The sequence below is a fragment of the Acanthochromis polyacanthus genome, chromosome 2 (genome assembly GCF_021347895.1).
Source record: "Acanthochromis polyacanthus isolate Apoly-LR-REF ecotype Palm Island chromosome 2, KAUST_Apoly_ChrSc, whole genome shotgun sequence".
NCBI classification, from domain to species: Eukaryota; Metazoa; Chordata; class Actinopteri; family Pomacentridae; genus Acanthochromis; species Acanthochromis polyacanthus.
This window is the reverse complement of record NC_067114.1, coordinates 19,422,888-19,567,066: the sequence shown is the minus strand read 5'-3', so window position 1 is coordinate 19,567,066 and position 144,179 is coordinate 19,422,888. Positions and strand designations below refer to the sequence as shown.

The 144,179-nt window shown below is 42.1% G+C and overlaps 3 protein-coding genes and 1 long non-coding RNA gene across 5 annotated transcripts in view; all 4 read left to right on the top strand.

Annotated features, from left to right (window-relative positions):
* The first annotated feature begins 79,792 nt into the window (after positions 1-79,792).
* LOC127531583 (uncharacterized) lies at positions 79,793-90,651 on the top strand. The gene is made up of 2 exons (XR_007938709.1): positions 79,793-80,155; positions 86,231-90,651. It is a non-coding gene; the product is annotated as an uncharacterized LOC127531583 (long non-coding RNA).
* A 712-nt stretch (positions 90,652-91,363) lies between these two features.
* Positions 91,364-103,098, top strand: onecut1 (one cut homeobox 1). Of its 2 annotated transcripts, none has more exons than XM_022199537.2 (2): positions 91,364-92,985; positions 97,381-103,098. In XM_022199537.2, the coding sequence occupies exons 1-2, from the start codon at positions 91,908-91,910 to the stop codon at positions 97,668-97,670; spliced, it is 1,368 nt and encodes a 455-aa protein (XP_022055229.2). In that variant the 5' UTR covers positions 91,364-91,907; the 3' UTR covers positions 97,671-103,098. The 2 variants fall into 2 exon arrangements, with proteins under 2 accessions (XP_022055229.2, XP_022055230.2); XM_022199538.2 differs by having other exon boundaries at positions 91,374-92,970.
* Positions 103,099-107,258: 4,160 nt separating this feature from the next.
* Positions 107,259-138,512, top strand: atosa (atos homolog A). Its single transcript, XM_022199539.2, has 12 exons — positions 107,259-108,397; positions 128,292-128,476; positions 129,074-129,270; positions 131,067-131,192; positions 131,363-133,241; positions 133,646-133,771; positions 134,684-134,772; positions 135,840-135,936; positions 136,243-136,401; positions 136,534-136,602; positions 136,916-137,115; positions 137,236-138,512. The coding sequence occupies exons 1-12, from the start codon at positions 108,367-108,369 to the stop codon at positions 137,387-137,389; spliced, it is 3,312 nt and encodes a 1,103-aa protein (XP_022055231.2). The 5' UTR covers positions 107,259-108,366; the 3' UTR covers positions 137,390-138,512.
* Positions 138,513-140,116: 1,604 nt separating this feature from the next.
* Positions 140,117-144,179, top strand: part of arpp19a (cAMP-regulated phosphoprotein 19a) — a 4,196-nt gene continuing 133 nt past the window's right edge. Inside the window, exons 1-3 of the mRNA XM_022199540.2 lie at positions 140,117-140,322; positions 141,264-141,386; positions 142,636-144,179. The exon at positions 142,636-144,179 is cut by the window's right edge and continues 133 nt beyond it. Of these exons, the coding sequence (XP_022055232.1) occupies positions 140,266-140,322; positions 141,264-141,386; positions 142,636-142,806 (351 nt within the window). The 5' untranslated portion in view covers positions 140,117-140,265 and the 3' untranslated portion in view covers positions 142,807-144,179. The remainder of the gene's footprint in view (positions 140,323-141,263; positions 141,387-142,635) is intronic.

The following is a 144,179-nucleotide window of genomic DNA, read 5'->3' as shown; positions in this document are numbered from 1 at the left end:
TAAGGTAGTCTGTGGGATACATTCAGTCTTCAGAAAGTTGTGGTTTGGTCAAAGGAGACAAAAAGTTGAGTGCTGTCACAAGACATGTTGTAAAAGCGTTACTGTAAGCAATGGCTGCATTGAGATAAAGCTCCATATGCTTGTGTAGGCAAGAAGAAGAAGAACTGGCATTGCTATCGATCACTGGAACTCCTTGTAAATGATCTTATTGAACTAAAACATTAGTTGTAGGAATCAGTTTGGTGGTGAGAGACACAATTCAGATTTGATGATATTTGTTCCATCAGTTTATCACCTCCGATTGTCACGCAGTCTCAAAAAGTCTCAAGAGGAGCAGCTGTTCTATGAGGTGCATTTGTTTACAATGGGCTTTGCAATATATACATTTTGCCGAAAAAATAGAAAAAAAAGGTGTGAAGAAAAAAGAAATGAGGACTGAATGGGAGGTCATCTCCAGCAGCACTCTGCAGCTGAAACCAGCATTTAATTAAAGAAGAAAACATTTTGTTCTTTCAGCTTGAAGGTGAGTCACTGTTTACCTGTACTTTTGTGCTATTTTAGGAGCTTCTCACTCTTGTAATTGGGGCACCAGGCAGAGTAAGGCATTGTTTTTTTTTTCATTATGCAGTGTATAGAGAATGGATGGATGGATGGATATATATACTTTCTTCACAGACTGTTTTCATGAAGGAGTTGATCACTTTCTCCACATCCACATGTTTAACGTAGCAGTATCGAAGATGCATAACCTAAATATCAGAGCTACTTGTAACAAATATAATGTGTGAACAGCTGATCACAACAGTGTAACATTGATAAATTGTGGGAATTTGTTTTATGTGTTTTGTTTACAAGTCAAGTTATGTTGGGTTCAGCTGCAGGCGAAGTTTCTCCTCGGGGACAATAAAGAAAAAAATAGATCTTAAAGTAATTGGGAGGCTTTAACGACATATTTTTCTGTATTTTACATGATTAATAATGTTCTAGCATCAGTGTGATCAGAACAAAGCAGAATATACAGCATGTTTCCTCAGCATACAGAGATGGCTCGCATTGCTTTTTCTGTTTCCGTTTTTGTTGCAGTTGTGCTGTTCAGCCACTAAGTGTAGCTGTAAGTCCACAGTTGAGTCAAGACACCAGCAGGCTGGCCACCACTATGCTAAACACTGAGCCACAGTTGTCATCAGTGACTGTGACAGAAAGAACGCATCACTCTGTGTAATAATGAGCTGTTACCAAATGCTTCAGTGAGTTATCAGTGCAGCATTTACATTATGTCCACATTTAATGCACATTTACACATATATGAGTCCAAATTGGTGAGTCTCACATGCACTGGGTTAAAATTACCCTCTGAGATGTAGTGCACCAGACATTTGTGAGGGGGCACAGTTTCATTCAAATATGTCCATAAGGAGCATAATTGCACAACATACAGAAAATGCAGAAAGTCAAAAAAATGTGGGTTTTGTCAGATTTCTAAAAGCAAGTCCTTGCGAAGACTAAGAAATAGAATCATCACACAGTAAATTGATATGCTGTTTCAATATTTTTATTTAACAAAGCATACATAGAGCAAGACAGATTTATATTTTATAGATTTTTATTGTGAAATATTAGACTTTCAATGATATCTACCTTGCAAAAGTCCACCATGATGGTAGAACATACTGTATCTCAGTCCCAGCACCCTTAGTGAGTAAGATGAGTCCCACAAGCTCTAGGAAAACGTCACCAGCATAGTGTAAAGGTCTTCTGTATAACAAATGTGTCTTTAGCAAGCAGCAAAATCACCGTTTGGTCTTGTGTATGTAAATATAATCATTAAACAAGCACTCACTAGGAAGGGTCATATTTTCAATATAAAGGTGTTTACATGCAAGACATGAAAAAGAATGATTGCAATGAAGACTGAATGGACACAGCTTCTCTTGTAAAAGTTAAGAATTAAAAACATACATGGTTACATAATTAAGAACAAAGCCATTGTATACAAACTGTGATGAGCAATTGCCAAAATAAAAGTCCTTCCTAAAGTGTGAGCAGGACTGTAACATTGTCTCCTATTAAACTGTGGCAAAGACACATCATGGCTTCTGGATATCTGAAATCTGAACTGCACAATTCAGTTATATAATAGTGTGACAAGCACACACACACACACACACACACACACATCCATACATATGCATGCACTTGGCTATACTTGAGGTCACTTAGAAATACTTTTCTAGAATTTTTGAAAGAAACGCAGTTGTTTTTCAACAAAGATAACGTTAAATAATTCAGAAATACAATCTAGACATTGTTAAATGACTATTCTAGCTGGAAACGGCTGATTTGTAGTGGAATATCTACATAGGGGTACAGAGGAACATTTCCAGCAACCATCACTCCTGTGTTCTAATGCTACACTGTGTTTGCTAATCGTGTTGAAAGGATAATTGATGATTAGAAAACCCCTGTGCAGTTATGTTAGCCCATGAATAAAAGTGTGATTTTTCAGGGAAAACACGAAATTTTCTGGGTGACACCAAACTTTTGAACGTGTGTGTATATATGTATGCATGCTGTGGTCTATTAAGATATTACCTCTCTGTTATTTTTGTTTCTTTTTTATTACAGTCGAAAAGTTCTCGACTGTGCTGCTAATTTACATTTTTCCTGCTGGGATCAATAGCACGTGATCACATTTTTTGTCAACCTTAAATGCTGTGACTTTAAATTTAATCTATAATAACTTTAATCCATAATATTACCTATTTTATGGGCTGGTTATGTTTTGTAGGTGAAATTTATACCTATAGATCACGGTACCTGTCACAAAAATGTAATGAACAATTTGTACAATATTTTCTTATCAGGAATATAGTGAAGGGGAGCTATGAGGGAAAACTACCAAGTAATGACATGTTTTAATACTGTGTCGTTCCTTCCACCAGTGTCAATCATCATCTCAATCAAGAAATTGTCAGACCCAATGAACCCTTCTTCCTTTGTGCTTTACATTTGTGTTTGTGTTTTGGATAATACTGTTTTAAACGTGCAAAAAGGACAACTAATATCCAGAATAAAGACACCTATATAGGTTTGAGATGGCAGCCTTTTAAAGAGCAGTGAATTACTAAAGCACACAGAAAAAGGCTGAGAGCGAGGGTGATGGGGAGGGAGGATGGAAAGGCTTTGTTTACTTTGCTCGATCACACAGCAATATAGTCATTTAGTTGGTTCCTAATTGCTGAGTAATCGTCTGATTGTAACCATTTGCTGCTTCCAATCTGTGTTAGCAAGCAAATACTTTAATCAGGTTTATATCAAACAGTAGCCTGTAAAAACATGACATTTACAACGCAGCGCTATAAAGCTGTGTAAGCCAATCAATACGCACACACACGTATAGACACACACGCACGCAAGCAAGCGCAATGCATGATTTAATGTCAGCTTCTCTGCATGGAGCCGAGCCAACCACCAACACAACACACCTGCAAACTCCTCTCTCTCCATCTCTTCTCTCTCCGTCCGCGAGTCTCTTTGTTTTTAATTTCACTCAGTGTGAGAAATATGTAGATTTAAATGAGGCACAAATGCCAGATTTATTTACGGCAACAGCTTATCAAATCGATTGGGCCACAAGCTGTTGGTTGTGGCTAACAGAGCCAAAAGTTTAATTCATTTTACTTGATGCTTTTTTATATATATATATTACTTTACTGCCTTGTAAATCAAGGGAAGCATGTAGAAGTTGGAAGCTGCCTGGTTTTTATGTTGGCCAAGGAGCACATTTGTTTCAAGCTGAAGCACTTGCTCAACTGAATGTTCGAGATCCTTGTGTCTAGATGTTTTTCACTCAGCTTTGCGTTCGTGAGATTTCAACCACTGGTTTCTACTTCCCCACCAGCACCCCTCTGCAGCCCCCCAACACTCCTCTCACCTTCAATTAGTGTTAAATAGCCCATTGTTAAGAATTTCTGTGGCTGCATTCATGCGCCACTTTAGTGTACTCCACATATATGCTATTATATTATTGACTGACATGGCATTAAGGCTCCCTGGATTATCAATCAATCATGTGTCTCAGTCTGTTTGCCAAACAGCAGCTCCTTTCATGTCATTAACTTTCTCTGCTGGTTATTGGATCAGCAAACACACTGTAGTGTGCATATTCGGCTCGAGAACCGCCATAAAATCGTATGCTCAGCCCTCTGCACCAATGACTCAACCTATCAGGTATAACAAGGCACTGTAAAGTTCTGTGCTCCTAAATCAGTGTTTTATGGTGGTAAAACATTGGGCGTATTGCTTTTCTGTCTGGTTTTCTGCATCTTTATCTTTTTTACCCTGCCAGCAGGATCCTATAGCTGCATAATGGAGTAACTGCACTTGTCTGTGGTGAAAGCATACGTCTGTTTTCTCTCTGTTTCTTTCTTTCCCTTTGAGTTATCGTGTGCTTGCTTGTTCTTTCAAAAGCCGACGCACCATGAGCAAAAATCATGAAACGAAAAGTTAAGCTGTATCTCTGAGGTTCAAACTTTGAATCATTAGCCATCTGTCTTGACTGTATCTTCACTCACTGAATCCTGTTATGGCCTCGTTTCAGGTCTGTCTGGTTGTGCTTTGAAAATGTGAAAAGGATTGTACATAAACTTGCAGCAGCTCGACGATGCTACCTGTATATCCGAGCATCAACAGTATGGTGGTGATTACACAGTGAGAATCCTGTTAGAGATGCAGCTTCTTATTGACCCTGATATCTGATAATCAATAATAAGTCCTCTTATTGGATAATCCAGGCAGCTCTTATGTATGTATATGTTTAAATGGAGGTAATGTTGCCCATATACTTGAGGAAGGTTGTACGAAACACTGTAATCAAATAAATATTTCAGCACTTAACGAGGCATTGAGCAGTTATGGCAGCTTGTCCCCTAAATGTTTGTTCAATATTTCAAGCAACATTGACTGAAGCTTTACTTTATTGAGATAGGAGACCTTTGCATCATAGTGTTAGATTTTTTTATTTGCCATTAAAGTTGTCAGTTATTTTTAATTTTGTGACATTTCACAATTCCATGTAATGGAAGCGATTGAAGGTTGCATTTTTATTTTTATTTTTTTGCATGATTTGGTGATGATTCAGAAAGTAGGAATTAGTTCTTCATTTCTTTTTCTTTTCGGCAAGAACAACTGTAGTCATTCTTAGGCGACTAATACAATCTAATCTGAAGAAAGCAACCGAATTTTAACCCAGAATGGAAGCCCCTAACCTATCCTTCCACTAAAGTGAGCCAAAACCTTTCTGAGGCATGCATAACTCTGAGCAGGTTGTACCACATAAAGTATGCGTTTATTTGACTTTGTTTGTGAGAATCTAGTGCCTCAATCTGCTGTGTGCCACTCTAATAAAACGTTTATGCTCTTACACGTTCTTACATCAAGTAAATTCCTTAGCCATTATCTATAAATAAGAGTTTTTTTATTTAGATATCAAAAAGAGACCATCTATTTTCTTTCAACGTTTTGAGAAATGTAAACAATGTCGCACTTAAATATAAATGGACTAAAGTAATGCACATATAAGCACTTGAGTGTTGATCAACTTATCAAATCAGTCCTAGAAGCTACGATACAAGCACGAATGTCTATTACGTGATAATACTGATTCATAGGAGGAAACCAAACAAAACTCTATTTATTTTCAAATAAACGATGAACTTCTTTATTTTGAACGTCACCTTTATGAATCCTCTATCCGTTTGCTCAAAGGACTCGATCATTCTGCCCAAGAAAAGAAGACTTTTGCCCAAGTATGAGTTTCTCTTTCGAGCCGCCCCTTTTTTAATTTTGGCAGTTTGGCTGAGACTACAGAAAACGCTCTGACATGGTAGATTGCAGATGCATCTCCCATTGTAAAAATAAATAAATAAATAGATTTTTTTTTTTTAAAAAAGAAAGAAAGAAGGAAAGAAAGAAAACGCCTCCCGGTGTAAATGCTGCAATTTGCCTCTCAGCTGGTAGAGGCAGCTTTGACAACGGCTAAACAGCTCTGAGGCACAAAAACAATCAATACAGATTCTCTGCTCCATCCCGAGCCCACCTGCTCTCTGCTCCGAGTCCCACACAGGGAGGCAACCCCCACCTCCACCATCACAATCACTGTACATGAGCACACACAAAGACGCACGCACACATATGCAAACACACACAGCCCTCCCTGTGTCACATACCAGAATTTTTTAACCCTTGTACAGATGAAACACCTCCCTAATTGAAAACTGTCACCGTGTTTCACCTCGCCAACTGTGCGTTAACATTCTGATTTTTCCACTTCCAGCTGCACAAGGCTGCCGTTTGAGTCTGTCAGTAGCACGAGATCCCTCCGTTCCCAGCCTCGCTTTTCTCACACAGCTCCCGACGCCCACTTCCAGGATTACCGCGCAGCCTATCAAGCAGACGCCAGACACGCAGAGTCCTCCCTCACACTTAGGCTATACACTTTGACTCCTCTTTTTCATATTGCTATGTTGTTGATGCACCCATGTTCATACTCAAGGTCCATTTGATGCATGTGTCAGGCGTGAGGTGGAGGTTTAACTGATTACATCAAACTCCAGTGTGGTAAAAGAGCACAAAGGTGTCAATCTGGGCCCTGTGATGGGAGATCAGTGGAACAGTAATGCAATGGTAGTGAGTTATTAAATGAATAAAGAGGCAGAGCTGCCGAAGAGTATTGATTTTTCACAGCTCCCTGAGGCTCCGAGGGCTTTCAAAGCAGGGGAAGGACACACACACACACACACACACGCACACACATAGGCATGGACACACATGTATGCACACATATATACAGACACATATACAGACAGAGAAAGGTTTAAGAGTGAAAGGATAATGGCCCCAGCAGTTGCAGTCTCACTTAAAACACAGTTTGGGCTCTCAAGGTTTCCCACTGGACACCGATTGCCTGATGAAAGGACTCATTCGGAACCAGTCAGGTTTTGTTCTCTTTTGCTCGCCCCAGCTGTAATGCACTCAACACTTTGCACAATACTAACCACGCTCACACACACGTGCTTCAGTACATGCAGTTTGCAGCAGCTTCACTCGCCACCTGGGGCTCAGGAGAGAGGGAAAAAAATCAGTTAAAAACCTCTTAATCATAAAAAGATGAAGCGTAATAGGTTTAACAAAAGCTCCGGTGTGATGAATGGCTTTATCTGATTAAGCTGAGTGTTTTACCCTGAAGGTGAATGAATACCAGGAGAACCTTTCTTCAGTCAGAGTATCGAAATACTGTTTTGCTTTGCTAATTCTCCAAATACGCATTATCTGCATATTATCATGACTGAAGCACAAATCAATGGTCTACCTAATCCCGCTCATAATAAGGTGTGAGTACGCCTGGATGAGTCTGAACTGCCTCTGAAGTTATAGCAAACCCTCTGCGGTCATTTTGTTCGACCACACTGGAAATACACAAACCATGGCTTCTTTGTGTGTCATTTTGATGAATGCCTGGGGCATTTTCACAGAGTGCAAATGTGAAGATGCCGAGATCCATCTTGATTTCAGGAGTCCATCGGAGTCCATAAGGGGAGGGTCAATGTCCATCTGTTAGCTTGACGTGACACTGAGCCTCAACAAAAGGAAAGACAGACCACTGACCTCATACGCCTGATGCTGTGTGTGTGTGATTTTTTTTTTTTAATTTCGACAGAAATCCGACAGTCGAGTGACTTGCATAGCTGTCTCCCCTCCCCTCCGCTTTCTTTCCATACAGTGTATACACTCACGTATTCTTGTTAAGGCGTAACAATCCCTCCCTTAGCATCCACAGACATTCAAAGTGATTCAGCCTTTGTAATGAGTCCTAAAGGGCCTCTTGAGTGCTGGAGCATGAAAAAGATGATGCCTATTGCTGGCGTCTGGTCTCTATTAGATGCTGGAGCTCAGTCTTATTGATAAAAACCTTTTCTCAATAATGGCCCTCATGTATTTTCTTTCTCCTCTGCCAATCATGGCAGATGTACACGGGTCGCTCAACAACTCCTGCACATTTGTACTTTGTTGAACCAGACAAAAAAGTGCATTCGCTGACTGACATAATGACAGTGTGAGGATACAACCCCACTGAAACACTGTCAAAGGAGGATTCTTGCGTATCTGTCCTTTATGAAGCAATTAACACTTCAGGATGAAGGTGACAGGCTAAATAATTACATTTTCCATGGCTTTTGTTGGATGTATATTGTGTCCATTTAGTACTAAAAGGCCGTTTGACTCTGACTCCGAAGCAGTAATGGAGTGTCATTATGGGGGGAACAGAGCAGACACGTTTCTGATATGATGAGTCTAATAAAGCTGAATCAGTGATGGTTTACTCTAAATTTGAACCTTAAAGATTAAGCCAGGTTCAAGAGCAGCACCGTTTCTAGTACTGTATTGTAGGTGCAGGTTGTGAATAGGTGTTTGACGACAGTTTTACGTTTCAGCAGTGCAGTGGTTCAACATTGAAATTCACGCTTCGCAGCTGACAAACAAAAAAATAGTGTGTGTAAAGTAATATAGGATCTATAGCAGCGGGGTTTATCTTTATTTATGTGCGTTTCTGATGCACTTCGCTATACAGAAACGGAAAGCATCGAGCCAGATAGATGCAAATCAGGACAGAGAGGATGCAGCCTGAACAAACAAAAGACAAATAGGCAGCCGACAGGACAGACAAAAATCCCACTCAGCTTCGCTGGCTGAGCACATTCCCACCATTCAGACTGCAGGGAAATCAATAGTTTGCTTCACCACATACAGATGATTTTTTTTTTTCCAAGGTATTGCTGAAAGATTCACCATGTTTACATTTGGAAGAAGAATAGCCTGTTAAACGCAGTATCAAGAACGATGAACAACAGCAGCCTATTTGTTTCGACCCTGAGCACAAACGCAGCGTCCCTACACTTTTATCTGTGAAAAAATGCTTTTCAGTTTCTAGAGTCAGATTGTAAAACTCAGACAAACCTTGAAAATTGTCAAGCAGGATTTCCAGACAAATCAAAACTTAACTATACTACAACTGGTGCTGTTACTTTGTCATTAATTCACTTACATTTATTTAATGCTGCAGCAACTATTGAAGTAATTGGCTGTTTTTCTTTTAATTCTCAGTTCATCATTTCAGTATTTTTCAAGAAAAAAAACATTCCAGACACTCTCAGGTTTTGGCCTCTTGTCAGATTGTCAGATGAGATGCTTCAGTTTTGACCGGGCCTTCAGCCGCTTCCAGCGTGTATTGCTTTGTTGTTCAGACAGTAATTACAGACAACGGAGCAAGTTGTATCCACAGGTGCTGTATATCTAACAACACAGTGGAATTAATGCAGTTAGCGTGGGCCGCTGTAGCACTGTCTCCTGCTGAGAGTGTAACCCAACAGGCCTTTAATGCAGAGTGGAGCAGTGAGGAGTGCCAGCCCACGGTGAGCTGATTCAATCCTCCCCTCCTGCCTGTTTTAACACAGGATCCTTTAATGCAGCCCTAACAACATTTGGGGAGTATTTTTAAACAAAATGAAATTGCAGAGGCGCCACCTCCGTCTGCCCTGGTGTGGCATGGGATACAGTTCCCCCAGTCGAGCGCGCTCAGAGAGGCTGCAGGAATTTAAACTCCTGCTAATGAAGATGGGGGGCGAGTGCTGTTTCTCCACTATAGGATTACATTGTCATACAGCACTAAAATGCAACAGAGCCCTATATGACGGGGAGGTTTCATGCAGTGTGGCACTAAAGGCACAAGCGTGGGCATGTCTGAAGAATTTGCTCAAATATTAATCAATGTCAAACAGAGGGCCAGCGTTACAATCTGATTAATTAGATCGAGATCAGTGTTGCCACTCAGTCAGTGCCATTTGCCAAGCTGAACAGATTGGTGGAAGTGGCATTTTGGACGAGAAATAATTAGTTTTCTTGATGGTTTTTCTGCTTGCTGATATTGAATACAGAGTTTACACAATTGCTGGGAAATAGCTGTGCACCGACAATTAAGCATTCCAAGTTATCAGGCAACCTTGGGACCCATCTGTAGTCTCTCTCCAATTCCAAGTCCTTGTGCACTTGAATTCGTGTACATGTATGTCCTTTACGTTTGTGTGTGTGTGTGTGTGTGGGTGTGCATGTGTCTAGATGCGTGTCATTTCATGTTGTGGCAGCTGTAGCCTCTGAATGTTTGATGTGACCACTGGCGTGAGGAGAGGATCTGGAGTCCCGAGGTCAAGAGGGTGTGCTTTGACATACTGAGGAGAGAGAGGCACAGACGAGGGAGACTCCTTGATGTTTGTCCTGTCGATAGCTTTGCTCGGGGGAATATTCTGTCTGACGGTGTGAGGGCCTTCCATGTTGCTGGGCTCCAGTTTGTCTGTGAATCCTGCCGATATATACAGTAGCTTAGCCCCTAAACTGCTTCTGTTTGCTGCCTTGAATAGTTTAGTAGCCGAGTGAAGCGGTGCAGTTAGAAGGTCATTTCTCAGGGCCGCTCATGTCAGAATCCTGGGACTCAGATGAAAGTTGCATATCCTGGTGTAATACAGGAATGGTTATCATGTGTTACAGTGTGTTGACAGAAAACCATAACCTTCTAAGCTTCTGGGCAAATAGCCCAGTGAAGGCTGCATGCGCCAAGTTTATTTACTTTCTTACAGCATTGTGTTAATACACAAGGGAAGGTATGGCTCTGTAGGTTCCCCAGGGAGACCCAGTTGTCACCGAGTTTCACAAAAACTGTATCACCTTGCTGTGTTATGACCCACACGTACGGATGAACTTGAGCACATACACTATCTCTTCTGCTGAGAGGCATATAGGAAACATATTTTTGCACAAATTGTGTATTTTTTTTTCCTGTAGTTTTGTTTTTGAATGTATTTTAAAGAGAAAAAGCAATTTAGCTTTGTACAGCTGAGACGGAGCAAGAGAACATGTGATATAAATGCTTCACTTGAGATTGCTTAACTTTAGAGGTTCTATGTTGATTTTACTAAAGTTGTGCTCATATTGACTCCAGGAAAGCAGGAGGAGGATTCACCTCTATTTGAAGTCATTTACAATTGAATTCTCCTTGGTCAGGTAGTTTTCATCTTTGAGGTGTGTTCGGGCTCATTATCCTGCTACAGTATGAATCTTGTGCTGCAAAGATGGAAACCAGAGGATCCACCATGTCTCTGAAGAATGGAGAGTTACTTCTTCTTGGTCAAGCTGAAGTCGATTTGCTGCATTAGTCAAACTCCAGAGCTGGCAGAGAAACCCTCCGGACTCCACCATGTTTCACTGTAGGTTTGATACACTGCGGTATCATTCTCTCTGCCTTTCATCTTCTTACTTACACCCATCTGTGGCTCCCATGAATCTAAAACTTGGATTATCAGTAAATAGGGCGTTTCTTCAGTCATCCACTGTGAGATGCTGTTATATTTCTGATTTTCCTTGTTTTCCCTCTTTACAAGTGGTTTAGAGGGGCTAGTCACTTTAGAGACACTACTAGACGGCCCTCCTTCACCAGGACTATTGGTGATTGGAGTCCTGCATTCTTAATTTAGCAAATTCTGCATCTGTGTTGAAGCAGTTTTTCTGTCTCTCTGTGATGTATTGCTCTTTTGATGGTGTTTTTCCACAAAATGTTTTAGAGTGCAACTGCCTTCTTAGAAACCTTCAGTCTTGTCAAGATTTGAAGCTGAGAAAGCCCCTCTTTGCTCAGAATAATAACAAGACTTGTATCACTTTCACTTAGTTCTCATGTCATATTTTCCCAGTATCACAGTGCTACTCAGTTCTGCTGAAAACGTGAACCACAACAATGGCTACAGGCTGGTTTACTTGACCAAGCCTCTAATGAGTAGATCAAAATTACCTGAGCAGAATCTGTTCACTGCTTCAGTGGACCTTCGTGACAGCAGAAGTTTGCCTTCTAAGAAAAGAGAAAGCAGGTGTGTAATAATGATGGCTGCTTTCCAGGTCCGTGTTTTGTGCCTGCTGGTTCACTATGGTGTCATACTGGGACATTTAATGGGATTGAACCATCGTTAACTCCACCTTTACTTTCCCTACTGTGACCAGTCAGAATGCCTGATGTAAAAATGCCAGTAGAAGGATACAACTCAACCACATCTGACCTTTCATACAAAGGAGCTAACATGCTAAGTTAACAAATTTGATTACTGAGCACAGAAATAGTGCAGAATCTTTAATGTTTCTTCACCACTTTACAGTTGACACATTGTGACTTTTGGGCCCTACCCTACAGGTATATACAGTACATAAATAAATACAATTATTAATTTGAAGTGGTCAGCAGTTGTTGATTCCAACTGGGATGAACATTGTAATTTAGTGATTTTTAAAAAAACAAAAAACAAAAAGGTTTCTTTTAACATCCTAATATCCATCTTTTTGCTAAAACCAATTTCTCTCAACACACACTAAAGTATCATTCAGTATTAAGAACACACCCACCGCTTATCAACCGCTCCGCTGTAACTGATAATTGTTCTCTTTCTAAGGTGTTGTGTGAGCATGTGTGGGTTTCTGTGTGCGTGAGTCTTTGTGTAGAGACAGCAAGAGAGAGAGGGGAAGAGGTGTAGTAATCCATTAAACAGTCCCTCCATCTAAGGATTAGGTTAGGCCATCAGGAGATGGCTCCTTCACTCTCAGAGAGGGCCGAGATGCAGGTCAAGCATTCAGTAATAAGCTCAACTGTCCTATAGTGACATGTTACCAAGGTTACCAGACCGACCCTGTCCTAACAACACCAGGTTTCTGCAACACACGGCAGATCCCGTGATAAAGTGCACACAGCTGACACCTGTGCATGTCCACACACACTCACACATGGAGCCCATGCACATTTTCCAACCACTGTCTATTCCGTCTTTCTGCATTTCCTGAATTCTCCAGCATGTCGAAATAAGACCCCATCTTTTCATCTCCCCGCATGAGGCCTTTTTGATACTCTGCAAAATAAAAGCCTTCAACTTGAGAGCGCTGCCAAAGGTCAGCTGAGGTGTCTGATATCAGCCGTGCTGTAACTGCAGGGTCATCTCTCCTCTGGATGGTCAGAGCTACTACAGCCTCGACCACTAGCCTCGTTGACCAGGGGCAGCAGCGCTGAGGCCCCACAGAATGCTGATGCACCATTTGTCTGGGGCATGTTCTGGTCTACATGATGGATGACATGCGCTGATGCACAGGCTCTAAGTGATTGGGGAAGATTGAAGACACCCAATTCACTTACAGTAGCTTTGCTATCCATTCCATAACCAGGCAATCAGAGCAATGGGCACGTGTAAAATGTACAAGTATATGCCGGATGTATCAGACCTGCTGAGCTGTTACGCTGCATAACCTGGAGTATTGTTGCTGCACTTATTGTTCAGCTTCACTCTGCACCTCTGCACTATCAGAGTCTTGTGTGCTGATTTTAAGAGCAAATAGTCCTATTGTTGGGAAGGAATGTTCTCCTGGCAGTGCAAGAATGTAATAATTCGTGGGCAACATTCATTTTTGTTGTATGTCTTTTTAAAATCTTGTCTGTAGACGTCACTTGGTAATATAACCACTGCGAACTATCTCAGTGTGTTTGACGGTGAACAGCAGAACTTAAAGCTTCATTAACACAGCTAGTACTAAATTCTAAGTTTAAAAAAAATGGATACACACACACACACACACACACACACACACACACACGCACACACACACACACACACACACACACACATTTCGTATATATAGCAAGATGGTGCCAACTGAATTGCAGCCAGTTACAGCAGCTCTGACCCCTCTGTTTATAGTGCTTATACTGCCCTTATACCCCTGTATTTTGAGGTGCTCTAACAGTGAACATTCCCCACTATGCGATCAATAAAATTTATCTTATTTCATATGTATATATATATATATATATATATATATATATATATATATGTATGTATGTATCTGTATAAAATAGCAAAAACAAGAAAACAGCTCTTATATTTGAAATATCATCATTCCAGACACAGTAACAACCTAAACACTGCATTTTACTTTCAAACAGATGTGTCACATTTGTTGTGATCTGTGTCACTGCTACATGAAATTGCATTTTTGGGTAAAGCACATCTAAGGCTGTGGAATAGATTACAGCACAGGGTACACAACTGCACCATAGATTGTTGCATTGTTTCAACTAAGAAGGATAAATCAAGCTTTTTAAATGTATAAGATATACACATGAATTGGAATGATCAATTTTTTAGGCTCTATGACACCTATTCATAACTGAAAATGATCTATTTTTCAGGCTCTATGACAACTATTCATAACTGAAGTAGCCATATACACAAGACACTAGATATGGGAAATCACCTATGTATTATTCAATTCATTTAAAACAGGCTTACATGAGTGAAACCTCTCAACTGGCACAGATGAAGTGTCAATGCAGTCTTAGAAATGGCAAGCAAACAAGACAAACTACAGTTAGAGGATCTCTCAGCATCGTTTCAGCCTGCTGTGTGGGCGTGTTACAGTGTTACCCATGACAATGATAGGGATAAAGTTGTGCATAAACAACTGTGTACAGGCACCAGGCAACACGTGTGGCTTATGTTAGCGGCAGTACCTCCAGTATGATGAACTGTTGAAGAGGACATCACCCCTGGCAGCACAAAGAGGAGAGAGCCAGGCAGGAAAGAACTTCATCTCCCTGCAGCATTTGAACAGCCTGTCCTTGCAGATTCACACACAGTAAAATCCAGAACCAAACAACTGGAGGTGTTTATAGAAGAAGATATGCAGTCCTGTGCAGGGTTTCAGCACAGGTTGAAGTAATTGTAGGAACAAGCATCAGTAGGAATATTTGAAGAATTGACTGGGCTTTATGTTTATAGCCACAGTCATTAATTTGGCTCTTTTTAGATTATTTCTTTTAATTAAGATTTGACAATTTAAGTCTTTGTTTCATATGTTGTTATCCAAACTTTTGTGGAGGCAAACAATGGTTCATGTTGTTTTTGTTTTTTTTGTCACATAAATGATGTTCAAACTGGAAATGCCCTCATTCTCCTGCTTTGCCAAAGACTTACTGATACCAAAACTGTAATCTGAACCAAATTATTATTTTGTGAGCAATTCCACACTTTGACTGGACTATTATGGATATGTAATAATTCCTTAGAACCATTTAGAAGACAGCAATACAATAACTGTGTCCCTCACAATGAATCCCCAGTTTGCAGTTTAATATGACCATGTACGTGGCTCAGAAAGTAAAAATAACAGCTTTCATGGAAAAGAACATGAAGGACATACATGTAGAGAAAATGGAAAAGAAGGCGGATCATACCACTGGAATCTAGTACTCTGTATATAATAATCAATAGCTCAGCTACAGAGTGTTTACACTGTGGGTGATGTTTTTCAAATGCTGTAAGCCTTTTGATAAAAACTAAGAATTAGAAGCTCTACCGTGAATATTACATCTCACTGCTGGTTGCAGAAACCACCAGATGGAGATCTGTGTTTTCAGTTATGATGGTGAAGCTGATGTATAATTTGAATCTGCACAAGTCGTGTGTGTTTTTGTTTTTCTTTATATTAAGCTCCACTCCTATCTCCATCACTATATTTCCTGTCTCAGGCTCTTTAACAATGAATCATATGCTGAGATGGGCACTTCCTGAATCAAGTACTACAAGATGTTATGCATCCGGCATTACAGCAACACCAAGATGAGAAAGTATTGATCATTATGTAGCAGGTCTCATGCTTTGAAGAGTGCAGGATAATCACGCAGATTTGGTTGTTTTTCTGTTTAGGCTCCTTTCAGGATGTTGAATGTGATAGTCCGTGAATGTCCTTGATGATTTTGTCATTGATTTTCTCCACAGAGCCGGACTGATTTCCTTTTGATGAGCCGGTGAGTAATTCCAGTTTGTATGTGTCAACTGAGGATGATGAGGCATGACTAACAGAGCAGGTCTGGTACATCAACACAGCCAAACAAACTACAGCGAGAGGAATATGATCCTAAATACAAATCACCATCCATTCAAGCACTTCACAGATGACGCTATTCATAAAGTAGATTTTGTAACTTCTACATTTTCTAGGAATTATTTTTTATTAATAGTTGGAAAAGTTTCGCGTGAACGTTTGAAAAGTTTGCGGCCACACAAAGACATCCTCATTCTACACTTAATCGAGCTGTTGTGTCTTTTTTATTTTCTCCCTCGTGTGCATGCTCCCCCGAGGCCTGAAGACAGCCACCGCTGAATGTTTTAATCCTTCTTTTAGTGTGTTGAATGTGAATGTCATTGAATGTCCTTCATGAATTTGCCATTGATTTTTCTTTTCCATAAAGCAGTTTTCCTCAGGCTATGTGCCAACAACAGCTACAGGTAGCTGGTTCAAACAGGGGGCAGTGAAACGAAAACTGCATTTGAATTTTTTTCTGACTCCTTATTCATATAGAAATGGAACAACATTAGTAGAAATACACATTATTCTTTCATGAGTACACACAATGCTTTATCAAGGTTATTTATATTAGTACCATGCTGTTAGGCTGGGCCGCTTTTATTATACAAGTTTCATGTTTTTAATCGCACACTTGTAGGAGATTTTTTTTCATTAGTGAGTTTTTTTTTATAGAAATTTCTTTTGAAAATTTTGTATTTAGAAAAATATAATCCAGACATGAATCAGATAAAAAAAACAAAAACAAAAGGAGGGGCAACGAAAAGAAAGATGGTGTGACAGAGATGAGTGTATTTTTAGCTGCATATCTGTCACACGTCTTTCTGCCTTTGATGGCTGGTGTCCATCAGGTCTCTGGAGCGTGGCGCCCTCAGCCTTGAAGCTACATTGGGGAGATGCACACACACACACACACACACACACACACACACACACACACACACACACACACACACACACACACACACACACACACACACACGTGTGTGTCTTGCTATCATTGTGGGGACATACCATTGACTCCCATTCATATCTAACCCCTAACCCTTACCCTAACCCTAACCTTAACCAAACCCTAACCCTAACCAAAACAATGGCTAACCCTAAAGAAACGTTTTTGCACTTTTACTTTTTTCAGTAACAACAACATGGCCAAGAAAACACTGTTTAAACTTGTGGGGAAATTTGGTCCCCACAATATAGCAAAAACATGGGCACACACACACACGCACATGCACACACACACACTTACATACACATGTACCTACTGTCGTCTCTTCCTGTATGTGAGGGATATTGCAAAAATGGGTGACAGAAAGGAAGCAGGAAAGTCGGAAATAGAGTGTTCAGATCAGACTTGAACTGAAAATAGGAGAATTATGAACAACAAACACACAAATTCAAAGAAGCACAGTAACAAACACTAAGCCCTCTGCTGACAGACACCATCCAACATCATGCCGAGACAGGTCTTCCTGTCTTTGGTCTTTTGGGTCCAGGGGGTTTGTCAGGCGGCTCGCCTCCTGGGAGGAGACTGAGAGTCTGGACGCTGGAGAGGTATAGATCCTCCTCTAACTGTCAGCCTGCTTCATTAGCGCCAGACTCACACAGGCAGACACAAGCGCACACATACTGTACATAAACAAAAATATATTTGGGAGCCCTGAGACTGCTTGTGTGTAGAGTTGCATTAGCACAACTGGTGTCAAATAATAATCTTTGCCCGTCTCGCTTTCTTCATGCAATGAATGCAGCACAAAATACTTTGCAGTAAGAAAAAGGTTGAGAGACATTAGTGCTAAAATAATAAATAGCCATGCGCAGAACAAAAAAAACCTTGCAGAATTGATTTAGAGTAATGTTTCTTCTTGTATTTTTGCAACATATTTCACTGCAATTCTTTTTGATTTTGCTTCTGAGCATCTAACAGCCTTAAGCATCTGACAATGAACATTATTTGCATATAATAAATGTGCTTCTGTGTCACTGAGAGGTCTTATTTAAAACGTTTGCCTCGCAGTTAATTGGCAAAATGTAAGTGAAGTGTAGCTTCTCAACAGACTTTTTGGACAGAAATCTAAAATGCGCATTACCATATTCTAGCCTGCTGGAGATAAAACATTAATTACGCCGACTGATTTTGGCTTCTTCTCTCATTTGCAAACTGGCCATGCCACAGAAATGATTACAGCATGAATTCTGCTCTGGTCACTTCTGATGTGTAGTTAAAAGCTGAAGTCACGGTAGAAGCTGTGTAACTGCTGATTTGATGTGAAGAAGCAGAGGACCAAAGTGTTTGGATAGCTGAGGCTTTTCACTCTGAGGCTTGTAGATCTTTCCTTTTCCTCCAGCTTACATTGACACACCATCTGTAGTTGATTGTGGTCTCATTACATTTAGGTTATCACTTCTTTTGATCGTTGCTGGTGTTCAAAGATGTACTTTATAGCGTCTTCAATAATCGAAATTTAATTTTTTTAATTTCACAGCCTCATTTTGACTTTTCGCTTCCTCCTCCTCTTTTGAAACTGTTGTGAAATGTGTGAATATGTGTCCTCTCCTGTCCTGCTCTCTGCTGGCTGCTGTGTCACAAAGCAGAACTGCATACGGAGAACACAAACATGTTTGTTATTGTGGTATATTAAACAGGATATGTGATGGGTTTGCGGGAGGGATGCTATAATTGAGAATCGGGACAGCTCATAGATCTGTGATCTTGGTCATGAGAGAAGTGTAACGAGACCTTGAACATAACAAAGTAGACAGGCAGGAAGAATTTTTCTTATGCAACATTAAAACAAAATGTGCCAAATTAGTGCCATTAGAAATCTAGCATTCAGAAAAAAGAAGTTTATTGTATTTTACCTTCACTTTATACCCTAACATTCTGCGCCGTCTCATTGTTTACCCCTTTATTGAATATCCATGCTGCTGTAAGAACTTCATTTCCCTCCTGGGATTAATAAAATCAGTCTAAGTCTCTAAATATGAAATTAATAACAGAAAATGAACAACAAGAACATGGCAGCAATGTTGGCCTGACGCAGTGCAGAATGCAACAAAATCAACAAAAATTATGCAAACTCATAAAATGACACGGTAGAAAGGAGAAGTGTGGGACAGAAGCCAGACTGCACAGTTTGTAGCTCTCCTCTCCATAGGACAGGAGGCCCGGTTGCCATGGTGATGCAGTATTTCTCCAGAATTGCACATATTGATTCGCAGAGGCGTAAACGGCCAAGCAGGAGTGAGAAGAAAATGTGTGTGTGTGGATGTGTGTGTGTGTGTGTGAGAGAGAGAGAGAGATGGGGGGGATGGGCTGTAGATGAAGAGGAAAGAGAGGGAGAGCGAAGGTTGGAGCAGGATCATCAGACAATGACTCGGGCTGCTATACACATACACACACACACACACACACACACCTGCATGGGATAGTCCCTTCTCAGCTGTTTTTCTGTTTCTTTCAGAACATAGTTTGATCATGTAGTGTTTGGAAGTTGCTCTTGTGTCATGTGAGACTCACAAATTGTAACTCGTGTGTGTTTGTGTGTGTGTGTGTGTTTTCTAACGCATATGCTTAATAGCTGACAGATAAATGCACGCCGACTTCCTCTGATGCACAGGCAACCGCTCGTAGGCAAACACCAGCCCAAGCAAAAGAACAGAATTCACATATGTTATTCCTTCTATGCTCGACAGTTTAATCAATATTTGTGCGCATGAAAAACTGTCTCCTAAAGCCAGAAACCAGAAAACCAGAGTTCCAGCCTGTGATGTAATCAAAAGACAAAGCCCAGAGCTGTTTCGCCAATTATTATCCGAGAGTTATTTGGTGAATACCTACAGGGAAATGTTTCACTTTAAATGTAAAAGACGTTATTTCCAAAACTGTACGACTGTGTTTGGAGCTGGAAAAAAACATCCAAATGTTTTTTTAACAGCCCCGCGGTCGTCTGTTTTGAGGGATTTATTCAAGCATACAAAGCGAGAGCTCAAAGTGGAGAATTCATATGAAGTTTCTGGTCTTTTACTCTTGAGAACTGATGTTGATAAAACTTCCCAAAGAAAAGCAGCAAATCAAATTTTTCTTCTGTATATATTTGCACATTAGAATTATTAAGAAGATTAAGAAGATTTACTGGTGATATACAGTGAACATCATGGTGTTTTTGAGGTCCTGAAGTAGACAAATGACACCTGTAAATGCTTGGTTTCACCTCTGGTGTCCCTCAGCAGCGCAAATCACCAAAACCCAACATAAAGCTGGAACTCTGTGTCCTCGCTCCAGCATGTTTGTGGTATTTAACAAAAATGAGGGGCCATTAAGTTGGCGAGCAAGCAGAGATGAAGGGAGCAGGGAGACTGTTTGAAAAACTGTGCGGATGCGAAAGCTGAATTCCTTGAGCGCTGTTTGAAAACTGTAATCCCAGCCGAAAGGTCAGAAGTCTCAGCAGGTTTTTTATTTGTGTCTTTGTGCTGCTGTTTTAGGCCCAGAACACGCTTTGTACTCCGTTCAAAGAGCAACATGAGGGGTCTGTGAGGGGATTAGTCTGAATGATGATGGCAGAGGCGGTGATGTGCGTGGGCGTGTGAGCGCGCTCAGACACACGTGTGCACTGCCGCTGTCCTATTAAAACCTCGTATCTGTCAAAGTAAACTTTCCAGAAGCTAATGAAAAGCTGATCATTGTTGAGATGTGATTTTATATTTTCGGTGCACTTAGGATCTTTCTTTCTTCACGTTAACTTTTGTTATTTCTGTATTCTGTTCCATTATAAATGTCACACTTTGTACCTTATCCTTGGTGAGCTGCTGCCACCCTTTGTTCTTTTCCTCAATAGGACAACACAGAAAAGTAGCGTATTTTCTCTATTTTCAGCCACTGAAAGATACAAGAAAAGGCTTGGTAGTTATATGGCAGAATGTTGAGTTCTAATCATCTTCTTCTACTGACTTAAGTGCAGTCCTAAATAGAGGATAATTCCCACGTAAGTGTGTAAAGGGAGCGTGCAAGGTGAATCACATAAAAGACTTGTAGAGATCAGTTTTTTTCTGTAAAGATTACAAAAGTACAGATTGTATTACTGCACAGCAAAATTATTGAATGTCTGAAACACTCATCAGAGTCTTCACAGTCCTTTAATTTATTTTTTTAAAGACAGAAAATCTGAAAGAAAGTATTTTATACCAAAGTGTCTATCACCCAATGACATACAGTGGAATCATTCAGAAGAATTAAGCATCCTTTTCTAACAAGCTTACAACACTCACGACAAAACCCTTTCAGATTGTAAAGAAGAGCCTTTTTTGCATTGGTCCACGGCCTTCTATCTAGGCACCAGATTTCAATGAAATATAAAGGCCTTTTGAAATATTGTGCTGACCCACAGAGCAGCATGTAATAATGATTTCAGCTGATTAATGCCTCTGTTAATGTCTGTTTTTCTCTTTGATGCTCGCCTGAGGAAGATCTTTCAGATCAAAACCTTGCTTTTGAAAAGAATGTTTTCAAAGCTGTAAAATGCTTTAATTATTTATTTGGAGCCTAAAAGTGTGTAGACCTTCTTCTGACCTGTAGCTACATGCATTGTCTTAGAAATGTTCACTTGGACGTGCACACATTTGTCCCGTATTTTTGAATTTTTCAAATATTTGTAAATGTAGTTATGGTAATCGTATTTTCAGGTGCACATATGTAGAAAATCAAAGATAAAAAACATAAGTTTTTTATATATTCTGCCTAATAGGAGTCTAAAACATAAAAAGAGGATGTTTGAAACTCCTCATACAAACTTTTTAATATCAAGTCATCAAAGTTAAAGATTGTGTTTTGCAAAGACACGCTGAAAGTCATGGTCTGGTTATGTTTGGCCATTTCTATAATTTCGCACTGCAAGCTTCTTGTGTCTCCATTTGTTTTCTGAATGGTTAGACAGACAGGAAAAGGTCTCACTGCTCCTATAATGAGAATCATGAAAGGTAGCAAATCCATGCATGCCAAAAGTTAAACCCACTTTAAAAAAAAAACTGCACACTGTATTTTTTCAGCATCGAGTGATGAATTTCTAAAAGGGCGAGGCCTGTACAAAGCAAAGTTGTGCACACACGTTGACAGAGCACACGGACAAATGTTGCACAACACAGCATAAACAGCGTTACCACGGAGGTCCTCTGGCCAGGGACGAGAGCAGAATTTAAGAGCTTCAATCACTTTTTCAAAAACACAACTAATCCTCTGTCGCTCCACAACAAACACACACAGAACACCTCTTCCCTCTCTCACACTCTTTTGCCCTCTTTCCCACTCTGCATTCAATGCAGCACGCTCATGACTGTGAGAGGGAGAGTGCATGTATGTATGCATGTGCGTGTGCGTGCGTGCGTGTGTGTGTGTGCGCCCACGTGTCGGTGTGTTTATTTGTCTTTGTCTGCGCTGTGATTGTGATGGTGTGCTTGGAGACATTGTTAGCCCCAACAGAGGATTGCTGCCGTGTGTTTCAGCTCAAGGTCTCAGCCTCCGTCTCCGGCTGTGGTCTCAGCTCCTTCCAGCTGCTCCTGAAAGCTCCACTCTGCCTGAATGAGCTGCTAACCTTGGCACCAAATCAATATCAGCCAAACTCTTTGAAGAATCACAGATGGAACTGGCCTCACTGCTCTGTGCTCTCGCTACTGTGTGTGTGTGTGTGTGTGTGTGTGTGTGTGTGTGTGTGTGTGTGTGTGTGTGTGTGTGTGTGTGTGTGTGTGTGTGTGTGTGTGTGTGTGTGTGTGTGTGTGTGTGTGTGTGTGTGTGTGTGTGTGTGTGTGTGTCTGTAATTGCTGCCAGCCTCCCTTTCCTGCTTGGCCTGCATCCAGAGAGTTGCACAGTGTGATGGTGGAGTATCTCTCATTCATGATTGAGGGGTAAGTTTTAGAGTTGTCTTAGAAATGCCCCCCTCCCTCGTCACCTCTCAACGGAAACACGCTATCATCATCATCATCATCATCATCAGTTTTCTGCTTGATTTGCTTCATTTTTTGCTCAGTTCCTTCATCCTCCAATCACCTGAGAAGCAAATAAGGTGACGCTTTCTTCGTTCCTTGCAGCCGTTTTCTTTGTCCTTGGCCCAAACCGGCACTCACACACGCGTGCTTCCTGTAACCCAGCCTGCTATCATCTGATCTGGGTGTTGCTGAAGCTGATCAATAGTTGTGTTGAAGTATCTCAGGGTATGATGGGATGCTGCATTCACACGGGCACGGCAACATATCAATAGCCCCAACGCTCTGATCCATCATCTTTGTCTCTAAATACAATTAAATAGCTTCTTTTACACAAATGCACTCCGCGCACAAGCAGACACTCGCAAACAAATAGATACATGCGTGAATAGACCTTACAGCCGATGTAGTGCACAGACGCCAGCGCTGGTGTTTTGGAAAAAATTAAGAGACTGAACAGACACTTGATATAACAAAGTGTTAAAAATAGATCCACCTGCGAAACGGAGAGGGAATCCGTGTTTCCTGTGTGTAAATGGGAAGTGTTTGTTTGCTGTCAGACTGTTTTATTCATTGCCAGCATCATTTTTAATCAGTAGTCCTGCGTGACGGTGTGGCCATGTGCAGGGATTATCACAGGGGAATCTTCTGTGGATTAATCAGACAGTGAGTATCTGTGTATTGTTTTTATATTTTTCAGATGAGACGGTGACATCATTTAGGTCTGCTGTGCAAGGACAAATGTTCGTGCATTACAATGCTGTTACTGTGGGAGACATGCAAGCAGCTATTACTGCATGAGGACCAGGAAGGAGCCCTGACAATGAGTCCTTTGTCGCTCATGTTAGTGGTGTACGTGGCTTGGTATGCAGTAGTATGTTATTTGATATAACAACAAGTGAGTAAATAATGTCAGCTACATTTTAATTAGCTGCATTAATCCACAGCGTTTAAATAGGAAGTTATTGTTTGCTTCAGTTCAGTGTTTCACAGGAGCATCAGAGAGTCCTGTAAAAGAATAGAGGAGCACTTTTCACTCATCAGTGCTACTGAGGGAAAATTTGTCCGTCTTCTGACTGGAGTCTATTGATGGGAAGGACAGCCACACAATAACAAATATATTCCTCTGATTGTATTCTGCCGTCATTTTTCTTTGTCTCCTTCTTTCTGCTCTCCTCTCTCATTTCTTTCCCCTTCCTCCTGTCCTCATTATTTATCTTTAGTCTATTCTATTACCCCCCCTCCCTCAGTTCTTATGCCTTCCTGCCTTCTCGTATTGATTTTCATTTATAGGTTTTCATCCTTTTCACTCCCATTTCTCTGCACTGATGGCACCTTGCAGCTTGCCTCTCACTCTGCCTCTTCCCTCATCTCTCCACAAGTAAATGCCTTCCACGTTCTCTCGCCGTTCTTTTGTTATGATATCAGATACTTCTGGACTTTGCAATACCAAGAGGCCTGGCCGCGACAAAGAGCATGCACCACGGGTGAACAGGTCTTGGTAGTCTGATGCTATTCAAAAGCCCTAAAGGTCAGCCTCCTTCCTTATATGTCGGTGAAAGGGAGTTGGTATGGATCCAGAAGGCTTTCACAGAAAAGAGGATGCCAGCAGCTATCAAAGGAGTCATTGTAGCCTATATTCACCGCAGTGTAAGAACTCCATCTGCTTCATGGATGTTGATGTTACTCATATCAAGTGTTGGCTGTGAGTTATGAGTCAGGAGGTGGATTGGCTCAATAAATACATTGTTAGGAGCCTCTGCACCCACATTGTAGATTCTGTAATCACAGAGAGGTGCCATGAGGGACAAAATAAACAAAACTCGAGGAGAGCAAATCAAACCTGTCATACTGCCACTTTCTGGCGTTAAATTTCATATGAGCCACGTTTGGAAAAAAATCGCTGAGCTAAATGTACAGAAAATTTTACGTTTTGTTAATATGCGAGACTGAGACATTTTCATTATAAATCACCAGTGCAAACTGTCTGAACTGCACAAACCAGTCATAAATCAATTGTTTTATCCTGATAAATGACGTGTTCATAACGAGGGGCACATTTATGACATTCAGCATAGTAAACCTAATTAATGCCAGCAAATTGCTCTTATTAAGGGATCTGGAAAAAAGAGAAATATAATAGTCATCACAGAGCAATGATGTGACAGAAACTGAGAAGAGATGTTGCTTAAGCAGACTTATGATTTCACGATTTTTAAAAAAAATTAGGAGACTGCAACAGATTTTTTTTAAACACACACAAAATGCAGCATTAGTCTGGAGTTTATCTGTACAGTTAAACATAAAGATGCTGAGGCAGTTGTTGTAATTATGACAGCCTAAATATTTAAGTAAATCTAACAGGCTCTAAGTAAGGCACATTACATTGATATGGCAAAAAATTGTTTTAGTTCAGATTGGTAGCATATTTAACTCCAAGTGCAAGAAAGCAAATTCCGTATTTCACACAGGTAGTTTTGACATCTGTACGTATTTGCAACATCACACAAACAACTCTAGATTTCAAACTTAACAGTGCATAAAAGGAGATGTCACATCCTCACCACAAACTACAACATCCCAAATGTCCTGTGTGTTATATGGATGCTTGAAAGTACATGAGAAGAGCAAAATCTACAAAGGTACCACTGTTTGCCCAATTAGATGGACATCTCTCAGATTGTGTGCAAACTGGACATCGTGTTTGTTTTGACTCTCCAGCCAACGAGGACGAGGCAGAGTATCAATGGAGCAAAATGTCAACTAAGAGGAGAGATAACGAAATGGCGGCGTCGGAAATGTATGCCCTTACTCTCACGCTCCTTACACAAACATGCTAATATCGACGCTGGTTATTAATTGACCAGACAAAGAGTTATCTAAGGAAACAGGCTGTTTCTGCCTGATAACGACAGACGCTTTCTTTACCTTTCGAGGACCCTTGTTTGCAAAAAAGAGCCTGAAAAGTGAAAAAGAGGAGAAATGAGCCAAGAGCAAGAACTTGTTGTTGCTTTCTTCTGCTGATTTTCTAAAGACACTCCAGTGCTTCTCTGTGGTTAAAAGAAAGAGAAAGTAACAATAATTGGGAGATGAAATTCTTTACTTGTTGATTCACATGGCTGCCGAGTGAATACAATGAGTTTCGGGAACAAACATTGCTTTACCCTCTAAAAATGCCATTTCTGCAGGCCCACTCTTGAGAAAAGCTGTGTGAAAATTACACGGCTCTATGAGTGCTCTACAGCCTGAGAAAAACACTAGTAAGTGCTCATCTTTTACACACCCATATAGCCAAACAACAAGGTCAATATATTCTGAAAACCTGTTATTATGTTCAATTACACCTTTATTATGTCTAGTTTTTCAAGAACTCTTGCTGCATGGCACCTTTAGTATGAAATTAGGGAAAAATCATAGTTATGGCAAATAAACTGGGGTTAAGAGATTAGCTGGTGAAAGAAGTCCATGTCAGAGAAAGATGGTGGTTATGGTTAATAATAAGGCTGCAGTTGCAATTTTGTGAAAAGACGTGAACACCCCCATCTACCGCTCTGACCCCTGCAGTGCTACTTACTACATATGGGGCATGCTACTGGAACTAAATTATGAGTTACATAATTCCTAACCACACTGGACTTGGTTTTCAGACGGTGAGCACACCTTTATATAAGAACAATTTTTGTGACTGCGCAGCGCCTGCAAAAAATTTAAGGATGTGGCTCTTGGAGATTGCAAAGCTCCAGTTTTGATATTGAAAGGAGAGAATCCATGTCTTCTCTGCTGAGATTTGGTATGAATATGATTACTTTCATACAGAGATCAACCGCAGCACTCCCCCCTCCTTTTTTCTCCTTTGCCCCACCGCAGGTCCTCACCTCCAGCACTACTTTGCTATTTTCCTCTTACTGATTGAAAAAATCTAAAAGTGTCCAGTAAAACAGGGGTCTTTGCCCCTGTAGCCTGGCATTACCAAGAGTCCTATTATCCTCAGTGATAGCTCTGAGACACGCATACACACACATAGATACACACACACATGAACAATGGCACATCGATCACACATCACTACATTGTGACATTGTGAAGACGCCCATACATACACACACACACACACACACACACACACTCACAGACACACACTCGCACAGTCACAACAAAAACATTGATTTGCCCCCCTCCCTCGGCAGAAAAACACTGCCAATCTTCACCAGGCTGTAATTTTATGGCACAACAAAATGAAAGGGTAATTTTAGCAGGATAGTGAGGGAGAGGCACAATCGGAGATAAAGGGACAAAGTTTGGTGTCTGAAAGGCCGGTGATGATGATAGCAGCCGTGCGGCGAAGAGAGAAAGGAGAGAGAGAAAGGCCGTTTGACAAGGCTGACAGCCTCACGCCTCGCTACCCAGCACAGCACAGAAAGACAGGCGCTAAAACACTGCAATTTAGATAGTTTACTGGCCATTGTCAAAACACTAGTGCAATCTGTGGAGGGTTTAACGGGTTTAAAGTCACTCAGTAGGACTCCCACCATCTTCTGCTCATTACTTTCCTCTGCTGTCTTCTGTATACCTATGCTGAGTGTACAAAATATTGCAGCTGCTTATTCTTGTTCCTGATAAATTAGGGTCATCTGTTAGATTTCCTAGAAAAACTTCAATCAGCTGCTAAACCACTAAGTAGGAAAATCACTTTATTGTCAAACTATTTCAATATAAATTCCCATTTAGGTTAATATATATTAGCTATACATATTCTTGTTTGTCTTATTTGTTGGTTACAACCAGCAGCAAACGCACAAAATACACAATAAAATTTAAACACACTTCTGGTTCAACCTTTGGGCAATAAATGTGGTCTTTGAAAACCACAGGAGCAGATTATGTCAGAAATGGTACTAACGTCTATGAGTGTGTCCAGAGGATTTCAGTTATGATTAGTCACCGCTGCTTCTTCTTCCTCTACTTTGTCCTCCTTTTCATGCCAGGTGGTATCAGTTTATTGTGTAGCTGGGATGAAGAGAACCCGTGCTTTTTATCCAGTTTGAAGGACGGCCGGGATAGATTGATATTGATAACTTCAAATACAGGCTTTGGTCTGTGGTTTGCAGAGTGGAAGATGTCCAACAATTTCCACTTTTCCTGCCCTCACAGACAGAAAGCGCTGCTGACTCTCTATTGATGAATTCACTCTACAAAGCCAAGGAGTCTCTGACAGTTAATCAGTTTTTCCTCTTTTGTCTCTCCTCAGGTATCGTCTATAACCTCCTCTCTATCGGGCTGCGTTGGTCTACTTACTTTCCCCCAAATTTGAATGTTTCAAAATCATTGGTAATAATGAAATCGTACAATTTTTGGTATATTTCATGACATGTCAGTAAAATAAAAGTCAGGGCAACATCTGAGGTTTTTCTATTCCTATCGGTTTTAGACACGATAGGCGACATGCACAAGATTCTCAGCTAAAGAAAGGCACTGTGGCTCCTTGCTGAACACACCAGCGAATTGCTTTGTTCTAATATAAAATTAGCTTCCACTTGAGGGCAAAAAGCACGCAGAGGAACATGCACACAACACAGCATGCATGTACTGTGTTTCTCATGGCATGGCGCTGAGGACAGCACTGTTGGTCTGTTTGGTCCACCCTGACATGTCTCTATTCGATGGATTAGACCGCTCGTGGATTCGCTTCCTCTGTTTCGCTTTGACATTTAGCTCGCCAGGCAATGGTATTAGGTTGTTTTTTCCAAATACTACAGCCTTTAATGTGAAATTCAGTGTTCCATTGCTCCGTGTTTAGTTGTTAGCATAGTTACAAATGTCACTTCCTATGACAACACCTGGAAGCTGCGGTTTCCCTTTGTGTTTCCATTGGATAGATGGCTGTTAAATTTGAATCAGACATCCATGTCTGGTTGTGGATGAATTGTAATACCAAAATCATCCCTTAGGTTTTCCTCTAGCGTCATCAACTAGGTAAATTTAAATTTATCCATATGGGTTCATGAATTTCGGATCACCAGTTGTTAACATGCTAATGCAAGCAGCCACTAGATTAGCTGTAGCCTCCTTGTCAGTCTGATTGACTTTCCACAACATCTACATCTAAAAATTCCTAAACATCTATTTGGTGCATACATATTGAGACATGGTGGAAAAAAAATGATGTCAGATGAGGAAAACATGGCAAGTTAGGCATCCCAGGATAGTGTATCTCCACCTTATTTTCATTCCTCAATCCAACAGAGGAATTCTTTCCCTCATTGAGGCCAAGTCTGTGACCACGAGCGCTTGGATCGAACGTGCCACTTAGAGACAATGAATGCTTGATGTCTTTGGGTGTACAGCAAGAATTATTTTATGCATTTTGAATTGTTCTATGCAATGGATAGAATGAATGGCAAAAAAATACCATCTATTACAACCTATTCCATCATTTCTCATCCTTTTCTGTGATGCATGTATAGTGTAAGTCTGTGCAGTAAATACATATCCTTCTGTTTGTCATCATGGAATTGAGAGGGCAAGAGTTGTGGTTGCACTCGGGGATTCTGATGAGAGATGAACTGCTGTGCTGAGCTGAAATTTGGTAAAGAGAACTGTGTGATTACTTTCAAATTCAGCAGTTATGAGATAGTATGAACAACAAGAGGAGCAGAGGACAAAGAGAGAGAATGGGACAGAGAAAGAAAAGTGTGTTTGTCTGTAGAATGTAGGGTTAGATTGAGTTGGCAACTGCATATTGACGATGTAGTTTAGAGGAACAAGAACAACTGGAGGGGCTCAAGATAGATAGATAGATAAATATGGCGGGATGAGGAGAAAAATTGTGGTGAGAGGCAAGAATTTGGGGGAGGGGTCGCAGTTTAGGGGTCGTAACCTTGAGTATTGATCAGGTTTTGTCATTTCCATGGCGACTGGAGGCCCCCTCTCACTGACCTGCTGGAGTACATTAGACCTGAGATCCATAACGCCTGTTTGTTCCCTCTTTCAGTCTCTCTCTCTCCTTCTCCCTCCTTCCTCTCCCTCTCCATCCCGTGCACATACTGTGACACACCTACACAGAGGTGCAAACTCACTCATCAGCACACACATACACACAGCTGCTCATCCAAGCACAGGAAGAAACTGAATTAAACCTTAAAAAACAATCTGAGCCTGCAGAGAGGACAATTCATCATGATCTCTGTATGTCAGAGGCATGTGTGTGTGTGCGCGTGTGTGCGTATGGGTGGGTGGGTTTGGGTTTGGTGGGGTGTGGAGGTGGTGAAAAGTGGGTAACTGCAGCACTCCAGCTACTGACCAGCAGTCCACACATACACAAACAAGCCGTGCTCACTTCACAACACTGATCTTTAAACACTCATCCACATTCCAGCCAAGGTCAGCTAGACTGTAAATGAAGCTCCATATCTGGCCAGCAGTTTGTGTGAGTGAGAGAAAGAGGCTGAGCGAGTGAGGCAGAGTGAAGTGAAATGAGAGACAGAGGAGAGGAAATGAGAGATGAGATCAGTGCGTGAACGAAAATCAAGAAAGTGTGTCAGAGATTGGCTAATTCAGCTTCATTTCTGGCTTACTCTCAATGCAGCCTGCAAGAATGTATTTAATATCCATATACTTAGCTGTCTTCTCCCCATATGTGCCATTAAGAGAAGCAATAATTTCTTAATTCTTTCTCTTCTTTCACATCTGCTCTGCTGCCTCTCTCCTCAGCTTTGTCTGTGTGCACTTGTCTGCTCTTTGATTTTTTTGTACTCTCTGTGTCCATCACTCCTGGACGCGACTGAGGCAGAAGAAGAGCTCTGTAGTTTGTCCCGTAGGCTGGCAGGGGCCCGCAGAGCCAAAGGGGCTGCCTCTTTGTGAGGAAATGATTTTCTCGGTGCTGAGGAGGACACTCCAAATCATCTCCAGCAATCTCAGTAATGGCCCTGAGACGCTGCTGCCTTTGTCCTGTAATGGTGACAGATGACTGGCTGGGCAGACGGGGGCCGTCCAGATGCCTAGTGAAGGGCCGAACAAACCTGCACGCGTGTACACACACAAACACTTGCATAAAACGCCACTCCACTAGCAGCCGGTGTGATTGCGGGTAATTGTCTCTTCTCGGGCTGTGGTGTTAGTGGTTATCCTTAACGATCACTCTCAAAGAGGAGTTCTAACTATCTGTCCTTTCAAAGGAAAGATGATTCCACTTTACAGAGTCACGCCTGAGCACCCCACCACCACTACCCACCGTTGCCTCCTTCAAACCAAAGAGCCATGACAATATAGCATTAAAAATGTTTGGGCCTCTCTTTGCAGCACAATTGACATGTGGGTGCAGCAGCAGTTAACACAAATGTGCATAAATTACTCTTAGCTGTACTGGAGTATATTATTTCGACATTATTTATTTAGCAGATCAACAACATTCAGGCTGCTGACCCCTATTTACTTGGATTTCACAATAAAGGTGTTGGGTTGCACAATTTGCTGTGTCTGAAAATCCGCATTTCAAAAGGTCTAGTTGTAAATGGATGAAACATGTTATCCTGTTTGCAAAGGCAACGGCTTAAAAGTTACTGCTTGTTAGAGCAAATTAGGTCAAAAAGCGGCAAGGTGGCACAAAATGACACACTGTATTCGAGACCTCAGTGATCCAAGCCTGCCTGTCATGATAAAGTGAAAATTTTATGTAAAATTTGTCTAAATTTAGCTCTAAATCTTCGGTTTAATATGCTGCATCATGAGCTATCACCATTCAAGTCCTTTTTCTACGTGCATGGTGACCCCAAGTTAAAAGCACTTCACAGTTAATACATCTCATGTATTGCCAAAGAACACAAAACTCCTTCTTGGTTTGATGTCGCTGAATCTCTCCATTGTCTCCCTCACCAGAACATGAAACGACAGTTTTTGATCACCAATGTCGAGAACATGAATCGAATGGTTTGATGTGTCTTAAAGTTCGACTTTTAGCCAAACAAGTCTCAAACACATGTCAGTGACAGAATCAATTGGTGCAAATGGAGAAAGCCTGTTGTCTTGTTCTGGGCCTGGTAAAGAGGAGGTGTGAGATGTTCAGCCCCAGTCCCAGTGGTCCGAGGTGTTATCTTCACTTTAACTTGTTTCATAGCTAACTTAGCCCTCTTCTTAGAGCATGGCAATGATCCAGTGAAACTATTTATACAGATAGTATGTCCATCACGGTTTTGGATGTTGTTTTATTTCTTTGTTTTGTTAACTTTCTTAGTATTTGCTCTGCCTTCTTCTTTACAGTCGATAGACTTTTTACAGAGGACCTGTACTTGGTGTTATCTGTGCACTTTGGTTCTGATCGCCGCATTACTCTTGACTTCTTGCAATAAACCTGATGTAGAAATTCACAAAAATTGAGACACCTTAAATATGTGCATGTCTAATTTGCAAGTGCTCATATATATATTTAGTAACTTATTAGCCAAATAGACCACCATCTCTCTTGATGTCCGTTATCTTGAAACTGCTCCAACCTTTTTCCATTGATCTTTCATTCCAGAACTACAGAATCCTATTAGTGAATGTCACCAATAAGAATCAATAGTCAGAGGATGTGGTCAATGGCCGCTCCCTCATTAGGAGATACCCACCAGCAGGCCTCGGGGCAGATCAAAAGGCTGGTCTGAATATCGCCTTTAGGAATAGAGATTTTTTTTTTCCCCTTCTGAAATAACCACTATAGCCATGACTCACTGTGTGGAGCATGCAGGTGTAAAACTGTGTGGCACAGACAGAGTGGCAGTTGGGTCTTTGTTGGGTTGTTTTTCCTCCTACTGTTCACACTTGGCATCACAGACGTGCATCAAGACGTATCTTTCTTGATTTCTGTCTTTATGATGATGATGTACTCCCGTGTCACATATCCGAATCCAATGATGATAAAACATTAGTGCATTTTAGTGAATCATCTTCACATCTTCTCTCCTGTTTCATGGCTTCAGGTTGTCCTAAAAACTCTTTCTAATGCCTCATGATCAATAGACACCAATGATAAAAGTGAGAAGACTAATTAGTAAATGACAGACCCCTTCTACTCAACCTCTTATTGATGAGGAGACACATGAACACACTAATCCTGTGCTAATAGGCCTGATGTATCACATACCCCTATCCAAGAGCATGCACTTTGAAATAAAATGTCTTTTTATTGGAAAACTTTAATACCGTGAAATGCTGAGCTATTAAAAAAGTAGAAAAATATGATACAATATTTTAGATGTATCATCCAGGAATAAGTGTTGCTTAAACCTTCCTGGAAAACTGAGCTGAATAAGAGCCTTCTCAAGAGGACGCTTACTGTAGAACTGCCTGGATTAACTGCACTTACAGTATGTTGTAAGTCTGTGTGTGTCTGTGTGTGTGTGTGTGTGTGTGTGTGTGTCGGACCATGTGTCAGGCAGTGGAAAGTGGTCGGGACCAAATTGCTTTATCGTTTGTGGATGAATTGAATAAAGTCATATCTGGCTTTTTGGAATGTTACCACAGGGTTCAGGAAAATTGGTTAGTGGAGCAATCTCACTGAAATTTCCAAGATCCTGTTACACACTCACCATGCACTCAGTGAGGACTGCAATGGAGAAACATCTCATGGGTTTGGAAAAAAAGGAAGTCCAACCTCACACAATGTCATAGCAGGGATTTTGGGGAATATTAGCTTCAAAACTGAGATGTAGCCAAAGGGAAAAAGACCATTCCAAGAATTTAAAACAGGAGAGACTGCAGTTGCAGAAATAGAAAAGCAATTCAGTCGTTGGACAGTATTTTGCTTGTGTACAGTAAATCTTTAGTCCAACAGAATTGCAAAAGGAGAACAGGTAGTTTGACATCCAGGGTTCAGGAAGTGTATGTCACATTTATATTTCGCATATCTGCTTCTTTGATAAAAAGTTAAAGGTGCAAGTTTGTACATAAAAACATAAAGGTAGACATTAACTAAGACTCCCATGGTGCCTTTCAGTCAAAAACATCCAATCAATGAGCTTACAATTCTGTGCCATTCACCTCTGACAGCAGGTGGAAACTAAACATAATGGTATTGAGAAAAGTTAAAACATACTCTGCAGCTTAGATCAAATTCTGGGTCAGTTATGGATGAATTCTGCAATTGGCATTGCAACATTTTGTTCCCAACTGTCACAGCATTTGAAAACAAGGCTTTTTGAATTTTGCTACTACCTTAAAACCCACCTCTGACTGGTCTCTTCTCCCTGCCAAAAGAATAATAATGTAATATTCAGACCAATATCCTCTACAGAAAAGTTGAGCGCACAACGAAAACCGCTCGAAAGACCACTTAAAACGGGCTCCAAGTTACTGCCATGTTAGAATGCCCAATTTTGTAGTAGAAATTAACATGTTTACTGCCTGGCATTTTCTGCCCTGTTCAATTACCTCTTTCATGACAATATGTATGTATGGGTGTTGAATTCCTACATAACTCACCTTTTCATACCATATCAGTAATGATGATCGGGTGTTCTCGCTTTGAATGGCAGGTGGGGTACCATCACAGCACAGACCTTGGACTGGCCTGAGGATATTTTACATAGCCCGCTTCATCTCCACTCATACCCTAGATATTTGCTCATTTTTGGATTAGCAGGAACTCAGGTGGACTCAGGCACTGCTAAGACAGCTACAGCCGACGTCACCACACTGAGCTTCCAAACCACACTTCAGGAAAACTCAGACAAACTACAAAATGTTGGCCCATCTTTATATACAGTTGATGATGTAGAGCCAGCCAAAATGACAAAAACATGAATTTGTCAATCATTTTCATCAAACTGAAGTGATTAAAACTGTCAATAATAACATAAACTTGTACAATACAGACCCATATTTATGCTTTAAGCAATATTGAGGATATATGATATCACAGATGGATATTGAAGTACAAAAATAAATACAGAAGGAAGAAAAAAAGACAAGCAGCCACTCACACTTCGCAGTTATATCACTGGGTTGTCCTATACTTGGAGACCAGACAGCTATGTGTTCATTACTTCAGAGAGAGAGATTACAAGTGCAATATATTATATGTTGTTTGCAGCTTCAAAGTAACTATGCTACAGAGCTTCTTCAAGAGCATTTACAGTGTGTCTTTGAGTATTAATTAGCTCTTTAAAGTGTCTCGTTATCCCAACTGAAGTGTCTGAATGGCTCCTGGGATGTGTTTTGCTGCCACAAAGAAAACAAATTCAGCTCATAGCTTGTCACGGCATCTCTTCTGCAAAAATGATCCAGGGAGGAAGTTGTTCGTGGTGAAATATTATTACATATTCCCCATTTTTTTCTCATGCAATATAGAAAGACCACTTATTGAGGCCTGAGGGGTTCTTTCTTACTTTTGTCTCTTTCAGATAATTTCTTGGATGAAAAAAGAAAGATTTTTTTTCACAACATGGGGCTTTACTCCCATCATCAACAGATTACTAATGCTCTGGTGACAAACAGCATCAAGCCAGGCCTACATTTGTTATGTACTCTTAATTATGGTACCAAAGTTTAAATGATAGTTTAAATAGGAGACTGTGTGCACACTGCATGTGTCCGTTCTTGCGTATGCAGCTGTTTACGTGTGTGTGTGTGTGTGTGTGTGTGTGTGTGTGTGTGTGTGTGTGTGTGTGTGTGTGTGTGTGTGTGTGTGTGTGTGTGTGTGTGTGTGTGTGTGTGTGTGTGTGTGTGTGTGTGTGTGTGTGTGTGTGTGTGTGTGTGTGTGTGTGTGTGTGTGTGTGTGTGTGTGTGTGTGTGTGTGTGTGTACTTGTTTCTGCTATACCGGTGGGGACTTTGACCTGACTATTTGCTATAAAGGTGGGGACTTGTCTTACGGCGGGGACCTAAAATGAGGTCCCCACGGGTGGCAACACCGTTTTCTTGGCCATATTGTTGTTAATAAAAAATGTAAAAGTGCAAAAACGTTTGTTTAGGGTTAGGCATTGATTTGGTGATGGTTAAGGTTAGGGTTACGGTAAGGGTTAGGAGTTAGATATGAATGGGAGTCAATGGTAAGTCCCCACCGGTATAGAAAAACACGTGTGTGTGTGTGTGTGTGTGTGTGTGTGTGTGTGTGTGTGTGTGTGTGTGTGTGTGTGTGTGTGTGTGTGTGTGTGTATCTTTGCAAGGTGGGGCAATTTGATAAATGACACCAAAGTAGAATAGACTGGTGTTCAGATGGCTTCAGCCTTGTAAAGATGTGACAAATGACGGAGCAGAAAGTATTGATTCCAATCTCTCTGGTGCAGTGTTTCACTGTGAAGGCTGTGCGCACACAGCTACACACACACACACACATACATGTATGTATATGCACACACGATATACATGCATGCACAGTTGCATACACAGGGGAAGGAGAGCAAGGACAGTTCACATGCAAGGAATGCATACATTATGTGCGTACATGAATGCAGTGTGTGAATTTAAGTGCATGGATTGTCATGACTGGTGTGTGAGAATGAATGGGGTGCGTGTGAGTGAGTGTGTGTAAAAAAATAAATAAAAGATTGGAGTGTATATGTATTTCTGAGCCAGTGACATATGTAATGTACTGTGGATCCATGCTTTGTGCACACTTGACTGTGTGTTTGCGCATGTGTGTGTGTGTTTGTGTGTGTGGTTCCATTGTTAGTAGTTAGTGTTGGGATGCCAGCAGGAGTCCCTGGTCACACACATTAAAGTCTCATCTCACTGTGTTTTAAACCAGCTGTGTTTCTCCACGCTGTCAAGAACATTCAGTCACTCCGATGATATTTGTGCCTGTGTGTGTGTGTGTGTGTGTGTGTGTGTGTGTGTGTGTGTGTGTGTGTGTGTGTGTGTGTGTGTGTGTGTGTGTGTGTGTGTGTGTGTGTGTGTGTGTGTGTGTGTGTGTGTGTGTGTGTGTGTGTGTGTGTGTGTGTGTGTGTGTGTGTGTGTGTGTGTGTGTGTGTGTGTGTGTGTGTGTGTGTGCGTCAGGGAGTGTGTCAGGCTGTTTGTCAGGGTGCATGGGAGTGTGTGCCATGTTAGCATGATCACACAGGGGTGCAAAGGTCAAAGACAGCTAACCAGGAGTTGGGAGGAAAGGGGGAGTGGAACCGATCAGATGAGAGGGACGGAGAGACCAGGAAATGATCCAGCAGAGGGAGAGGGGAGGACAGTCGGCCATACTGGATGGATGGATGGATGGATGGATGGATGGATGGATGGATGGATGGATGGATGGGTGGATGTGATCATGGTTTGTGATGGCGTTCTTGGAAAAGCAGAGGTCAGGGAAAGGGACTGAATGTGTCCTTTCTTGTGGTAAGTGTGGGGTTTCCTGGTTACATGAAGGCGCACATTAATTATTCAATCAGCAGTGTTCTGTGGTTGATTTAAAAACTGCCTCCCAGCCTTCTACTTGCCACAAAGAGTCCCCAGAGTCCCAGCCAGTGGGTTGTTGCTGCTTTCTCACAACAGGCGGACAGACAGGCAGATAAATGGATGTGTTAAAACCTGCAATTAAAAATATACAGCCAATGACTGGAAAAGGACGAGTCGTGCTGTGGACAGTATCATAAAAAAATGATTCCAAGTGCAGCTTGACTCAATATCACATTAGCAGAAGCCAGAAGTCAATCATTCCAGTTAAAGGCAGTGACAAACTAGCCACCCAGTCACAGGTGCACTGGATTTTTTGAAGCTCCAATGCAGCTGCAATAAAACCAGACCAGCGGCAGATCTCCAGTCCATCATAAACAAAAATTTCTGGCTTCACCGTACAACAGTAATTTATTGTGATGCTCATAATCATTGTAATCTAACTCGCGTTTTACTGTAGTTGGACCATTTTACCATTTTAATAAAGCAGACTACACAAATCAAGTTTTACATTTTGGTCACTGTTTCAAGGAAGGTGAGGATGGATAGACAGATGTGATAAACTTATGTCTCCGTGCCTAAAGCAAGATGAAAACACTATTTGTTGTCCGCTAATATGCTGTATATACACACGCGCACACAAACACAATCATTACTGTCAGTCAGTGAGGAGGAGAGCATTCAGCGGGGGGTCAGTGCAGAGGTCAAAGGCATTCAGAGGACCAACCACCGCCCTCCCCTTCCTCCTCACCCTCTATTCCCCTGCAGCACTGTCTCCCATCACCCACGCTCACTCCCAATCAAGCCCCTCACACTTACCTCTCCTCTTCCAATCTCTGTGATGTGTGTGTGTGTGTGTGTGTGTGTGTGTGTGTGTGTGTGTGTGTGTGTGTGTGTGTGTGTGTGTGTGTGTGTGTGTGTGTGTGTGTGTGTGTGTGTGTGTGTGTGTGTGTGTGTGTGTGTGTGTGTGTGTGTGTGTGTGGCGCCCAGGCATGCTGAAACACAGCTCATCCCCCAGCTCCTGAAGCTGCTATAGGAGGGCATTACGTCCAACCTCTGACCTGGGGAGAATTGACTCTTCACCAGGCCTTGTGGGGTCACGCACCCTTGACCCCTGAGGTCAGCCAGTCAAAGCCAGCCAATCACGATTCACTTTGATTCACTGTCCAACCCTCTGCACACAGGCAGAGGTTGGGCTTGCGGAAGGTGGGGGGTGCTGACCATAAAAATATACCACCCTGCTGTGATGGAGCATATGTTGTAGCGTCTGCCTATCATGGCAGATCTGTAGGGTTTCTGTCACAGCACCCTGCTTTGACAAGCCTCAGCTTGGGCGTGTGTGTGTGTGTGTGTGCGTGCTAAATAGGATCACAAAGTACTGTGAGCTGAAATTGCTTCAGTGGAAATTGGCATTAAACGAACCAGAGATCCATGTGATGTTAGAAATGCAACACGGTTCCTATATGAAACGCCCTGGAACATACATTCTGATTGGGATGTGTGTTCCTGTCCTGCGGCCTCCTGCTGGTCTGGTTAGGTCTCAGGGAATAGAGTTTACTGGAAAGTGATGGAGAATCCTTACGGTCATGACCGTTGGTGTAATCTAATGACCGCTCTCTCACAGCGAGAGGGAGGAGGAGGCGGTGGAGGCCACGGGAGTAGTGGACAGGAGGGAAGGAAGATGAGGAGGAGGGGGATGGTCAGGAAGGACGGGTGATGGTGTTTGGAGGGAGGGAGGGGGTGATCTTCTGTCCTCAGGACTGACCGGCTGGTGCTGACCTCTATTCGATCAAATCAGATAACCAGCTCTCAGTCAAAGGCATTGTGTTGTCATGTGTCCCCCAAAACCTCACACAGGTTCAGATTCATGGTGGGCTGCATATACAGAATGTTTCATTGATTATTTTACCACAGACACTTTGCACTTGACATTAGCTGTATTCTCTTTCATGCTGCTTTGACGACGTTTGTTCTGCTTCTGACTTTTCAGAGTGGATTGGTTGTAGGTGAGGCCTTTTATGCTCAAAAATGCCACCAGTAGAAACAGAAAATACATGTGAAACGCTGATTGAGATGCTGTGTGTGTTTTATGGTGGAATATTTTCATTATGTAGTGGTTATTTTCATAATGTGGGCTGCATGTGTGTGTAGTTACCCCGCTGACCTCCAAGGATTTATGGGTTGCAAGTGTGAAAGCTTTGTCACAGAGATATATCTGCAGGACCTATTGTGTTAATGCAGTGTGTGTTTGTGTATGTGTATCCGTCTCGCTGTGTGTCTCTTGCCGTGTGTGTGTGTGTGTGTGTGTGTGTGTGTGTGTGTGTGTGTGTGTGTGTGTGTGTTATGTGTGTTGTGTGTGTGTGTGACAGGGACTAATTCCATTAGTGGTCTAGTGCTACGGGAGATGAGCAGGGATTGACAGAGCTGCAGTCGTAATGAATTGGCTCTGGCAGCATCACTCAGCCTATAAGTTCACCCTCTTTCTCTCCCCCCCTTCCTCCCCCACCTCCCCTCTCTCTCTCTCTCACTCTCTCAGCAACACTTTCATCCAACTGCCTCTCAATAAACACGCCCTTGTTAGGGCCTCACTCGCTAATCACAGCTCTTCATTACAGCCATGTTCGCTTAACTAGGCGGTTTCATTACAGCTGCTGCGCCTGCAAAACTCCAAGCTACCTGCATTTGCCAATTTCCTCTCTTTATGACTGTCGGAACACATTCACAAAGTGACGAATTATCTCTCAGTCGTCCCATTGTCTTGTGTTTATACGAAGGAATTCTCTGTTTAACACTCAGGAAATGAAACACTTACAATTTCTTCACTAACTCCAGACTTTTGAGGGTTTCTCACCTTTTGGCCACATAGTTTGTGGATTTGCATATGGATATTCAGCCGTTGTCTCTCAATCTTCAAGGTTAAAAAGATGAGGAAAGAACAAAAAATTGCCTTAAAAGCATTCCTCTTAAAAGTAGCTTCGTGCCTTTTGACTCTGCTTTTGATGTCAGGTATATTACAACACAACACCTTGTTCCAGAGTCCCAGGTGTTGCACAAAATTTCCTGATTCTGACATTGTTGGTGTTTCTGGGCTTTTACTTCACCCCTGAGACCCAACCAAAACATCTCCACCACAACCTGCGCTCTCCAAATTTCTATCATAAATAATGTATTGTACAGTTTCCTGTGTATGAATTGAATTGGCAGCTGGATGGACAGAGGACTGAAAGCGTCCATCCAGCAACATCACTGACCTTTAGGTGGAGAAAGCCCATGTTCCTGTAGTGGGGGAACCCTACTGGCTGCTGTAGAGCCATGCGACCCAGTGATAAAGGAAACCAAGGTGGTGGGGGGGGCTCTGAAAGGGCACACAATATCGATACAGGAGGAGGAGTGGTCTTGTGGACCCCCACCAGCATACTGAAGATGAGCACTCTTGGGGTCTGTAGGTCTTTATCTGAGAGTCTTGAATCACTGGCCTTTGTGTGCATTGTGCAGAGACTGAATGTGATCCCATGTCCCGATCATCAGGTCTGAATAAACTTCACGCCTCATGACATCTAACACAGATGGCACTTTGCTTTTCAGTAAAATGTCTTCAGCCAGTCATAAAGTTTTCATTGTACTTGGTGAGGATTTAGGAGTTGAACTGGTATGAACAGGTGAAGAGAATCGGTGGAACCACCACACGTAACATTCAAGTTCTTATATTTACAGGAAAATTCAGACCACAGAAACTTCATCATCCTGGGATACAACTAAACAGCATATCTTATATCATGTATTTTAATGCTTTATTGCCACTTTTCAGCCAATCAGTCACATATGTATGATGCATAGCTTGTCACCTTGGTAACCCAGAAAATGGAGGAGACGCTTAGAACATGCCATGAAAAGGTAGGTTTTTTTAATCACATGCTATGCTGTTTTGTAAATCTAACCAAGTAATTTTTGTTCTTAGACTGAACCAAGCCTCCAACAAGTAGTTATAGTTGTGAAAATGTCAACTAATATTTTATTCAATGTAGCCTAAACCCAACAAGGGACACAAACCCTGGTCTGCTGGGTGAAAGTCCTGGTGCTGACTTCTGCCACCATCCATACTTCCAACCTCCTCATGGGAACTTTGTGGCTCATTTAAACTGGAAATCTTTCCTACAACATCACAGTTGCATCATTCGGGGAGAAAGATATGATTAGTAGTTACGTTTCTGTTTCCTTCTTAACATAAATGAGAATGCAGCTTATAGAAATGTCAATTTTGGGAGGTCAGGTGTAGCATTGGTCTGGCATCAAAAGCAGAGTCAAAGGGCACATTTATCTTGTGGTAAAGATGTTCTATTCTATCATGTCAATCATTCATGACTTTGTCAGTCGTTTTGTTCCTAATTAATTTATATCATTGCTCTCTGTGTTTACGTTGTACTTTTAAAAAAGATGAAAATATTGAGATTCTGGAGGACGCTATTCAAAATCACTATATTCTACCAATACAGTTTTAATACATGGAACTATTTTTTAGTTCATGTTTGCCATGGGCAGCATGGTGATGCAGTGGTAGGAGCTCGAAGGTCCAGGGTTTGACTCTTGGCCTGGTCTGCTTAGCCTGCCTATGTGGGTCATAATTAAATTAAGCTCTCTTCAAATACGGTAGAGCAAAACTTGTCTCTATTGGCAAAAGCATTCACACCAGGTTCTGTTTTGTACCTGAATGAACTTGCCTAGCAGAGGGAGTTGGCCACTTGTCAAAGTAATGTAGATTTTTAAATTACCATTTGTGGGAATCTTTTGAGAACTTCTTGTCCCTGTCACATGTATCTATTGTTTTATTTTGCCACATTTCTATACCAAGTCATTGTTTTTCAGTTTATTTACCAGTTGATCAGTTGGTCGGTCAGTGCTGCATACAAATATAAGGACAAAGCAGAGGAAATTTAAGAAACATTTCCAGCATTAGAAGTTAGACTTGTGGCTGAAACAGGTGGCTGTTTCGGCATTGACATTAAAGTCACATTAGATTGGATCAGTGGAGACACTTCTGAGTACATGACTCATGTTTAGAGATTATATTTTTTGTTGCACTAAATGTACATAAATTCCTCTATATATTTGAATCAGAATCTCTTTTCTGTCGGCGTGTCATGCTGGACCCGTCCTCTGTCCCTTCCTGATGTTAGCCATTCTTCTGATCTTGTCATTTGCTCTTTTATGAGGACATTGATTCTGTAGGTCACGTCTGCTGACCAGTTCCTTCCCTCCCTCCGAGACTCTTTCATGCTCCCAGCAGTAACCTGACACCTTCTCTGGACACCAGCAGTCAGCTTCCATAATCCATACATCACACACAGGCACACACAGAGAGAGAAACATATACTGCACAAATGTGAACAGTGAAATCACAACAATCTTCTCACATGAACACGTATCGGCATGTTTGCACAGACACCTACAGCATAATAAAACACACTTTTGTGAGACTTTGCCCGATAGCATTAATGTTGATTGATTTGCAAGGTTCTTCTGGCGTTTGAAGTGTTTGGACACATTCAATCACTAAATTCTCTTTACACTTCCATTATTGGTTTGTTGTCGCTTCCACTGACAACAAACTATGCGGCTGCAAATTTTTACAACTTTGATTGTAAAGCAGTCACAGGAAGCTATGATGTATTTATGGCAGAGGTTTATGCAAACGGCAGTCTTTTTCATCATCGAATCATTTTTAAGTCATTCTTCAATCATTAATTTAACTCTAAAAGCTCATCTCTGCATATTAAAGCTCCTTATTTAGAAGCTTTTTTTTTAGAAAAACGTTATCCCTTCTTGTCTGAAAATGCTTAAGATGTAACTCTACACCATCATTTCATCTAGAATATGCAGATCTATAAAGTCCCCTTTTCTCTCTCCACTCACCTCTCCTCCCTCACAGCAGCTCAAGCACACCAGCTCACCTGCAACTGTCCTCAAAGAAATCATGCTAGTATACCAAGCTTTAATATTGGACTACTTCAGCTAGCCATGTTCCAGCCCAAAACTGATAAGGAACAGGAGTAATGATGCAGAAAGCCTCACTCTGCAAACTGTCATTATTGCGATTTGAAGGTGGAAATGCTCAGCCATGGCACTGACTGCTTTTTTTGGTTCGTTTTGCTCATGATGTGTCTTCCATCCTATTAGCACGTTAGCAAGGAAAAATAACAACAAATTCTGCTCATCAAGGGACAGAGATAAAGCCAGGGAACAAACAAAAGGAAGAAAAGGACTCCCATTCACTTTTCTTATGATATTTTCAGTCTGCAGCGGGCCTTTAGATTTCTGAATGATGGCTTGTGCTGCTCTCTACCAAGCCTGAAGTTGTGCAGGGGTAAATACAGTGTTGATGCAATACAAAGATGTTTAAGTACAACTTGGGTTGCCACAGATGTGAAAGTGATGTTTTTATGTAAATAAAATGTATTCTATGGTGCTAAGATTTGTTTGAATGTTTATGTACACCCTCTGCTATGACATAAAGCATGCACTAAGGTAGAAAAACAACAGGAAGAGTCCAGGAAGTGAGAGCAGTGGGAGAGAGAGAGAGAGAGCACAGACTCCACCTGGACGTTGTCTCGTTGTGTGCTAATTGTGTGTTTAACTATACTTTCCGGTGGTGGAGCAGGTGTGTAGCAGGGAGTCTCAGAGCTGATGGTCTTCCAGCAGGTCCATATATGAAGTACCTTGTTAAGCTAAGGTGGTCGATAGAGTCGGCAGTGTTTGTGTGTCCTCATTAGCTGCAGGATGTCCCTCAGTAGGAGAGGGGAGGTACGGAGGTCCTCATCGATGATGAGGTTGTGCATGTGTGTGTGAGCGTTTGTGTGTGTGAACCATCACATTGATCGATCCCACTCATAATCTCCCATGACCCCCTAGGCAGCATGAATTACACCAGTGGGCAGTGTGTTCAGTGTGTGTATGTGTTTGTGGGGCTGAGAGAGGGCTGAGGGGGTGGGGGTCTCTATAATTACAGCAGATGGAGATAGTATCTGAGGGACCTGCACACAGAGGAAGCTGAGTGAGGGCAAGTGGATTAACTTAAGAGACAGAAGATGTGTGAAGAAGCCAGAACAGTGAATAGTTCCTCTTGTCTTCTCAGCTCTCTGCTTTACAAAACAGTGGGACCACTTGCTCCTCTTAGAAACACTGATCGAGTTGAATGGCAGGATTCCCCTTTCAGCGTTAGATCCCCTCGAGACATGAAGCAGAGATGAAGAGAAAGAGGGGAAGGTGAAGGAAGCAAAGTTTGGATCTAATGCTGATTGCACCAACTAGTTTGAGTTTGAGAAACACGAACTATTCAAAGTTACCCTGCGGTTTATCGAGTGATCTATTGTTGAGCTTGTCCTCTTGTTGTCAGCACAAAGATGCACATTTGCATACACTAGCATGAAGGTGCTGCATGCATTCACATTTTTTCTAATATTTTTATGCCATTTCATTCCATTTACATTTGTACCAAGAATTTGAGGCACCACACCTGCATAAGGAACGCCAGAAGTATACTAATAACCGTGGATGTAAACAACGGCAAGTCGGCAGAGGAATTACCTTTATTACACCTCAGGGATACACACGATGCACTTTGGTGAGAAATGCTGAGTGTATACATGAGGCCGAGTCCACAGGGAGCAGCTCTGTGTGAAAAAATGCAGCCTCCTCATTCATTACATTGAAACCACTGTGCACTGTGTGGCTGGAATCACAGAAGGCTCCAGGGGGAAAAATGGAGGATGAACCTGGTTCAGTATTTGCCACAACGTGATGCTACCTCATCCTACAAGGCTCTGCACTGGCCAATCAGTTACATGCATCACATATTACCGTAACATATTTGGAATGGTTAGTCTGGAATTGTTAGATTGAAGAATAAAATGATGGCTCTGATTTTTAAAAATCCTGTCAAACCACTTTTTGATATCTGGTAAACCTTCAAACTCATAGATTTATGAGATTTATTGAAAACAGTCTTCCGGGATTATATCTTGGGATCATACCTGCAGCTTTTTGCATTTTTTTAAATCAAGGTTGCAATCAGCAAAACCTTTCATACTCTGAAGTTGCTTGTAGTATGTTGTTGTGTCTTCTCTGTTCTTTGCAGTTTTACATCAATAACTGGAAAAATGACAATCTCTTACTTTAAGCAAACTACTTACATCATAGTAAGAGTGGCACACACACAGAGTAAACAAGAATATTTAATTAAACTTATTCAGATTCACAGCAGCACAGCAAGCCAACGGCAAATAAGGAGCAACACCTTCAGGTAACAGATCAAACAATTCTTCTTTTGAGAGAAAATGTCGAAAAACCGACTCAAGCTCACAAAGTTTGCGTCATTTTGCTCCTTTTTTTTATGAGACAAGAGCAAGATCACGTCTACTGCCTCAGTCCTTCAGCCTTTCCTGTTAATTTTCTTGGGGAGGAAAGAGGTTGGAGTTATATGAAGGTTGTCATATGAGCCGGCTCATACATCAAACGAGATGACCTTAGCCTCGGTGACAGTCAGGACAGGACGGTGTGAGGGGACCATTGTGTGTTTGTGTCTCCTGATGTGAATGCTCATGCACCTCACTTCTGTTCTATTTTTTTTTGCTTCTCTAGATGTGGTTTGTTTGTCCACGTCACAGCTCACCCTCTGTTTTTTTCAGAAGGAAAAGTATGCAAATCAGGACATTTGAAACGGTGAACGAAACCAAGAAGCCGCGGGTGCGGTGAGGGATATCCTCAGGTATAGGATTACACTGGCTGAAGATTATTATTGATTTGCTCACGGAGCTGTCAGTTTCTGCTCAGCTACTGGGAACAGGGTGACTGACAGGGACGGGGTTGGGTGGCCCACAGCCAACCAGGAGGAACCACTCTGCTGGATGAGCTGGGAAGATGGAGGGAGATTGAGAGAAGGATAACACAGAGGGATAAGGGTAATTGATGATTGTTTCAGCGGTGGAGAGGGAGGAGGGAGAGGAGAGAGTGAGAGAGAGAGCGAGAGAGAGAGAGAGAGAGAGAAACGTACACAGAGAAAGAGAACGAGGCTGATGAATGGGAGATGGAAGAGAAATGACCGAGAGCTGGGAGCAGAGAAAGGTAGGTGATGAGATCGACAGACTGGGCCAGTCTTCCAAGTCTGTGAAGAAGAACATGCATCAAAACAAACATGTAGAATTTTTACATTTTTAAATAAAGTTGAAGACATTCTTTCTGATCAACACTTCTTTTAGGAGGGCGAATATATGGTCTGAGGTAGTTTCGATGGTCATAGTCCTGGGGATGCATTTTTTTTCAGTAAAGTTGTGCTTTTGTTTTCAGTTTATGTCCATTGATGGGTTTTTTAACAGTGAGGTCAAGTGTGAGGAGATTGTTCTGGTCATTATCTTGTAGACATTGTAGAAATCAGGAGTTGTGAATTGCATCTAGTGGGGCAGTTAGCATTAGCTCCCTGCTTCCAAAGAAAAGGAATTTATCCATCATTGTCAGCCTTTGTTTTCACATCAGACCAAAGGTTAAAACAGGAATTAGTCCTTTTGAATGGTTGTTTTGCTTTTACTTACTGTATGAGAAGCTGAGCTCTCAGTCTGGCCAGTCTTTGGTCTTTTCTTCCAACTGATTTCTTCCAGATTCTGGGGAGGTGAAACACCATCTCCAAGGTGACAATGTTTCTTATAAACTGCAGATTCATTTGTCGTAGTTACAGTTTAAAACATTAAGATTTCCCAAGTCTGGCATCAGCAGGTTCCACTCTTCAACATTGTCTTTCTTCCAAGGTTTTCTTCCTTGATTGGCAGCAGAGCAGTGGTTGAAGGAGCACCACCAGTTTCCAGTAGTACTTAGTCTTTCAGGACAGTCGTTTGTACTCTATTGTCAGTGTCTGTCCAGTTCAAATAAATACCCAACCATCTGAACAACCTAAATCACCTACTATTGTCTTGGTAATGGTCCACAGATTAACTCAAGAGACAAGAGCCTTTGGATTAAACTGCTGCATTTCCTTAGAAGACAGCATAAACAAACGCATTCAACATGTATGACTACACATAGGGAAAGAAGTTTGATGCTAGAATAAATGATGTAAATGAACCCCATGCGTGGACTCATAAATGAAGGAAGGAGCATTGAGAATTAATCTGGACACATTTGTTTATCTTAGAAAAATGATGCGTCGTTTTCCAAAGATATCTCAGCTTATTAAACTTCCTGCGCATCCATTTCTTTTCTAATTAAATCTCCAGTCAGGCTGAAGTTGAATGGAGCTTCAGGGAAATACAGAGCATCACTTCAGCATAACAATAATAACACTGGACAGTGTTCTGTTGCTAACAAATGCAAGCAAATAAACAGGTGAGTAAGAAAGATGTCAATCAAGCACAGTTTGTTCACACCCACACGGCTCTGAGGAGAGGTCTGATCAGGCAACATAAGCAAAAAAACCACCTGTGTGGGCAGAGGATGGACGTGCAGGGGCTTTTAAACTGCTCATTCTTTAGCAGCTTGTGCATGCTGATAACATAACAGGCACAAACACACAAGCTGCGAGTTTGGAAAGTTTAGGGTCGTGTGTGTGTGTGTGTGTGTGTGTGTGTGTGTGTGTGTGTGTGTGTGTGTGTGTGTGTGTGTGTGTGTGTGTGTGTGTGTGTGTGTGTGTGTGTGTGTGTGTGTGTGTGTGTGTGTGTGTGTGTGTGTGTGTGTGTGTGTGTGTGTGTGTGTGTGTGTGTGTGTGTTGCTTTTGGAGTGGATTGGAGTAACACTATATCTAAACTTATGCACTGTGGAAACTTGGACGTAAATAGGAAGTGGAATCCAAAATAGCTGCACATACAAAACAACAATAACAAACTACATGATTAAAATGTGGCTGCTCCCCTGTTTGAAGCACTCTTCTTGTATACACTGCTTTCAATGCTCTTGCCACGATTCAAATGCTCTCTGGAAGTCCTGTTCCCCTGCCTGCTCCACTAGCAAGTGCACATTAGCAGTTTCACCATAGACCTCCAACTTGTGCAGAGAGCAAATAGAAAATTCTGCATCAAACGGCAGACTTTGTCAAACATCATCACTGGTGATGAGCTAGAAACCAAACAGCCGTTTCCAGTGGAAGAGCCTGCAGTCTCTGGGACCGAAGAAGGAACTTTAGGTCAGCAGCACAGCCACGACACCGCAAGTCATTTTGTTCAGCATTCACAGGGTTGTGCATGGTGACTTTTATCTCTCCAGGGTTCAGACCTTCTAATTTGAACTGTATCACATACCTTCATGTTACCACATGCCCAACACAATCTTTGTTCTCCCTGCAACTTCTTCATCTTCCCAAAAATGAAATTCAAGTTGAAGGATTGTCATTTTAGAACCATGGAGTAGATCCAGTGCAGGTTTCAGGTGTTTTGTTTTTATGCATTGATAAAATAATACCTTTTGGGAGTGTTTCAATCAAAACTCAGAGCTGAGAGCAGTGTATTGCCCCAGAAAAAGACTTTTTCAAAGATGATAGTTGCCAAATTCATTATCAAGTACGATTTTTGTATTCTATAAATGCAGTATTGGAACTTGGGTATTGTAAACTAAACTATTTGGCAAATCCTAAACCAATAATATGCTCACCAACAATGTAAATCCTCCCAAAAATATCTAGTCTTGTCGTATTATATGCACTTGCGGTGACTGCAGTTTATAATTTGACTTTATACAGTATAATTGCATTTAGGCAAGAGCATGAATTTAAGGTTGGTGAAAAATCATAGTTTGGTTTGATATGGGAACATTTTACTTTAGACACAGCAGCACCTAAATCTTTTCCACACCTTCACTTTTTAGTTGCCAAAGCCTAATCACAGACCAGAGTATGGATGCCATCCCCAGTCTACAGCGTGACAGTACAGTGCTTTGTACACCTCTGTCCATCCCAGTTACGCTTCATGGTGTTTCATCCATTAAACAAAAACAATCTCACCTTCAAGCTTAATGTAGCACAGTGATTATTGTTATGTCACAGTTTAGTTGTGAAGAAACAGAAGCATCTCGGAAACACAAACACAGATATTTAGCATTTATGTCACCAGGATTAACCAAAACTGATCACCTTTACATTTATTAATTATACACGAAGCTCTGTTCTCACATGTCAAAATATTTGCTAGCCCACACTATACTTTGTTTTTCTCAAGCCTTTTTTTAGAAGTAACTTGTCATAGCAGCTGAAGCACTGCTGTAATTAACCCTTAAAGCAGAGCAGACACACTTTGTGTCCTAACTCACCTTGTTTTTGGCAGAACTGCTCTTGAAATTTTTACGGTAGCAAGATTTGGCCCTTATCAAAGCTGTGACTTACCACATACACATGTGGACAAAATTGTTGGTACCCCTCAGTTAAAGAAGGAAAAACCCACAATTCTCACTGAAATCACTTGAAACTCACAAAAGTAACAATAAATAAAAATTTATTGAAAATTAAATAATCAAAATCAGCCATCACTTTTGAATTGTTGATTAACATAATTATTTAAAAAAACAAACTAATGAAATAGGGCTGGACAAAAATGATGGTACCCATAACTTAATATTTTGTTGCACAACCTTTTGAGGCAATCACTGCAATTAAACGATTTCTGTATTTGTCAATGAGCGTTCTGCAGCTGTCAACAGGTATTTTGGCCCACTCCTCATGAGCAAACAGCTCCAGTTGTCTCAGGTTTGATGGGTGTCTTCTCCAAATGGCATGTTTCAGCTCCTTCCACATATGTTCAATGGGATTCAGATCTGGGCTCATAGGAGGCCACTTTAGAATAGTCCAACGCCTTTCTCTCAGCCATTCTTGGGTGTTTTTGGCTGTGTGTTTTGGATCGTTGTCCTGTTGGAAGACCCATGACCTGCGACTGAGACCAAGCTTTCTGACACTAGGCAGCACATTTCTCTCCAGAATGCCTTGATAGTCTTCAGATTTCATCGTACCTTGCACACTTTCAAGACACCCTGTGCCAGATGCAGCAAAGCAGCCCCAAAACATTACTGAGCCTCCTCCATGTTTCACCGTAGGGACAGTGTTCTTTTCTTCGTATGCTTGGTTTTTGAGTCTATGAACATAGAGTTGATGTGCCTTACCAAAAAGCTCCAGTTTGGTCTCATCTGTCCAAAGGACATTCTCCCAGAAGCTTTGTGGCTTGTCAACATGCATTTTTGCAAATTCCAGTCTCGCTTTTTTATGAGTTTTTTTCAGCAGTGGTGTCCTCCTTGGTCGTCTCCCGTGAAGTCCACTTTGGCTCAAACAACGACGAATGGTGCGATCTGACACCGATGTACCTTGGCCTTGGAGTTCATCTTTAATTTCTTTGGAGGTTGCTCTGGGCTCTTTGGATACAATTCCAACGATCCGTCTCTTCAATTTGTCATCAATTTTCCTCTTGCGGCCACGTCCAGGGAGGTTGGCTACTGTCCCGTGGGTCTTGAACTTCTGAATAATATGAGCCACTGTTGTCACAGGAACTTCAAGCTGTTTAGAGATGGTCTTATAGCCTTTACCTTTAAGATGTTTGTCTATAATTTTTTTTCGGATGTCCTGGGACAATTCTCTCCTTCGCTTTCTGTTGTCCATGTTCAGTGTGGTACACACCTTTTCACCAAACAGCAGGGTGACTACTTGTCTCCCTTTAAATAGGCAGACTGACTGATTATGAGTTTGGAACCACCTGTGATGTCAATTAAATGACACACCTGAGTTAATCATGTCACTCTGGTCAAATAGTTTTCAATCTTTTATAGAGGTACCATCATTTTTGTCCAGGCCTGTTTCATTAGTTTGTTTTTTTAAATAATTATGTTAATCAACAATTCAAAAGTAATGGCTGTTTTTGATGATTTAATTTTCAATAAATTTTTATTTATTGTTACTTTTGTGAGTTTCAAGTGATTTCAGTGAGAATTGTGGGTTTTTCCTTCTTTAACTGAGGGGTACCAACAATTTTGTCCACGTGTGTATTTGTATATATCGGAGTAATAAAGTAAAGAGGACAAATCAAACTTCTGTAAAGTAATATCTTTACTCACATCTTCAGCCTTAGATATTGTTTCATAATGCAAAACTTACCTTGTCCAGTGATACTACCTGTTTTATAGAACTGACATTCCATCCCACTTTGTATGAAACACAAAATCCTCAATTTGCTTCTACACTGCAATAATTTAAAAGTTGTGGTGAAAAGACAAATGCACTGCACATGTGGGCAAGTCGGCAGTAGTAATACTAGACTCTTGGGGGTCCCAAGACAAAGTGGCCATTGGAGGCCTCTTATTTCGGGCGTGGGGGGCAAACGTTAGCATGAAAGGACGTTACTGTATGTGCACACTTAAGCAAAATAAAATATTTATTTCAGCTAAGCACTTAGCACGTTTCCCCTGATGTTTAAGTCATACAGCGCCTCACCATCATGGTTCTGATATTGCCAGATTCCAAACAATCTCCCCTAAACAATGATAGAGAGAAATATTTGCTCCTAGTATTTTATTGTGAGATACATGTAAAAACGTAGCATTTTCACACTTAGAAATATTTATTTTCCTTAAAATAAAGACTTGATATATAATAATTGCAAATATTATCATATTCAATCATAGAAGATCGAGATAGCCTCGGCTTTCTTGAACAAACAAGATGCAGTTTGCATGACCAGCACTTATTATGAGGATATAAGATCTTAAAAGTAAAGGCAGTGAAATTACACTGAAAAAGGCCTTAGGCTTTATAAGGTTAGTAACACTGATGTAGGTGTCTCCAGTTGTATCGTGCAGTTTTCTTTCATTAATAGGGAGTGAAACGTAATGCACAGTATAAATGTAAAACTATAGAAATATTTCTAAGCACACTGCTAGAGAGCAGTTCATTAAATACAAGCTAAATATACATTTAAAGACTGATACTAGAAACTGTAATATCTGGGTTGCCAATGAAATCACAATGTGAGGGATAACCTCACATTGTGATTTCATTTTTAACAGTTTGCTCAATATTTGTGCAATGCTTCTGTCACTGAAATAGCAAATGCTCTTTAAGATGCACTTTTACATCATTTTTTTTCTTTTGGCACAAAGTTACTTTTGTAATTTCAAGTACAATCTTTTTAAAAAAATTTTGGAATGTCAGTTTTTGTCCCCAAATTTTTCCCTATGGTTGTTGTCTTTGACTTTTTGATATTATGCCATATCAATATAACATAATGAGAATAATACACCTACAGATCTCCAAACTTGCAGGCAAACAGACAAATCAGCTGAGCTAAAACACTGGAGCTGAAACATTACAGGGAGTGAGACAGCTCAGCCAGACGTGGCGTGATCGTCGGTGCCAGACAGCGAGGTTGCTCCATCTCACAAAACAGACACTCTAACTGGATTTTCATTCACTAAAGTGTCTAGTTCTGTAAAAGAAACACATAGTTAGATGCATTTCTGGCCCTTTTATTGTATTTATTTATTATATTTGTGCATATTGTACAAGCAGCGTACATTTACATTTCAGGCATTCAGCTAATGGAGCGAGTTGCAGTGAGTGCGAGCGTAAGGAGTGTACTGTAGGTATGATATATGGAAAGGAATGACACCTAGTTCTCATCTGCAGAGAGTCTCACTGCGTGTAAATCTAGTTTGTGTGATGCCTCCAGTATCTCTGGAAGTCATCCTCGCTGCTTACACAGAAGCACTTTAATCAACCAGCATCTGCAGACACACAACACAACGCACAATCACAGAAATACACACACACACACACACACACACACACACATCGCCAGTTTCTCTTTCACACTCCTTTTATTCTTGCTTCTCCTTCACCCACTTATATACACAATCTGTCTGTATCTCATTCTCTCACTCAATTTTTCACACACAGACACACGCACGCACACACACACACAGCGTTTCCCTCGGAGTGCAGACGCAGGCAGAAACAGTCACTCTGATATTATTAGACATTGCACTTTAGAAAGCCAGATGATTCATGTTTTTATTTGAGAACCATAAAACAATAAAATCTGATTGCTCCGCCTGCTCCTGCTGCAGCTTCCTGCTACGGGACGAGGCGGAGGCCAATAAATGACAGCGCTGATTTCTGCTCACACATTACTCTTTGCCATGTAAAATTATCCATATTCATTTGTAAAGACACAGTGAAAAGGGCTTTTAATAAAACACTGACAGATGTAATACACTAATGAGTCTTGACAAACATACAGGAGGAAATGGAAAAAAATGCCAACAGTACATTTAACACACTACACTCAAATCCGAACATCTATTTCATATTTTAATGCGCTGTCATGGAGGTAGAAAGCTGCAAAATGGAGGCTCAGTGCTGGAAAAGAAGGTGTCAAATGTAAAGCATTAATATTCAGAGGCTTGGCCATGCAGTTACAGTATTCAGTATAAATCAACTAAAAGAAAGTACTCACTATGAAGTGTAACTACCAAACGCTGCTGGAAATCGTATTTAGGCTACAAGTTGCTGCTGTTGGGAAATTTAAAAGCTCAAAAAAAAAACCTGGCCTGAAGGCATCGGTGGGCTTCAAATGAAGCGCTTGTCAGTCTGCACCAGTTTGACGTTGGAAGTGAGGGGGGCCAAGTCCAACAGTTCCTGTTACGTCCCAAAACTGTCAATCCGACAAGCACAGTCGCTTTGTTATCATGTGTGGGAAGGTGAGATGGTGTTTCACAGTCGTATGCAGGATCTGATCTTCTCCCTTAAAAAGCTTTTTGAGTGCATACAACACTGAATGCCTGTTATTGCTGGTTATATCACCAGTCTATGATCTTGCTCTGCTCTTTGACTGTGGCTATTCAGAACTCAGATAAAAAACTTTCGTCGTCAGAGGTGGCTGGACGTCATCGATACCCCGTCTCCACCACCAGGTCAAGACTGCGCAGATTAACCAAATGACGTACCGGCACCAGATGGCAGGACTCAGTTCTGGGATGTTTTGGCTTCACTTCTGGGCGACTGCCATGTCGTCCATCTTTAAATCCAGTCTATGGTTACTGCTAACACCTGTTCATTTCGTACTATGGCAAGTCGAAACCATCTGTCGTGAAAAAAGTGTACTGGCATAAGTATCTGGCTGCGTTTTTAATCTTGCCTAAGAAGATGCGAATGACTACGAGTGATTTGGACGCTTATTTTCATCAATTTTGTTCTCTCAAGATGCTATTTACACTGGTAGATCAATACCCTGATGATCCTCATAGCTACAACTCCTCTTGAGTGTGCTTCTGTTTCCAAGCTGCTCCTCTTTCACCACTTTACCCTCAAGGACTGACTGATGGCCACGCTGCAGCTTCTTCCATCTCAACACAGCTACTCTCCGACTTTGTCAGAAAGGCCAGTGGCAGTGAAGCTTTTCTTTCCCCTCTCACACTTATGTAGCCCTTCAGTCTCAGAGTCTGTAAGGTTTCCAACTTCTTCCATTTTTAAATGTGGAGGCCTCTGGGCATTTGGAAACTTTTGCCACTCAATATTTGTACTATACCATACTCCTCTCCAAAGTTTGCAGTTTTTTTTTTGTTTTTTTTTCAGTCTCTGCAACTTGTCACTTCTTATATAGAGAGTTATATTGTGCCCACTGAATTTTATTTGCTACAGCTGGGCTCAAGTTTTAGAAGGTGTGATCCAAGGCATCAGGATGCTTGAAGTATCTCTGCCTTTAAGGTTTAATAGCTTTCTATAATATATCTTGTCGCTATGGGTTGTTTTGAAGTGTTCAACATTTTAATTCAGCCTGCAACACAGAAATATTTGATAAAAGTGCACACATATAATTGTTTTCCGGGCTTTGACTTCGCTCCTCCAGCTCACATTATTTACAGGCAGATGGTGGCTGTCTGCCACACCTCAAGGTGCTTGTGTCAACGCCAAGCGCACACGTACACACACGCACTCTGAAACATCACTACCCTTGACACACACAACCAACAGCATGTCCCTGTCCCTTGTCACACCACCCCTGGCCCCACCTCACGCTGTCCCCTCAGCCTGCCACTTCTACAGCACCTCCCTCCCTCCTCCGTCTGTGTGTGCTGATATACATGTCTGTATGTGCTTCGATGTGTGTGTATTGGAGCATGAGAGCACACACGTCTCCCTCTCCCATCTGAAATATGGCCGTGTCTGCCCAGCCTCTATATCTTGCTCGTTCCTTCGGCAGAAAAACCTTGGTCGCTGCTGATGGAAGAAGCGCCACCACAAATAGCTCAACCGCTCTAACAGGTCACTGGAAAAATAAAGGTGGCATGCACTTAATGATATTTGGGGACTGCATTCATGCCCTGTTGATCAATTACTCATGGAAGGAAGAGGTCGTAAAAGGTTATGTTTGTTACATAAATAGAATAAAGAATATTAAATCATAATAGTCAGACGTTCTGGTCTGTTTGGGATGAAATCCAAACCACAGTGTGTCAGACTCACTCCTTGTTTTTTTTTTTTTTTGTATTATCTTAATGACGATAGATATTATGATACAGTAATTTCGTTTTCTCAAAATTCAGTTAAAAGCCAATTCAGAGATAAAATAACCAGATGGGAGCGTCTGTGTGTGGCTAATTCAGTAAAGCTAAATGAAAATTTATGTCAAATCAGGGACCTGAGAAATTCTGTAAATCCAATATATAAAACGAATACTACTCACATCCACATGTATACATGAGGATCGTTCCAGCTAAAGCACCAATTTGAAAAGTGTGCACTCGCTGTTTGTAACGTGAGCAGCACTAAAACCTGCTGTAACTGTGTTATACACATAGAAAAGCACTGAAGTTTATTGGCCTCAAGTATTTCAGCAACAAAGACGTGCTCCAACCTTGGATTCGTCTTTTAAATTCCTGTCTGCACCGGAAATGACTTGCATTGACTTGTGCTTCTTGTGATCAACTTGCACCTGCAGTTTAGCTTCATCCGTAAATCACAAGGCACTTCAGTGGTTTCAACGAGTAAAGATGTATAGAATATGCTGTATTTAAAGGAACCGAAGTCCATTCAGTAGTCAAGAAAGGCAAAGCCGCTGATGTTTATAAAGGACAAGGCTGGGATGTTGAATGTTCTCTGTGCCTGTGTGGATTTTTCCCCAGGTGCTACAGTTTCCTGTGTTGAAAACGGACTAAATGCACATTTCCCATGTTTGGGTGTTGACAGACTAGCATCCCGTTTCTTATGCAGTGCATGCAGAGATAGGCAGTTGTATCATTTTTCATTGCTTTGTTTTTGCATTCGTGTCATTCTTCAGAGAGGCAGATAATGTGGGAAACAAGAACAAAGGTCTGACATGAAGTGGGGATTCAGTGGGCCTGGAATTGAATCAGAAGCTCACTGCTGCATGAGCTCTATATTCACTTGGCTGTGGGTTCCCTTCTGCCTCCTGTGTTCCTAAGCATAAAAAAATAGCTCAGAAAATGAATGAATGGGCAGACGACTTTCGTGACTTTCCTTAAAATTTTGTTAAGATGCAGTTTTGCAAAAAGTTTTTAGACCACCTGTTGTTTTATAAAGTCTATTGTTTGCAAAAAATTTCAGTTTCGATGGTTGAAAACCTTTTTTGAGTCACCGTTATTTTATGCATAAGCCACATGTGTGAAGTCAACAGATAATCGTTGGCAAAACCTAATCAAAGAGACATGCAAGATGACAAGAAGACAGTCGCCTTGGTGCTTAAGGTAGAGAGATGAAGTGCGATACTGTTTGGTAACCTGTTTTGAATCCGCAAAACAACCGTCCATTCCAACATTAACATAAAATAATTTGGCTCCATGAAGACAGAAGAGGCTGAATTAGTGGCCACAGTGGTGTAATTGTTATTTCCAAAGCTGCATGTTTCTCTTCTGTCACACAAACTGAGTAAAGCTCTTAGAAGGGCTCCCGAAATTTATTACGTGCATGATATGTGTTATCAGGCCGTTACCTGGTCGTTATTCTTTCCTTCTTTCGTTGTATCAAACTGCAGGAACGTGAAAATCGGCTCATTTTAAGAGTTTCACCGCAGTGTAGGATTGACTTTCACTTCGCTCTTTGTATGCACCTTTCTCTCATTAGTGCCACCACCGTCTGCTCGGGCTTTGTTCAAGAGCACTTAACAGGTCACTGAGTGTTAACACCTAATGACAGCATTGCACAGTAATCTTTAATGTGTCACACCGGCTCTCCAGTAGCACGATGAGGACTGGAGGATGATTGTGGAGGATTATGTAGAAAATGGATCCATTCAGGTAAAGTCCCTGCCAATCTCTCACTCTGGGCTCCAAGTGGCCCACAGCCTTGTTGCTTGATGAAATCAATTATCAGTTTCCTCACTCAGACCACAGTCTTAACGGTGATGGCAGCAAACCAAAAGACTCACATCCGCGAAGACTCCAAACAAGCAAAATCAAGGACCAATGAATTATTCCATTTGGATGAGGAGAGTGGGCTGTGTTGGATGTGTTTAATGAAATGCAGGCGCTCACAGTGCTCACAAACACAAGGGGGTTGCCAAAATATTGAACCAGGAAGGCCTCCGATACCTCACACAACACGAACAGGATGTCCCAATCAGCCTTGGGCAATTCTCTATGCATGTTGGCACATTTGTTTGTGTCTGAGAGTTGACCTGCATGCTTGTGTGCATGTTCTTGCACCTGCATTCATCATCCTGCAGACTACATGTTAAATAGAGGAAAAAGGCAAGGCAAGTTTTTTGTATAGCATCCTTCATGTCCAAGTCAATTCAAAGTGCTTTACATAAAACATTAAGAGCATTACGGTGAGGTGCAGATAGTTAAACAATATCGTACAGATTTTATGCATAGGCGCATGAGAAAAGAAATTTTTTACCTGGATTTAAAAGTGTCTACATTTGGTGAAAGTTTAATCTCCACTGGCAGTTTGTTCCACTTGTTTGCAGCATAACAGCTAAATGCTGCTTCTCCATGTTTAGTCCAGACTCTGGCCTGGACTAGCTGGCCAGAGGTAACTTAGGCGTAATTTGTGCTTGTCTTTGTGTGCAGTAGAAGGATCTGTCCTTTTTTAGGTCAATCCCCTGTTATTGCAACCCAGCAGTGCTAGAGGGAGCCCTCCTCCATTTCACCCAGTGACAGTAGTCAAGGACCCAACACCCCCCCACCCACCCACCCTGTCCACAGCCCCTCAGCTTCCCTCCCCTCAGCAGCCTGCAGGCAGCCAACAGGGCCACTGGGTCAAGGCCAGTCCAGCCCTTCAGCTTCAGAGATGGGCTGAGACGAGCCCCTGGGGAGCAGAAGGGGACCTGCCGGAGCCTGAGCAGTGGTCAGCTATGGGGTGAGACAAAGAGTGAGGATGCTGAATGCAATCTGACCCTGTCACTCACTCATGAGGCCTGAAGAGAAAGTGCAGGAAACAGGGGCAGCAGAGAGGGTAGAAGTATAAGGCGGGAAAATAGAGCAAGAGGAAGGCGGGCAGGAACCGCACAAAGATAGAGAGCAAGATAGAGGTCCTAGCAGGGCCGATCCGTCAATACAGTGGAATGAAAGAAAAGAAAAAAGATTCAGGCCGGGAATTATTTTGGGTCGGTACAAAAAAAAGCCTCACCACTTTGCAGATTGGGTGTTTAGTGTAAAAACCCAAGGTCTGAAGCGCGGCTGCAGTCTGGGCACTGAAAAGCCATTCTCTGAATTCTGTTCTTTAAATGGGGGGAAATATTGATCTGGCTCAGCTGGCCCTGTAGTGCTCTGTATGTGTGTATGTGTGTGTGTGTGTGTGCGTGTGTGTGTGTGTGTGAGAGGCTTTGTCTTTTAGGACCCAGTGGGGGTGGCGGTGGGGTGTTACCATGGATACAGCCTCACCCCCACCACCACCACCCTCTACCATCTCAACGCACACATATACACTCACACACATACATAAATGTGTGCACTGCCCAAACCAAGGCCTTGGATGTGAAGTACACACGTATACACACGTATACACACACACACACACACACACACACACACACACACACACACACACACACATTTATAAACACAATTTCTTTAAGGCCGCTGGTCAAAAGATGTGGAAATTTCTTGAGGCGAATCTAGCTATGTCACACTCCTGGACCTACAGATAAGGATAAAAACTGCGCCCTAAGGCTACACAAAGCACACACACACACATGCAGTAAGGTCCAAGGAAACGGACAATCACAGTGGAAAAAAGAAAAAAAAAACAGCAGAACACTAATGTGCGACACAGACTCATCGCTCATCATTTCCTTTCAATTTACCCTTTTTGTCTCTTCCACCCTCGACACACTCCTTCCTTCACGCTCACACCATTTTGTGCTGTGTCCGTAATATCCTGTGCACTTCTTATACTTTTAAGTATTTCTGTACCTTTAGTCACACAAGCAGCCATCAACTCGTGATTTAGCGACACACAGTTTGCGCATACAAATGCGACACAAACGCACACCTGTCTTGTGAGAAAGAGACATAAGAAGAGGAGATCAGAGTAGTTCACTGCCAGGTAACTGATATAAATACCCCTCATTACAATGGTGACAGGAGTTTCTTCTCTCCTCTGGCAAAATAGCATCATTAGGGATGCACATACACACACAGTGACTACACAGACACACCTGCAGATGTACAAATACACACACAGACAACAGAAGCAGCTGATTTAGATGCAGGTAAACAAATGTGGATAGATAATGTGGAGAAAAATACCAATGCACTTCACAGAAAGATACCGCCATATACAAATAAACACACAGAGAGACAAACCGATAAATGTGAAGCGCAGTGCTTTTTTCCTAAATGATGATGTAGATAATGATAGATAGCAGAGGGTTTCATAGGGTCGTTATAAGGCAGGAAGTCGCAGTGCTAGCCGACACAGGAGGATCAATACACCCAGGGTCAGTTACAATATTTAGGGTCACATGACTCCAGGACCAAAATAAATCAGGATGTGAAATATTGTTGGGGTGGATGCCGGGATGGGCCTTCGAATGAAATGAGCTACGAAGGGAAGAAATGAGAAGAGGAGAGATATATAAAGAGTAAAACAAAGTGAAAAACAGATAGTGAACAACCCATGATGCGATTCAGATTGAGGTTTGGCTTGGAAGGTGTAAAAAGCTATGAAAGGTTGTGTTTATTATTAAAAGTACAAGGCATAATTTCAGAAAGTGCATGATTCTAGATCTAATCTTCAGCAGTCATTGAGCTCCACATCCACAACATATTCATTATTAATCACAGCTCATACTAACTTGTATTTGACATAAGAATATTGGAAATCTAACCTATATTCTACTGCTGAAGGTGTTTAGTGGTTATCACCTGTGCGGATAGAAGTGTATGACCTATACATGGAATCATTATGTAAGATCAATGTACAGATCAATTTAACATCCTCCTGCATTGAAAACAGTGCATGTAAGCAAAATATAATGGCTGAGGCCATTTTGAAATAAACTAATTTCTTCATATTAGATAAAGCGTAGAAGCATTTCGTCCCAAGAAAACACTTTAATGGCGAGGTAACTGAAATTAGATTGCATATTGTAAACTCATTGCGCTCCTCTCGATTGGTCCTCCACCTCAGATTAGATCATATCTCACTTATTAATTTCTCTGATGAGGAGATTTGGTGTTTTTGCTGAGTAATGGCGCTGCTGTCCAAATGGACAGTGCACAACAGCAGGAGGGAAGACAGATGAACAACAAAGAGAGCAATTGTATTTCCTCTTCATAATAAAGCTTTTAAACTTTTAGCTGATTCAGACATCCCCCTCCTCTGTCTCAGTGCGGCCGGAGGAGGGGGTGAGGAGAGAGTGATAGATGGACCCACAGATATGTCGTTTAAGGCAAAAGCCCGAGCAGAGAAAGCTGCTGTTTAGCTCGCAACTGTTAAGACTGTTTACAGACGCTGTGCTTCCCATTTGTCGTTGACTGATTGTTGATTCACTGCCCCCACAGAATTATATCCGTTTCTCTTTGGTATGCAGCGCCGAGGCTCCAAACAAAGAATGTATTAGCTTATAATAGACTCCACTGATTCTGCTCTGTTTGTGTGCGTTCGTACGTGTGTTTGTATGCAGGCGTGTGTTTCTGTTTGTGCGTGTGTTTGCCTAATTAATTGAGGATTTCTGGATCTATTCACGAGGAGCCGACCTCTGACCTTCTTAACAAGTAGCAGCTCCGCCCCCCTCTGGCCCGGAGTCTCTCAATCTCACACTGCGTTAAAGGAAATTAGTCACACACTTAAACACGCACACCCTGCCCATTGTTAAATGACTCCCAAAGTGTGTCAGAGAGGTTTCATGGTTGCTTTAAACAGCTCTTGTCTCCCTTCCAGGCAGGAGGCACGCTCAGGTTCAACACACAAACCCTTCTAGACACTAGAGACGAGGTACTCAACCTTGGCCCGTGACCCTTAAAAACAAAGGGATGAATCCTGGTAAACCATGCACACACTGCAAACGGTGAGCTTTGGCGCCATTATGATGCTGTCGTTTCCATTTTTCAGAGTATTTCACAAGCAAACAAACATCGAAAATTACTGGGAAAGGTCCATTTTTCAACCTCCTTGCAGGTGCTAAAGCTCAATGTGAGAACCAGAGCAAGATTTCATAAATAGTTCAGCGCAGTTTGTATTTCATCAGGGCTCTAATAATGGAGATGTATTGCTGGTTTCCAGGGAAAATGAACTCCAGAATAATTAAAGTGGCACTGATTTTATTTATAATGTTCAGTCAATTCATCAAAAGGAATAAATTATAACTAGGGAACTTGGGTCGTGGAGTTTGAAAGATCTAGGTGTTAATCAGGCAGTGACAGTCTGGTAAAAGACACCTGCAATCTAAGAAATGCAGCATGAAGAGTTTTTTTTAGAGTTTGACTCTTCACACATACTGAAAGCTACTTAGATTTTGACCCTGTCTGTTGAGAAACTGATGGACATGCACTTCTAATTTGCTGGTGTACACCTTTAAAGCATAATAAGCACTAATAACAGTCTGTTTCCTGAAATGAGTATGAAAGCTAGTTTGTTCTCTTGTGAACCTTGTAGCTGAGTTTGCCTTATTTCAGATTGTGGCATCATGATACTGATGGCTGCCCTGGGAGATTTGGATCTTGATTTTTGTTTTTAATTTCAAAATGTACTTTTTTCTGTATGTAGCTAGTATTTTAGTGGACACATGCAAGCATCAGATTGACCGTATATAGCACATGCTGTGATGTAGCTGAGCACACATATAAAGTCTAAATGTTTCATTCCCTTAAAAACATCCTAATGTCACATTTATGTATTACGGCATGTTCTTAGTCATTTGCAAATCTAGTTCAAGCTCAAGATCTTGACACATGAAGATAAACACCACTAAAATTCAGTTCAAACATTTATTAAAGTGTTTTTTTACTGTATCAATGGTTCTTATCTTTTTGGCTTTGAGGCAAACTCTTTTTCCTGCTTTAATCTCCAGGGAACAAGAATAAAACAATACATTCATTCAACAAATTCAGAGGAAGTACACACTGCATGTGTAAAGGTGACAACATGTGCAGCTTTTTCCCATGTATCTCCATGCACATGCACACACACAAATGTATGATTGTGTGAATTTCTGATATCCACACACAGATGATTCCGGTGATTGAAAGCGTCTGCTGATTATTGATTTCCCACAGAGAAGTTGCTAAAAGTCTCGCAGCTAATCCTGGCGGGCTGAACACGCTGTAGATAATGACGTGTAATGAGCTAATGACTCGCTGAAATATTTAGTAGCGCCTCAATAAGGTTGCACTATTAGAGGTGGGAGAGGTCATTAGAGGACCGTCTGAGGGACGGCCCTTCGATTAGTAACACCCAGGGCCCTTGTCTCCGTCCTCAGAGCTTCACGCACACACAGGCAGGTACATGCATGGGTAAAAGCATACACACCTACACAGATACACATGCAGATGCACACACTTATGCTCAAAAAAAGACAGAGAATGGACGAAAAAGCATGGCTGTTAGGAGTTGGACCATTGATCGGTCAGCTCTTAAGAGAGTGACCTTTTGCAGAGGGCCCTACTGGCCTTGATAAATCTGATCTGGGGGCCATCTGTGTCTGGATGGGAGCAGCCTCTCTAGGATGGGACCCCAGAGAGGGAGAGGAGAGGGAGAGGAGAGGGAGAGGAGAGGGAGAGGAGAGGGAGAGGAGAGGGAGAGGAGAGGGAGAGGAAAGGGAGAGGAAAGGGAGAGGAAAGGGGAGGAGAGGAGAGGAGAGGAGAGGGAGAGGAGAGGGAGAGGAGAGGGAGAGGAAAGGGAGAGGAAAGGGAGAGGAAAGGGGAGGAGAGGAGAGGAGAGGAGAGGGAGAGGAGAGGGAGAGGAAAGGGGAGGAGAGGAGTGGAAAGACAGGAAAGGATGGTAAGAGACAATGTAAGAAACAAAAGGTCAAAGTAAGAAGAAAAGCGAGGAGAGCAAAAAACATAGTAGATGGGAGGGCATCCTAGAAAGAAAAATGAAAGAAGAGAGCAAAGGAAGCACAGAACAGAGGTAGTTATTTGTTACGCACAGTTAACAAGTTGCCTGACAGCGATTGTTAGTTATAAGGCTGACAGTCCGCACCGCTGCCTGGCAGTTTATAAAGACTGTGCAGAGAGCCATCTAATAGCTATCAATGCAAACAACTTAATTGCACAATGACTATTGACAATAGCTTTAAACATGGCAGAGTTCAGAGTGAGCTAATAGAGATCAGATCTAAGTTGCCACTTTCTAATGCTTAAATTGCAGCCCGTCTGTTTCTAAATGCAAGCAGTGGGTGTAAATGAATACAGTGTTAGTTTATAAAGCCATCACGCCATACACATGTGGAAGTTGTCATACCAATATGATGTTTTTGAGAAAAATTCAAACTTTAAATTGATTTAAGTCTCAACAATCTATGTACTGAACAGTTACAGTTGGTTTTGTTACTCCTCCAAAAAGCAATCTGACATTAGCAGAAATCATGTTATGCTCTTCCTGCCTCAGTTAATGACAGTGGAGCATAGAATTAAAAGCAGAGAGAGGAATACATTAATGAATCTGCTTTTGTTGAGGTGCTGCTGAGCAGAGTATGATAACCACAGAAGGTATGCCTACTGCATTTCTAGGAATCTGCAGAGGTTTAATGGCATGAAGAGGTATTTCAAATATTATATTTACACACTTATCACAGATAGTGGTTATTTTAAGCCTTAATCTGATCTAATTTCTGCTCATAATGTTTTCAATAGAAATATAAAATGGAGTTTACATTTTACTTGCCCAATAAGGGAATAGTTGTGACATTTTAGGAAATACACTTATTGCTTTTTTCCCCCATAATTAACTCTAATATCTCTATGCTAAATAAGAAGCCACAACCAGCTGCTGGTTGGCTAAGTGTAACACAAAGACAGGAAACAGGAGCAAATAGCAAGCCTGCTTTTGTCTAAAGGCAATAAAATGCACCACCCATCAGGCTCACAGATGTCATGTTTCATTTGTTTTATCTTTACATAAACCAAAAGGGTCAACTTTTTGGTGATTTTTTTTTACCACCTTTGTACAAAAACTACCTTTTTGTGTTTTGCAATCATTTGTGGGAGGAATTCAGGAGGAACAACATATGATCTCACTATCTCTGTTGCTGAAATTTAACAATTGCGTGTAAAGCTCTGCTACTATCTGCTTCTTATTCACCTTATCATTTGCACATCAAAGCTGTGTGTACTGTAGATAAGGAGTACACACACACACACACACACACACACGTCACAAACACACACAAACTCCAACCTCACCTGCTGAACTAAAACCATGTTGACTAATGGCAAAACCAGCGTGTTCCTTCCAAACCGACCACTCCTCCTGCACCTTCGAAACCTAACCTTAACACACACACTGAGACACACACACACACACACACACACACATGCTCACACACACCATTACTCTTTCTTTCTCTCTATCTAGTACGTTTAATTCCCTTTGGAAAAGACAGGTGCAAACGTTGATTGAGCCTGAGCCAGATTTAGCCCCAGCTCTCAGTGTGCGTCCAGCTGTACTCTCCAACCCACTGAGATCGATGTCCAGCCAGCCAGGCAGCCAGCAGGCAGGCAGCCAGGCAGGCAGCCAGTCAACCAGGCTGCACCCAGCGGGCAGAGGGGGCCTACGGCTTTCCCCCAGCCCCAGATACAGCCGCGCTTCACTGGGCTCATTGGGCAGACCGCAGCGGGGTATCGCACAGTGCCAAGCCCAATCACTGCACCACTGATGCAGGATGTGCTGCAGGCAGGACTGGGAGGGGACCCCAAAAGCCTGCTGGACTTCCACCCATTTTCCCTTTACAACTCCTGCTAAAACCACCTTTCCTCCGCGCTCTCCTCCCCTCTTCCTGCATCCACCTCTACACCTCCACCTCTATTGAACCCTCTCTCCCTTCCTCCTCCTCCTCTTCTCCCTTCCTCTCCTCGCTCCATCCATCTTGGAGCTACTTTGATTCAGGTCTCTCTCTTTTCCATCCTCCATCCTCCCAGCCCCAGCCGTTCTCCAGCCAACCACAGTTTCCTATTGATTTATTGATTGCTGTCTGCCTGTGGGAGAGCGGCCGCAGTCTCCCTCTGCTCTCCCCTGCATGGATTTGTCTTCCCTTTCCCCTCCTTTCTTCTCTCTCCCTCTCTCCCTCTCTCCCTCTCTCCCTCTCTCTCTCTCTCTCTCTCTCTCTCTCTCTCTCTTCACCCTCTCCATCTCCCCATCGATGCAGTAGCTCTGAAACATGAATTAGAGAAAGCAGGGGAGTCCAATTTACCGAGAGAAATCGGATTCATCTTCTCCTACGCTCATTTCTTCTCTCTCTCCCTCACTCTTTCACTTTTACCTGTCTTTCGCCTCCATTTTCTTCTGTGTTTTGCCTTTGTCTGCCCGTTTTGTCGGTCACATTTTCGCTCTAAAGCTGCTCCATATGAGTATTAACACCCAGACACAGCCACAAGCATTTAAAAATGTTCTACGTTATGGTTAAACTATAATGGAGATTTTTTAAAATTTGATTTAGTTGTTTGAAATAGTAAGGGAAAAAAACTCCATTAATGTCGTCGCCTCGCTAAATACCTACTTTATGGATTTCTGCAGGTATTGCAGTGGTGGATAAATAAAATTCAAAACATCCCATTATCTCTTAAATTATAGACAGTTGTATCCTCCAAAGTGATATTGACTTGGACTGATGGAGTTTTTGTATTACACTTATTTCCAGAGCCAGAGTTGCGTGCTTCATATATGTTTATTTTTTAATGCTCAGTGCTACAGCCCCTGCAGCACACTGCGTTCCATCCCAGAATGCTGCAGCTTCAATTATCAATCCTACAGGACCGAAGCATCCCAGTTTTGTATAGCCTCGTGTTCCAAATGGAGGAAAGGCATGGTCTTATAGCATACTGTCCTCTGAACTGCAGGTTAGTGCCGGTCACCGAGAAGAGCATCTGATTATCTGACCTCTTAGGTCAGCTCGCTGCTCTCTGGTTTTAGAACAATAGGATCAGTTGTAATGGATGGACAGACAAAAAGAAAGAGTCTGAGAGAGAACAAGACCCTCAATCTATCAAATTTACCACTAATGGTGTAATAGAGTAGAAGATTTTAACATTGTTTAGCAGGTCATGCACAAAATGACATGTAACTACATGTACATACACATCTGAATAGGTCAGACATGCAAAATAAGAAATATATCAGTACATTTACTGCATACTTTAACAGTCAGTTCACCCACACTGCAAAAAAAAAAACAAGCATGTTCTTCATTTATGCGCATAGTGTTGCTTTTGTTCACATAGTTTCTCACAGATTTCTGCCCAGTGAGTGGAATTCTATGTCTTCAATGCAGCAGCAATATGCCAACAACATCCTCTTTCTCTGAATTACCACCAAACCTAAATGCCACTTTTCATTTGAAGTGTTTTCTGCTGAAGAAAAGGTCTTTGCAAAAACTGAATGTTCTAAACAAAAAGACACCACAGAAAAAAAATAGTTTAAAAATGTTTTATTTTCAGGGACTTGTGCTTTATTGAGCTAGTTTTATTTTGTGCAGCTCAAGGGAAATTTATTCTTTTATACAGTTTTTGATGGCTGGAGAAGCATTTCATGATTTCACACAGAATGCACAAAATGAGCTCACAAAATGCATTAAATACACATTACAGCACATAATATGATTGCGTTTTGCCTCGAAATCTTCAGTTTTTTTAGTCTTCCACAAGTCTCCTACTTGCAGTTGAGTGCATTGAGGTATCACAATTTTTTTCAAGTTTTTTATTGCTTTTTACAGCTCTGCTGCAGCTGCAAAAGTTGTCTCAGCTCTCCACTGCTGCCAGAGAAGACAAACTGGAAATGTTCCTTGTCCAGGAAAGGAATCCTATATGAGGACAAAATCCCAAAAGGGGATGAGAGAGCAAAGGAGTGTTGGTGGCGGCTGACAGCAGCTCTTCAAGAAGAGACTACAACTCCGATTATTGCCTCAGACGCTCTTTGTATTGATATAATCCATACTCCTGAGATACGTCTGTGTGCGACAGGGAGCGTGAGATTAGTTTCCTGACTGGAACCTAGTTAATTCCACAGAGGAGAAGACACTGTGCACCTGAGGCCCTGGACGACGCAGGGCACCGACAGGCCGACTGCACAGGCAGGGCGACCTATACACACAGCGAGCACACACCCCAACACCAGATAGAAAGAAACTATCATACACGTAAACATGCACGCACACACACTTCTCGTGCACGTGACTCCAGTGCATACACACCTCCAGGCACATGCACGGTCCCCCGGTCTGACGCCACCACCCCGGCAGGAGCAGGGGGGTTAGGTGTCTGCAGGCCAGAGAGTGGCAGCACAAGGACAGACGTCTCCCTGGCTGTCTGGCTGCCGACAGGTCTGCTCGATCAATATGCTGACTCTCTCTCTTCCTCCCTCTCTCCCTCCATGCCCTCTCTTTCTCTTTCCGTGCTTTTCCTCAATCTTCATCTCTCCCTTACTCCTTTCTCTCCTCATTATCCTCTTCACCATTCCTACTCTTTTCCATCTTTGCTCTTTCGTGACAATTTTCCACCTTCTCATTTCCTCTTTCTTTCTCACCTCATTCTCTCTCTCTCTGTTTATTTCTGATCACTGCTGCTGACCACTAACCCCCAGCCTTCAGTGACCCCTAGCATCCACCCCCCAACCCCAAATACCTCTCTGTCCTCCTTTGCCTCTCGTTAACCGTTCATCACTCACTTTCTGCGCCACTCTTACTCCTTCATGTGCACAAAGATGCATGTACAGGGGAGGGATGGGGTGTTTAACACTCAAGGCCTTCTGCCACCTGAGCCAAAGCACCTTGCACAATGCAAATTTATCAGAGGTGATACTATTGACTGCAAACTCCATCAGCAGAGCTTTAGAAATGAACACACTAAAATAAACTTAAATGGATCTGCTATTCAGTCCCACATTGAAAGACTTTTTTTTTTAAAGTGTTGTGAAAGCTCTCTGTGCAGTGCTGCTCCTCTCAGCTGCTCAGCAGGAATAACAGTTCGCATAAAGATGAAGATGCCTTTTATATTCTGCGACACAGGATGATATCTACATTTCTTTAATGCAAGCTTTTCCAATGTGTCTTTCTTCTCTTGTTTATTTAAGCATGCTGTCCCATTGAGCTCAAAAACACCCTGTTCAACAGATCTTTTAGGAATGAAAGGACAAGATGTGTCAGTGCATATAAAAGGAATAGGAGGATTTACAAAGTTTGGAGAATCAATTGTACACTTTTATTCATTCATAGTGTACAGCAGGAGTGAGTACACCCTTGTGCATTGTCACTTCAATGTCAAATGACTCAAAATTGCTTCGCCTCTCAGTAACTCATTACTTCCAAGTTGACAGTATTATTCCTCTATGAACAAACTAAATTCTGTACAAAGACTGCATTGAAAATACAGGCCCCAAAGTAGAAACTTACTGCAACAAAAGTGGATACTCTTGTGATCACGGACATACAAGTTAGAAACCCTGAGAACACTGAAGCAAAATGATAAAAAGTGATTTAAAATCGACCTCAATGTGAATAGAAAACAGCCTGCAAACACCAGAGCTTATTCAGCTGTGGACCTAAGGGCTGTGTCTAACTGCATGTCTACACCATGGCTTCTTGTGGAAAAGAATTACCAGAGGTATTTGAAAATCTGACTCTGACGCAGATAAGGACACAGTGGTCGCTCTCCAAGAAAAATATCTCTGGGTGCTGTTGGGGTGCTGCTTAGCGGCCTTGGTGGTTATCACGGTCACCTCACAGCTCGAAGATCGCTGGTTCATGTCCCCGCCTGGGCTTGGGATCTTTCTGTGTGGAGTTTGCATGTTCTCCCTGTGCGCCGTGGGTTTTCTCCAGGTTCTCTAGCTTCCTCCCACAGTCCAAAAACATGCTGAGGTTAATTGGTGATTCTAAATTGTCTGTAGGTGTGATTGTGAGTGTCCTGGTGACCTGTCCAGGATGTCCCCTGCCTTCACTCTTAAGTCAGCTGGGATAGGCTCCAGCTCCACCGCGACCCTACAGAAGATTAAGCGATGTATAGATAATGGATAGATGGGTGCTGCTGGAGCAAAAGAACATGAAAAGGAGCCAGATAGGAGCATGTTCTTTAGTCAGATGAGACTAAGAAAAATAGTGCTCAGATGGGGTCCGCTTGTTTTGCAGGAACCCGGTTAAGCTTACCCAAGTTAATGCGTAGTCCAGATAGTGAAGCACAGAGGTGAACATGTGACAATATGGTGCTGCCTGAGAGCAAAGGTGTTGAGGAGGGTACCTTTATTTATGATACCATGAATGTCTGTGGATACATCAAAATACTAGCTGAAAGGATGACTCCTAGATGACTTAGACCTTTACTGATCCAACAATCCAACATGAATGTGGATCATTTGCTTTTTGTTTGATTTGAAAGCACCTTTGTAAGTAGACCACTCAGGCTGAAGGAGGAGGTGGAGGTTATTAAGTACCTGGGCACTGAGGTCTGCCATTACCTGTCCAGATAACATGCAGATGGGATCTACATAACCGTCCAACAGTACAAGTTTCTTCCTCTGAGGCTTTAAGGTGTTAATGTCAGACAGGATGTCTTAAAGCAGTCCTTCATCAAAGCGGTTCTCACATTCAACATTGCCTCCTTGTACAAATTCCTCACAGTGGAAAAACTCTCAACAATCATCAAGTATGCAGCAAAAGTCACTGGCACCATTTAAAAATCCTGTTCTGAGTCTTCCACAGTCACGCAGTTAAAAGAAAAGCAGACCTCATGAGGGATTGTTCACTCTTCATCACCACTCCTTTCAGCTGCTCCCATCATGCAGCTATTTCAGAGCACCTCTGGCCATAAAGAAAACTTAGAATATTCATTTTAAACAAGGACAAACAGACTGTAACTACTTTATGATGTAACTGTCCTTATTAATTTAAGGGTGTGTTTGTCTTTTAATGTAATTTGTATTTGAGTCTTTATGGGTGTCTGCTTCTCAAGACAATCTTCCATCATTCTGATAGAATTTTTTTTTTAAAAGTGAATATTGAAATTTTGAACTAACTTTAATTATTGTTAATATAAATATTGATATAGTTAGAATAAAAAAACTGAGCCCATGTAACTACAGATCAAGAGGTCACGAGCATCCTATTCAGTGTTAGCATATGTACATACTGCTGATACTTTTAGAATTCCTAATAATATTTGGATAACATGATGCAGCATTATCAACATTAAATTTTAATTATTTTGTTTCGCCCTTAAAGTTTGATATATGACTTAAGTAGAACTCCTTGGATCAGACATGCCAGTGATTTATTTCATCTCACATTGAAAGAAAGTCACTGTTCAGTAAGTGTCAACCCCAACAGGAGTGTACAGACTGTGTGTGTGTGTGTGTGTGTGTGTGTGTGTGTGTGTGTGTGTGTGTGTGTGTGTGTGTGTGTGTGTGTGTGTGTGTGTGTGTGTGTGTGTGTGTGTGTGTGTGTGTGTGTGTGTGTGTGTGTGTGTGTGTGTGTGTGTGTGTGTGTGTGTGGGGCTGGTTTTTGGGGGCTATTATATGTAGTTTGGTGTCTGTGATGGTTTTTTGGGCATGACCTCACCCACCGAGGAGTGCTCACACGTCTCTAATCTCTTTTAGATGGGATGCCTCACTTTCCCATCATGCGTTTTTCCTCGTGGCCCCTGGGTAATAAATCTAATGGTCTAAACTTCTACTACATCTCATCACTATTTCTCCACCCTCAAAAAACAGAAACTATGCGCTTTATGTTCTCTCGAACTTCGTTACGCTGTGCCAGAAAGGAATGATTTCACAGGAAAATGTATATATCGGCTTTGATTTTTGTCTACTTTCTCGCAATATGGGCCCGTTTTAGTGGAATAAACATTGATTTTTTTTAAGCTTTTTTGTGCATTAGCTTTTAAATTTGAAATTGTATTTGCAGAACCTGCTTGTGATCAATGAGAGAAATCAAGATTTATAGCTGTGATGTAATATACACGGAGCAGCGGTGTCTGACTGCATGAGAGGGAGATTACATCCTGTGTTTTGACAGTGTGTCTGCACAGTATCTATCTGTCTATCTGTCTGTCTGTCTCTCTTAGATGTAGTATGTCCTGTTGTTACCTGTTTACCTTTTCCTTCTTATTTGTGTGCTCCAAACTCTTCCGATTTTACTTTAAGGGCTAAAGAGATAAAAGCAGTGAATCCATATCCTCTCATCTCCTCCTAATTACTCATCATCATCATCATCTTCATCACCTGCCTCTTTATTTCTGTAAAAGCCTCTTTAATGGCTCGGTTTGATGTCCTGGCTGTCTGTCTCCAACTTCGGAGAGCTTCCTTGAAGACCAGCAAGTGGCCTTTCATAAATACGCATACAAATACTGTAAACAGCCACGCACAAACACACACGCACAACACATAGACTGCCCTTGTTCCACACTATCCATTGTGTGTATCTGCAGCCTTGGAGAATCTTGAGGAGTGTCTTAAAAGCATGAAGAGGTTCTAAGAGGACATACACTACAAACACACACACTAATGGCTTCACATTAGCTGTCAGCGGCAGGGGAGACACACACACTTCAGAGTCCTTTCGTCTCTGCAGTCTTTCAAGAGCAGAGAACAGTTTTGGGGCTCCTGAAGGCTCCCAAACAGAATCAGCTCTTTTTAGTTATGTTTGGAGGTAAAGTCAAAAATGTTCATATTCTGTCCCTGGTCCTGCAGGGCCTCGCTGCTGCCCTGTGGCCGTCTGTGTCGTGTTAGTGGTTCTGAATGAATGTAAGGCCATTCAGTGGTTGAGTTCAAATCGAAATCAAATCAAATGGACAGCACATAAGTCTGGTAGCATTCAACACTAGATGTAATAAGATACTATTTATGGCAAATTCCTCGACTGGTTTCAATCATTTCCAACAAAACGCTTTTCTTCAAATGCTTCACAACAAATATGATGTATTTCTTTGTTCAAAGTGATCAAGGACCTTTAGTGTCTTGAATAAGAACACTGTCAACCACTTTTCTCAGAAATCATCACTGAAAACAAAAACCGTATTGGTGATTTTCATGCACTTCAGTATACTTACTTTTGCATTCATTCAGAAACAACTCAACAGGTGTGAGAAACATCCAGGACTGTGATGCATGTGTTCAGATGAATCCTCTGTGTGCTGTGAAAAGATTGCAGCAAATCTAAAATAAAGGGGGTGTTTGTGTGCAATATTGTGGAACAAAGTGAACTGACTGACTGAAAACTGATCTGCATCGCACATATTCATGGTTTTATAAGGACGTTTGTCATCTCAGTATATTCCTGGCTCTTCAACACACATCAGTCCAACAGATGCCTCGTTCAATGAGAACCACTTTTTAATACATGGTCTCAATCAGTTAAACAATAGAAACAAACTTTTCACATAAAAAATGAACTGTAGAAAAGGTTACATAGTGCAAACCTAAACACAAGTCTCGATATGTACAATTGAAATGTATATATATTTTTGTAAATCAATGGGCATGTGCTGCACAGTCACATATTATAAAACACTACAATACAGTGTAAATGCACTGGAACTTTTGATTTCATGAACTTAAAAAAGTATAGAAAGAAAAATCCTGACAGATACACAATTCTAACCTTTTACTGCATGCAAACACCAGCCAGCTTCATTCTTGATTTAGATTTAGTATTAGCCACTCCATTTATGATTGTCTTGTATGTGCAGCATGTTTAAGATCAACAATCAGATTTCATTGGTGTTCAAGTCAGCTGACTGTGAGAGCTTCAGCTTGTGTTTATTAGCTCACAATGGGATTTGAGTTCTCCTTTGGGTCATTGTCTGGTTGTAGAAGCCATCTGCTTTTCAGTTTGTTTACTGGCCGATGGCATGGCATTTGAATCCAGAGTTTGCTGGTGTTTTGGCCATTCTTCCCTAATGCTCTCTTTTTCCCCTTGCCTCACATCATATCAAACATACCTTTAGTCATTTTGCCAAAGAGCACAGTTTTCCCCTCACTTGTTTCCACAACAACTCTCCATTATCCAAATGTTGCTTTGCATAGTTCAATATTGACTTTGCTGATGCAGTTCCAGTCCAATGACCCTCACATGTAGACTTTGTGCATTAATGCTGCACAGTAGAACAGCACACAGCCACTCCTGAGTCAGCTAAACCTTCCTGCAGCTGTTATGCAGTAATATAGGGACTTTGCTTTGCCTTTCTGCCCAGCAGACACGCAGTTATATCTGAAAGTTTTCTTGGTCTTATAGATTTTGATCTGGGAATCAGTTTCTCAGAGAAGCCACTGGCTGGTGAGTGTTAAGAGTCAGAGAGAATTTATCAGCCTCTGGAGTTATATTTACTTCCTTTTAATTCAATATTCAACCAAATTTGTTAAATTTCTTCTACCCTGAGTTATACAAACAGCACTACAAGTTCAAGGAGATCCATTCAGTCAACAGCAAATAACAGTTATGTTGTGTCACTTGTTCATAAATTGAACATTTTAACTCCTACATAATGCACAACAGACACAATCAAAATGGCACAATATGGTGACACACAAAGTTTCTTAATTAACATATGCCTATCATCTCTCCTCCTTCTGCACAACAGGAACTTGATGCTCCATTTTACCAGCAAATCCCATCCACAAAGGTCTCTTTTACAAAACAGATCTGGCAAAGAAAGCAGCTGGATAAACTAACAACATATTACAGCGTCAATGAGTCAGCTTTATATACAAGAATTCAGGTTAAAAGAAAATTTTTAAAAAACACAAGAAAAATAGCCACATGCCTGCTGTGCCGCATTCTTTATGACGAAGTTAAATTCATCCACAGACACAAATTTGTCAAATTTTATATCTTTCTGCAAATTATTTCATGTCCAAGATGCTTAGTAAGAAAATGCAGTTTTCTTCTCATATTCCAAACCCGTTGGTTTATTGAAAAGGAACAAACTTGGAGGAGTGTAGCTGACAACAACCAGGAGGTCTACAGAGATATGGTGCAAGTTAAAGCAGTATGGCTTTATAAATAAAAATGTAGCAGGGCTGCTGTCTGCGAGTCCTCCACGGTGTCCAACCATCTCAGTCATAAAGAATGCAACTTACGGGTGCACCGTGGAGTTTTCTCGCAAACAAACAAAACTGTGAGTGTTGCCTACCGAAATAGGTGGCGCATATCCTTGTGAGTGTTCTTGTTCCTTCATAAAACATTTGCTAAGTTTTTTTTAAATATTTTGAAACCTGCATTATTTACATCCACATTTACAGAGAGCAGCCTTCCTCCACTGTGCCTTGCTGCAGACACATTGCTGCTTTTCTTGGTATATTACTGCCACCTGTGGATCCCAGAACAGTGTGAAACCATTGGTAAGAATGTGTGTTGTGTTTCTCACAAACAATCCATAATAATTGATTTTGTGAAAAATAAGTTCTTGAATGGCATTAAAAATCATTCAATTTGATTCTCAGTGGCATTAAAAATTCTTTGGGAAGCCTTTAAGAAAAATATTTGATATAATAATAGAATAATATATAATTATAGACTGCAATTCCTCCGATATTTGCATTTGTGTAAACATGCCAAAACATTGTGATAATTGTTCCGGCCGGTCGGGTACCGACAGGCTGGACCAGGTGGAGGAGAGCTCGGAAATGCTAATTCCAGCAAAAATGGCTAGAAAACGTGGAATTCAGAGAATGACTGCAGCCTGTGGGTGGTCAGGGGCGGTTTCCAGATTCAGAAATAGTGAAAGGTAGGGACAGTTTTCACAGAAAAATCATCTTTTATTAAAAAAAAAAACAAACCTGTGTAATTTGTTGAGTTCACGGTCATTAAAATGGCATTAAAAAGCATTAAATCTGGCTGGCTGATTTCTGCAGAAACCCTGATTTGCACAAATGTCTGTAACACTAACTACATGCAGCGATTGTGCTGGCTGAGCGCTGTAATGAAGCCGCTGTATTCTCTAACTCCTGTGGTGTATTAGTACTATACGTGTTTGTCAATTCTCATCAGAAGCACCTCTAGGCGGATCTTTTAAGAGTTGTCACAGTACACCTGGCATATCCATGTATTCACTACAAATGCAACTGTAGTCCAAGATGGAGCCCCTGCAGCTGTCTATACTGTCACAGCTAAGCCTTTTGATATAATGAAAAATAAATGCACAATATCACATCATCTGACCATTCTGAACTGGCATTGTATATTAAATAGACTGAATGAACCCGGTGACTGTTTACATGGATTAGAGAGAACAAAAAAAATGCATTACTGTATATGCATGCAATTTTTCTTTTATCTATTCAAAAATCCCTCCTTATACTACATAAATGAGTCATTATTGAGATCTTTTGACAGAAAATTTAATCAGGAGTCCCTTTCCAATAATACTAAAGCCACTCTCCACCTCCACCTTCCTTTGCAGCTTTAAATGTACCCCAGAAGTTTGCATTTTGTTCTAACCTCAAGACCCTTTCTTCCTGTATCGCCGTGCATTTGGTATACAACATACTCTGCAGTCATGCCTCACACTGTACTTGCATTTCTTCTGAATATATTGTTGACCTGTTTCTCCTCTAACAAACACAATCTTGAGATGGCAAAGACCTGCAGGGAGACGTGAGAATAAATTACACTCTTGCTCCTCTCACTCACCACAGGCAGCCACTGTAAATAATGTCAATATGTTCTGAATCCGCTAGTTACAGAAAAATAGCTGCTCCCTTTTAACCTCTCGGGGTCATTACCTTTTCAAGCATTCTCCCGCTATTATCCAAACTATCCGAGACGCACTGTTGTCCACTTCCTTCAGTGAGAAGAAAAAAAATCTAATAAACAGATTTAAGTCGCAAGTGGCAACTTATTTCTCTGTTTTTGTGCCTCCCACTGTCCGTGTATGCATGTGTTGGCGTGCATACTTGCGTGGCGGCAGCCCGCTTGGCTAAGACTGCTGTTGGTGATGGGGGACATTGATTTTTTTTTCTCCCCCCTCTGTTTTCTCTGGGATTTTGACAGAATCATAGCACCATGGAAACAAAGAAACTGCTTTGTGACAGAGGAAAACCTTTCATTTCAGCTGGAGTGAATGGCGGCTCGCTGCTGATAACAGCATGGGTAATCACACACATGCACACACACACACACACACCCCTACAGAAGTACACACACATAGGCATGTAAGGCAGCACGGCGCGCTCACATGTAAGGTTAAGGTATGATTGTTGCACATGATTGTGAAAATAAACAACTCAAAGGTCCCTTTTCACTAAGCTGCAGCTCAGACACACAATCACAGCTATCATCAGCCGCTACAGGAATGGATGTCAGATGAAGGGTTATTTCTTCTCAGGCGTCTAGAATAAAGCAGATGCATATATATTGTGGGTTTTTTTTATTATATATGGTGCTATTTATTAAAAAGAAATCTATATATAAGAGCATATTTCTGCATAATTGATTGAATGAGTATGAAAGAAAATGCAGACATTTCGTATTTTGACCAAGAACAGTTTGTTTCAGTGACTAATGATAGCTTTTTGAGTGTGCATAGGCATATTTTTCTTTTGTTTTCAGCAATGCAGATATAACTGAGTCTTCAGAAAGCATAAGTGAATAAGAATCGCTATCTGGTGTTTGTCCACATATTACTGTCATAGATGCGCCCGTGCATGTGAGCGTGATAGCTGGTTTTGATTTTTCCATTTCGATTACGGATTGTGTGATTGTAATCTTAACGTAATCCAACAAAGCATCTGGAAAAACAACATCCTAATAGATTGCGTGCAGTTCGAACGGTGAAAGTCCAGAGTCAGATTGCTCTTCATTAAACGATTTGACCCCAAAATATTAGATTTCAGAGATTCTATTGCATTTAGCATCTTTTCTATCATTATTGAGATGACGAGGGATCAAATCGATTCTGTGTCAAATTAACTTGAAGAACACCAGACTGCCAGGCTTTCTTTGTGCGTGTGTGTGCGTCAGTGTGTGTGTGTGTGCAGATTATCAGATTTATTTAGGTTCACTTCAATTGAATTATCGTATATGTGCAGGCATGTATGTCTTCATATACAGTTTACCGTGTTTGTGAAGAGTGTGTGAGTGTGCTTTTGTTACTGATGCTGGAGGAAGTCACCACGTGAATGTGAATCATTCAATTTTAAGGTGAAGACTTGGTTTAAGATTAGAGAAAGGTTAGTTTTGGGTTACGGTTCACGCAGTGGGTAAGTAACTGTTGCATTTAGGGTAAATTTCCTGGAAGTTAATGTAAGTCAGCATAAAGTCTTCTGAAGTGATGGAAACAATAGTGTCCGTGTGTGTGTTCATGTGTGTTTGTGTGTGTGTGTGCTGCAGCATGCTGAGTTTGTCTCTATTGAGCTGTTGGTGTAATCTGAACAGCTCTACTGAGAGGGTCCTAACCTGAACCAGAACAGACGGACAGCGGTCAGTGGTCACCGAGGACAGACAGATAAAGGCACAATATGCTCTAAAAACATAACTCAGCCTGCAGAGGTTTCAGAGGCAGGACGGAAAGGCCTCGCTCCCTGAGTTTTTACAGAACAAAGTGACCTTACACAACTCTACTGGATAATAGAACAGCATGATGTTGCTTCAATGTTTAGCTCAACTTGGATGAACTTTAAAAAATGAAACAAAATGTGCAGTTTTAATACAGAAAATTAAAGGTTGTCATATTTAGGTGAATTCTGAGGGTGATTTTCAATGGAAATGTACCACTATCACTTTGTGTTTATATAGTGTAAAAAGGCAAACTTAATCTCAAATTTCAATTCATTAACCCGCAATGAGTTGTCCAGTGATGTGCAGCTCTTGAAATCAGGTTTCTGTAGTACGGTATATTCTGTAAAGACACTTTCTACACTGTTTACCTAATGATACTTGCTTTTGAATTCTGCTCACTTGCAGAGACTCTGATGCTGTGCTGTTTGCGCCTTTCAGCTCCTGTTCACCTTTAATCTGTATTTAATGTAATGTAAAAAAAAAAAAGATACTTTAAAAAATGTGAAGTTTGTCTGTTCGTTTGTCTCTAACTTTCTAATCTTCATCATATTTCTGTGGCTCTCAGCCTCCAACACAGTCATTTTTTTCCTAACAGAGTTGAGCCCTGCAGCTTCTGTCAAAAAATTACAGAAACAGGAGTAAAGAAGGCAGTTTGACTATTTTCATTTGGGGCTTACTGCACAGTTTTTGCTCTATATGTTGTAAAATTAGATTGTATGATGGATCAGCTCAAAATAAACCACAGTACTCATGTTCAGTGGTCAATAACAGATCTCTATGGCACACACAAGTAAGACAAACCAAGCCTGAGCTTCATGACATGTGTACGCAGTAAGAAAAGCGTACGTCACTGGATGTACACTTACATGTTTCAGCAAAGAAATAGCAGAAATATCCATGCACCTGAGTGAATATACCTCAGACTTTGGTGGTGAACTGTGGATTCATCCTGAGAGCAGGTCTGGACAGCGTTTGGTGTTTTGATGTGCATCCGCTGCATCTCTCTCTCTGCCCTGGCCTTTCGAGGATGACTTGTCTCATCCGAAGCCACTCACAGCTAAATGTCCCATCTGGTAACATTTCCACGTTTCTCCGCCTTAAATCAATAGCAATAATTTTCCTAAGACCCTGAAGCACACACACTCACACACACACACACACACACACAAGGACATGCGCATAGATCCGCGTCTTTTTGTTTCAGCTGCCATTTAATTTGATTGGCATTTGTGTGGTCCGCTGTCCTTTGAACAATTGGCTTTGAATGTGCACTTCAGTTGGAAACAAAACGATATGCTCGTTCCTTGACGCGCACCGCACGTCCTTCTGATATTCTCATCTCTCGATTAGATTCATTGATTGTTTTACCTCCAGGATTGTTGATTTGTGGTTTCTTTTTTTTTTTCTTTAGCGTTTCGGCTTTCCGAACAAATCCATAAACCGACACGGCACCGCAGATGCACGGAAGCCGACACACACATGCACCGGTCTCCATTTTAGCTCGCTCCAGCTGCAGGTGGGGCTGTGTGATGGCCGACACTCTGCTTTGAGGTGCAACGCGTCGATGCAGCTTCCTCCAACTTGCATGCTAACACACAGGAGCACGTGCGAGCACATATGTATGCACACGCCGCATCCCATCCCTTTCGCTCTCTCACACATGCAAACGCACTCGGCCGCGCGCTGTGATTGATTCGGGAGTGATGAAGCCGAGGAAACGGTGAGTGATGCTTCGTTATTAATGTATCCAGATGAGATAATTACTCAGCCCCTCAGCTCCTCCGCCGGTCAGCCAGTTAGTTAAACACGCGTCGGGGATTATGATGTCAGCCAGATTAAATGATCAATTACACACACATGGCAGAGTGCATGCTCCCTCTCCCTCTCTGTCTCTCTCTCTCGGAAAACACGCGGAAACACACACAAACACGGTGAGCGTGTGCAGAGATTGTGAGCGCTGTACTGTATGTGTGCATGTCGGTCAGTTGGTCGGGGGCCCTGGCTTTTGACCTTGAGCTCAGGGGTCAGGCAGCAGACGGCCGGCCAGCTGGACATTTCCATCTCAAAGACCCCGAGGACCCCTCAGCACTCCCACACACACACACACACACACACACACACTACCTCTAAGACCCCCTCCCTCCTTTTACTTGTATCTCATTTTCTCCTGCAGTGGATGCTTGGATGGTTTATGAGTGCGGAGAAGCTACAGCCATTCATTTCTCCCTAACTGGGGGTCTAATGGAGAGGTCTACGCTGGAAACCTGAGCTCTCACTGAGTAATGAGCTGCCCTTTACTGTCCAGCATGTGTGTGTAGCTTGGTGTGTGTTTTTTTTTCTCCCTGTGTGTGTGTGTGTGTGTGCACTGCCCAGCCGGCACAGTGCGGCCAGGCTCTGACCCTGTAAATGATGTCTCTCCTCCCCTCATCCACAGCAGCTCTTTACTGCTAATAACCTCTGATCAGATCTTAGATGGTGGAGCCCTCCGCTGGGCCTGGACTACCTCCAGCCCAACGGCCTGCTAATACGCTCCAATCAACCGTGGGCTTCTCTATTGGAGGTTGATACGCAGGGATCCGTGGCTGGGACGGGTCACGCCCAGCGCCCCCACGTAGTAGCCCTCGCCGAAGCCCCCACCGACCACTCTGCCATCTCGGAGAGAGCGGAGGGGCTGAGAGGAGAGTGGAGGAGCAGCGGTGAGCAGTGGGGTTGTGGAGGGGGAGGAGGGAAAGGGAGCCAGCCACTTCTCCACAGTCTAATGTAGTTAGGGCAGGGCCAATCAGTCATCCCGACCAATACTAACCATGTCGCTGGGCCTCTCCTCCCATCTTTTCCACACAGGAGCCACAGAGAGCAGCACTGTACATTTACCTGCAATTAGATTTGCCCAAGTATCCTGCTGGGAGTGATGGAGGCCCCTCAGACCTGGAGATGGCAACAACTCCTGCTCTTTGTGTATTTGTACATATGTACATGTATACAGTGTGTGTGGATGTGTACGTAAAGCACATGCTTGTATTTCTGTGTTTTTGCCGTGTGTGTGTTAGCTGGTGTTAACATCAGAATCTCGTAACACTCGTGCGTGTGTGTCAGTAACATATTAAGGGATGGTGCTGCCTGGTGACAGCCCAGTAGTGTTTGCTTGGCCCTTTGCGAAGGTGCTGGATGGATAATGATTTAACCATTGAAGATTAGTGATCAGATGAATACAATGGAGAGGCTGATAGCTGCCTCTGTCTGTTTGCTCTGTCCCCACTGGGAACAAGGCAGAGCACTCACACTCACACACACTCACACACACAATCTGGGTTAGCAGTAGTCGGCTTGATCCCCTGTCGCTGAGCTCAATGCTAAACTGAATTAAACTGAATGTAAGCATGCACATGACACAGGACCACCTTAACTAGAGGGAGCAGTCAGTTTGTGTGTGCATGCGTGTGCGTGTGCAACTGTGTGAACCTGTGCTGTGTAAACATGTCTGTAGTTTCGGAGGGAGGCTCCCTCTGCCTCGTCAGAATGCACACACACAGATTCCATTCCCTCGTCCCTGAACCTCCTCTCCTCCCTCCCCTCCTTTCGTCTCTTCTCCTCTCTCCTCTCCAATCGCTCCTTTCTTCACCTCCACCCCCCCTCTTTCGTTTCTCTGTGATTTACAGCTCCTGGCCCCTCCCCACACCTCGGCAGCACATTAAGAGCATTTAAACTGTGGCTGTTACTAAACAGGGGTCTTTATGGAGCCGGTCCACACATCTAAAGCCCATTACAGCTACATCAAAGCGGGATAACAATGACTAATGAACAATAGATATCATGAGAGACTGTGCCAAATCAGTATTCACTGTTACACAGTGCGTGTGTGTGTGTGTGTGTGTATGGTGGGCAGTTATGGCTCCATTCATTCACACATTCATTCATTGTTTGTGTATCAGCGGTGTGTTCCTCATGCACACATTAACATAGTGTGTAGCGGGTCTGTAGCTGCACTTGTCTGTGAATGGAGCGCTGTTATCGGGCACCTGTGGGTGTGGGTGTGTGTGTGTGTGGGGGGGGGGTGTTGTTTGTTTGTTTTTTGATTGTCCACAGTTGCATCTTGGATCAAATTATGGGATTCAAAAACCTGTAATAAACCCCAGCTTCCCACAGGCAGCACTGCGCCTCCTGACATGAGAGAACGACCACCCCCATTCCCTTTCTTGTTGTGCTGTTGAGCCTGTATAAGAGTGGAGGTATTTGGAAGGCTTTGCCCTGCACTACAGTGCTCAATGGAGAAGGTGGAAGTGGTGTCCGTAATCCCATAATGGCAGGTACATGATGACAGGGGGAACCTGTGTAATCCTCTTTTAGATGCAGCTATCATTGTCCTTACCCCAGCCACTTTCCTTACTAATCCCACCACCTGCACCCCTCACAAACCCAAACACACACAAATACTCACAAACCCAGAGACACGCCATGTCATAATTAGTTAGGATTCATTCTATTTTTGAGCAAGAAATACGCACACATCACTGCTTTCACCCACAGACATTTATCTGCAGTGACTGACTCTGAAGCCCCTGTTCTCATCAGCATGTACATATTATTTATAAGGTGGAAACCGCTCAACTACGAGCAACCGGAGTGAATCGGTTCACTTGACATCCCTGAATTTTGATGCTTCACATACATGATACAACTTGAAACACAATATTTCTTTAGAAACTGCATTTTAAAGTGGTGGCAGGTGCATTTACAATATGTGGTGAGAATTGGGCCTCAGGCAAAGAGGCCGAAAGGCAATTTTAAATGACAAATTTGACAGTTGGAGGCGTGGAAACTAATAAGAAATGCTGCTGGCATCAGTGTAATCTCGGCTTCCAATTTCATGCTGAAAAAAAAAAGTACTAATTTAATATTTTTATCAAAGTCATCAACTGAAACATTATGGTCTTTACTGTAGGCTTACGTACAGACAAATTGAAAAATAATTTCACTGCTATCCAACAGTCATGTTGGTATTTAGAGAGAATTGCCCACCTGCTATCACACCACCTCGACTCACAGTCATCCTTTGTGAAATACACTCTGTTGTTGCTTCTGATTAGCGGATATTGGAATTTTGACATTAACCCCTTGACACCTATTGTCGCGAATTCACAACAAACCACTTTCATTCAGACTGCAGGCGAGATAGTGCATCCATTCCCCCAATGCTGGTTTGTGCTTATTCAATACGTACCTCGGAACCTTTTGCAAGCACTGGTTTCTCGTAGGACCGGTCAGAGTGGGACCTAATTATTATATATCTGTTATTATTATATATCAATGTATCTATGGTCTATGTGTAATAGATAAATTAACAATCCTGTGCTTATTTTAGTATCAGTTGGAAAGCAGAAACACACACAATTTTTTTCTTTTTTTTATTTAATTGTAAATAAAGTCAGGCATCCAGGGGTTAACATTGGTTCTCTGATCCAGGCAGAGTTTCCTACTAATCAGTAACTTAATGAAAAAAAAAAAGAAAGATCACATTCAGATTTAACATAAAGAAGTTTACCTGCATATGTAAAAGTTTAGATGTGTTTGTCAAAACACACATCATTGATCGGTGAACAGTTTCCATCTGCCTCACATAGACACTCAATACTTAGATTTCACACACACATGCTTGCAGTGGCCTATTGTGCACAGTGGTAAGCTGCTCACAGCCACACACACACACACACACACGTACACAAAGGAGAGGACAGTCTGTTGTTGACATAAAATATATAATCCTTCCCCTTTCTGAGGTATAGATTTTCAGGCACAAGTAAAGGACAGCAATCCTTGACCTAACCACTGAGCGCCTTGTTAAATCTGCACACAGTGTGTGCTGCACACACATCACTTTTAACAGGTGGAACCTAGTTATTAAATATGGCACTTCCTCTTGTAAGTGGCTCGGAAGATCTTAACTGATCAAGAGGGACACTCCCGTTCAAAGCGTTATTAAAGTTTAAACAGTAATACCCACTTCTGAGAGTTTCAGCTTCCTGAGCACTATTACTGTACGGTAATGCATCATAAATGAGTCATTTTAACATCTTTGAAATGTCAATGTAACAAGTACAATAAAATTAAAATGCTGATAATTCAGACACATTATATGTCAGATCAAGAGGGCATGTTTTTGATTTTCCACTATAGAAAGAAGAGGTGGAAACTTGATTGATTCACAAAAACAAGTACATAGACACAAGCTTCCATCACCAAAAACACCAGATATTATTTTTCAAGTCTCTGAAATAACAGCAACTGAACACACATATGTATTTATTGCACATCTGCAAGCTATCTGGAGTGAGAAGTCCTTAAAGTGTGCTGAAGAAAATGGAAATTTAAACAGCTGCAATAATATGACAAGAGGCAAAACCGTGGGAACTGATTGAGATCATCAACAGCCACTGAATGGACCTTGAGCCGTTGTCAACAAAATGTAACAAATTAAGTAATGGCAAAATGTATATATGCTCATACACAATACACTGTATAAACACATTCATTTTTTTTGTTTAAAACATCTTTAAATATCTCCAGTGCGGTAAACAAGGTTAAACAAGTGGAGAGAGCTCATTTGAACTTTCTGAAGTAAATGAATCCTTGATTTGGTAACATCAGAAAGAAATCATTCATTTTTTTTTTTTATTTACCTTATAATCCGGTCTCCAGTGTGTATCTGCCGGCGCACTGACCATGGAGCCCTCAGGCCAAGGGTTCGCTGACCCTTCACCCCTGACCCCCTCAGCTGGTCAAACTCTAACCCTGGGACAGATGGATAACGGACTCTACGCTTTATCTCCTCCTGACCACACTCTCCTTCTCCCTGCCCTTGCCGTAGCCTTTCCCCTCACCTCTTGTTGCCCTTCCTCTCTTTTCCTTCATCTTCTCTCTCCTCTTGATTACCTAAACTCACAGATCCACTCATGTCGTCCCCTATTCGCTCCACTTTCTCCTCTTCCTGCACTTCTCCCCTGTTCTGCTCCTCTCATGTTTTCACCCCCCTTACTCATTTTACCTTCTCCCTTTTTTCCATTTCCTCTCTCGTGCCCAGGTGTTTCTCCTCTGCAGTGTGTTTATCAGCACTGCTGCTCTCCTCTGGAGGCTAGACTTAGTGAGATTACTGCATCAGAATATGACAAACGGACACAGCCGCACATGATAATGTGACAGCCCGCTGAAAGCTGCTTTATTCAAACCACACGACTACAACAAGGAGTTTTTTCACATTTTCAGCATGCACTAGCGAACCTCAAGTGGTTTCACTTGTGTGTGTAAAAATTTAATTTGTGGTGTGATGCCAAAATAAGCAATATAATTCAAGCCTTGATCAAATGTCAAGGGTGTAATTAAATCTGAGCATATGCACAGACATAACCTCTAGTGATAACAGAAAAATGAAATGAATAAAAGATTAAATATTAATTGTAGCATATAAATACTTCAGTAGGACATACATGATCTGCCCTGATGGGACTGTGGGTTTATTTCTCTAATAAAAACGTGTTCAAGTCTGAGTCTTAGTCAGGGAGGCTCCATCTGCATCCCTGAATTTACATTTTATTTATCCTGAAAAAAAATATGAGTCACTATTTAGTAACAATCCAGTATTTTCTTCCCGTGTGTGTGTGTGTGTGTGTGTGTGTGTTAATATATGGGATCATTATAAACATTTATGCAGCAAAGGAGCTCCTCGTGCCAAAGGGGCTGACGCTCAGGCGGATCGAACCTTTCGATTGATACTGAAACAATTTGCATACTGATTCTCTTTCAGTGCGCACGGATCCATAACAACACCGGCCAGCTATTCAAATGCGCCTGCATCGAGAAAAGCACGGAGAGAAGCTCGGCACCGGAGCAGGAAAAGAGAGGCTTTATGCGGGAAAACGGAGACATTTTTGCGGTTGGAAACGGGGCACGCACGCAGCGGCTCAGGATGTTTACCTCGGTCAGGATTTGGGACTGTGGCGGCTCTGGAGAGGAGCTGGAAGCCGCTGGAACCGCAGCAGGAGGAGGATGACTGCTGGGACAAACACCGACGGAGGAGAAGCCGGGATGCCAGCTCATCCTCTGCTGCTTTTTTTATTATTTGCAACTGGCATGTGGAGTTAAAGAGTTTATGTAAATTGATGTTCAGGCTCTGTCGGTCTGTGCGCTGCTGAATGGAGGGATGATAAAGATGCAGGACAGAATGGGATCCTGCGGTAAAGTCGGTGACTACAGTATGAGTGTGTGCGCGCTGGATGGTCGTGCGTGTGCATGTCTGTGTTTATGCGTGGCGCAGAAGAAGAAGGAGAAGAGTTTAAATGCAGACATTTGAACCCTGGCACCCTGTTGAGAGGAGACGTGGAGGAAATAAAGGGTGCTGTCCGATTCTGACGCACACCTTCAGACTGTTTCTGTGACGCATCTGCACAGAAACTCACTGCAGCTGCGCCACATTTTAGCCTACAATATCTGCATTCTGGCATTAGTTTATAGCAAATATGTTTGTTAGTTTCTTATTTAAATATTCGGATTAATTAAACGCTCCTGTGATCATGTTGTCTCAGTCCGCAGTGGGCAATATTACAACGAATTGCGCATGGATTTGCGTTTTAATACGCTGAAGCTTTGCCATTTCAAATGCGAGCTTAGTTTAATCAATGTTGAATTTTAAAGTTAAACGTAGGAAATGTGTTTCTAATGATACATATGTGGCACATGATCGTCCACACACGCACACACTCCAGGGTTTAGGTGTGGTGAGGTGCTGTGGTAAATAGAAACGGGCCTTACGCATTTTGCGCATTTATTTGAATTGAATATTTAAATGCAAAAACAAACGCATCGCAAAGGATGATTGTGTCGCAAAGCATGCTGTCAGGTATTGGAAATCAGCCCCACCCTCATGTTGTTACCACATAAAACAAGCATACATGTTGATCTCATTTTAGGCAACGTTAAATAGTAAAACACGATTGATTGGGCACAAAATGATAAAGAATGGTTTGGTATAATCTGGGAAATATTTATGCAAGTAGGAAATTATTGACATATTGTAAAACCAACGTCGTGTGATCTTTTTTTCCAGTTACCAAAACAGTGACAAGTTCTGTTGTATTTATGAGTTTGTTAAAATGTCAGAAGTTTTTTCTTAGCAAGTTTTTAATACAGCCTTCTAAAAATGGGATAAATTAGTGACACTTTTTTTTAAAAAATAGAGAAATTGTGGCACCAAAAATACACAGCATTAAGCTACATTCTCAGAAATCTCCCCACAAATTAGAAAGACGCTTTTCAATATCCCGCAAAACGGATTATAAAAGTCCCTGAAGCCACACAGCCTGTTGGAGGGAAGAAGTCATTTGGGTTCGAGGCGCTCAGTTCGTGGGGCTGGTTTGGCTATCGTTGACACGGTTGTGTTGCCATAATTGAAGTCTCACCAAAGTTACAGGGAGTAATTGGGCGGCATATGGACACCTTAATGTAAAGTGATGCCTTATTAATTTCACATGAGTGCACGAATCAGAGCAAGTGACGCGGAATAACACAGGAGGAGAGGCAGTTGATTTACCCGTGAGCAAGGCAGCAGGTCCGGCATCTGCTGCTCCTCCATGAAGGCATTTTTATTATTAATTAGGGAGAAATAAAAAGTAAATTCCTTAATCACAGGGATTAAACTTCCAGTCGTCGTGTTGTTACAGCCCAGAGGTTTATTTTTTCCTACTTGCTCAGGCTGTTTAACAAACTTTACACCAGCTCGTCTTGAATTCTCTTCATGGGATTTAAAACAGTAGAAGCTTTAAAAAAAAAAAACAGGGAAAAAAATTATTAGATTAAGATTATCTCTCTGAAGCTGTTAATGTCATTTTGGTTTGTCGCCTGTGAGGTGGTTGTATTTATTATTATTATTATTATTATTATTCACATCCCTAAGTTATATTTGCTTTTCGGGCGCAGAATAAAGAGAACGCTTTAAAACGATAGAATTTAATAGTATTTGAATTTGTAAACAAGCTGGCAATCCTGTAAGAAATAACTTCATAATGTAAATAATCACCTCATTCAAATGCACAATAATTAAAATGGGCCACGCCTAAAATGCCACTGACAAAGTGCATATAGAAAAAACAGATATTTTGGGGTTTGTTTATTATAACAAATCGCAGGCCTTAGCTCGAGTCCCTCCAGGAATTATAATTTTATTCAGTATTGATTGGCGCGGTGTGCTGTGTTTTCAAGGCCTATACTTCAAATATGCTGTAAAGGCCAGTCACCAACGCTGCAATGCACATAAAAAGCAACAAAAAACAGAGGAATCATTTCATATCTTCTCAAATATTTTAGGCTTTAAAATCATCGTCAAGAGGATGTGACTCTAAATCCATTTAATCTAAATTTAGACAAGCATCATATGCATGCAGATTTTAAAGGTGAACCAGTAAATTAATTTATTGCTTCAAAACGATAAAAAAAAAAAAAGCAAGAGCAGCGTGATTTATTTTCTAAAGGCCAATTCACTTTGTCCACATGTATGCGCCCTTATATTACAGGAGTTCATGCGCCTTAAATGACCAGACAGGCCCAACTCAAGTAGGCTCATTTATAAAAGTTTAGTTTCACCAGATGCCATTTAGCAAAAGGCTTATTCCTAAACAAGCTGTAATTGTCATTTTGAACATCTATAAGGCTTGCAACACTGTGTCATTTTGCAGAGCTGCTGAAATATTGATCCACGGTCCTCTCTGCGAGGCATTATATTGTTTCTGCTCGGATATGCTGCTGTGGGCTTCACGGGAATGATGCCCCAGATTAATAATCAGTGTGAAACCAGTAAGTAATTGACACAGTGGCTCTCGGTGCCCAGTCCCTGCTCTCACTTTTGCTCTGGCACAATATTTGTTTGTTTGTTTTCGTTTCTTTTTGTATAAGATTTGACCATGGAAACGAAAAAGAGAATAGATTTTTTTCCCTCCCCCTCTAAACTCGCCTACATTTCCACATGCGCACGTATAGATCTGTGTTGCACTACTTGTTGGTCTGTGCCTCGGTTTTTCCTTTGTACTAATTGAATTGAATTCCGCTTGAAATGTATCCTCTTTCAGAAGTGCTCAGAAAAGCGTGTCCCTTACATTCTCTGCAAAGCAAATGTCACAGGCTCGTAGGGCCAGGCCTATTTCTGCACAATGGCCATAGAGAGGCAGCACACATAAACACACACTCACACTCACACACACACAGCTCCGGTCGTGCAGACGTGGCAGGAGCCTATCGATCCGTATGAGAATGTGTAGATGAGGTTTGCTGCCAAGTAAGGCCAAACCTTTCGTACTCATCTCCGTCTGCATCTCGCTTGTCCCCGTGCGTAAAAGCGCAATAAATAAAAGTTTCACTGTCAGACAGAGTTGTTTTATTTTATAGATTACCATAAAGATGAATTATAGTTTGGCTGTAGAATAATAATAATAATAATAAAAGATTAAACTGATGCGCTACTTCCCAACACAGTGGAGCTATTTTTAACATTAATATAATTCTGTTCACGGTGTTTTTGTTTCCCTGTTGTGAGCTCCATTTGCCGGCCTCCAAAGTCCATTATGTGCACGCTTGGGCAGCCACACTTCGAGGAATTAGTGGCCCCCATTGTCTCGACACACGTCACACACACGCCGTTGACATTGACTTCACATCAGAGACAGTTTAACTTCTTCTCTCTTTTCTTTCTGTTCTTTTATTCAACTCGTTCAACCGAGCGCTGGCTCTATTGTGGGTGGGGTGGGGGGCCCTGACAGATGCGGGGCCCCTAGCAGGTCCAGGACAGGGAAAAGTCTGAAAGGTTAATCTGTCCCCCCGCAGATGTTGGCTTTGGGAGTCTTGAAGCGTCACCTTTGACATGTCCCTCATTCAGCGGGGGGTCCAGAAGGACACTGACCGCTGCAAGCTGTCACCTCCAGGCCGGCTGAGGACGCCCTGCGCTTATATACCGCTCTATTAGGCTAAACGGCGCCTGACATGGAAGCGAAGGGGGCCCGACTCTGATCAGGCTGCAGGTTCTGGAGAGCTTGACGCATAACGCACGACCACAGCGCATGGGTATAGCAGTCATGTCATGTGTCAGCATGTTGGATTTGCTCACAACTGCTGTGTTTGTGTCCATTTGCAGGCCTTCGTTTGGAATCTTCTCTCAATAAAAATCGCTTAATTTGAATTAAAGTGACATGTGGGAGTTTTATTTTTAATATCACAGTGCATTTGGCCACTAGAATAATTCCCAAACATAAGGATTCTTCCAAATAGGACACACACACACACACACACACACACACACACACACACACACACACACACATATGCTGGGCTTGGTTCGTTAAGCCTAATGGTTGAACAATAGACACATCTGCTCATCTTTTTCTGTCAAAAGAGAAGGTACGGTCTTCTTCGTTTGGTTAAACCGCCATATATTTGGCTGGGGGGTTCAGGGAGTGCAGCTGAAGTAGCCTACTAATATTAGAATGGATCCCATGTGATGCATATGAATACAAACAGGATGGAAGTCCTTTAGCTGCCAGTTCAGGCAATGCGCATTGTGTGCCATTTCTGGTGGGTCAGTTTCTGCTTCCTTTAAGGGGAATTTAGACGTTTTTCATTGGAGCTCTTTTGAATCCCAGACCTCACTAGTTAAAAATCAACTCCAAATGAACCCGGAAGCTCACTTCATTTGTAGTTAATGATTTAAGGAGGACTGAAGATAAAGCCTCATTACAGCCCTAATGAATTTAGCATTTTCCAAATTGCGCTTGACAATTAAACATTAGCAGCTGCGTCCAGGTAATTTGGACAGGTCGATCCAGTGAGGATTTTATTAGAGGGAGACTTCTATTTGCATTATTAGCATTAGCTGTGAGAGATAAAGGGCTGCTGAATGTAGGTTATAGCAGCTTTTAGCAGGTGCTTTGATACCTCCCTTCCTTAATAAGGTGGCTGACGTCACGAAACGGGGCGGAGTATACTGGAGAGAGAGAGACAGAAGGGAGAGAGAGAGAGAGTATGGGAGGAGATGGGTGTCCCCAGTGCGCATGTGTAGACGGTGATCTGTGCTGCGGTGGAACAGGGTCTGGAGACACACAACTAGAGAGATGGCGCGGCACCCGACCGGAGCGCAAGGACAGCTGGTTGGCGGTGGGGGGGCTTGAATTATAAAGAGAATCAGAAAAAATAAACATTAAAAATATCAAGAAAAATAAAGGGGGAATCGGAATAAAAGGAGTTCCCATTCTGCAAAACAGCGACAGTGGTAGGAGAATAATCACATATAGAAGGACAGAGAAGAGGCAATAGCAGAGGAGGCTACTGCAAGAAGAAGAAAAAGCAACAAAAGAAAATTGAACTTTCCTGGACGTGAGGACTTCTGGACATCAGCTAACTGCGGTAGGTCAGATAGATGGTTTGTCCACAGCGCTGCCCGGATCATGAACGCACAGCTGTCGATGGAGAATATTGGCGACCTGCACGGAGTGAGCCATGAGTCTGTGGCCGGTCACGGAGAGCTGCTGAGTGGCCACAGTCCGCATTCCCGTCCGAGCCCCCGGGGTCTGAGCCACCGTGCCATGGGCATGGCGACCCTGCTGGACACTGGAGACTATCACCCCAGCCACCCCGGACACCTGCACCCAGCCATCAGCATGTGTGAAGCCCCCCCTGGCATGAGTGCGAGCAGCACTTACACTACCCTAACCCCCCTGCAGCCCTTACCCCCCATCTCCACCGTGTCCGACAAGTTTCCACCCCATCACCACCACCACCACCACCATCCCCACCATCCTCACCCGCATCACCACCAGAGGATCCCCGGAAACGTCAGCGGGAGTTTCACGCTGATGCGGGAGGACCGGAGTCTGGCGCCCATGAACAGTCTGTATCCCGCATATCATCACAAGGACCCCTGCATGGGCCAGAGCCTCTCCCCGCTATCCGGCTCCGGTCTGGCCAGCATACACACGACGCAGGCCGGCATCCCTCCCTATGCTCATCCCGGTGCCGCCATGCCTGGAGAGAAGATGCTCACCCCCAGCGGGTTCGAGGCTCACCACCCGGCCATGCTGGGCAGACACGCGGAGCAGCACATGAGCTCCTCGGCGGGCATGGTACAAATCAACGGCCTCCACCATCACCCGCACGCCCACCTTGGCGCGCAGGGGCACGGCCAGGGGCTGGGGAACAGCCGGGAGCAGGCCTCCGGGCCCGGGCAGCAAGGGGGCGGTGGTGGAGGGGGTGGTGTTTCTGGGGGACAGATGGAGGAGGTGAATACCAAAGAGGTGGCGCAGAGGATCACCACGGAGCTGAAGCGCTACAGCATCCCTCAGGCCATCTTTGCCCAGCGGGTCCTCTGCAGGTCCCAGGGGACCCTGTCCGACTTGCTGAGAAACCCCAAACCTTGGTCAAAGCTCAAGTCCGGCAGGGAGACCTTCCGCCGCATGTGGAAATGGCTGCAGGAGCCTGAGTTCCAACGCATGAGTGCGCTCAGGCTCGCAGGTGAGCGAAGCCTCGGTAAAGCCCCCCCTTTTTTTGCTTTTTTTTATCTTTTGAATGTATTGCACAGAAAAAAACAGACGCTTTGACAGTTCAGCACAGAGGGTCATTGGCCTTGAATGTTACCTCATGTTGAGCAATGAACAGGTCAAGGGGGCTGGGGAAACTGATCTTATTTACTAGAATAGAAAAAAAAAACAAGCAGCTATTCAGAGGTCCATGCTCATTCACACAAAGGTTGCATTCAGGATAAATGTTCCCTCTATGCTAAGAGTTCATAAAAACATTCTAATCTCTCTATTCTTTCCAGAAATCAAACATTTATAAAAGATGCTGGAAGTCTAATTATTTATATTCAGGGAGGAACAATGCTTTAAGGTTTGGTGAACCAGGATTTATTTAGACGTGCCCTCCAAATCTGACAAGTTTCTACCTAAAGGGAAAATCTGCTGTCTGGTCAACAGCCAAAAACAAGTCCCTCACCAGGCTCATGCCAGAGCACAAAACAGCGTTCTGATATCAATACGCATCCCTTTTCTGTCCCTGCACTGATTTTTGGTCTCGTGTGAAACAAGTGCTCATGTCATTTTACCTCAAAATATCGACCGCTGGACTGTGTGCGTAAACTGATCCTTCTCCCAGAAATCGTTAGGAATGTGTTTATTTTGGTGTCGATGGAACTGATCGGGCCTTTTTTGGTGTTGTCCTTGGTGTAAACAGAAAGAGAGAGATGGGAGAGTGTGCGTGTGTGCACGTGTTGTTGAGAGTGTGTGATCAACTAAATTTAAATGTCAGGTGAAGCTGTAGAGCTGCGTTATTTAGGAGGTTTTTAGGAGGTTTTTAAAAGGCTTTGAAAGTCACTTTGGTCAAATTACCCGCTTTAATTTCACTACAGAAAAGACAAGGGAGCACGTGTTTGTGTTTTGCTCGTAAACTCAGCCTGTCTTCACTGAGGTTTCTCTAATTAACTGATAGACCTCTGTATTAATTTGTCCCTAAGGTACGCATGAGTCAATTAGGGCGCGCACTGAGGCCCAAATAACACATGCGCGTTCACAGCAGCCGATGGATTTTTTTTAACGTTTATAGGTCCAATCAATGACCTACAAATGGGCTTTTTGGCTTTTCTGAAAAGTGAGGCTACACGGTGGAAAGTGCGTGCATTTGGAGTATCTGTGTGTACGTGCGTGTGAGTGCGTATGTTTGTGAGTGTAATCGCAATTGATTATTTTGCAGTTTTCCCATCTGCTGCTGCTGTGTGTCTGTGTGGGTGGAAGATGAGATTTTATCACTGACTTTTGCAAATGAGGAAGAAAAACGGTTGATTTGACTTTTGAAAGCAGTTTTTTGCCTTTGATCATGATTAACGAAAGACGAAAAAAATATACCAGCAACTAATAGAAACTAATTTTCATTCTGACTGGGGGAAAATAAGCACACCAGACCTGTGTTAACTGCTCTTTTATTTCTCCTACTCACCATTTCTGGCTTGGCTTTGTTTTTGCCTCAACTTTTAATGTGAAAAAAATCACAAAAAAGAAAATGTTTGAATCGCAATTTATTTAAAAAACACTTTTTAAAAAAGTAGTGATCGAATTATAGGTTTGCGTTAAAAAAACGTCGGAAAATAGGCTGAGGGGGGAAGAATGGGGGAAAATTACAGTTAAAAACTAAATTAATTTGGAGAGAATAGTCTGAGCGCCGTTTTATTGATCCGTCCGTTCCGAGGTGAACTAGATATGTGATCGTGTGCTGAAGTAGATGTGATATACTTATTGATTTTAGGCTTCTGAAATTAATCTCGGGCCTTTTCTGCTTTTCCCACGTATTCAATTACCCATCTGAATTTGCTTGAATAGAATAGAATAGAATAGAATAGAATAGAAGTAAGTAAATCTAATTTGACATTTGACGAATTCATTTAGAAATGTGGATCAATTTGACCTTAAATCAGCTGTGACTGCAGACTCATAATTCAATGTTAGTTGTATTTTTTTATTCATTTTTACGTGGATATTTATGTGATTGCAGTCGATTTTCACGCAGATTATTGCCAGAATAACAAGAAGGTTTGTCTTCCAGTCGCATATTTGCAACATTTCCAGCACAGAGGTCCTGTTTGTTGTTCTCCTCTGTCCTCTGTAAGATTATGAAACGCACAACCATCCTCACATCGTGTGTGTGTGTGTGTGTGTGTGTGTGTGTGTGTGTGTGTGTGTGTGTGTGTGTGTGTGTGTGTGTGTGTGTGTGTGTCTGTGTGTGTGTGTGTGTGTGCGTGTGTGTGTGTGTGTGTAGTCTGTTTGAGTGTGTGGAGTTATCTGTGTGTTTGTAATGATTAGCCGGGACCAGCAGCAGTGTGTGTCCGTGTATGTGTACCTGTCCGTGTGTGTGTGATTAGCCTGATAATGAGGCCGTTGTTATGTTCCCTCCTGGCCCTGGGAAAGCTGCCTCTCTGGCCGGGCCTCCGTGCCGGGGCCGGGCTACTCTGTGGTGGCTCCTGCTGTCTGAGTGGCCTTCACTGCTGCTGATTTATAGCAGCCCTTACACCAAAAGCTCCGGCTCTCTGTTAATATTTACCTGCACTGGAGACACCGAGCTGTTCATACGCACAATTATATTCCAGTTTATGGTCATGCCAACAGGCCGCTGTAATGTACTTTAGCACACAGTGGAGAAAGGCGCTCCAAATGAGGTTATGAGGTGGCATCTGCAGAAATCAGCTTGGTTGAATAATCCTGTTTATTATAATGCCCCATTCATGTTTGTTGCTGCTTAATTAAATTTGCATTTTAAAGGGGATGCTGCAGCAGCTACATAAAAAAGGATCAATAAAATGTGCATCAGTGCAGCCTTTTCATAATCAGTGCACAGATTCCTTTTATAATATATAATTTGTCAATGCACTGCCTCGCTCAGGTGATTTAATTTGCACTTTTGTTGATGTTTTTACACATTAAGTTTGAAATCTCACTGACTTTTCTATTTAGATTCCACCATGAGGTCATCTACAGAAATTCTTTTATTCATTCCCGTGCACCTTTTCTTCTCAAAAAAAAATTAATCAGCTGCTTTTCAGAGGGGTTTTGGTGTTAGAATACACCGTTCATTCATTTCCCAAGTGAGTCCACATGCTGAGGCTGGATCCAGCAGCCCTCGTCTGCCCCCTCCTGGTCTCTGGAGCTCAGTGTGGAGGGCTGTGCTAGGGTTCATAAAGAAAATCCTTCAACGAAAAAGCAATGGAATCATTTAAAATGGAACTTTGTCTCGTTGTCAAATGGATTCTCAAGTTTGTCTTCCCGGTATTAGATGATGCTTGGTTCATTCGTTCATTGGTGATCAGGGCGTAGGGTTGCTTTCAGCACCACGGACAGCGCTCATTGTTCCCGGCTGGCAGCCTCCCTGTCTGGCTGCTCTCCACCAGGACCAGCCCAGGAGGACGAAACGAGCAGGAGTGTAATTCCACTATTATTTCCCATGCAGCCTGGCGGTTTGCCAAATGACAACGTGTCTGAAAGAAAAAGCAGCTCTGCCTCCAGCATGCAGGCTGCTGCAAGAACCTTTCAGCTCAAATGTTACAGAAAATCTTCAGAGACATGAAGAGCAGCCCATCAGCATGTGTGGCCACACTGAGGCCTTTCATGACTTAAACCACTTTATCAGTACTCTTTCCAGTACTGCAGTATCTGATTACATGCAAGGATAAAATGTACACAGTTTAATTCGATGATGAGAAGTTTTTTTTTTTCTGTTTTCAGCAGCTGGTTTTTACTGATCTATAAAGGCTAAAGCTGTCATTCATAAAATGCTGTGCAGGTTGTTTTAGCATTTCTCATGAGCAACATGAGACAAAACATAACAGCAAAGCATTTCCTATGTTTCTAACACATTGAAGTTCTAAATATACTAGTTTCCCATTTGGTTCTTGATGATTTTCGCTGGTGGTACAATACAATGGCTATTTTAATGCTTATTTCTAAGATATCTTTTTTAGAATTGACAAATGCAAAAAAAATCGCTAAGTATAGATTTACCATAAAAACTGAAGTAATAAATAAAGTTTAAAAAGAGCATGAATAGTCATAGAATGAGCATCTGTGGAAGGATTAGCTATTTTATCTGCATTTCAGTTCATAAGACCTGAAAGCAATATATCAAAATTGGTCAAAAATGACTGTTATATAACATCACATCGGATGAATATCGATTTTGATATTGACTTTTAACAGCCACATCAGTGTGGCACAGTTAGAATGAAAACCTGCAGATATATTGGCTATTATAGTGATGAAGGACTGCATCATTCACTCAGGGCTTTTTTAAATCCAAGGTTGAGGTGTGATGTTTGTCTTTTCTATCTTGTTGCCTGCCTCACAAACAATCTATGCCTCTGTCTCCTTCTTGACTCCTTCACAGCATGTAAGCGTAAGGAGCAGGACCACGGCAGAAGCGAGCGGGGGAACGTGACCAAGAAGCCCCGGCTGGTGTTCACAGACGTGCAGCGGAGGACACTACACGCCATCTTCAAGGAGAACAAGCGTCCGTCCAAAGAGCTACAGCTCACCATCGCCCAGCAGCTGGGCCTGGAGCTGGCCACAGTCAGCAACTTCTTTATGAACGCACGCCGCCGGAGCCTAGACAAATGGGTGGACGACGGCTCTGGTCACTCAGCCAATTCTGGCCCCAATGCCTGCACCAAAGCCTGAAGATGGACTGATTTGACCAACTCATGGACTGACTCAACCTCGGTGGAAAAGCTTTAAAACTTAAGAGAAACAAAGAAAAACTTAAAAAGACCTTGAAGCAACGTTTTGCCCTTAAACCTGTACTATATTGATATTTATAGTATCCAAAGATGAAAAAACAAACCAAAGACTTCTTGTTTGACCTGCTTTACAATGTTTGTTTCAGCAACACATTTATGTGTAACACACTGCAAAAAGACTATAGTTTTACTCCCCCGCCCCCTCACACACACACTCACTGTCACTGGTCTCTAGCTTTACTACACCCCTCCTCCTCACCTCCCCACCCAGCATCAATCTATCATTCGCCATCCTTATCTTTAATCTGATTGGTTGGTTTTAATGATGGGTCCCTAAAAATGGAGGTTTAATCAGCCTATCGGCAGTCTGATCTGCAGCTGTCCACACCCTTGAAAAACAGCCAGAATGTGGAGCTCCAGTGGGATTGGCCAATCAACTTTAAAGAAAAAAATAATAATCCTACAGGAGCGACTGGATTGTTGTGCAACCTTGTTTGGATCGGTGGCGTGGACTGTCTGACTGTCTGTCTGCCTGTCTGTCTGTCCGATTGTCTGTCTTTCTATCAAGCATTCCAGACAAACAGGGGAAATGTCCATGCGTAGACTGCTAACCCAAAACCAAAACAAAAATACCCGAAACCAAACCAAAAACACCCCAACCTCAACCCACATGGTAGTGCTTTCTTCCAACATGCTGAGGCGTTGAATAATTTTTTTTAAAAAGAGAGAGAGAGAGTGAAACCAAAGCCTTCTACACCCTGAAGCCTCTCATGCAGCTTAGAAATACAAACCGCTTACGAACATGTTATGAAGTAATCTGACCAAAGAGTATATTTTGTAGTGAATAGGAGTATTTTTACCTCTTTTCCTCCCTTACCTCCTGAGACAGACTGTTAGTTACAAGACATAAAGATGAGAATGTTACTGCTCATGGTCCATACAACATTTTGAGTCATACTTAAATTTGTGCTCCCTGCTTATGGAGATATTATATGACGTAAACCTGAAAGAAGAACTATTGATATTTGCCTTATAGATGCCTTCTGGAATCAAAGCGAATATTCCAGTTTTAAATTCACAATCACTCTACTGAATGTTACTGTAAATGCGCATTGTGAAGAGTAATCATTTCAGATACATTCTATTCTGTAAATCTGCTAATGCCTACAGCTGTAGCTCCACTTTGTGCTCAAAATGCCAGCAGCTGGCAATCAAAGACAAATCTAGTCGGTGCTGTCGTCTCTGCAGAAGCGAAGACGCGAGCTCTGTGTGTGGTCTTGACACTGTGTGAGGGAGACAGACAGCCTCTGATGGGGTTTTCTTGAGGACAAACCGCGTCACCAATTTAATAATAAGCACTGAGCGTCGCTCCATCATCCCCCCGTGCGCTTCATGCGTATTTGATTTTATCCCCTCATCAAAGATGTTGGGCGGAGGGGATGATATCAATGATCAAATCACTTTCAGGTGCTTACACAGCAATGTCAGCTCGTCACCTGAATACGAAAGCACCCCCAACCCTGCCTGCTGCCAACCCCCCCTCCCTCTTCGCCCTCCCTCACTCCCCCCCCTTACTTCTTGCCTCTGCTCTCCTGGTAAGCTATGCATTTCAGCACTAGGAGGAAAGCACTACAGAGGGCTGGCCCAGCATAGCATTAGATATATTAAGCTGGCCCCTTGCCGTCATCCTCCTCATGGCCAGGGTTAGCAGCTCTACATTCATCAGAACAAGCGCTGAAGGAGAGGCGAGGGAGGGAGAGGGAGAGAGAGAGAAAGAGAGCGCTGCTTCTTCATCTCCGAGAGAAGAAAAAAACCAAAAAGACGACAAGAAACAAAAAAAAATGTGTCAAGACCTGTTGATGTTTTATAGTGTGAACCAAAGATGCTACCTCACTCAAGTTCCATACGTGATTTCTATCACTTTGATGATACCAAAGATAACCAAAGATTTTTTCTCATTGCACGGCCTCTATGAGTGGTGTTAAAAGATGTGTGATGTATGTGTCCCCTCCCCCCATCTCCTCTCTATTCTCCCCTATCCTTTCTTCTCCCCTTTCTCCCCTCCTGCCCCCTCCCACCTGCACTCAACCCATGCACCCCTGCTATGCGTGCTCCTGCTTCATCTGTGCTCTGATTACAGCTCCATAGATAGTCATGCTGATGTAGCTATAGGTAGATGTGCTGATCTAGCCTTAGATACACACCATGCAGGTGCCTGTGGGGTACGGCTAACTTGCTAGTGGTGCGATTTGTGCTCGTGAGCAACAGGAATGCATTAATGTCAACCACTATGTGACTAGAGAAGACAGTTAAAATGTCAAATCTGACATTTTGTCAAGCCAAAAAATATATAAAATTGAAGTTTATGTTTGGTTCATGAATTGTTTCCGAATAATCAATATGAATTTGATGCAGTACCCCACCAGTTACAATTTTTGCAGCTTCATTTGCATTCGGCCCTGCATCTTAGTGTGTATCTATAGGCTGTTAATATGAACCAATAAATAGGTCAGACATCCTCCCATGACAATAGGCAGACAACCTGACATAAACATGGGCGGAATTGTTGACTCAACTATAGGCAGACATGTTCCTGAAAGTAGAAGCAGACGTGTTGCAATCTTTCTAAAACTCCCAGGACGAGTGCCTTGCTTGAACCAAAGTGTTAAACCGCTGTTGACCTCTCACCTTTGACTCTGTGAATACCTCAGCCTGTAGAAGGGCCACTACTGAAGAAACAAGGAAAAGGTTTTCTTTTTGCTTTTTAAATCACACCGTGGTGCTTTCGCCAGCGCAACCATGCAATGAAAACATACCAAAGGAATTTCTGTTGTCCACTTCTACAGATTAAACCAAAGGTCTTTGTGTTTTTTTTCCTCCCCTCTGCCCTCCTTATCCCTCCATCCCTCCTTCCCCCTTTACCTTCCTCGTCTCCCTGCTGTGTGTAGGAAGGTCCAGCACTCTGGCCGTGCATGTCTTTACCAATGTCTCTGAATACCTCATAGTAATAATTCCTTTGAGTTCTGCATTGAGACGTCTATCTGTGAGTAAGGCAGAACTCCACTTGTGTGGTAATTGTTATTGTTACTTCAAAAAGCTGTATGATTATCTATTTTGAAGTAGTTTTTTTCAAGTCACGGAGGACAAGTTTCAGGGTTGATGTATGAAACTTAAGGGATGGAGGGAGAAGCATATTTTTTATCAGACATTGGGTTATGCCAATATTATGATGGTAGACTATTGCTTTTACAGGGTAAAACCAACTGCTGTGATATTGTGTTCATATTTTCCCTTTTCTCTACTTCTGTGTTGTGATTTTAATTTAATTGCATTTTTGTATTGGTTAACCACTACTTTAATTTATGCATTTGTAGAAACTCTAGATTTGTATATAGTAGGTTTTTGGAAAAAAAAAAGAAACAAAAAAGACAGTTTATGTTACAGCCTTATTTCCCACGCTTAGATATAACAAAGGAGTAGTTTTTATTCTTCTTCAGCTAAATCCTAGCCGGCATTTCAATGTGTGTTTTAAACACTGCCAGAAACCCAGACAGTTGATTTGCCAATGCAGACAAAGTTATACAGGAGCTACTTTGTTGAACAGCTGGCAAAAGCAGTGTGTACGTGTGTGTGTTTTTTCTATTCTTTTGACTTTTTAAAAACAGTTATTTTATGGGTATTACTGCACATCCAAAGATTTTTAAAACAAACCAAAAATTGGAAAAAAAATATGTATAATGTTGAAAAGCACTGGCATTTGTGAGGTAGACTTGTTGAGTTTTGATTTGCCATTCGCACGGGTATAGAATGTAGAAGGCGTAGGGCTATGTAGGCAAGCTTACTCTACCATGTGGGGAATCTCCTGGTCAATGTACAATCTGAAGCATTTGAAACGAGGGCTGCAAGCCCCGCTCACTTTGCTGTCTCATACACAGAGTGAGGTGGAGTGTAGGCTGGGCAGCCGGTCTGCCAGGGGCTGTGCCACGGAGCTGGGTCTGTTTTTATTGCCGTGGCACTGCCGCCTTCCTCCATCTAGTATCTGTTCTTTTGGTACGTACTCGTGTAATGACTATAAGCAAAGTCTAATAAAACTGCAAAGAACCTTACCAAGGAATCCGTGTGTGTGTGAGTGTGTGTGGGGATGATCACTTGGACTGCTCATTTCTTTTTCTGTCTGTGGATGCGAGTGTGCTACTCAAATGTCAAGTACTGCTGAGGTTTGCAAGTTTGTGTGAGTTCATTTGCATGCATCTCTTTGCTGTGTTTTTGGTCCATTGTCAGATGTGTTTGTACTGCATATTATCATGCTGTTTGCTGGTCTGTATGCATGTGTGTGGCTGATCGGTGCATATCACAACAGTAGGTTGCGTGCGTCAATTGCCATACTGTGAGTACTGTTTCCTCTCTGTCATGCTCAGACAGCACAGAGTCTCCAAGGACTGAAGGTCATCACCAAAATGTACATGACAAACTACATCAGGATGTTATGCAGTCCTTATGTCATAAGATGGAGAATGTGTAAGTTCTTCAGTAAAGTACAGGTGCTTACATATTCGTTTAAAGGCCTGTTTTAATGAAGGAATGGGTGATGCAATGTGGACCTATGTTTTCCTATTTTTACATGATCTATTATTTATTTTGTCCATGAGGAGTTCCCATATGATGGGTAGCTTGGCTACAAGTCTCATAACAATACTGCAGCGCCTAAGACAATCATCTGGATCTCTTACGCTGGGGAACTAGTTTCTCACCCGAAGAGGGGTGTCCTCCAGCTATTCATACACAAAGATGCTTGAAGGGTTTTGATAAACAAGCATATTTGTTGTCATAGACATTTAGGAATAGAATACAGTAGAAGTTCATTTTGCATTTCAAAGTGAAATCTCATTGCTCTTGTCAGCCTTGTGCTCTTGTCAAGCTTTTTCTTTTTGACCTCCTTCTCAACTCACAATGCTTCTTCAGTTTTCAGTCTGTGTGTGTATGTGTGTGTGGATGTGTGCGTGCGTGCGTGCGTGCGTGCGTGCGTGCGTGCGTGCGTGCGTGCGTGCGTGCGTGCGTGCGTGCGTGCGTGCGTGCGTGCGTGCGAGCACGTGTGTGCCAGAGAGGCAATACTGTTGGTGTTACTCTCAGATGTATAACTCCATGTCTCATGACTTGATTTGTCATTGCTGTTTCCCAGGCTTTGCTACTGCTTTCTCAGTGCCGTGCAATATCATCTGTTGTGATTGCTAAGCAAATGAAAAAAAGAAAGAAAATTGAGAAGCAAGTGATGATGTCATCCAGCTTTTTTCAGTGTTCAAATGTTTCAACATTTCTGTAGTCACAAAAAGTAGAAAATAAACTGTTGGTATTTCCAGCTTCTGAAAATGGCTCTTTGTATTATTATTGTTATTTTTGATGGGTGGGTTTTGTCCTTTCTTGCTCAGAGAGGCAAATTCAATCAATGAAACTTCAAATCAGATAAGGAAGTAGAGGACGAGACACAAAGGCATCCTGGATGTAAACCTGCATGACAAATAACTCCAGACGACCAGAGGATAGTTGTTGTGGTAAATACTGTTCAGGGTCACAGGGTTCATTTGTACAGAGTGCACCGTCTTCAGGAATACATGAACATGTGTTCCCAAAATACTCATCTTGAATCAGTGTGTTTATCTCTTTACAAATATTTTGCTGTTTGAATCAATTATATTAAAATACAGCCATTTTTAACTTGTAAAAAAATGTGGTTGGAAGTTTTATTTGAACAGTAAATTGGTAATGTTTTGAAGTGAACCACAATCCCACAATAAATGTGATGCTACTTTTACAAAGCTGAAAACTCACCAGTTGTTCTGACCGTGTCCATTTCTTTATGTATTGCTGCATCCTGCCATTAGATGTTACAGTGCAATGAATGTATATGCAAACAGATACAGTATGGACAGCACCAACGGCACTAGAACCAGCATTTATTTTCCTTAGAATATCCAATGTTACTGCAAATAGTGAGCCAGATATGTGTGCCAAAGTGAAGAGAAAAACAAGGTAACGCAGCCTATTAAATAACCACATCATCAGCAACAGCTGTTACATTTTACCTTTAGTTTCAAAAAAAGTACACATTAATCACACCAAGTGGAGACATTAACACTTCAGCCCATCCGTAATTGAATTGATTAAACTCAGCAACACAACAGCAAAGTGAAGTAAATAGATTTTTCCATTGGTTCCTTCTGTTTTTGGTGGTAAAACCCTAGAAAGCTGTCCATTAGTAGACCATAAGCTGTTAAGTATTGTCCAGCTTGCTGCAACTTGACAAAAAGATAAATGATTATCCAAAAGTATATATTCTCCTGTTGTCAACAAAACTTTGATGTAATTTACCTATAACTCTAAAGCTTAAAGCTAAATACAGCGACAGATAGATAGATAGAAGTATACTTTTAATTTTCAGCTGCTGCATTAGTTCTACCATGTCACTAGATGGTGCTGTGACACGGTTTTTCACAAACACAAGTCTTTGTTTAAAATGTTAAAGGGGAAAAAATTCAACTAAAAAAATTATTTACAACCACTATTCATTTTGATAATCTCTGATTAGTAACAAAGACAATTGTCTTTTCACACTGGAACTCAAACCATCAAGCACTGATCAAATTCAGTTACACTAAATCACTGACAGGGGCTCAGACATTAAATCCAAATGAGCTTTGTATGAATGCAGGATTTGGGAAATGCCTCCGTAACACTTTAAAACCAGCAGGGGTATTCTCAAGGCTCTGTAGGAGTTGCTACTATTAGCTCTAGGATTAGTTTCTCAATTACATCATCTCACTAACTGCAGCTTCAGTTGCGTTGCAGACATTTGGGGCTTATTGCAAACTGCTGCTCATAGTGTCAGCTGACTTTTATTTGATTTTGGTAATTAAAATATCCCTTTGTCCCAAGGTGAACTGTGATTGTGATTAGCTGGTTTCAGAACCAAACAGAGAAATGTATTTGAGTAGCAGGAGCTACGCCCCAAGCAGGACACTTTGTTAATGAAATTTATGGCTTCAGAAAATGTTTCCTTGATCCTGTATAAAAAGATTTCTCATTATATCTGTAGCATATAGGTGTTAGTTTATGTACATTGTTATTGTAACCCAGGACCACTGTGACAGACTTATGATTGTAATTAATTGGTACAGCGGCAGAAAAAAAAAACATCTGCCAAGCTTCCTGTCCAGAGCTAGTTTATTCAAGGGTGCAGGATTTGACCTACTAAAAGCTACCTTTACACATGTGTAAACTTTGCCCCCCTGTCAGATAAAATTTTCTAATCACCTGATAGATGTTTGCATTAATCACTTAATGACCCACATTCTCTAGCAGTCGTGCCTGGTATCCATTGGTTCCCTCTGAAACAAGGCTAAACGCAGTCAATTTAAATTCAATAGACAAATACTCTGATAGGCATTGATTTTTCTTTGTATGTTTGCCTCAGCTTACAACAAGAGGCCATAACATTTTTAAAAGTCTCCAGGAATTTAGCCTAAATGTTATACTAGTAACTGGTTACAAAACTAAAACCCAGTTTGTAGAGTTTATATGCAGCTTACAACAATAACACGCACAGTACAAATGCAGCTGTCGGACAGATTTGTGAAGCAGACTCCGGTGTCCTCAACATGGCCTTTGCCTTTGTTCCAAAGGGTTTCATCAGGGGAGAGATTAAATCAAAGGAGCTTTTCCTCAGTGCTTTTCTGTTTGTACCAGAACGACAACACCACATCCTGCATTTATGGGTAAGCACAAATGCTACTTCTAGGTGTTTTCATACTTAGACAGACATGCTCACATGTGGAATATTAACTAAACTGGATGTGTTTGTTGTAGCTGTCTTTTTCAGAGTGGTACTCCAAATTAAGATGACTACTTAGTGGATGTTAAAGGCTTTAATTGTCATGTTTCCAATATTCTTGGTTGGATCAGTACGGGTCTTCCATTGTTTAAATTTTTGATCTTGTAACTTATAGCCTATAGTTTTTGTTCTGTTCAAGAATGCTCTATTATTATCAAAAAAAATACAAGACATAGGTCTACTGAGTATTTCTATGTCTGAAAGGCTAACTAATTGGAATTTACAAGGGATTTTTTTTCAACTGAAAATAGGTTCTACATATGTAATCTAACATTGTGTTGCAGTTTCAGCCAGAACAACATTAAATTTAATTATCATGTAGATTTTATACTTAAATGGCAAATCTGCCTTCATGAAAATCACTTGTGAGTTAAGATCCCCCTCCCCCTTTTCAAGATTTAGATATTAAAGCTGTATTCACTTATAACTTCATTGATCTCTAAATGTGTTTATTGAAACATGCTTCCTGCACAGAATATTGTCTTATTAAAATACAGGAATAAACCAAGGTAAGAAGGAAATCAAAATAAGTGGTTAAGGGATATGTTGATGTCATATTATGATATAGCATTACAAAATAAGTGCCTGAGTTGTATTTTTAAAGAATATACAAACTATTCTGCAGTGTTTACATGAGTCATGTGTAGGATCATAGAATACTTTTAACAAAAAATAAATATTTCTGTAATATGTGAAAGTGTAATATGGGGACTTTTTGAGGAAATAAATCAATGATTTTTAATACTGTAGCTCTGCTGGTGTTAAATTTGTGATCAGTTATGCACACTATCATCTAATACATTAACACAGTAGCTACCAACAGAAAAAATATTCGTCTTGATGGCAAACTAGTTGACTTACACTAATGACAATATGCAGTAATATCTTGTTGTAGCACTAGACAGCCTAGCTTAAATGCTTCGCTACAGTCAGTTTAGCACCCCTTGTGTCCGTGATTATTTTTGTCGGGCATTTAAATATTAAATGGGAATAAAGTAAAGGTATACCTAGACCCAGAAGTTCTAAATTAATTGGCAACATTCAAATAGCTTTAAAAATCAAAACAACATCTGTATGGTATTCAACTTTCATGTTACAGCTGTAGCTTGCATAAGTAACCCCACATCCTGGGGAAGATGCCCCCTTTCAAGATTTTACACTAAATAATAGCAAAGTTGCAGTCCATTTAGATATGGTTACCCTGTGAATGTGGTCACTTAAGCATATATTTGATGTACACATTATTTTACATATACATTTTAGTGGAAAGTAGACATAGTATCCTGAGAGGGGCGTCTTACCCTGGTTCACTCCACACGCTTTCTTTGGTTCTAAACACGTCATAACAAAATGTTCACGACTGAGAAAAACTAACCCTCACGTGCGGACGTGAACGCGCACCGAAGCCAGTGACCAATCAACGCGCAGTGGGTAGCCCCTCTGTTGTTTGTCTCATTTGCACTAACACCTCTGTCGTCCGTCATGTCCCCAATTTATTGAGAACTGACTTAAAGTCGTGTTCTTTTTCATTAAGTTAGGTTTTATCGGACACGGCGCGTCTTCCTCAGAAGTTTTCGTCGCACTTCTAAGTTGGCAGTTGCTATGGCTGCGAGTTCATGCGAGGCTGGCCGAGAGGGAAGTGACGAGAGGAGCTGTTGTTGGGACACGTGACTGGAGCTGCACTGATCTGTTTTGACAAGCAGTGAGGAGGGAGGCAGACTGTAAGCATCACGACTAGGAGGACTCGCTGTTCCTTTCATCTGCATTTCGCCTGAATAACATTAGTATCGACCCAGTCCTCTAGTTTTAGCAGTCAGCTGGCTCGGCGGCGGTAAAATAGCAACTGCTGCTCGGTGGACACTCGCAGAAAACGTTGCCGTCGTTACCGAAGCGTCGGGTCGGAGTCGTGCTATTTGTTGTCGGTTTGAAAAGTTTTAATGAAGATCACAAAAGAAGTCAGTACAGGTGGCGTTTCTGACGCGAAGTAGATGGCGACGGTTCGAGCCGTGCGGATGGACAGAAAGTGGGCTGTCTGATATCCTCTGTTATTATTTCCCCGAGAAGAATGATTCGCTGAAAATGTTCTCGGCGTAGCAGAAAATACCCAGACCGACCGTCATCGGTGTTTGTAGCTGAGCCGTGGCTACCTGCGCTGCATTGGGGGTTGGGATGTTCGGGAGGTCATCGTCACCAGCAGACGCTTAACCATACAATCGGTTAGTTGGTTCAGTTTGCTATCTAGCTTAGCCCTGCTGAGTTAGCGTCCCCCTCGTTCTGGCAGTGTCGTTGTGAGGAGCCAGCAGTTACACGAGCCGAGACACCGACATGAATCGCGACTCAACTATGGTTCAGGTGGTGGAATTTGAGTCGAGCTGTAGATGTAGCCAGCCTGCTAGGTAAATTACTAGTAACCAGTTTGGTTACTCGCTAGCAAACACATTGACAACTTCGTTACCTAACTAACTGGCGTTCGCTATCAGCTGTCTTTGTGTTAGTCAGTTGGACAATACAGTGCGACTCGATGGAAGCGTACAGTAGCATGCTAACAAAGCAATGCTTTGTTGTTGGATAGGGGGCAGCTGGCACCAACACACAGGCTTCACAGCTGATATTATTGCTTAGCTAATACAGCAGCTATCAGTCACAGAGGGTTTGGGGCTTCCAGACACCGTTGTGTTACTGTTGAGGCTGTGTGTGATAGAAAAAAAGAGAAGACTGAGAAGACCCTGCAGGAGACCCTGAAGGCAACCTGATGACACTGGACAACATGAAGCCCGAGCGAGGTATGTAGGCCACCAGGAACACACAGACACATCCCTGGGGTGGACCTGGTCAGTGTGTGGGCAAACTGTCCATTTCTGGCTTTAGTGGACTAACTGTACCCATTCCCCCGAGAAAAGAATCAGGCCAGAGAATTATGTAACAGCTGGTCAGCCTGGTCACTGGTTATATGAATTAACAAAGCCTGGCCCGAGTAAATGAGGACATGTATATACAACACACATTTGCTGCTCTAGTTTTGAGTGTCAACACAAATGTCGACTGTTTCTTTTCCACATTTCTGCATCAACATTTAGCCTGCAAGCTGCTCGAATGCATGCCTCATACTGTTCCCTTTTCCAGTAGCTCTTGTTTTGACAGTCTCCTGCACAGGGCTGCTGCAAAATGTTCTTGACACCCACCCTGTTGTGGAAATAAGGCTCCTGCCGTATGCTCTGCAACCTGTTTACAGCTTGCTTTATCTGCAGCAAGAGGTAAAACAGGGACAGAGGGGACATCCTTGTTTGTTTCAGTGTGATTATGTAAATTTTAGTAATTGCAATGATTTGTAAAGGGTATCTCGGTACCTAAATGTCTGCCCTGACACAGTTAACAATAGCTTTTGTGTAAGCTCCTTTATTGTGTAAGCTAAATGATTCACTTAGTGATTAGGTGTGGTTGTTTGTGATCAAGGCTTTTGGTCACTTGATTCATTGTCAACAGCAAAACAGCACAACACTTGGAAGCAGTGAAGGACCACTGTTTATGGTCATGGTAAGATTAGTTGGAGTCAATCAAGGATAGTCTGTGTGCTTATATATGTTATGAAACTGCAGCCAGGTTGCTGACTGGCCTGAGTGGGCTCTTCCTTGAGCACAATGTGCTGATAATGAGACTCCACAGCACACAGTAAACATGTCCCCTATATGGGCATGGTCTTTTAACCCTAACCTTGCCTTGCCTTTCCTCGCCAGTAGCACCCTTTATATAGAAGCACTGATCCAGACATTTGTGGGATGTGACTGGCCAGAGTAAAGGGCACACTGACTGACACAGTACAGTGTAATTATAGCCTAATAATGCAGCACAGCATGCTGGGTCAACTGTGAACAACAACAAACCACACTGCTGCTGTTATTGAGTTACAAATAATCTGTGTATGTGTCCCTGCCTTGTATTAGCCAAAAGGTTGACAACTGTTGGCTACAGACATGTTACTACAGTGCGTCTGTTCTTCATCCTTCATGGATTATTACTATGTCAGGTTGGCTCGCTCACTGTCATGTTCTAATTATGAAAGCTTGTGGCAGTAGAAGCTACCCCACAGCAGCAGCTCCCTGTTTGATTGGCAGATACTGTGGTGCTATTGTTATTTGGAGCATACTGTACCATTCCTGTGGTGGAGATACCAGATTGCTTATAGGCCAGATGCCTTCTTTCTTTTGCCTCTTTCCGCTCCCTGCTCTCAGAGAAAGGGACTGCAGTGCTGAGAAGAGCTGTTTACTCAGTAGCCTGGACCACAGCAAGGTCGAGTACAGCAGAGAGCAGGCAGGTTCACTGCTCTGATGCTTGACCAAAGGTTCCTAGAGGAGCCCGGCTATGTTAAGTTTGAGGTGGAGAGCTAAACAAGTCTAGACATGTGCATGACAACTCGCACAATGCTGACCTCCCAGTCAGGTGGGTGTGAAAAGTCACGCAAAGGGTTTGGGTGGGTGCTGAAGTGATAAAATTAGTGCTCTGTCAAATTTTACCTTGTGAACCACCTTTATCACATTAAGACGGAACTGCTGGCACCGATGATGGTCAAATCAAACATATCAGATTAGTGTTTGTACTGATGTTGCTGACCTAAATAAACAGATCCCATATCAAGCCGATGTGACCTCCCCAAATTAAGCTCGGTTTCTTAACCATTGGGGGAAAAATAACAGTTGATTTCATAAAGCTTCTAGAGTCGTATAATTTAAATTACAGAGAGGTGTGAAAATGGTTGTGCATCAGTGTCTCCACGTAAACTAATTGGGTCGATACAGTGAGGTGTAAATATTTTGAACCGAAGAACAAAAATCACTTTTCTTATTAGTCACGACTCTTTTGTCGGCTAGCACCCAGAGTTTGGCAGGATCGGTATTTGGAGAAAGAAGCAGGGTCTTCAAAGGCCTCAGCTGCTGATGACAACAAAGAATTTAAACTCCCAGTAAAGAGAGTTTTCCTTTAAGTTCATGCAGCATCTCTTTCGGGCGTTTCGTGAAACATGCTTTTGTTATAAATGGAGAAAAGGCGCACTTACATTCTTCTCAGGGGCCTAACCAGAGTCATCTGACCCCCTTGTTTTTCTGTGAGTTGAGCTATGAGTCAGGACGGCATGTGTGTGAGTGCATGCGGGTGTGAGGAGAGAGTGAGTGTGCAACAGATTGCTGTTGGCCCTAATAAGCGCTGTACCATTGAACCATGTGGCTCAACTGACAGCTTTTACAGGTCCCATAAAGAACAGCTATGGAAAATCGGGACCTGTTTGCACCGTTCGGGGCAAACATGGTGTGTCATATTAGGTTTCAAACTGTTGCAGCTGAAGTGTCGTTAAGCTCTGTTTTATTTGTATCCATAAAAGCATAATTTAGTTTTTGTGTTGCCTCCACATGTAGACAAGCAGTGCATGATTAAAACCACTTTGGAATTGTTTACACCATAAAAGAGGCTGTTTTTGCTCAGCTGTGGTCCTTTTCACTACCAGATCACTGAGGACACATTACAAATAGTCTTTTTTTAATTCATGATGTAATGTAGAGAAATGTATGAGCAATGACCTAAAAATTGTGACTGAGTACCTCCTCATTCATCCCCTAAACCACAGCTCTTTTTCTCCCACCTTTTCAGACATACCTTAAACAGTATTTAGTGAGATGATCTCAGAGTTTGTCGTGCTGGAGAGACTTGGTCAGCTGGCAAGCCCCAGTGCTGTGTTTCTGCTCTCGGTTACATTATCTGATGTGTTCATATGGCAGAGCTTCCTGTTTGGGGCCACCAGTCCTTGAAGGAGGAGTTGAACACACACAAGTCCACCTCCCCCCACCCAGCCACCTTACACGACTGCCTGCCTTCTGCCGTGCGTTCAGCCAGATTACAGCTGCCCTGAGATGTCCCAGACACTTGCCAGCGGATCAGAGTATACACTCTCACTGACGAGAGATCCAGATAACACAGAGCGACACACAGCGTTGTCCCATATAGCACCTGTCTAGTCCTCTATTGTCTTTGCCTCTTGCTCGGCAGTGATTTACCCCCACAGCAGGACACTGCCACAACAGGTGCACTCTTCTGTTTTACTCCTCTCACACAGTTGGAGTCCATCTGTATCTTCTTTCCCTTTCTGGATTGACTTATTTAGCTACTAAGCCTCTGTTCTCAAGCAGCATCACAAGTCTAGTACTTACTTTTTGTGATGTATTAAATGCATTCTGTCTTATAACCGATAGAGTCTCAGAACAACAGAAACATACACACAACATTAAAAGTCCTGCTTTTTTATCACTGACATTTATTTCAATGTTCCTGATGCTTTTTTCTCCCCTTGAGATATTGCTGTTCATATGGTTATATAATCGACATTACTGTAATTTATCAACTATTTGAGGCAAGTAATTACTTGATAATTAAGACATAAATGTCTCTCCATATTGCCTTTTTAATACAACACCACGGCCGTTTGCTGACCTCGCGCCACTGAACATGGATATTTGACTTTCGATTGTACAGTGAGATTCAGAGGTGCCCTTCACAATGAATACCAATACTGGCTAGGCATTCGGCTGTGAGTTACTATCCTGGCCCCAGGAGTAATCACCTAAATCAATGCTGTTGTGACAGATTTGACTATAAGTAGCCTAGCCTAGCTGCTGCATGTGATTGGGCACCCAGTCCTCCCAGTCCAGTAATGCTCTTACATAATGCTGGAACATTGTATTTAGCACACCAACCCTTTATCTGGGCATGTATGCCAGCACGCTGTTATCCTATAACGTATATGTATATATAGACATAGTCTTAATGTTTAAGGTCACAAAAGTCATACTGTAGTGAGGACACACACACACATAAAAGCAGGCGTACACATTTAGCACAGCTACTCTGTATTAAGGCTGGCTGTTAACACACTATATGGAAACACAAAAATACACCATCCAGACTTGGTGCTGGACTGGCTAAAGCTGTAAGTAGCAGCATGGGTCATATTTCTGCTGCCAGAGTTCCACTGAGCCAGCCACTGATGTCATTTGTGCATTCGTCACATCCTCCTGCCCTGTGGTCCTTGTAGCCAACCAACAGTTAGCACTGCAGGAACAGGAAGAGCCATCTGGGCCTGGTGATTTGTCTTGGTGGGGGTGGTGGCGTTGTGGGGATGATGTCGGTGTCTCTTTGTGCATTTCAGGTTCTGTGTCTTTATTTCTTACTGTCTTTTTTATATTCAGTTTGTCTTCTGTTTTATTTTTGTTTCTCCAAAATGTCCGAATGAACTACTTGAATTAAAGGCCTTGACTTTTGATAAAAGCTTTTAGAATAACACAAAACAGACTGATTAGGTTCAGTATAATATGCAAACCATCTTTCCTTGTATACGGACTTAATCTCCATGAACAGTCAGTTCTGGGTGTCCTCTACAGTGCATCTTTCCTTTCACGCGTTGTTTAATCCCTGATGTGACATAATAAGATTGGCATTAAGCTGTAAGTTCTGTGGGACTAGCATGGTTTGCTCACAAACCATGTAATAAAGAAAAACACAGAAACTCAAGCCTGTCCCAAATGTTTTGAATATTTCTTTGTCATGCTTCCACCATGTTGGTTATTTCTGTAACTGGGAAACCAAAATGACAGCTTCGTGTTAATCTCAGCAGTGTTTGGATAGGAGTATGTTAAGGGATGTGTGATTATTTCTATTCCACAAGGTCTAGAAGGAGAGAAACCTCTTGGCAATTTTGTCTCTCTCTTACTTCCTCGCTCCACTGGTCTTCTTTTACTTGTCCTATCTTCTTCTTCTTCTCTTCTACACTCCCCTCCTCTCTTTTTCTCTCCTCTCCTCTGAGTCACATCAAATAGACTTCAGCAACTTTAACACCTCAGCACTTTACACCCCCACCACCACTATCTGCTGATATTATATAGAGAAAAAGCATATTGACAGAAATAGAGCTAGCTTGACTTACTATCTATAACAGGAAAATGAAAGAGGTGATAGTAAGACCCGACAGATTTATCAGTATACTTCTACTGGTTGCTTCAAAAGACATTTTGCAGATATGTTTGATGTATTGCATTTATCATATAATGCATTGAGCTAAGCAATAGCGACCCTATAGTTTGTGTCCAGTCCACACATCTGAGTGTTTTAGTATTCTGCTTTGCACAACAGATGCCCTTCCAGTTTTCCAAATGTGTTAATCCATATCAGGTCTGAGCAATGTGCATATGATGTGCATATGACTAGACTGATCAGTTGACACCTTAAGAATAAAAGTATGCATAATATAGGCATTCATATTTTCCAGATAAATAAAACATTTTGTTTATATTAGATAGACTAATAAGAAATTTGGACAAGATGTTAATCACAATTAATTGTATTATAATTTACCTGTATTTTGAGATTGTTTTTTTCTTTCATCACAATGCTATATTGATTTTTAGGGACAAAATATATTTTGATCATTTTCACATTTAAATAAGCATCCATCCACCTGTCTATCCATTTTCCTCTGCTAATAAATTGTGATAACCAAAAACGGAACCACACCCTTTGGGCCTCCCTTTTTATAATGAGAACCATCACCCTGGTCAGCCTCTACACAGGCACTGCCCCCAACCACCATGCGACACTGTCAGCCAAGACAGCCCAACAGTCTCCAGAGCCTTCAGCATTTCAGAGTAAATGCCGTCAACTTAGAATGCTCTGCCACTAAGGAATTTCTTGACTAACTCAGCGACTCTGCCATGGTTTTGTCTGAGCCTTCCTCCTAGTCTTCAGACGCTACCTTTTCTACAGAGGAAGTGTTGGTCAGGTTTAGGAAGTACTCATATTTATTTTAGTGGAAAATATCTCTAGTCCAGGTTAGCACTGCTGCCTCCTTGTTGAACACTGAGTCGAGCCCTGCTTTTCCTTCTTGAGTCACTGAACAGTTAGCTGGAGCTTCCCGGAGGCCAACTGAAGCTTCTTCTTCATAGCCTTCCCCAACTCCTCTCAATTTTTCAGTCCTGCACCTCCAGCCCTTGTGGCCGGATACCCTTCTGTTGCTTCAGGAGGCCACTGCGTCCATCAAGAATGAAAAGCCTTTCTTCAGCTTGACAGCCTCTTTCACCGCCATTGTCTGGTGGTGGGTTCTTCGGTTGCTGTTTGAACATGGCCCACCCATATTCCATGTTTCCAACCTCCCCCAGGAGATACAAGAAACTCTCCTGGAGGTGGAAGTTGAAGACCCCCAAAAAAAGAGGCCTTTGCTAGAAGTTTCCCCTTCGCATGCACTACTGGATTAAGTTTACCAAGTCTGCCTGGCAGTCTTTCCTACCATCTCATCAAACTCAATATAAGGTGGTGATTATTTAACAGTTTTGCTCCTCTCTTCATCTTAGTGTTGAAGACATGGGGAAGCAGGTCTGATGATACAACCGTAAAGTCAGTTATTGACCTTTAGCGTACGGTGTTCTGGTACCAAGTACACTTATGTATTCTGGAACATGGTGTGCCAGAACATGGTGTTTGTTATGGACTATCCATGTCAAGCACACAAATCTAATAACAAAACACCACTCTGGTTCAGGTCAGACAAGTCTTTCCTGCCAGTCACCCCCCTCCAAGTTTCTCCATCATTGCCCACATGAACAATGAAGTAGCTTCCATTACGCCACCCAGAAACTCCAAAAAGGCTGGGTACTCCTATCAGCCATTCAACACATGAGCACAGACAGCCTTCCCATCGGTGACCCATACTCGCACAGAGACGGCCATCTTGTTCTCTAGAACAATAAAACACAGCACTGCTTTCACTTCCATGCTGTCCTATCTTGTTGTTAAATGTTGAGATGTTGGCAGAAAGGAAAAACTTAAAATAAAGCTTCTTGTCATCTGAATTTAGTGCAACTTCGATAGGAAAAATTATAAATAATCAAACTGTATCCAGAACACCAGACTTGCTGAAAATTTGCTTATCCATCGACCCTACAATTTACACGTCCCCTGAATGCTTCAAATGCAGGCTACCGTGGACAATAGCAGCTGTACACAGAGAAGTCTCATGTCTCCTCACTCTTTATACATAAAATGACTTCTGTGCAGAATTGTCTCATAGCATAGCACTCATTATAAATGTTAGTATCACAGTTGATCATGTTCATGTAATTGTGGGAAGCCCAAATCCTGATTGTGAGTACTGTTTTTAAAAGTGCAGCCCTAATACCAGATAGTGTATAACAATATTACAAGCCCTTAGTCAGTAGTTTTTAAATAATAAGGCAATAAATACTGATTCAGATATCACTGATTTCCAACAACTGGTTAATGTTAATATAGACTTGACAGTCTTGAATAACTCCCAAGAGGCTTGAGTCCTCTTCAGGTTTTAAGGCCTGTAACCAGACACCACACATATTTGGTTGCAGAGAGTGTTACATAAGCAGCACTTTAATCAGGTTCAAACACCTCTCATCTGTTTCTGTGTTCCCATGTTGACAGTGTGGTGTTCTGGTCTGGCACAGACAGAACATTATAGCTGATTCTGAATTTATATATCTTATAACAGCATGGAGACAATAAACCAAAGAAATGTTTTTTAAAAGTCTGTTTCCTGTCTTCTAAATCTGTTGGTTCGTGCTGTAAGATTGCTGATACTAATTAGTCTAATTAAAGATTAGATTCTGTCATGATAATCTCTCTTATGTGACCTATTCTTTCAAAGTAATGGAATACACATACACAAATGCACGCACTCCCAGTCTCTGTTAACAGAGAGCACCTCAGGGGCTCTTTGTGGAGGCGTTAAGCACATTGTTTATTAACAACAGTGTGAGGTTAAGTTAATTTGAGACTCATCACAACTCTCCCCTTTCCTTTTCTCCATTGTCTCATCTCGTCTCTTTTCAGGCTGACTAGCAGGCTCAGTATTGAGTCAGGCGATTCCCTTATCATCCCCAACGTTGCTTCATCCTCCCAGCAAACCAGCTGACAGTCAGTTTACCCTGTTCAACTGAATTAATGTTCCTTTTCCCCTTCACTCAGCTGATTTTGAAAGGTTGCATTTTTGTTTTTGGTGGGGTAATATGCTGTTAATTAAAGCTGTTTAGTTTGGGTGTGAGTTAGCAGTAACCTTGGCCTCCCATAGCAGACCAATCATTCAGTGCAGTTCTGCCAAGAATAAGGTGAGGGGTTTTTGTAGCCAATTTTGAAACTCGGGTCCTGTGCTTCTTTGTCCCAAGTGGCTGATTCCAGTCACCAACAAAATCAGTCTGACACACTTTTCATGCAGCCTTTGGAACTATGCTGCTCGGGTTGCACAATTTGGACTCCATTTTCTTGAAATTGGCATCAGCAGGACTCTGAATAGGTCAAAGGCTCGTGCATGCATGTTGGACAGGGTGGTTCTCGTTACAGAGAGAGGCTGGGTTGTCCTACTGCCCTAGTGTCCTTTGGTCATCAGGAGTCAGCTTGTGGAAATTATAAATGTTGTAGTAAAGTAGGTTAGAGTAGAAATGAGGAGAACTGTTAAAATGATCATCTTTAGCATTGTCATTCTTATAAAATAAATCTTATGTTGTTTCTGCAGTTTTCCCAGCACATATCAAAATGTATATTCACTACTTTATATATATATATATATATATATATATATATATATATATATATATATATACATATACATATACTAAAATGGGAAACTGAAACTGTAATGTGTAGTGTGAAAGCTAGTTTAGGCAGGTCTACATAACTATTGGCTCCGTTGAGGCTAAGTAATTCTAACTTTTTCCACCTTATCCAGAACTGCTGTACTCACTGCATTCGAGTCATTGTTACACAACAGGTATTAGCTAGACAATGAGTTTGCAAACGACCACTCTTGCCTGAATAATGGGCTTTGGGGGCCCTGGCAACAAAATGTGCAAATAAGGTCAAAAAGGGCACTGCAGGAGTCACACCTAACCTCTGAAGATAATATTACTGGACTTTCAGGAAAGATGAGAGGGAATTTGGATAGACTTTTTTATTACAATTTACAGCACATGCTCTATGTTTTAGCTTGACTGTTCTTGACATTTTCTCAGCCTACTGTATTTACACCTGAAGGCTGCCCAGTGTCACCAGTCATCTGCTTTTAGCCACTGAGCAGCTCATTTGAATAAAGGGGGTTTAAGTACCTTACTCAAGGACTTGAATTGCCATGGTTGTTGAAGTTGACGAGGGCGTACTGCATCTCATTCCTAACCAACGATGTCCCAACAGGATTAGGATTTGAATTTACACCTTTGTGGTCAGGAGTTGGCCAAGTGTGCGAATTTCCACTCTGAGATTTCCTGCAGACTCATGGCTCTCCTTTCAACTATGCTTACTTAACCCTGATAAACTGCTATTGTTACTGGTGCATTCATCATACTGTACTGACCTAGTATTGCTAGAAAAGTCCACAGCACAAGAGCATTAAAGGGAATTTATGGACATGAATCTAACAGAAGTTTGCTACAATAAGTGTGGGTTATATACTAAAGCTTCACATACAGATACATTAGAAAATGTCTTTTTTTTTCAATAGCCAATTAATAAATATTGAGGAGTTGACTTGTACTGCCTCAAGGATGTATGGAAATCTTGACATGGACATGTGTATATGTGAGTACCCAAGTGAAAGAAGTTGACAGACATGGTGCATAGCTGTTCTATAAAAAGCAGTCATAAAAAAGCCTTAGATTAACTTTTTCCACATTGGCTAAAATTCGGTTTTTAATGTTGCTTCTCTGAGTCCACTTATGCTTCATGATGAGAAGTTTTTTCCAGAAGCTCAGGTTTTGCTTCCTGTGTGATTTCAATAGCATGTAAGTTGCTAAGCTGCTAAACAACAGCTCTGTTTGAGGCCAACAATGATGGGTGTGAGACAAAGGGCAAGGTGGTGTGTCAGTCTGGGTCGAGTGTGTGTTTGTTTGCTGGCAGTGGGAGAATAATAGCAGCTGAGTTCACAAAACAGAAGAAGGGTTCTCCTCAGCTGGAACTGTACTAGCACCCCTCAGCCAATCAGAGCCTGTTGCTATGTCTGCTGTGAATCTGCCCCTTTGTGTTGCAGAGTGGGAGAGGGACACACTCACACGCATGTCACAGAGTCCACGGTTTTGAAGAAACATGAATCATGTGGGAGGAAACCAGAAAAGTTTTGACAAAGGCAAACTCTCAGGCTAAAATACTCAAACACACTGTCTGGATCTAAATAGTACTTCTAAGCAGTCCGAAGTTTATTGGTGAGATATGCTGGCAGCCAGCTTAAGAGAAATTTAAAATAACAGACTCCCTCAGTCGTAGCAGTGATTTCATTCAGTTTGGATCTGTTTTGTTGTTTAAATTAAACCCGGATCAGCTCTTTCTCACAAGTGATCGTTATCATTCTTTACAGTACTCCGGCAAAAACATGCCAGTTTCTTGGCAGACTTCACCACCACTTCCAGTGTTTTTTAATCTTGTAACACAAGGCAGACAAAAACAGGAAAGGTGAGCTGGCAGTGATGTGTGATTCATGTTAAAAAAGTGCTATGGAAACATAGCTGACCCTGTTATTACCATCAAAGTTCAGCAGCAATCATCAGCTATTTTACCAGAGACAAATAACAAAAGCTTTGTCTGTGTAGAGATTTACGTTAGATGCTGAAGTGACGTAAACACTCAGACACAGGGATAACATGCGCATTGATATATGTGTAGTTCAACACACACAAAGCAAGGATGATCACATAAACACCTTAAAATGCACAGTAGGGCATGGTATAGAGTGGGAGCACAACAGACATGCGGTAAACAACCACAGAGCGTATACACACAGTATACACCACTGCACACTCACAGAGCACAGCAGGAACATTAATTGTCTTCAAACACATTCACGTCAAGCTGCAGCTCACTGTCACATACAAAGACACATATTGGGGCAGCTCATTCCTACACAGAGACACTCTTCAATCACCGTGACGAGAATGTTTAACACAATGCCTCCGTTCCCTTGGTAACGCTTGTCCTTCCCCCCCCAACCCCTCTTTCTTCCCTGGTCAGCAGTCGTGATCGTTGATCACCGCTCTGCTCTAGTCCCAGGTCAGTCAGCCAGGAGAGAAATAACTGAGGCCATGCATCTCTTTCCACTTGCCACACCACCCTCTTTTATGCTGGAAGCTTTATAGGAAGAGTGGCTTTTGTTTTGTTCATCACTGTCACAGCACTCTTTGGTTAAATGTGAATTAAGTCCTGTTGTAGCTTCTGGTTTCACAGAAAATTTAACAGGATTACAATATTCAATGCCCCCATGGGTGCATTACATTAGTGTATTTTCTAGATGATTGATAGTAACAGACATTAAGATCAAATACATGCAAGTTTGGCTGCTTATTTTTCACTACTGTCTTCTGCCTGCTAAATATATGCCAGCTGTAACCAAGCGTCACCATCCAGGGATGAAAAATTAAGCCAGTGGGGAAGTAACAAAAATGGTGGTTACATTAATGGCCATTTAAGGCTGGCTCCATGCGTGAGTCAGTCCTTTTTGAACGCCATGTTGACATACTCAACTTCACAACATACGTTTAAATTGTGTTAGGACTTAAAGTTATACTTAGTTAAGGATGTGGCTGCCATGGGTGACAGGTAGCACAGTCAATGGCCCAGAGACGTTTTGCATAGCCCGCATTAGCTCCACATCACGCTCCACCTCTATGCTCATCTTTGGATTAGCTGAGAGTTAGGACGAGTCCGACACTGCCAAGATGGCGACGGCTAGAACCACCACACTGAGCTTTTAAACCTCTCTTTACCAAACCTATGGCTGACATCACAGAGGTTTTGTCCATCTTTATATAAAATCAAGGGCTGCACCAGATTAAGGGATTTTGTTGTTCAAAACTAGTCATGACAGCATCACAACTGACACCTCCTTAGATCATTCTTGGTCTGTGACTTACCTGGTGACGTTAGTTTGCTTTTTAGTTGTTTTTTTTCTCCTTATTTTCACTGTTGAACGGAACAGAAAGACAACGGAGTTTTTGTTGTTGTTTTTTTTTTTTTTTTTACATTAATTTGGCTTCGTGAGTTTGCGTCAGACTTGGAACAGTGGTAGATAAGGCAGTGGGTAAATTCAGGAAGGCAACTACTATGCTGCAGCAAATTCTGTTACAGCACTCAAGAAATTTGTGTAAGTTGTGTGAATCTGTAGGTGTCTTGATATCAGTCCAGTCTTAAAAGCCAAGTACAAAATGTTGGTGGTGCTACGCTGACTGTGCTGCCTTGTGTCAGATGGCAACAATGAGCAGAATCAAGATTTGTTAACTATTTACTTGGTTTGCAATGGCTCACATTTGTGTGCTTAATATTTTGCACAGGGAGCCTGAACATTAACCATAAAGGTGATTGTTTTCCATCTAAGGTAAAACACACTTTTAGTTACAAGCTTAAAAAATGTGACACAGCAAATCTAGAAAGCTGATTTGAGATAGTCAAATTGTGTACCAGGTTGTCTGACAGTATGCTGTATACTCAGAGCATGTCAGGATGTATGCTGAGACTGAGACTGTTCACTGTGTAGGCTCTGCAGGCCTCTATGTGCTTTTTTGCATACATTAGCAGAGTGTAAACGTGGATCCACCCTCTTGTGAAGCACTATAGAAATAGAGGGTAAGGAAAACCACAAGTAAGCAGTCGCAATCCTTCAAATATATAGGAGAAGATACAGTTTAGTTGGTCTTGCACACCATCTGGTTTCCAAATATAGTCGGTCACACTGCAGTACTGGCCATGGCACAGAAAAGACGGTATTGCAAACAATTCCCATAGTGGTAGAAATGCAGTTGCCAGAACGGCTGACACTTCAGATCTGCCACCTGCTTTGCTACCAGTGCATTTGAATACTTTGAAACTGGATGTCATGCTTTGATAGTGTTGGGAAAGCCATATAGTGGACATCAGGCAGCATGCAAGGACCCCGCTCCGTGGTCAGTTTTAGGGAATACCCTTTCAGATGTCCCATGCATTGTCTGTGCTGTGCTTTTGGAAGGAGCTTTTAACAGCAATAGTATGTAGAAATCAAAAGAGATGAGAATTGAATGTATGTCAGCAATTTAGCAAGTAACTTGTGGCTGTTGGAACTTTTCTGACAGTCTTGCATTAATGCTAATTATTCTTATCGTTCCATAGTGTATGACTTCAGGTGCTCACCACATTAGCCCCTTTTAGCTAGGCGTTGCTGGCAGACACCATCACAAAGTCATCAAACAGTTGCTTGTGAGAACCTACACTTTGAAATCAGAGAAAGAGAGAACAACAGAAAATGAGAGCTACCAAGTTGTGTCTATATTTATCTCACCGGGGGCTGCAGTAAAGAGATTTAGCATGGAAGAACTGTCAGAGTAATCTCCTATTCTGCCTCTGTATATTCATCATACAGGCAAAGCTGTGCGTGTACGTAGGTATGCGAGTACAAGGGCTGCATGATTCTTCATTAAAACAGTCAGTTTTCTCATTCAGAAGTGAGAGTGCGATTACTAATACAAATATTGCCTTTCATTATTTTTTTGAGTGTAGGAGAATTTGACAAGAGTTCTAGTGCTCTGGAAGAGGAAGGTTATTGGGTTCACCAGCAGTGCATCATGTAGTATTTTGTGGTGCCATTTCCTTTGCTGGTGATTGCTGTTGCAACAATTGCAAAACAGTATGCATGTATGCTGCTTGTATATGTGCTTTTGACGATCTTTTCTTGAATGCAACAAAGTTCAACACAATAAAATGGGAACAAAATGGAACTAGTGTTAAATTTAGATTTATCTGTGTTTCTCTCTGCCCCCCTCTATTGATGCACAGTCTGAGTGAAGTGACACAAACATGGAGAGCGCGCTGTTTTATTTAACTGATGTCTCTGATAGTGCATCCTGCATGTGATGGAAGTGTTGCACAGAGAATAAAAATCAGAACTCTGATCTAATGCTGCCCTGGGGTGAAGTTTCACTGTATGTGTACATTCCCATCAGCACATTCATGCATGCTTCAAGGTCAGGACATTACAGCATGACATTTTTCATTTACATTTAATACATTTCGCAGTCCTTCACAAAGTGGTGACTAAAGACGTGCAAGAGCCGCAAAAAAAGCTTTTGCTTTTACATCAAGGACGTCCACTGCTGTACCTGATCAGAATGAGAAATGTTCAGTCAGAAGGGCTGCACCTTTTCTGTTTGGATCCATTCAGAAGGAGCTAGATATCATTGTGTGTTAAGCTGACACACCTCAGCGAGCCGAGCAGACTGCTCCCACTGCTGCACTGACGCTGCCTGAAAATTGCCTTAATACACAGCCTCCCAGCTGGCCGGTTATCTAGAGTCTGCAGGTCCTGAAAAAAATCAAATGCCTTATACATATCAACTTAAAAGATTTTAAATATCAAAACCAAATGAGCATTTTAAGAAATTGTAAATATCCTCTTTTGTCTTAGATGCCTTGCTTTTCTTAAGAAATTGGTCCAGGCATACAAATCTTTGTTCTCTAAGTTTTATTATTTATTCATCTTGAGAAAATTGACTCAGCCCCAAGAGAGCAGTTAGAGCTTTAGTGTCTTGCTCAGGGGAACCTCACCCGTCGCTGCAGAGTTATTCATTACTTTCACAGCCTGTCTGTGCATTTAAAGTGAAACATAACAGCTGCCATTGCACTACAATAGCTATTTTAAAAACTGTTTATTTTTTGTACACTTTTAAGTTGATTTTAATTTTAGACCGGGATATTTCATGCAAAAGCAAGGTAGGTTTATATTTTTCAGTTTTCATCTCTAAGACTTGTCTCACCAGAACAGCAAAAACTTGCCATTTCTAAACAGACTCTAGTTTTTAAACAGGAACTCAGCTGATAGTAATACCACATAATTTGCTTTATTGCAAGGTTTCACATGATTGCATGAGATTTGCTTGGCAGACAGTTTAGTGGAAACATGGTTAAAATGACTTCCTGTCTGCCTTTTGAACTGTCTGCGCATGTTTCCTATCTGCCCTTTAGACCACATGTCTGTCTATTCCAGTATCTCTGCGGACCTTCTGTCTCTTTTTGTGTACTGTCATCTCTCTCTGGTTGCTGCTCTGCAATATATTATCACGCTTACCGTGTCTTTTGAGTATCAGTAGTCCAGCTGCAAGTGAACTTATCAGGGTTGTGTTCCCACTAAGACTTTGGCGAATAAAATAATGATTTATTGAGCAAAATGTCACTTCATTATTGTTTGTTCCTCCTTTTAACGTGAGGATTTGATTATTTTCTTTGTATCAAAACAGAGTAAAGTGAGTATCTGTGGATACTGACTGTTGTTGAGCCACAAGAAGACATTTGAAGATGTCACAGTGGTCTGCGGAAACCATTTTCTGGTATTTTGTAGATTCAATAATTAACTGATGGATGCAGATTAATTCCAAAATGAAACAATAGTTAGTTATTAAGCATGATCCTGTACAAATTTCACATACTGAGTACAGAACTGGCTGAGCAGAGGAAGATGGGAGTGGTGACCATATGGGTACTTACTCCGCATTCAAATTAGCTGTGAGCGTATGTGTGTGAACATTTGCGTGTTTGTGAAGAGAGCTGAGCCGCTTTTGCCATAGAAAGAGGGCCAACCACGCAGTGATTGTGTGGCCACAGTGCAAGGATTAATGGGTCATCTTATCTGAATGTGTGTGTGCGTTGTCTTCCTTTGTGCGTTTCTCTCTCTCCCTCTGTCTTCCCATCTGTCTCTCTGTTAATACAGCGACACTGCTGGGTACGAAATGTAAAAATTGATCTCGGCTACGTGTATTCAAATTGCGAGCTTCGTAATCACTCTGACACCCAAGTGCAAGTGTACAATGATTTTATTAGAGATGCAACACAAGCACGAGTCATACAACAGTTTGCCGATGCACTGACGTGTTTGACTTTTCTATTTGCCTCTCAGACAGGTCTTAGGTAATGATGATTCATTCTGAAGTGTATGTCAGCGTATATTTTGGTGTGTTTACTCCGAAGACTGCGTTGGCTATCGAGGTTGACCCCTCTGCTCTTGTCCTAGAGGCCTTTTTCCATCCCACATGACTCCGTACTGATATGTTGGTCTGAGGACATCGAGACAGCTGAGAGGTGTTTGTGGGTGTGAGTGTGTGTCTGTGTGTGCTGAACCAGCTGATCTGTAGGCACGACTCCAGCTGCACTTGGTGGCAGGCGGTCACAGGTCTAATAATAAGATGCCTGAATCTTAATCCGACCTGTTACATAATTTACATCACACATTATCGGGAGATGGAGCGGAGATCACATGCACATGGAAAAAAGAATAACAGGTTTCCATTGTGTGTTTGTGTATCTGGATTTGGACCTATTCAGTGCTGGATGTATCCATAAAGCTTCTTATTTAAACACTGGACCTAAACCTGATTATGTTTTCCTCATTGAAGTGTTTTCTGTTTGCATTTCTCGAGCAGTGCGAGTAGTTGCTATGGTAGTTGCTTCACTGAGTGCAAGGGGGACCAGTGAAGTTTTAAAAGAACCCCAAACGACATCATGTACACACACATAGAGCACTCTAAAACAAACTGAAGAAAGAGAGGTGCACTTATTTATTCAAAATTAACATTTTACAGAGATGAAGAGACAGGAATGAATTGGTCATGATCCAGCTAGAAAGAGAGAAAGAGGACAGGAAGGAAAAGGCAGGATTGAACATTGAACCAAGCTTGGAGGCTTAATGATTGGTAGACAATGCTGATTGTTACATAAATTCCCAAAAGATATTAACCAGTTGCACCAAAAGCAGGATTAAAAATGTTACAGAGGAAGAAGCTCTGTCTCTAGCATTGAGCATCAGACTAAAACACCAGCAATATATTGCAATCATGTATTTTGTTTTGGTAGTTTGAAGTTGCTGAAAAAGTACACAATCAGATTTCAGCTCTGGACACAGCCTCTGTGCAAAGGTTTGCTACATCTTTGCCTTTTTTGTTTTGTTCTGTATCCTGATCACCTCCCAGCTTCCATTTATGATGTGTGTCTTTGTGCTGGTATGTTGTGTGTAGGGCTGGACCCGAATATCCCGAATATCCGAATATTTGTTCGCTACGGCGGTATCCAGATATTGCATAAACACAAGACAAGATGCCAAAGACCTCCGCTGTTTGGGAATTCTTCCGTTTAACTGAAGACAAAACAAAGGCACAATTTGGACCCGGGAGACCAGACAAACGGATCCGAATATTCAGGCCGTCAAAACCCAGCCTCAACCCCCACCCCCCACCCCCCGGTGTTACGGGGCGGAACGAATATTCGCATATTCGTCTTCAATAGGGCCCGAATATTCGGAGACCAGCAACCACTATTCGGGCCAGCCCTAGTTGTGTGTGTATAGGCTTCATAGGAATGTTCTATTCAGGCACTACACCCTAATGAATGACAGCTCTCATCTTAGCATACGCAAGCTGGGCCCCTGAACCAAAGCCTCTATCACTGGCCCTTTGTCCTGCACTGCATGTGTGTGTTGCTGTGTATGCTTGGAGTAGATTATGTGTGTGCCACGGTGGCCATGTGTGTTTTTACCATGTGTGCTGTAGGGGTGAATGTTCTTGGGCTTGCTTTTCCTGTAAAGCAGCAATCTGACACCCACTGTGCACACATGAATTGGGGCTCTGTGTGTGTTTGTGTGTTCATGGGGGGTATCGGCAGGCAAATAAGTAGTTTAAGCGCTACCTTCCTCCCTCCTCAGAGGGTGTTTTCTTCTGCTTCCTTAATCAATCTTTTACCTTCCTGGCTTCGTCCATCCGTGCTTCCTTTCTCTTTTGCTCCTGGCCTCCATCTCAGAGCGTCACCTTTAGCCCAAATCCTAATAGCACCAGCAACTGAAGACTTTTTTTCAAGTACAGACTGGGACTATGAAACCTTAGCATCACATCAGCCAGTCAGTACCCGCTCTATCCAGTGCTTTTAAGCCAACCATCATGCAAAGGCGATGGACTGTGACCTTGAATGTTGACCGTTGTCATATACTACTCCCTCTCTCCTGTCTCTTGCTCTCTTTTTCTCCCCCCGCTGTTGATTTCTTGATCCCTTTGTTCAAGCCTTTCCGATCCCGGCCCATAAAGAAAAAGAGATTGTCTCTGAATATAGCCTCCCTCTCCATCTCTTTCATCCTGCGCTTATTCAGCCTACAGCTGGCTAACAGACCCCCTCCTCCCGTCCCTCTCTCCCTCCCTCCCTCCCTCCTCATGTTTTGTGTTGGACTGCGTCTCTCTCCACGTGCAGCAGCAGCTCAGAGGCATGTAGGAGGAGTTCCCTGGGAGGAATGTGCGTGACTGGCTGGCTGACTACGATACGTACCCACACATACATACAGCAGCAGCTTGTAGCTCACACTTCTGCAGAGCCAGCTGAGAGGGACTCTGTTCTAGCCAGCTCTGCTCTGGTGGGAGGAGGACAGGTTATGCGTTTGTGTATCTGTACTCCTATCCTTATGAGGTTGTGATGTTGTCAGAGTGGGGGGAAAAAGAGAAATGTCCACCTTAATTTGCCTTCCATTTAGTGTGACTCTGATTCCACTATTTAGAAATTCAGAGTTTTCGAGCAGCCAGCTTCTGTACATCAGTGTGCTGTGAGGGAAGAAAGCTGTAATTCTTTGTGCTGCTGTATATCAGCTGACCTCCTGAGGGATTCTGGGAGTTTTCTCTGGAGGAGTGCAGGCAGTAGAGAGCTAAGACAGGCTCTTCAAGTGTCTGCTAAAAATACTTTACTTAAGCTCTAAGCTTCAATTATAACACAAACAGCAGGTTTCTGTTCATTTTGCGGTGGCTAAAGACAAACGTACAATTAGGCAACATTTGATTGGTGACCTAATGTATAACAGCCTCCAACTTGCCCCGTTTAAAGCCTCCTATAGATTCAGCTGTTGTGAATAATAACATACAACAGAGTGACTCAGTGTGAGCTGTAATTTGAATGTGACAACCAGCTGATTATTCTTTGTCAGGAGCCTTTGTGTGTCTATATAAATGTTAATTTGAACAGAGTCAGAGGGGAATAGCCTATTCCAAAACAGTGAAAGGTTGAATCAGCCCTACTCTGTCCTGCCAGCCCCACCCACACTACCCTGACAAAATTTGTGAGGCACAGGGTGGTGCAACACACACTCAATCATTTCGCTCCTGTGCTTTTCTCATACATCTGATTGAGTTTTTTTTTGTAAATGTTTTGCCAGTGAGTGTTAATAATGTCACCGCCAGTGCTGCCTATGTTTGTGTATCCTGTAATGGAGAAGGAGCAGTCAGTGTGTGGCTTCACCCCTCAGCTCAGCTGACATGGAAGGTCTAAATATATTCCTTTAAAGCAGCCAAACTGGAAAAGTTGTGTCATCCACCGCCTTCCCCCACACCCCTTTCTCTAAACAAGCCTTTCCAGCTAAAGTTAAATAGCCTTATCCACTTAAGAAAAAACCTAAACAAAGATTATCAGTCATGCATCATGGCAATACATGTGGTTTTCTGCTGTTGTTCGGGCATTTTTATTGTCCCAGCATCAGTAACAGAATAGGCAGATAAGTAGATTAACTTCTGTTTTCTTCCAACCAGTTCCTTGTTTGCTGTTTTGATGTGAAGTGATTCTGAAAAATATGCTGACCCTCTGTTTCTCTGTGTTGTCCAGATGCCACAGAGGAGTTTTTCGAGTACGATGCTGAGGAGTTCCTGGTGTTCCTGACCTTACTCATCACAGAGGGAAGGACACCAGAATATTCTGTGAAGGGCAGGACTGAGGGGCTGCACTGTCCACCAGCCCAGTCGGCCATGCCTCCTCTTCACAAGCATGAATGCAGCGACAAACTGCCCCAGGTAGAACACGTCAACATAAACTTATGTACACAGTCTCTCATGTTTTTGTGCCTTTAATGTAAAAGGAGGCAGTAGCTCCCCACTTTACCAGGGGTTGTTGTTGCTCCATTTGTGTAGCTCAGATTATAAGCATAAGCAAACTTGCTCCACACTGAACACATTTGTTATGAATGATTTTAGTGATAATTTAAAAAATTCTGTCTTTCTCCCAACAGAACTGGAACTCAACAGGCAATATTCAGTGACAGAATCACTAGGTCATGACACCTCTCTGACTGTTCAAACAAACTCTTGATTTTGTAACCTTTATTTAGTTTTGATTCAATACAGGGTTGTAATATGAGAGTTGTACCTAATAAACTGGGTGTGCACAATACCCCTCTGTCACTGGCATAACAACGCAAAAAGACAATATACCGTAAACTTTGTTTGAACTCCGATGTGATCCGAATGAATTTGCACAGAATTCACTTAGCTCTAAGCGGGGCTCCTTGGGGTCCCATCTGCTTTGCCCTTCAGGTTCACGGTCCCCATGTTGACATTCACTAATGAGCACTAACCTTCCACCTTTGTCTGCGGCTGTGTGTCTGTTTCCAGTGTCGGCAGGCAAGGCGAACCCGTTCTGAGGTGATCCTGCTTTGGAGGAACAGCATCCCCATCATGATCGAGGTCATGCTCCTGCCAGACTGTTGCTATGGTGATGAGTGCCCCCCGAGTGACCCCATCAGCGACCCGGTCATCAAACGAGATGCTCTGCTGCTGGAGAGATGGACCCTGCAGCCAGTTCCAAGACAGTGAGGAACACGCACACACTTGTACTCTTAAACATGGACAATGCTAGAAAAGCACGCTTCTGTCTGTTTTCATAAAATACTAAGAAAGTGTTATTCATGTGAACAGGTGCCCACAAACAGAGAGAAGAGACACACTGCACATTATATTTCCAAGGTTCCACCTTCTCCCTTCATCCTTTTCTTTCTTATTTTTGTTGCTTCCACAGCTAGTGCTTTCATATACTCCGCTTTGATATTCTGTTTTGTTCATGCAATATAAATTTAAACACAAAAGACCTACAGTTTCTGGAGCAAATACTGGAAAATATATACCTTTAAAATTAAAAGAAACGCCAAAAAAAACATGAAAATACTTTAGTGTATATATAATGTGTAGAGTGCCTTAAGGTGTGCTAAAGTGACTACATGTGCGAGTATGTACAGGTTTGATCAGCAAACCCACTGTACGTGGAATGAACATGGTCCAGTTGGGTAACAGTTGTAGTCTGACAATCTATTGGTTCCACATCAACAGCAGTATATTCCTCCTACTTTTATGTCAAAATATAACAATACATAAGGATACATTAAGGATCAAAAATGAAAATGGGAAAAGAAATTCACCAACAATTCTTTGAAAAGCTAAAGTGAAATGCGCTGAATTGAAGTACAACAGTGGCAAAAACAAAGTTTTTGGATAAATTACTGTACTGAGTTTTAAGTCGTTTCTGTGTACAGACCTTGTGTCACACTAAAATACTATAGCTGTGTCTAAGATCTTGTTTAGGCTGCCAACCCAGTTCCATTATTCAGATTGATTTTAGAAATTGTAGACAGCAAAAAAAATAGAAATATGAAATAAGATTTTTTCACAATCTGGATCCAAACCACATTTGGATATGGTTTGAAATGCAGCTCCAATCGCATTTCTGCTGCTGTGTCATAGCCCAGACGGTGTGGCAGCTTAAATGGGATTTCAAAGTGTTTCTTTGCATCACATGCAGTGCAACACAAAACCACCACGTCAAATCCAGATTGACAGAAGTGCTGAGCAAAATTCTTGCTGCTACTAGCAGAGTTCTTTGGAGGGCAACATGAACAACAAAAATCTGTCTGTCTGCTGGCACTTTGGGGAGAGGCTTCCACCACAGCTACAGCAAACCATACAGATAAGTTGGTTACATCTGACAGTGTGTCCTAAAGGTATGGTTTGAAAAACAAATCTGAATGGCAGTCAGTCCAAACAAAGCCTATAAAATTAAGACTATATTCAGAATGCACTTATATAGCTCCCAGAAACTGTATAAACCTTCACAAGACCTGCCAGAATGTTATCACTTGCTTATATATTTCAATAATTTTATTGTACAGTAGATTATAGCAAGGAAATGATCAATGCAAATTGCTATAATGTATCATATCGTCAATGTAAAAAGTGGCATTACGTTAGATGTGCATGAGTTTCATATGTCACTAGGTCTAGAGATCATGAAGACTTCTACTGATACTATTGTCAAGAGGTTAAAAGCAAAAGCTATTTAAAGCTATGAAAGAAAGACTATAATAATGCACAAAAATACATGCCATACCATGATCACAAAATGTAAAAAAACAATACCATCAAATATCCAGATAACTGGATTGGCACTCTGGGGGTTAATTAGCCTGGCAGATCGGCCCACTTTTCTACTCACATGTATACGAACAGAGCTCACTTTGTGTTTGAAAAAAAACACACACACACACCCCTTAACTGTTTTCTCATTAACCTGACACACTGGCACACTTCCACCTCTTCATAACTGTGTTTTTAATAGAAGCGGCGATCGTTTCATTGAGGAGAAGACCCTGCTGTTGGCTGTTCGCTCCTACGTCTTCTTCTCCCAGCTCAGCGCCTGGCTCAGTGCCTCCCATGGCATCGTCCCCAGAAACATCCTGTACAGGTCAGTTGTAGCACTGAGTGAAGATTTGGACGGTGGTGGGCTGAAGGTTTCTCAGTCAGGCTGTCAGACTAGAGTGTTAGAACTACAGGAAACTTGCTAAAGTTCTGTTTATTTCAATGTTATAAACGGGTGTAAATCCTGTTTACTGAATCTCACTCTCTGTCCAACAGGATCAGTGCTGCTGATGAGGACTTGGTGTGGCAGTTTTCCCAACCACCTTCAGAGCACATTTTCCCTGTTCCCAATGTGTCCCAGAGCGTTGCGCTGCAGGTTCGTGTCCAGTCACTCCCCAGACAGCCCACCTACCCCACCCTGGCCTGCAGCATCCACACCGGCCTCCCTCCACTTTACAGCAAGACGCCCAGCCTCAACCCAAACCTCAACAGCCATGGTGGCCTGCCCACCCTCAAAAAGAGCCAGGACCCCAGTAAAGACAGCCTCCTTCACAACTCCAACATGTACAGCAAGAGCTCCAACTCCATGTCTGGCCTTCTTCTCAATGGTTTACCCATTCCTAATCTTCCCATCAACAACATCCCCATTAACAGCCTTCCTCACACTGCTGTACCACATCCGTACAGCAAGAAGAGCCAGGAGCCTGGTGAAAACCACACGTATCAGAATGGAGAGCTTCCGCAGGTCAACCTCCCCCAGCGTCAGGGCTCACCTCTGTTCCACCGGCCTTCTCACTCCCCCACGCCCTCCCGCTCCCACTCCCCTTCCCCACTTCCCACAAGTAAAGCAGGGAAGTGGCTCTACTCAACCCTCAACGGTTCATCTGACCCCACGCAAGCAGAGGACTATGGTTCTGGTACCAACAGCAGTGAGAAGTCTAAGGGACCCATCTCTGAGCCTCTGAGAGCTTTTAAGAATTTATCTTTGGCCGAGCCACCTCGTTGCCCCTCCCCAAGGCCTGCAGCATCCGAGACAAACCCCCTGATTGGCTCCCTGCTGCAGGAGAGACAGGAAGTTATAGCCCGCATTGCACAAAGGCTTAACTTCTGTGACCCCACAGCCCCACCTCTCCCTCCCGGCCTTTTTGCATCTGACAACCCTCCCAAAGCCATGTGGGGCAGTAATCATGACGACTTAACTGCCAGTAAGACCAAAGAGCCTGACGTACCACCCTATGAGTCTGTGGGACGTGTGTGGCCCGCCCCGTTCAGCACACCTGTGACTGACACGTCTTTTGTTAAACGGGAGAGCCCCTCCCCTAAACCTGCAGCCTGCAGGAAGCTGAAAATGACTGAGACAAGAGACAGAGAAGAAGAGAGGAATGGAGAGAAGGAGCAAGACAGAGAGAAGGAGAAAGACAGAGAGAGGGAGAGAGACAGCTCCCTCATCGCCCAGGCGGTCCAAGACATTACTAGACTCATCCAGGAGAGACTGTCTGTCCCCTCTCTGTCCCCCAGGCACAGCAGAAGTGGCAGCCCTCTGCACCACACGCACACAACAACAGTCACACACACAGTCCGCACATACTCGCACACCACGCACATCCCACAGGCCTCACACACTGCCACCAACGGCTACACCAACGGCCACGTACCCAGCCACGAAACTCACAGAGGCAGCACGCACACCGCTGCAACACACATGCCCGTTTGCACAGACAAGCCCCAAGTCGATCCGGGGACCGAATGCCATTCACCCCGGGCCCAAAATGGTGCTCAGTTTACACTTGAAGAATCCTCATTCAGAGGCCAGTCCTTTACCCAGGCTGGTCAGCGTTTACGAACCTCCCCCCAGGAAAAGCTCAGAGTCAGGACACCCAGCAGCCATGAAAACCCCTATGCCTCCCCTGTCCTTGAGAACAGTCCAAGGAATGCCCAGATTTTTAGCTGGGTTTACAGTGATGCCAGCCCAGCCACGAACTGTAACAGAAGCCACGACCACAGCAAGCCTCAGCCTCAGTCTCACTCCCAGATGCAGATGCACAACTGTGCACCAGCCCAGGCCTCTGCCCTCCAGGATGAGAACCAGGCCCCCTCGGAGTCTGGATGCTCCAGCACATCCAGTCCAGACATGACTCCATCTCCTACTGTCCTTGTAAGGAGCTTCTTTTTTTTTTTTTTTTAAATAGCTTTGTGTTTGTCTTAGTTTTTGCACTTTAGTTTTGTGTGTACATATTAAAAAAATAGAATAAGTCGATTTACAAAGCCCCTGTTCCAAGTCTTTATGCTAATCTAACTGGTGATAGCTTAATGTTTAGCATGCAGTCATCCAAACAACACTGATCTTCTCCCTCTCAGCAAATCTACTCCTATTTATGGCGTTCCTTTAATCTTAAAATGACTAAATAGGCATTAGGCATCCCTTAAATTTAACATCCATACAGGAAAAAGCCTCCTGATTTATATTGTCTTGTCTTAGGAGAACTGTGGCTTGATAAATGCAGATAATTTCGGTTCATTTGCAAGCTGTCTTAATCTCTCTCTGTCTCTGTGCTCTAGCGCGCTCACAGCCCCTCCCCTCTGCGTCCCTGCAACAGCTGGAAGAAACAGAATCGCCACTCACTAGACGCCACAGCGACCAAGGCTTTCCATCCCTGCACCGGCCTGCCTCTGCTCTCCAGCCCTGTGAGAAGAACACACACACACTCACACGCCGGAGCTGCATCTACACAGTAAAACTCAGAGTCATCTCCCACTTGTAATTTGAATATTTGTTGAGACGGCTCCTCAGTCACATGCAGGCTTACAGGCACAGTCGAATGCCTAATGACTTAGTCGTGATTAGTAGTCACTGTCGGTGTCCATGCAGTTGTGTTTGTCATAACACCACACTCACTACCCTGTATTCCGGGCCATCTGTAGCATTACTCACAGCGCTTTCACCAGCGAAAGTACTGTGGTGCTGTAAATGTTTGTCATGAAGAGACTTTGAAATATCTGGCAGCTGTTTTTTTTTTTTATGGCTGCTGGGCTACTGAGTAGTTATCCAGAGTTAATGTACACACAGAAGCACACAAAGCAGGAGGTGAAGTGTGTGACTCATCTGTGTCTCATCAGCCATGTTTAGTTTAATCATCACAATTTCCTACCTGATCACTTACACTCACACAAATCAAACTGACATGTGCACAAGCACACGCATACACTCATAGAAACTCTTGCAACACACAAGTTCCCACATACGCATCAAGCTCCCATTGTACAAAATGTAGTAAAACTGTATGTTGATCTTTTGGACTCAGTTTACCTTCACGACTTTTTGTTTGTTGATCTTTAATAATACATCAAATTCACTGTTTGATTTGGACAATGTATCTTAATAATTACAGCTTTGATTAAACATTTAATACATTTATCTGTCATCAAACACTCACGTAATTCATAGTTTATCCCTCTAAATTTCTCTCCTATGAGGTAGAAATATGTAATTTGACATTTCTGTAAAAAATAAAGAAAAGAAAAGAGTATCATACAAGCTCAATCCTGAGATACATGACAGCTGCTCTGTGTTAATCATGTCCTTTGTGTCTGCTGCAGGTTCCGCAGAGGAAAAATCAAACAGGCTACTTCGACCTAGACACCTCTCTGGCTGGCTGTAAGGGTTTGCCTTGGGCTTTTGGGAAAAGGTATGCGTTTTCTCATTTCCTCTTCCTGTAGTCACCAATCTCTATCTCACTAGGCTTTGCCCACAAGGCCATGGTTGGGGTACCTTCACTGGTCTAACACAGTCTAAATCACAGTTACAGGACAAAGATTTTTTTATTCTTTTACAGTTACCTCCCACATTAACTGTTGATTATAGTACCATCTGGATCGAGTTACTCATACTTTTCATCATAAATTTCAAACCTACTTGTTTTCTCACTTTGTAACATTTCAACTTTTATTGTGTAACAAGCAAGGAAAATTTTGCTCTCAATACTTGATTGGTTTGCAGCCAATTTTTTAAAGGATCTGTCTTGGAGAAGGCATTTGCTACAGTTTTGCCACATCCAAACTCTTGAAACAAAAGCCTTGGACAGACAGTAGCATAAAGGAGCGATGTCTGTATGTTCAGGGACAAAACAATAACAGCATTCTCCGTGGTAAGGTTAGGACTTTTCTGCTCATGCTGCCACCTGCTGAAGCTCTGCTGTACTGTGACTGCATCTAGAATCACACACATTCAACTCAAAATGGCAGACAGAACTGAACTGGCTTTATATACACAGAGATTCATGGCTCTGCCTACACACAGCTAATGTGGGTGGAAGCTCAGTGCTGCTTTCTATAAAGCAGATGTTTGAAGAGTTTGATGTTCTGGGTTGAAAGTTCATTTCAGTCTCCTGATAGGTTGTGATCATTGTGACTGTGGCTGGTTAAAAACTACTGTCCAGCCTCAATTTATGATTTTTTTAGTCAAAAATATTTGCTTTGTTAAAAATAACGTGACTCAAGATTTATCTGTGGAGTAAGTAGAACCAAATTCCATTGTTGCTGCCTGTTCTTCCAGTGAATTAAGTTGTCAGAGTACCAAACATTACAAGATAACTGATAACGCTTTTGTTTACACACAAATATCATCAGTCTGGGATCATTTTATCTCATCGGGAATGCAGGTCTGTTCCAACATACCATTTTTGTCATGTAAGCACCTTAATAAGCTCTTACATCACACTTTGAAAACAAGTTGTGTGTGTTTTAAACCTTTCAGGGTGTGTCCAAAGAGAGAAGGATACACAGATGAGTCCCAGCAGCTGTTCAGTGCCAGCGCTCCACCTGCCAGTCTCAGTCTGCTGGGAAACTTTGAGGTACAACACACACAATCTGCTTCTTCTTTGGTCATCATTTTAAACAACAGCTCACAATCACTTGCACTCTTTTATATCCTTCGATGATTCCAGGCTCAAAGGGAATGCATTTGGCTGCCACTCTTGCTTAAGTTACCATCATTCAGCAGCTTGTAGATTTTCATGGCTCTCTGTGTTTTCAGATTTTCTAATATCTTTGCTGCAATGACGAATTGATGAATTTGAAAAGTCAAGGTGAAAAAAATGTGCGTCAGACTGTGAGGAATATACGGCAGAGATCTTGAACACTGAGCTCTGCTTCATTAGGAGTGTGTGCTGAACTACCGCCTGGAGCCTTTGGGAACGGTGGAGGGTTTCACAGCTGAGGTTGGAGCAAGCGGATCCTTCTGCCCCAGTCACCTTACCTTACCTGTGGATGTGTCGTTCTACAGTGTCTCTGATGACAACGCTCCCTCACCATATATGGTGAGACTACGTTTTTCCAGCCCCTGAATAATTCACCTTTTTTTTTCTTTTTCAGCCTGCATGGCTGTGCCTACACTGTCCTTAGACAATGTGTGTGTGCTTCCATGTGTTACTTTTTGTGTTTTTTCACAGGGTGTGATAAACCTGGAGTCCCTGGGAAAAAGGGGCTACCGTGTACCTCCATCAGGAACCATACAAGTGGTGAGGATTTCTTTTTCGCAGTTCTAAAAATATGAAAAATATTTGTCTGTAAAATATCTGCATGGTGGAGTTGGTGCACACAGCTGAGAACAAAGAGATGACACTGAGTAACAAAAGGAAAGGGAGACTCCTAGTGGTTGTAAAGGAAAATTGTTCTTGTAAAATACATATACATGGCTTGTGTTTATCTGTTAATGGTGCTTGTATTTCTGAATTTGAAAAGCATTCTTCCTTTTAGATTCTTATTCCATTACATACAGTGATTTTGAAATCTGTCTTAAATCTTGACACGCTCTCTGGTTGAACCCCTCAGACCTTATTCAACCCCAACAAGACGGTGGTAAAGATGTTTGTTGTGATGTACGACCTACGAGCCATGCCAGCTGGACACCAGACCTTCCTACGCCAGAGGACCTTCTCTGTTCCCGTCCGCCGTGACACAAACAATCAGACCAGCAGGAAGCCCCTCACCCTGGGCCAGGGACGCACCTTGCGCTACCTCGTTCATCTGAGGTGAGAAGGCTGCTATTTTTCTCCGCACACACTGAAAGTGAAATATATCCAGCAGAGGTGAAGTTCCCTCTCCCGATTTCATCCTCCCTGTTTGTCATCTCTGTCTCTCATCCCCACCAGGTTCCAGAGCTCTAAGTCTGGGAAGATCTACCTCCACAGGGACATCCGTCTGCTGTTTTCTAGGAAGTCCATGGAGGTGGACAGCGGTGCTGCTTATGAGCTCCAGTCCTTCACAGAGTCCCCTATTGACCCACCCTTTTCTCCCCGCTGCTGAGGCCTGATGCCCTCCCTCCTCCACCCGGCAGGCCACTACTGAAGCTTCAGTTACACCCTGATGCCAGCGATAGACTCTTATTCAACCTGTTAGTTTGTGGCTAGTATTTCAAGAGAGATGAGGACCGCAGTCAACAAGCCTCTTCTGGCCTGTGTCCAGAAACTTACATTTCATACCTTCTGTCACCCTAAACTGACAGGGGGTGGGGGTTGGGGGGGCTAAGAGCCTCAGAGACTCTTCAGAAATAAACCTTTTTCTCTGTTAAGTGCGCAACTTTAAACAGAGAGGTTGGGTCAAAGGTTACGGTTAGAAAGTGTGTTTCCGATCTTGTACTCTTGGTCAAGGCGTTCTTACCAGATTTGATAGCTAATCCTTTTTCCTGCTGTTGTGTGTTTCCCCTCCAGCGTCTGGCAGGAGTGTAGAGACCAGTGATTGTCCACAGATGGAGTTAGACACTTGAAATGAAGTCAAGAGAGTTTAGGCTGATTCACTCTGTTGACGCAAATCAGAAAGTTAATTTGGACCACTGAAATCTCAGTTAATTTCTTTCTAATTGAATACAAAACCCTTTCACTGGTGAACAATTCTGATTTTAAATCCTTGAAGACTAGATTTCGTCTCTGCTGAAAGTAAACTCAGTTGTGACCCTGTGATTCCTGAGCTTGCCGGAGAAGGAGCGCACACGGAAGAGGAACCGGGCAGCAGACTGTGGTGCAACACATCCCATGGACCACTCAAGAAGTCGAACAAGCAATCAAGACAGATTCACCTGAAAACATCACAACCGAACATCAGAAGTGCACTGTGGATTTTTTTTCTCATTGTAACTGGAAATGAAACAGAAAATAGTCATATTCTAATACTTTTGTACTGTTACAAAACCACTTTATTGGAAGTGTTGCAATAGAAAGAGTAACCTTAGTTTAGTGTTTACACATTCACTCTCAGTTTACTTACCATCAGTTTATTTAATATTTAAATTAATATTTCAGTTACTACTTGTGACGTCTGTCATGCTAAGATGATGTAGTGCAAACTGTATATCATAGTATGTATTTTTGACATTAATATTCAAATCTGAAAAAAATATATCTATATATCTTCTAAAGCAATCTTGAAAATCTGCACTGTGTCTTTGTGGTTTTAATTTTTCCACTGTGGTTTCTGTTCTGCCTGATGCTACCTCTCAATGTCCTGAAATGAAATGTCCACAGTGTCACACCTACAAACAAATAATTACTTTTACTGACTAAAACTTGAAAAAGGTGCAGATGAGAAATCGGGGACACTTTCCACACTCTTGATGTGTGGCAGGAATGATGTGTGGGCTGTGATGGCCTTGGTTCAAACACTGGCCAGTAGTTGCTGACTCATTAAAGCACTGTAAATGCATGCATTTGAAATCCATCACTGACATCCCTTTTACAGCATACTGTTGATGTTTTTTAATACGAAAACAGAACGAGGTTCTCTTACGAATAAACCAAAACACAGTCCATGCACGTAAAGTTGCAATTTAATCAATATTACAAGACAATTTTCTCTCAAATGAGGTGGAGGTAGCAGAGATAAAAATGTTGAGGTTCTGTTAGGGAGGATGATACGATCAGGGATGAGTGCATACAGCATGCATGTTAGATATTTTGGACATAAAGCCAGAGAAAAACGACCGAGATGATTTGGCATGTACAGAGAAGAGATAGTGAATATATCAGCAGAAGGATGCTGAGTTTTGAACTCCCAGGCAGAAAGCCTAGAGGAAGAACAAAGAGGAAGTTTATGGCTGTAGTGGAAGAGGACATGAAGTTAGTTGGTGTGAGAGAAGAGGATGCAGAGGATAGAGTTCGGTGATCTCAGAAATGAAAAGTCGAAAGAAAAAGATTTCAGTTTCAACAAATATATGTAGTGTTCGTTGCATAGAAAGTAGATCATGATTTCCCAAACACTGGAGTGGTTGATGAAGACACCAAAAGTTGCTATAAATAATTTTTAAAGTGCATAATTTAGGAAAATTGGTCTTAAAGTCAACAATATAAAGGGTAAAGCCTATACAACAGTCATAGATACCTGATAGATACAGGTATTTGAACCAATATAACATTTCTGAATGCAAAAACAATCTTTAACCTAAAAACTGATTAAATAAAATGTTTTTCTTTTGTTCATACTATCAGTCCACTTACCAGTATATCCTCATAAAAACCATTTAGAATCTATAAACGTGATTAAAATTGCTAGATTTTGACACAAAACAAGAATAATATGGATGATGCCGGCAGTGTTCCTTTGTAAATACTTTCTAGACTCTATATAAACTTATAAAAAAGACAAAATGATGATAGAAAAACGGCCATTAAGAAAGGAATGATGCTGAAACAGATGAAGTCCATTTGCAGACATTAGAATGAAGGAAGAATAAATATATTAAGACAGTTTTAGTGGGGAAACAATGGAGGAGACATAACAGTCCCGGGTATTATTGCTCCATGCCCAGTAATCCAACACTATGGGGACTTCATTCAGAGTCTAATATTCATGAGAAAAACAACAGAAACTGATCTGTGCTGTGTTAATCAAAGCAGCACTTGCCGTTCTCCACTTTTACGGATTATTGACTGAAATCTGGATTTGTGACACAGCACATGGGTCTAACAGCTGATCGCGATGTTACGCAATGTAAATCCCGATTTTGTACGGTGTGCGGGTGCACGGCAGGAGTGCCCGGGCGGGAGCGAGCGTGGTGTCTCCGCATGTGACGTATATATCTGTTGTGCGGGAGTGAGCGCTCAACAGCTCTTGTATGGGTAAAGTGAGCAGGGGATTTGTGGATCACTCGTCCAACTACTGAGCGGTGTCTTGACTGAGATTACTTAGAAATGTCGGCCGAAAACGAAGAAACACAGGCGGCCGAGGAGACATCGGTAGACGAGAAGGTAAGTGTGTTTAGCAGTTTTGCACAGGCGGTAGCAGCAGTGACTTTGTTGAAGCTAACGCTACGTTATGCCGCCTAGCTCCTTCGCCCCGCGCTCGTCATTGTTGACATATTAATCAAAGCTAGATACGCAGCGCTGATTTAAATACTTACTGCTGTGTGTCGCATATCGGAACGACAGTGTGTTACCGAGTGATTGAGCCGTTGTTTCTGTTGCTGACACAGTGAACGTTTTGGATGGTTGGTGTGAATGTCAGACCGTTAGCTAACGTTAGCAGCTCGCCTGTTAGCCTGGCTAACTGTCATGACATTCTCAAAGCAGCGGTTACGGTTAGCTCAGCTGCTAAAGTTAGCTTAGCTCAACTCAACACATTGCTGCTCTCCGGCTCGGTGCCTGCTCAGTTTGCTTAAATTCTGCTTAAGATACAGTGGTTTTTTGGGTGTTGCTTGGTTGCTGCCAAGTTAGCCGTCACTAACTATTAATATCATACACCGCAAATGATTTTCATAGCACACTTAATGATTAATCTCTACCAACCCACACAAGTGTGGGCTAGCTCTCCAGTGAGCTGTCGAGCAAAGACTGAGCTAATGCTCCCTTTTTTAGCTTCATGTTCATATGCAAATAGCGGCGATTTGGACCTTTACCTTTACAACGTGCCTGGCAGGTGAATGTTTAAATATATTTACCAACAGTGTTTTAACCTGGCTTGTTTGAAAAGCGATTTTCAAGTCCTATTACACAGATTTTATTCAGAATTTTTAGATTTTCGTCTGCTCGTCATTTGTCTGCGTTACTAAATGTACAGTGTTGACGTACAGCTGACGAATTGTCAGATAAGTTGAAGCTTGGAGGAACCTGAATGGGTGTCCTCTGTTGTTGTGCAGTATGCGGATTTTGAGCAATATTTCTCGGTGCCTAATGCTTCTTCTGGTTTTCAGGAGGTGCAGGAGAAGATGATCAGTCCTGAGAAGGCAGAGGAGGCTAAGCTGAAGGCCAGATACCCAAATTTAGGAAATAAACCCGGAGGCTCCGATCTGCTTCGCAAACGCCTGCAGAAGGGGGTGAGTTATCGCTTGTGTTTGTCTGCAAAACACTCAAGATCCGAGAATCTGCTGTCTTTTTCACTTCAGCACAGATACACTGTACTGGCCTGCAGGTTTATCATCATTAGGTCTGTAAATAGTCAGAAAATACTGAAATATTTCCTTCACAGTTTCTAAGAACACAAGTTGACATATCGGTATTGCTTGTTTTGCCCATTTGACAGTCCTGTGTATTCAGTTGATTGTGACAGAAGGCCACATAAGATCAGTGAAAGTTCACACTTGAAATGCTTTGTTTTTTTTAGTTGTTGCTGATAAAATTACTGAACTGGCTTTCAGAATGAATTTTCAGCCAACCAAGGAGAAGAAGACTATAAACCGTGATTGCAGCGTGTGAAATGTAATGTTATTAAAATCTGTGACTTCTAGCCAAGTACAACAGGTGATTAGAAGTTTTTGCTTTTGGTTCTAAAAACTTGTGATTGGCAGCTCCATGGTTTTTGACGTTTTATTAATCTAAGTGAGTCAGTAGGCCACAGCCTGATACCAGCAGCAGGACCTAGTATATTGTCAAAACATCATTTACCTTGAATACCGGGCCTCTGACAGAATTTTTGGTTATACTGAGTGCAAAAAACTGTGTTTCATTCTTTAAAAAAATAAATAGATTGATTAATCAATGTAGACAATAATTGTTAGTTTGATATATTTATCTTGCCTTCTAAAAAGATGTAAATATTGTAGCTTAAAGTTGCTCTGTCAAGTTTTCATGTAAACAAACCACAGTTGTGCTTCGTGTTTATCCTTGATGGGTAGTGAATATAATGAGGGCCTTTCTTCCCTTGCAAAGTCATTTGCACAATTACTTCTGCGTTTGCATCATGTTCATTAACTACAAGTCTTCTTTTTACTGCTTTTGTAGGAACATTTTTACATTTGCTGGTTAGTTTCTTCCTCCAACTGTCTATCAACATAACGGCACAAAGACAGCAGCTATATTGTTTATTGTAATGCCTTTATGTTCATGCATGTTTCTGTGTTTGCACGATGCAAATAAAACAAGGATTGCATCATAAAAATGCTCTGTACGACTACTAGTGGTCAAAAACTCAGCTAAGTAACTTTTCAAACCAAATCACAAATTGGTGACATTTGCTCTCTATCATCTATGTAAAATAATCCTTTTTAAAATGCTTTTGTTATTGACTTATGCTGCGTCTTCCTGTTTGTGACACTTGGAAAATTTGAATCTTATGTCTTTCTGCAGCAAAAATACTTTGACTCGGGTGACTACAACATGGCTAAAGCGAAGATAAAGAACAAACAGTTGCCGACAGCTGCACCGGAGAAGACCGAGATCACAGGGGACCACATCCCCACCCCCCAGGACCTGCCCCAGAGGAAACCCTCTCTGGTGGCCAGTAAACTAGCAGGCTGATGCATACGCAATCTCAACGGCCCCTGCAGCACCTCCCAGCCCTAACCCTGTCCACTCAAGTCTCAGAGCTGTAACATTACCTCTCCCACCCTTTACACTACCACCCTGCGTCTGCCCCCCCCTCCACACCAGCCTGGACCCCGCCCAACTGGAACCCACACCTAGCACCCAGCGGACTGGCTAGCTGATACTTTCAAATCCTGTTTATTTTTGTTTCGACCCCATCTGCCCCTGTTTCTACTGCCCCCTATCCTTATTTCTGTCCCTTGGGTCTCCCCCTCCAGTGACTGTGTGTTGTTATCCTCTTACTTTTCCCTCTCCTTTCATGTTTTTTTTTTTTCCTTTACTTCCATGTAAGATACACTGAATGAGAGGACATCCAAGTGTGAGTGTGATGAATGGTCTGTGATGCTTCTGTTTGACGGATGGACAATGCATACGTCTGTGTTTACTGGCGGAGGAGAGGGGCGAGCAGCAGAAGCTGCACCTCGCATGGTTGGAGAACTTAAATATGGTGGTCAGGATCCCTCAGTCCGCAAATGTGTGTGTGTGTCTATAAATATATATATATATATATACATATAAATATTTCTTTTTGTTTGCCACAGGGGCAGGCGTCAGCCTTTTAGAACGTTTTACATCAGATTTGTATTATTCACTGTATGTCCTTATTCTAAATTATGCTGTCAATATGCTTGAGTGACTGACTGAATATAGTAATCCAGAGGCCAAGTTCAGTTTTGTTAACACTTTGATTGTGTCCGTATTAAAGGACCACGCAGTAAGGGCCAGATTGTCATATGGAACTGCATGTGTGACGCAGGGCTCCCAAAGGCGAACCTCATTGCGCTCTATTTTAATTCATTAAGATGCACTAAGCAGACATTTAAGCAGATGCGGAATAGCTTGGGTGAAGTATAAAAGCATTGGGAAGGCAGGTAGACGATTCATTCAAGATGTCTATGAACTAGGAAATGTTCTCCTTTCAAGAGTGAAAGAGGAGGGGAGGATGTTGTTACTTCAGACTGAACCGCAGTGTTGAAAGTTTGCGCTGTGTCCGTGGTGTGCCATTCCGTTTCAGCCTCAGATGGCGACACTGTCCTGGGGTCAAAGCTGTCATGAATGAATCATCACGCTCAAAGAGGGGTAGAGGGGTATACGGGCCCTGTAACCTAAATTACTGTCAGTGGGGACCAGTGTTTGCGTCCTGTATGCTGTGTGAGTATAAATCTATGGTTAACAATAAATTGTACTGGGAACAAATAGTGTAATAACTTGGGGAAAGATCCTTGTGTAATCGTAAGTTGAAGTAGTTTTATCTTAAAATTGTCCTCGGCCCTGTGTAGTGCTTTTCCAGGGTCTTTACTGATTGG

What these genes read in the sequence shown, in the direction of transcription:
- onecut1 (XM_022199537.2), top strand. Translation starts at nt 91,908, where the DNA reads ATGAACGCACAGCTGTCGATGGAGAATATTGGCGACCTGCACGGAGTG. An exon ending in CGCAGGTGAGCGAAGCCTCG is followed by an intron (nt 92,986 to 97,380) that starts GTAAAGCCCCCC and finishes ACTCCTTCACAG; the next exon opens with CATGTAAGCGTAAGGAGCAG.
- atosa (XM_022199539.2), top strand. Translation starts at nt 108,367, where the DNA reads ATGACACTGGACAACATGAAGCCCGAGCGAG. An exon ending in CTCCATCTCCTACTGTCCTT is followed by an intron (nt 133,242 to 133,645) that starts GTAAGGAGCTTC and finishes TCTGTGCTCTAG; the next exon opens with CGCGCTCACAGCCCCTCCCC. An exon ending in TGCCTCTGCTCTCCAGCCCT is followed by an intron (nt 133,772 to 134,683) that starts GTGAGAAGAACA and finishes TGTCTGCTGCAG; the next exon opens with GTTCCGCAGAGGAAAAATCA.